This window comes from Empidonax traillii, unplaced genomic scaffold (genome assembly GCF_003031625.1).
Source record: "Empidonax traillii isolate 1590-97213 ecotype Southwest subspecies unplaced genomic scaffold, ASM303162v1 scaffold1148:size171831, whole genome shotgun sequence".
Lineage (NCBI taxonomy): Eukaryota > Metazoa > Chordata > Aves > Passeriformes > Tyrannidae > Empidonax > Empidonax traillii.
This window is the reverse complement of record NW_020956341.1, coordinates 1-138930: the sequence shown is the minus strand read 5'-3', so window position 1 is coordinate 138930 and position 138930 is coordinate 1. Positions and strand designations below refer to the sequence as shown.

General features: G+C 37.1%; 1 protein-coding gene across 2 annotated transcripts; it reads right to left on the bottom strand.

Moving 5' to 3' along the window:
- Window positions 1-24166: 24166 nt before the first annotated feature.
- On the bottom strand, window positions 24167-116237 carry TFEC (transcription factor EC). 2 transcript variants are annotated; one of them, XM_027905360.1, is made up of 8 exons: window positions 116037-116237; window positions 60677-60928; window positions 58339-58434; window positions 39746-39860; window positions 38818-38874; window positions 34548-34623; window positions 26120-26267; window positions 24167-25188 (listed from the first exon to the last, which is right to left on the bottom strand). In XM_027905360.1, exons 1-8 carry the CDS (start codon window positions 116235-116237, stop codon window positions 24808-24810), a joined length of 1326 nt encoding a protein of 441 aa, XP_027761161.1. In that variant the 3' UTR covers window positions 24167-24807. The 2 variants fall into 2 exon arrangements, with proteins under 2 accessions (XP_027761161.1, XP_027761162.1); XM_027905361.1 differs by lacking the exons at window positions 58339-58434; window positions 60677-60928; window positions 116037-116237 and adding an exon at window positions 52760-52850.
- Window positions 116238-138930: the final 22693 nt, after the last annotated feature.

Genomic DNA, 138930 nt, shown 5'->3' with positions numbered 1-138930 from the left:
ATAGCAATTCAGCGTTTCTATTTGTCTGATTCTCTTTCTTCATAAGGATAAATTTAATGCCAACCCAACAGACTGGTAATATCCCAAACATGAAAACAATTCAAACAAGATTGGTGAGGAGTCTCAATAGTACAATTCATACCAGGAAATAAGCCATCTCCAAATATTTCCTTTAAGTCAAAACTAATTTTATCATGAGAATTCTTATTCCTAAGACTCACAATGGACCTCAGCCGTAATATTATTCTCATATTACCTATTCAGACCTATACATAAACTGACTGATAGTTGGTGTTGATGTCCTAGTGAAGCAGAGTTACAAAGTTCAAAATCCTTTTAATCTGCTGCAAAATCTAAACTATATGACCATAAGGCAATATTCTGCTTTGCAGAGGCAGAATGGGTAGCTTCCATTAACAATGAATGGCAATGAAAAATCTACTATTTTTTATTTAGAAAATTTGTAATACTTTCAGCAAATGGGATGAAAATGGACTTGCTCTCAAGCTTTTCATAGGTATTGGTTTCTGGACCTTTGGTGGTTACACATGAACTATTACATCTAGTGCTCCCAAGGCAAAGAAGTTAATATACACATAGACTTTTCTCTTTTCTAGGCTGGCAATTGTAAAGCTTAACCCATATTTCAATAAGAAAGTCACTGGTGGATACCTGACCTGGTCCTGCCAAACCAGTGTCAAGACTAGCAAGTCTACCAGTCCATATAGCAGTGAGGAGGTGTGGAAAAAGCTGGAACGCTCTTAACACGACCAGGCTGCATTCCCAAGCAAGTAGGCTGCCAGCTTGGAGCAGAAAGCACCAAGCTATACCGGAGTAGCATGATGTCTCTGGAGTTAATTCCTCTGTATTAAAACACAAGGAAGTTTTTATGTAGCAAATACTATTCTCATTTGAGCTTTTTAATTTGCAAACTTCTTTCTCCTTTTTTTATTTTGTGAGATAAAAATGTGTCTCCAGACCACATGTTCTCCACAGCAGCTTGAGAGGAGACTTCCCTTCTTCATTGGGTAAAACGATGTTATTGTAGTACATGGTGGCCTTCTCCTCAGAAACCATCCTTAGACACTGGATTTTCTGAGTCACAACCTTTCCCATAAGTTCCACCAAAGCCATTGTGGGATTTAACATTCAGAAAAACATCCTCCAGAAGAAGCAACATAGAAGCTACCATAAGATCCAACACGTAGAGACATATCTTCCCAAGGAAGTAACATAGGATAACAATTTGGTTATCAGAGCTGTTTAAGAAGATCGCCTATAAACCTCCCATGCTGTATTTTTTTGCCCTATGTGAATGTAAAAAGAAAACCCAACAAAAAAAACCACACCAAAACCAACACCTTCCCTCTCCCCCAAAAAAACCCAAAACAAACACAACAAAAACCCCAAACAAGCAAACAAAAATAAACCCCAAAACCTTGCAAATCACAACAGTAGGCTTATTGAAAGCTGTAGCTACTACTGACAGTAGGTGAGGGGTCTGCAGAACAAGGACACTTCCAGACGTAATACAATCCTTTCTTATTTTCTTAATTTATAGTAATAGCCAAGCCAGAGTCCAGAAAAAGATGAACTAAAAATATTGAGGTCATGGGTCTATTTAATGCAGCAGTTAACAGGAATGGATTTATGAGAGAAAATAAGGGGCACATACTCTGGGTCATGAGCTGAAGAAAATGCTGCTCTCTCTGTGTCACCATTGCAGCTGTGTCCAGCTCTGACTAAAGACGTGGCAGCCCTTCCCCATCACTTACTAGGCTGGGATGTTTCTCCAAACAGGTGAGGACTGGGCTCTCAGCCTGATCCGCCACTTTGCAGTCCCTACTCCAAAGAAGTAGTGGGGCTGCTCTGCCCCAGCAGAGGGGCACACAACTTTTTGGGCAGACATTTGTACTTAAAGTATTTCTTACCCTGATACATGTCAAAAAGAGCAAAAACCAGTGGATACACTGAATGGGAAAAACCAAGTTCTGCATATGACCACTCTGTCTCTCTGGATTCATTCCCTCTCCCTTCAGTATAGATGAATAATGAATCTGGTCTTTCTTTCCCCTTCTGTAAACCCTAGCAGTAATGATAGCCCTCAGGCTACAACAATCCGTGTGGAGCTACTGTAAATGATGGTGAAATTAACTGCACTGAATGTCTACGAGGATTTCAAAACAAAAATGGCCTCCTCATGCAGAAAGAGAGGACTAAGAAGGTTTCTTACCACCATCTTCCTCCTGTGTAATGGAAAGACACTTGCAGGCACTAGGCTCAGAGGACTGTGAAAACTTCTCAGACTCCCACAATTTCCATTAGTCAGGGAAGGAGGGATTTACCTCTCCATAACGAGTCAAAAACATGTTCACTGCAGGAAAACTCTGAGTTTAGTGATCACGCTCTTCTACAGGCTACTAGTTCTACTCTCAACTCTGTCTTCTCTGGTTTCAAAAACCTACTTTTTTCCTCACTTGAACAACAAAATTTAAATACACAAGTTGGCAACTGCAAAATCCCATTCCCCTCTGCAGAGGTGAAACAACAACGTCTCCGCAGGTGCCATCAGCTTCCTTACAGCAGGCCAGCATCCTGACAATATGTATCACCCTACGATAGCCTAGTCAGGGTGTCTGGCTCTGCATAACTCTTGTAGTAGGAGTATCACGGTCCAGTGTTTGGTCTTTTAAACGTTTAAACACCACAGTTACACTAAGAATGATGACTGCATGATTTTCTACTGCCTAGCACCTGCATAGCCTTATGTGCTTAGGGAAACATTGTGCCAAAATTGGGCAGGTAGTATTCTACACTCACTCTGGAAAAGTGGGAACAGTAAGGAAGATGGTAATGAGGTCCTTTAAAATCTTTAGAGGAAAGATAATTTTGTTACTGAACAAGCAACTTGAAATCATAAAAGGAGTATTGAGAACATCTTTGCTTTTTAAGACACTGAGTGTGATCTCACAGGACTGTAAACAAGCAGTAACTCCACTGAGATTTCCAGCTGCACTACAGTGAAAGCAGCGTAAGTGAAATTAGAATCCAGACCTACACTATTGTTTTAACAATCCCAATAAGATTTTGTGGGTAGTATGTATTCATGCTGTAACTCCACTTATCAGTTTGTTAGTAGGAAATAGGCTTCAGCTTGAATTCTTTCAGCACAGACTGAATGGTATGATTACGGCCCCATAACATTTCCTTATGGTGCTTTCTTGCTCAGTTCATAGTAAGTTTTGATACAGTATCTTTTTCCATGACTTTCTGGGTTCTTTTCATCTCCTAATTTTGACCAGGTTGTATCACCTTACTGCTACTAATTCGAGCCCTCTTTGTTTCCTCCCATTGTTTCACAGTGCCTACTTCTCCGTTTAACAGAGGAATCTCCTTCCTTATTCTGACTTCCTTCAGCATGATACTGTCAATGATTGCCGCAGCATGTTCTTCTTTACCTCCTACATTCCCCACCCTGTGCTAAGAAGATGCTCTCCACATGTCTTCTTCTACTGTCCTTGGAAATCAGAAGATTCTCTCTATCCCATGGATCTTTATATTTCCTTATATTTGAATCAATGTGCTTTGCTGTGCTTTCTTCAAACATGATTTGCCTTGATTATGGGGATGGGGTTCTGTTTGCATTTCATTCAGTCTGCTTCATGTCCTTAGCTTTTACTAATCACAATAGCATAACTTTTTGTAAGTTGGATGATGTACTTCATCTGTGTAGATGGGAAGATGATCTATCAGGGAAGCAAAGTCCCACAAGCATTGAAAATGATAAGAACACAGTAAACAAAGAAATTCGATAGGGCTTTTTTTTCGTAATAAGTTTACAATTAAAAAAAATGACATGGTTAATATCCCACTTTTTATTAAAAGAAAAATGCATGAGAAAGTGGAAGTAGTCATACACTAGAACTTTACTATTGACTCATAGGGGAAAACATGCCCTTTTTCCCCTCCAAAAAAAAAAAAAAAGGAATAGAAATGACTGTAAAAGGGTTCACATTTGCAATTATGGGATCTAAGTATATACCAGATCCTAGGTGTTCTCATGAGAGTTTCAAGTATCATGCTGCCTGTCTCTTAATAGTAAGGTCCTTTTTACGAGGGCATATTGTTTTGTCTGGTCAAATTTTCAACCTTTTGGAAGCCAAGGTGAAACTCAGACTTCTTTGCTAAAGTATATCCACTGTGTATAAAAATACCCAGGATGATTCATTCAGCCAACCCAACATCTACTCATCAGCAGGAGAACAAGCTAAGGAGGCATTATATCTTTCTCTAGCACACCGCTTAAAGTGAGGCATTCCAATCTAAAAGGCAGAATTGTTCCTTTGAGTAAAATAATTAACGGTGCAGGAGCGAGAAAGCTGTAACAAGAGAGACCTCTAGCGGCGGGAGCCCCGCGCCCGGAACGGGACGGCACTTATTGTCCTGGCTCCGCACCGCCCCGTCCCGCACCGCCCCACACGGCACCGCATCGCGCACCGCCCCGTCCCGCAGCGCCTCGCCCCTGTGCGGAGGACGGGCTGCGGGGCAGGGGCTGCGGGGAAAGGGCTTCCCGCTTCTCTGCCGTACTGCGCGCCGGCATCCTGCTCCGGCCAGAGGAGGGTTCGGCTAAAGGGACAGAACTGCCTTTCGCTGCGTTGCAGCCTTTAGTTTGCCGTGTAAAGCACCAGTGCGCTGCGGGACGTGATAGTAAGAATTAAAGTGTTGCTATAGATCCAATGTGACTTTTTTTTTTAATACAAAATATTTCAAGTTACGGAAAATTTGGTTTGTTTTACTTCACCTCTTTGTTGACCTGTCTTAGACTTCCTTAAGTGAGTAATTTGGAAAAACGCGGAATTCAATGATACAATTTATGTTCTTACTCACTAACAAGAGCCTACCCTCTGCCATCACTCAACAATTCCATATATTGATATCCTGTTGCTTTACTTGTTATGTGAAGAATCTTGTTTATTTTTTTAATTTGTATTTCATGTTGGCAGCTCAAACAACTATTTGTCTCAAGTCATTTGCAGCTAGAGTCACTATTGAAAGTCTTATCTCACAAAGTCTTCTTCCTCGATGTAGTGGTCCTGCTGATGTCGTGTCTGTTAGCATGTAGTCGTGTCCATGGGACACCTCAACCATCATGCCCAGTGCAAAGAGTTTGCACAATTAGGCCCAAAGCATGTGGGATCTAGCAAAATAATAATAATAATCATAATCAGGGCTGGTTTTTGTGTTAATAAGCAGATTCAAAATAATGTAGAGAGAGAGAGAGGGGAGACATGCAGTGTGTATTAAGTGCAGGTTATCAAAAAGAAACTGTCTCTGGATTATGTACAGTTTCACTTGACTGAAGCTTCATGGAAGATTAAGCTTCTTTTGTTCTCTGTGCTGTTTCACATAGATCACTTGATGATGTGCAGAATAATTTTAGCCACATATTAAACAGTGGTTAATCTAAGATAAGGAGATGAGCAAATATGAATAGTGAATAGTGCTTTTAGTCTTAATGCTAATTAGAGATGGAGCAAGCAGTTCATCAGAAATTTAAACTCTTTGTTCAGGGCTCTCAAAAATATGAGTATGAAGAGAAGGCCTGTTTACTATCGCAGTGTTTACCAGCCAGTCTCCCATATGGTACACATAATTTATAAAGGAATCAATCACTCATCTCTGATTTATGGAGAATAATAACACTGAGGCGACTGACTTGTGGAACTGCTGCAGATCTGGAAAATACAATAGGCAGAAAGTGTTAAAATCCAGGATACTGTGTTAAAATCCAGGATACTCTGTCAAAGAGTTTCCAGTACTAAGCTAGCTGGGTAGCATTTCTAACAGGAGATGGAAGTGGAGTTGCGGGTTCTGCACCATATAAAAATAACACACTGTATTTTCCTTAAATTATGGCATTTCCAAAATATTACACGTCAGACTTTTGCTGGCCCCACAGGAGACCTCTTCAGTGCCTTTTCTCTTGTAAAGATTTAATTGATCTCTTTTGAGGCTAGGAGAGATCTAACATTTTGCAGATCTATTTTTATTTTCAGCTTTTGCTTTAATCCCCTTCATACACCTTTAATTTCTTCATTTGAATTAATTAAGCTCTCCTCAGATATATGAAGACAAGATTTCTCGACCCCATTCATTACATAGGTTATTCACAGCTCTTTCAGGAATTTTACCAGCAGTTCTCAGTAATTTGCCCAGACAACCCATTTGTTACTTGTGTGTGCGTATTTTAGAAAGCCCAGGAATTGGACAACTGACAGTTTGGAATTTGCAGTGAGAGCGTTTATCTTTTCCAATAAATTCAGTTTTAATAGCAAAAGCTTTGTTTTCTAGGTGACAATAGTACATCACTGGGGAAAGGAATAAGTACACAGTAGTTTAAGTTAGCAATTACATTAAAAATGGAGTAAAACCTTGATTTTTTTCTTTGTGAATTAACTTTTTCCTTTTTACTTTTTTTTTTTTTCTTATTATTTTGTCTCTCCCTTTGGAAGACAAAAGACAAGTTAATGGTACAGTTCATATGCTGTATTATCTCCTCTCAACCACCTGTTTTTGTGTTCTGATCACATTTACTCTTACATGGTGTATCTTCAATTTTCACTCTTCATCCTTCAAATGTTTATTGCATGAAAACAAGTCTTATCAATCAGTTCCTTGAATATATTGCTGATGGCAGAGGAACTATGGAGTCTAGTGAATAACTTCATCATCTTTGCCTCATCATCTCTGATCAGATAGGTGCCTGGGCTACTTCTTCCCTGTAGGTGGACTCCTCTCTAAATATTATTTAGAGTATTGCTGGAGGTGGTCTACTGCAGAAATGTATTTGGCACTGTGATCTTTGTGCATAAAACATGTGCTGATCTTTTAAACATGAAAATATTCATTGCTAATCCTGCAAAAAAGGTAAAAAAATTGAGGAAGAACACCATATTGGGAATGAGTAGGAAGAAAATTGTTAACCAAATGCAATTTACAATCATTCCTGTAAAGAGACACATGGTTTCAATTTTCTTGTTGAAATTGAGTTACTGGTTTAAAACAGGTTGGCAGAGTAAAATCATGTCATATGTAGCCACCCAATACTCCCTCCCCTTGTTTTTAATCTCCGAATACATCTGGCAAATTCAGAGATTGTTTTCTGGAGTCAAAGAATCCCAAAACAAAGGAGTCTCACACTGTGATATTTTTTCACACTTTTCGTTTTTCACTTTCTGGTAATACAAAGAGATATGATTTTGTAAACTTAAAATATCAGAGAATTATTTTCCTCACTTTTTGAGTACATTTTTCTTAAACATCTGTGCAGGCAAACACTATTCCTGTGATCCTAGAAGGAAAAGATTATGTGTAGAAGTATGCTTTTTTGGGGGAATTAGGTTAACAACATATATCATCATTACTTAATTGTCAGGGAACACACCTAGAAAATATTTTAATCCCTTTTATCGCTATTAAAAAACACCAGACACCAATATTCCAGTATATATATGAAAGAACACCTCAGTCAACACTGAATTTATGTTAGTGTTACTGGGCATCTAAAATTCTCTTCGAACATCTGGGCAACGTTCTGTGGCATTCTTAAACCTCTGTCGCCCTGGTCTGTACGTGTTTCATGTGTTTGCACCACACTGGTGAGACATTTGCTTGCAAGTTTTATGTAGCTGCTTTGTGTCTGAGGCTATTGCTGGTCACCTTCACTACAGCCTCTACAGAATTGACTCAGGTGAACCTGGTTTTCCTTGCACCAGACTCGACTATTGGAGGGTCCTGCTCCTCTTCAGGTTCAGAAACCTGAAGGATGACAACCAATGTCTAAAGTGTGGTTTCATTTCACATAGCTGTAGATCTTTTGCAAGCAAGGTAACGCAAACACTCACACTTTCTTTTCATAAACATGCACACACCTACCAAATTTATGTTGGTCCTCAGACAGAGCATCAGATTCTCTCAAAATCCATGTCCCCCTCCTCTTGGCAATGTTGGTTTAGCTATGGGAAGCCAAGTTGGAAGGTCCCAGATAAAGATAAGAAAGGATATGCATTAAGAATGAACAGTGACAGCTGAGAAAGACCTCCCAGGATCAATATACCCCATAAAAGGAAAAGATGTGGCAAAGTCGTTACTGCACAGGAGTGCAGTGAGCACCAACTCTTTATTCCCTTACCTCCTTGACTAATTACAAAAAATGATGTCACAGAGCTGGTGTCTGAGTTTCAAAATACAAGTCAGACTTTTTATGAAAATAAACAAAATAGAGCTAGGAGGAAAATAAGGTCTTGGCTCAAAAACAATAGATTGAAGGCTGAAGAACTATTTTTTAAAATGGATTTCTTTATTAATGCCACTCCTCAATATCTATAAAAATAGGACTTTTCATAACTAAAGAGTGACTGATTAATAACTTTCACTATTTCAATCTGGGAGCAGGAACAACATCATTATGACTCGTCAAACAATCATTGCCATGAAAGAAAGGCAGGTGACGTAAAATGTCTGTGAACAGACAATTGGCTCAAATATGTTCTGATAATCCATATAAAACTTGACAATTACATATATCTCTGCAGAAACAAGGACTGTGAAATAATTCCCAAATGAGCAAAAGCTAGGAACATATTTTGTGACCAACTAAGCTATATGATTGTTTCTATTATATACATTATCATTTTCCCAGGTAGCTTTCAAAGTATGAAAATATGAAAAAAAAATAGTTTCTTAATAACATACATCCTTAGCATTCTGGATAACATTTATTATTTATTTCATCTAATACTTCATAAAGTAAAAAGTCAACATAGCAGAGAAGAGGCAGTCTAGGAGATTCCTAGAGTGTATAAAGGATGATTTCCTGCTTCAGCTGATAAATGAGCTTACCAGGGGTGGGGCTCTACTAGATCTGTGGTTTACAGAGAGGGGCTGGTGGGAAATGTGGTGGTCGGAGGCCATCTGGGGCACAGTGACTATGAAATAACAGTTTTCAATACTCAGGGACGCAGAGAGGGCCATCAATAAAACTTCTCCCCTGGACTTCCACAGGGCAGATTTCGGCCTACTCAGAAGACTAGTTCAGAAGATACCTTGGGAAACAGCCCTTGAAAACAGAGGGGTCCAAGAGGGATGGACGTGCTTCAAGAAGCAAGTCTTGTAGGCACAGGACTAGGCTGTCCCAGTGTCCTAAAAGGTGAGCTGGTGGGGAAGACAGCCAGCCTGGCTGAAGAGGGAGATTTTAAAGGAAATTAGGGGGGAAAAGAGATATTACCAACTATGGAAATGGAAAAAAGGGCTGGCTACTCATGAAGAGTTTAGGAATGTAGTTAGGTCATGTAGAAAGAAAATTAAAGAGACAAAGGCACAAGTTGAACTCAACCACTTCTTTTAGGGATAACAGGAAGAGCTTCTACATATACCTCAACAGCAAAAGGAGGGGCAAGGAAAACCTCCATTCTTTGTTGGACATGTCACCAAAGATGCAGAAAAGGCTGAGGTACTTAACACCTTCTTTTCCTCAGTTTTCAACAGTAAGACAGGTTGTCCTCAGGACAAGTGGCCTCCAGAACTGGTAGACAGAGACAGGAATAGCCCCCCTGTAATCCAGGAGGAAACAGTTGAGGAAGGAAGAAACCTGCTGAGCCACTTGGATCCTCACAAGTCTATGGGACCACAGGGGATCCACCCTAGGATGATGAGGGAGCTGGAGGAAGAGCTCACCAAGCTGCTCTCCATCATTTACCAACAGTCCTGGCTCTCTGGGGAGGTCCCAGATGATTGGAAGTTGGCAAATGTCACTCTGATCCACAAAAAGGGCTGCAAGGAGGACCTGGGAAACTCCAGGCCCATCAGTCTGACCTCAGTGCCTGGCAAAGTTATGGAGCAGATCATCCTGAGTGCAATCACACAGCACCTACAGAATGGACAAGGGATTCCAGCCAGCCAGCATGGGAAGGGCAAGTCTTGTCTGACCAACCTGATCTCCTTTTATGATCAGGTGACTTGCCTGGTGGATGAGGGGAAGGCTGTGGATGTGGCCCATCTGGACTTCAGCAAAGCCTTTGACACTGTCTCCCACAGCATACTCCTGGAAAAGCTGCAGCCCATGGCTTGGACAGGGGCACTCTGTGCTGGGTCAGGAACTGGCTCGAGGGCCCAGAGAGTGCTGGTGAATGGGGCTGCATCCAGCTGGTGGCCAGTCACCAGTGGTGTTCCCCAGGGATCAGTGTCAGGCCCAGTCCTGTTTAATACCTTTACTGATGATCTGGATGAGGGAACTGAGTGTACCATTAGCAAATTTGCAGATGACACAAAGTTGGGGAGGAGTGTCGATCAGCTGGAAGGCAGGAGAGCTCATCAGAGGGATTTGGGAAGCTGGAGAGATGGTCTGGTCACAACAGTATGAGGTTCAACAAGGCCAAGTGCCGGATCCTGCACTTTGGCCACAGCCTGGAGAAGAGGAGGCTCAGGGGAGACCTCATCACTGTCTACCACAACCTGAAAGGAGGTTGCAGCCAGGTGGGCATCTGTGTCTTCTCCCAGGCTACCAGCAGCGGATAAGAAGACATGATCTTAAGTTCTGCCAGGGGAGCTTTAGATTGGATATTGGGAAGAAATTTTTTACAGAGAGAGTAATCAAACACTGGAATGGGCTGCCCAGGGAGGTGGTTGATTCACCGTCCCTGGAGGTTTTTAAGATGAGACTGGATGTGGCACTTAGTGCCATGGTCTAGTAACCATGGCAATGTTGGATCAAGAGTTGGACTTGATCTTGGAGGTCATTTCCAACCCAGTTGTTTCTATGATTCTATGATTCATTAATTCAAGGAATGCTTCCAAGTTCCAAAAATAACACTTCCAGGGCTAAAGCCTTTTAGACAAAGGATCAGACAATAAAGTAAACTGAAACTAAGAGAGAAAGTCAAGGAAGAAGAAGGTCATGAATACAATCTATAACACAAGGATGCCCTGCTATTGCAGGTAAGGCTGATTCTATGAGCTGTTGCCATCATCTTAATGCTTTACCTGCCTCAGAGTGGGTCCCTCTTACTGTTCTTTAGTATTAGAAAGTAATTTTTGCCTTAGCTAGAAGACTGCATTTCTAGGAAACCTTGTCAACAACTCTTATTTCTTTTGATTTCTATAGACTTTTGGAAATATTGAAAAATCCATAGATCGTTCATAAAGGTATATTTAAAAATTTGTAATATTTTTCTGAATTATAAAGCATCCCCTGGAGTAACAGAAAGCAAATTTATTTGTAAATAGTGAAACTCAGAAACCTTAATCATATACACTTTCAAAATCTTGACGAGGGCATTTTCCCTAAATGTGGAAGGAGAATTCCTTTTCTAAACAAATGTATTTTCTGTAGGACTTTCTGAATTTAAATACACTCTGTAAATGATTCAAACTGTGATGAGTATAAGTCTAAACAGAATTTAATCTCATAAATGACTGCTTAGTTCATGAACAGTCCTGCTCATGAACAAGATGATACAAACAAATAAAATACTGAATTTGAAGCATGAGCAATTCAAAGTCTACCTTCCAGATTGACCCACAGAAACAAAGTTCTGCTGTGAAATCCTTAGAGGAAAAATAACCTCTTGTCATATTGCAATCATGAGTATTCTTTATTTTCCAACTGTTACTGAACATGTTCAAGATACTCATGAGCTGTTTTGGCAGATACTTATTGATGCAGTTTAAGTCTTCTGTTAGCTATAGTCTTCAGTCATTTTAGTACATTGAGAAGTAATCTCCAAGTCTGTCAGTCCCATTTTGCATTACAAATCATTTGTACTTTTATAACTGTCATTTCCAAGGACATCTGGAAAAGATGGATTTATGAAAGGTTATCATGCATTCTAAGGAGGCCAGGAATTAGCATGACTTTGTAAAGGTTCTTGTAAATTGAGCAGCAGCCATCACTGGCAATAAGCTGTTTTCTGCTCTAGTCAAGTATCTTTATTTAAATATTAAGGGAGAGGTGTGACCTTTGGCCTCAAAGATGACTATGATACAGCAATAGCACAATCTATTAGCTGTCAATGAAGTATTATGGCCCTGGCTCTCTCAAGACACCTATTTGTGGACAGTGTTATAATAACCCTTCCATTAGGCATCCCCAAGGCAAATAACCTTGGCTTTAACAGAGTCAGTTTAAAATTCCTTGGAGTAACGTTAAGAGAATATCTGGTTTGTGTCAGTTTAGGATCAACTACCAGCATTAGTCCCATCCTGTAAATTGTAAAAAACTGTGGATTTATTAGAATTTTTTTATACATGCCCACAGGTAATATTAAGTACAAAGGATGTGAAAACATATATTGTTTTCACAAAGGATGTGAAAACATATCTACTTCCTACATAGAATATATGTAGATTAATGGACATCTGACAGGTCTGAGCATTTTAAAACAGGATCCATTTTCTACTGTATACATTTAATGTCTTTTGTTGATAAAAATTACACAATGTCACTCGAATTAAATTTCACTAGAAAAAATAAAAATAAAATTATAAACACAATAAAAAGTAGTCTAGATAACATTCCTATGAGTTGATATGTTGTCTTATAAAAATTTTTAGGTAAAGTAAGATTAGAGGACTATCTAAAAAGCCAAGAAATTTTCACATGCTATGTCTTGTTTGCCTCCTGCATTTCTGGGTTTTCAGGCATCAGTCCATCTAATACTCAAAGTTAGGTCCAAGACCAAGTATTTTCAAACTTATGTGGGACATTCAGAACAAGTCTTTTCTTCATGTTTCCTTTGTTTTTCAGACAAAATAAATCTGATTATTCTCCCCTAATGTCAGCTGAACAGTCTTGAAAACTAGAAGAGTTTCCCTCCATATGTAAAACCAGCTAAGTTTGTGTTTTGCACCTTCTGCAAGGGAACAACTCTAAAGCCACCTTTCCTCAAAGGTAACAATTAAGGTCAAACTCCATTTAAATAGGTTGAAAAATCAATGGGACAGGCAAGTAGTAAAAATAGCCTACTAAAAATCCTTTTAACATTTCAAATACTTTAGACATTATCCTGCATATAGTGTTTCTTCTGAATCCAGCTTTAACATCTTATACAAATGGCTTTTGTTGCTGAAATATAGCAAACAACTGAATGAGTTTACTGTTCTGAAATCAGAAGCTTGTCTGATTCTGCAAGTACAGCTTCTATAAAACTTCATTTTCTGGTGATTTTAACAGTAGAATATGATTACTTAGGCAGGAATAAAAGCATTCGTGTGGTGGGGAATGGCATGAGCTGTCCCCCAGCAAGGTTCAGTGCCTCCACACCATCTCCCAGTCCCCAGAAGGGCTTTGATGGAGCCAAGGCAGTGATGGATCCCCTCCAGCCACTGCCCCCAGGAGTGCTCTGCTCAAGGAAGGTTTACACATTGCAGAGGAAGAAAGCACCTGAATTAAAATAACTCAGTGCTAAATTGGCCAGTTCTCTCTACTTAGTTTTGAAAAGTCCCCTCACTACCTGCAGTTCTTGACCTCCTTAGAGGGTTTTATAGGGGAAAGATGAATAAAGGAAAAAAATGTGGAGGCAATAGCCTACCATGCTGTGATCCACCTTCTAATGGGTGCATTGGGATTTATCCCTTGCCTAACAAAGGCAAATGAGACAACTTCTACATAGTTTAAGACTGGAAATACTCAAAACTGTCAGTACAGATTCATGCTACAGCCAAGAATATTTGATTCTTGTACAAGTGCAATCACTATTCTGGGCAACGTGGGCTTCATGATTAATATTTTCAGCGTGGGAGCTTTACTCTCCCTCAACAGGTCCTGGCATGGTACACAGTCCCTGGCAAGATATAGAAACTCCTGAGCCAGACTGGACAATTTAAAAATGTTGCAGCAGATATTTTGACCCTGACATTCTCAGAGATAAAAGCTGTGGATCCAAAAAGTACAGCACAGTGAAAGATGCCCTCACCTTACTTATGACCCTGATGATCTTCTTTCAAACCAGTTTTAGGAAGCTCCACATAGTTGCAAAGCAAACAATTAAACTGAGGATTACAGCAGTTGTTTCCAAGTGCTCAGTTCTCACATATTGCACACCATGACAGCAATATTCACTCTCAACAAAGGGCACTTGACTTTTGGTTCATTCTCTCTTTAGCACTCGTCTTACAGTGATATTGGATACAAAGCCATTTTCTTTCATAGGATGATACCTGGCAGAATCTAGGATGTAATTTAAGGGGCTCTATTGATATCATAAATTACAAGAAGTCTGCTGAAGCAGTTTATGAATGGCAGTAAAAACCTGAAACTGAATTACACTATTAGAATCATACATTGCATACATGTATTATTATTTATAATACAGACCTAAGTATCCCTGTATTTTACTGACAAGGAAAATAATGTAGGACCTTGTACTAAATAGGAACAGAGCTTTTGCAGCCTTCTTGACAGCAGATGTGCTCCAACAATGGAATGGAAATGATGTTTATAAAGTTACTTTATAATGGAGGAAAGAAACCTAGGTCTCTAAGTCTTGGAAAGTATGATAGTACTAGCAATGCTTTCTACAAGATCAGTCCTTCGTGCCACTCTCTGAGTAGTATCTTAGCTCCACAATACCATCAGATTGAATTTGAGGAGGTTGCTTAGGACCTTAACTATTTCTGTACACAAATCTGTGTCCATATTTCAGAGTACATACAGAAGTCTGATTTGGCGGTCAATCAGATCACTGTCTCTGATTCTACTTTTAAATTTCTTGGCTGCTACTGGCTAGCATAAACACTTTAACAACACCATTGAGCAAAGAGAGAAAGAATAATAAGAAAGCTACAGTCTCATTGAAACAATCTATGAATGGTCCCAAATCACCTGTTCTTAGTTCACTTAAGAATTTAGTTCCCCAAAACAAAGTAATCCATGGCATGTGTTCAGACTCCAGACATCTGCTTCAGGAAATGGGCTTGAAGGAGAAAGTCCAAATAGGCACATTTTTGCTAGTATTTTAGTGTGAAATTTACTTAAATCTCTGCATTATTTCACTGGCAAAACAGAACATAAGGCTGATGGCTGCAGTAATATCCATATTTTTATTGTCCTACCAAAAAGATAATTTTGTAAGAACAAGCATAAACATCCCAATTTAAAAGGAAGTCCTCAGTAAAGCCAACAGACTCTTGATACGAAGCCTGTTCCCACCAGCAAGGTTATAAGAGCAAGCCATGTACACCTCCTAGTAACACTAGGAGTACCTGAATCCAACAACAATCCAGTTTGGGATTTCAGGGGCCTGGGGGAACCAAACTTCTGTTTCTTACTCTATTTCAACACACTGGACATCAAACTAAGTTAGCTCCACTGAAACGACAGGGCTTAAAGGGCAAATACATTTACTTTTTTCCTATGCTTGAAAACTTTGAGGATCAAGATATGTAGAAAACCATTTCTGGCCTTTTAAAGAATCACGTAAGGGCTTGTCACCAGTAATGCATTGTAAGATCCCAGTCCCAAAGCCACAAATTTGACTTGGAGTATTACTTTTTAAAAAGTGTTATAATACTCCAAGATTTCACAAACCAAACTTTTGCAGAGTCTTTGGTTGTTATATACCTTGAGATAGGTAAAGAGAAGAAACTACACACTTTTGTCAGGAGACAATTTTAATATGGGAGGAAATAAGGATCTTGGCAAAAGTTTAAAAGTTTAAAAGGGGTAACACACTACAAAGGTATAGTATTCTACAAAGCACCGATCCAGAACACACTGACCCACACAACTCAGCAGAATCCAACCCACAGGTTTTAGGTTACCCAAAAGAGATTAAGAAAAGAGTAAAGAAAGAAATTAAGTGAAGAAACAGGAGTAAAGAAAGAAGAGAAGGGAGTAAGAGAAAACTAGATTAAATAGCTACCACTGAAGAGTCTATGGTGATCCAGCTCCACAAGGTGATGGAAGGCCCCAAGAGAAAAGGTAAGATGGAGCTTATGTGCTGCTATTATTTGTGTGGTTTGGCCACCACATCTTCTCCCAGGTGGGATGGCTGGCTCACTGACTACACAGTGCCTCCAAGCCAGAGAGAGGGGTGGTGTAGGCAATCAGAGGTTGGATTAGGAGTTCCAGGGGGCGTGGTGTCAACATGCTCCCAGGCTGCCCTTGTGACTGGCAGCTGCTCCTTATGTGTTGCAGGGCTCCCTTTCCCCAAACACACATGAGTTAGTTCCAACCCAATAATACTTTTACTGATCCAGTGTCTGACATACATTGGTGCTGTTTCCCAGCTACTAACCTGTTAAACCACTGATTGATCTGCCAGGTTCAACTGAGGCTGCAGCTGGTCCCTGACAAGCAGGAGGAGCTGATGCTCCTCACACTTTCACCAGCCTCTGGAGAAGGAAGAGCAATGAGCAAGGGAGGGCAGATATTTTTGGTTTGTCTTTCAGAATTTGGCAGAGTTTGAAAAGTTAGAGAATAATGTGAAAGAGATGGGTGATCGGGGTACTCGTAACTAAACCCACTAGAAGCTGGGAATATCATGAAATAAGCTCATTTCTTTTCCTTTGGGAAGGGATAAGCTCTACCAGAGCCCAGCCCAGTACTCCTCCGCCTGCTTTTCAGGCTGATATTTGCCTTTGAGCAGAGATCTTCCTTTGGGTATACCAGATCCCATTTGTGACATTTTGGGATTCAGAATGTACCTTCTTTTGTTTTCCTCACACGTTAACCTGAGTTGTCCCATACTGTTCTTTCATTTGCTCAAAGGATGCTCTGCCTACTGCAAAAGAGCAAGTCAAATTTAATGTCATTTGGATTGTAAATTCTCAAGTGGAGACAATGCCCCGTGGGTGCTGTGGTAGTTTTAAGCTAGGCCTTCCTTGGTGATCAGTTTGTAACCAAGGAAGTGGCCATGTTCCCAGTATTCCATACAATTTTTACATAAATCGAGGTATAAATAAGAAGGGAGGAGAGGCCTTCACTCTCTTCCCTTCCGAGTTCAGAGACAGCAGATCGCTCCAGCTGGTCTCGCTTCTGTGGGGGAGCTGGGGCCTAGCTCGGCCTACTGGGCCTGCTGTTTTCTGCTGATCCGGAGTCTGGTAGCGTGGCGGCAGCGTTTAGCGTGATTGTGCTATCTCAAGGAAAGTATTAAGGATTTTAGTTTTGCTAGTCCTTTACTGAGTGTGTATACCTGTTATTGGTTTGGGTTTTTTTGTTTCATCCCTTTTCCATTTTCTGTTTTCGGGTGTTGGGTTTTTGTTTTGGTTTGTTTGTTTGTTTTTTATGTGTATATAGTTTTTGTAAATTGTATATAAATGTAATATAGGTGTAAATATATATATATGTTGCTTTAGCTCTCTCTCTCTTATTTCGGTTCTCTTGGGTTTTTTCTCATTTCCCTTGTTTTTTTGGTTTGGGGGTGGGGGGGGAGCTCTTGTGGTGGGGTTGGAGACTTGACAGGGAGCCAGCTCCAAAACCATCACAGGTGTTTACTGCAGGAGTCAGTTCTCTGGTCCTTGCTTACAATTGACCATACTTACTTTACTTTGCATTAAGACTAAATTGCTTTTTGTCAATTTGTTTTTATAGCAAGCCAGTTGTGTATATTAACTGTTCTACAGTAGAAACTATTTTCCAGTGAACATGATGGAATGATATTTCTGCAGTGACTTCCGTTATTCACTTTACTTTCCAAATGGCTCTGTAGCAGTACAAGATTATTTCTTATTGAGGTTCCTCTCCCTAATGATGACAGGAGTTTCCCATGTCACAGATTAACTAACTGATAAAAAGACATTATATAAAGAATTTTTAAGGTCTTCATCTTATGTTTTAAAAAGAAACATTTCCTTTAACTCAACTTACTCCTGGAAGAGTATATAAAATACTTTAACTAACAGATTTTTGTCTAACTCTGAATATTAAACTTAAATAATTAGGAATTTGTGGAAACTGAAGACAAGTTCATTACAGGTCAATACATTGTACAAACATGTTTTTATGTAAAATGCTTTAAAAAACCCCAAACCACAAACAAAACTCCTGTTAATCACTGTCAGCAAAATTAATGTTTTCACACGGTTTGTAGTAGGGACAGTTCTTGGTCTGAGCTAGGCTTTGTCAGCCCTCTTGTTCAAATCTCCTCAGGCTCAGAAGTCTGCAAGGTCTGCAGAAGAGTTCAAGTATGTTGCCAAATCCTGGCTTGGTTTGATGGGCTTATACCAGATTGTGTTCCATCAGTTTCATACTTACCAATTTTGAACCTCTTGGGTGTCAGCAGGGTTGAAAGATGATCCAGGTCTGGATTTGAGGCAGAATGACTAGGAGACTTGTGTCAACCCTGAGGAAGAAATCCAGGTGGAAAGTGAGACTGGGAAGAGATGTCCCTCCTTAGAGAGATGGGAGGATGGGGCTCACCACCAGAGTCTTGGTTCGTTTAAATCTGCTAGCAGAGGGATTGGTTGCCAAACAGAGTGATTGCTTTCACTGCTGTCTGAGTTGCACAGAGATGTTGATCCTGGGGCATCTCTAGGGCCTCACTGTGTGGTGATTTCGGGCACAAAGATGTTTCATGCTAGAACTCCAGAGTTCTAAAAGGGAAAGTAAATTTTTAATCCAAGGAGTATGTTTTGAAAATGCAAAAGCACTTTGGAGGAGCCATTATTTTCTGAATAGTTCCTCTATTGCAAACACAATGCCCATCTAGGAATTTTTCTTTATTGATTCCAGAAAATTATTAGATATATCAGTTGAATCAAGAAACTTCACAGAAAACACTGCTTATTTCCTCTTTTCACAAAAAGGAAAGTGTCCAACAATAATGTATCAGCTAATCATAGTAATCTGTAATGTGTAGCTTTCTTGATAACCTAGCAGCAAAAAAAAGTAAATTTTTTAATAATTGAAAATTAACATCTTACAACCCACCTGGAAATCAAAGAGAAAAAGGTCACAAGTGTAGGTCTAGGTGCTAATGCAAGAACTGATCAGTTTTCCAAGGAAGTAAGATAATTAGGATAACTGGCCATTGAAATCTTTTGAGATTTATCCTGCTATACACTGATATACTGCTGTAAAATAAGGAAGTAAAAATAAGAGTAATGAATTTTTCTGCGAAATTTCTGAAACTACATGGCAGGTAGGGATGCCAACATCTGAAAGTGCACTAATTAAATTAATGTATCAAACACTTTAGCAGATGTACTTAGGTACAGGGATTTTATCCAGGGGTGAAATGCAGTTTGAATAGCAACCGAGATGGTATATTTCAAAGACATTTGAAAAAAACCCACTGCTAATTTCCTATGATTTGGGGCATTTCCCCTTCTTATACAAAGTATTGTCTATCAAACTCATAACCATATGAATCTCTTTGACTACTGTTCAGTCTGGCTGTTCATAACTCAGCCTGTTATTCCATTATAATGCTTGAATGATTCACATGCAATGTTTCCAATCCACTTTTCCTATCTTGTGAAACTTTTTAACGAAATGTTAGCATTTGCAGGCACCAGATGTTTTGACATAAGGAGAAGCAATATGTAAATTTTAATCCATGCTAGGAACAATAGCCTGAAGGCACCTTTTTCTTATTACATGAATCATATACTTAACCACAATGTGGTGGATTATATCAAAATCATCACCACCCTGAATATAAAACACTTGTCTTGTGGTTGCCAATTAATGAAACTGATATATATTTAACTTGATGGGTACTAGTGATTTAACCAATAAGCCTTAGCATACTTCACTACTGTAGTCTCCTTTATAATTAGACTTTTGATCTGATTATTATCACAATTTCATACATTTTTCTCTAATCTCCCATTGGTTGTCAGCATAAATGATGCTGACATTAAATCTGTTTGTCTGTCAATTGCAAAAAAAACCCACTACTTTTAATCAAGCAGTGAATCAAAAAAGGCTTTTCTAGTCTCTGAAATAACTTTTGATTTTATTTCCTGATGCTGTTTATTTAATCATTAAGTGTCAGAGTCTGCAACAGGCTGAGCATTGCCTTTATGCAAAGCAAACTGAGGGCTCTCAGTCCATCACAAAGGAACTGAGTATCTTTTATGGTCAAATCCTAAGTTCATAATAAATATGTAAAAAAGCAAAGCTTCTTTCCATAGTTAATCACTGAACTTTAAATAATACTTATAATAATATTCAATTTTATTACTGATATCTTAATGATTTGTCAAAAAAAAGAGACTGGAAAAATCTTTATTAAAAATAGAATGTTTATCTGATGTATACAAATAAGGAGCACTATTTTATAAAAAACTATGAACTATTACAAAACTCTAGATGAAATGCATATTACTATTCAACAAACTTTACAACATTTCATGCACAGAAAGCACCAAATATCTTCTAAAGAAAGCAGCACTCTTGATATTGGGAATTCAAAATGAAATCCGAATCCTTACTTACTTCATTAAGTAAAAGTATCTTTTAGTGCCAAATGCAACCTAATTATCAGCTTTAAAAAATGTTTTACATCTTAAAATACAATATTCTATTTATTCTAGATTGTCTGGGGAACATCTAGTACATTAAAAGGGTTTTGTAGAGCTTCTTAGTGATTTAACTGATATCATCATGCCTGCTAGCAATTTTGCAACATTCTGAAAACACTTTCCATAAATCAAAGCCTTAGCAGCAGGAATAAGCAGATGGCAGGAGACCATATTAAAGAACGTATCAATTATTTTTATTAATGGGATGCTACTGAATCATGATCTATCATAATGGTCTAAATGTTTAACAGTTGTGAAGTGTTTTGTCTGCTAGGTATCTCAGACGGTCTTAGTGGATGTTACTACAATGTCTTGTGACAGCAATTTTTGAAGGTCTAGACAGTGAAGTTTCATAAGGAGCATATAAAGAGATGTTTTATTTTCATTCCTTTAATTATATTCATATAATAAACTTAAAATACCAGCATATATAAAATGTAACTGTAAAAAGTTTGCATGTACAGTGTGTAATAAAGTACATTCTGTCTGCATACAATGACTTAGAAAACAAGATATTATATGGTTAAAAATGAAAAATGGCAATTATTATAAAAGTATTCTACAGTCTCATAATAGTAATGTAAATGCTTTTACTTATCTAAGAGACTTAACATAATTTTAAATTACAATAATTTTACATCCTCAATTCATATATACAGTCCTATTAAATTCAAAAGGTATTATAATAACAATGGTCATGTTAAGTGAAGGAACTATATTTAGTTATTTTACTATATAAAGCAACTGTGTTCCTGTTTGTTAAAACTGTTTGCACTTACTGTAGCTTTTCACAGAATCCACGCTATACACAATGAAATAATTTAGTTTTCTGTTCTTAGTATAGATCTATATCCATGTTATGAATTAAACAAGATGTTAGTATTGTGACTCCCTTTCCTTTTGTGTAATTATCAGTCTGCTGGTTTGTGTATTTTGTAGGAATATGTCCACCAGCTTTGAATAGTTGCTACTGAAAACAAGCAAGAACTTCTCATTTAATACATCTTGACAAAAATAGCCAGTTTCCCTACCCCCTGCCCAGCTGGAGGTCAAGCTCTGTAAGACTTTAAATTCTTTTCTAGGCCCAGAGCCACAGACATGTTATGCATCTCTTTCATGAGATTTCACTAAACAGATCTCTGTAGGAAATAGCCAGAAAGTGTATTTCGCTTGCACCGTGTTTCAGCCCAATAATACTTGCGTGGGCAGCAAAAAATTCTGCCTGATGAAGAATGTCAGGGTTTGTCCCAGTAGTCATTAAATCCCTTTCCTCTGTGCAAGCTGTTAGGAATGTACTCGGCTCTGCCATAGCAGTCCTCTCAGCTTCACAGCAGCATCACTGAACCTGGGATGGGAGTGGGAGGGCTTACTCTAGAAAGTCTGGGATGTGGCTGCCAGCACACACATCTCCTAAATACCTTCAGTGGCACCTATTAATCCCCAGAATGTCCTAGATTAGTTTTGCACCCTGTACCACCACTTAATTTCAAGGGTGAAGCTGTAATCCAGTCTATAGTCGTTAGTTAACATACTAATTATGATGACTTTCTGCTAGAAAAAAATGCAATGTTGGTGAAACAACATTGCCATAATAAACACCTGCAGGCATTGATGCATTTAGTGTTTTAAGCAAGGAGGCTGGGGATTTTGTGTGAATGAAGACAGCTTGAATATGTTTAACGATAGATGAAATACAGTATATTGCAAAAAGAACATTCACTATCTTCTGTCAAGTTTCTCATGCAAAAAGAGAGAGAAAAATTCTTGTGCTTTAAACTGAAGCAATTGTCAGAAGAATGAAAATCAACTTTAAAAAATTTAATGGATGCGCTATAATGTTTTTTTTAGAACAGCACTTATAAAAGTGATGAAATTCAGGATGTTATTTAAAGTCAATATAGTTCAGAAGTATGGTCTAACTCACATGTAAAAGTTCAATGGAAAAATCATGTAACACATTCATATTTAATTTCTTTTTCTCCATTATGAGCAATCCACATTGGTGTATTTAAAACTAATGTAGTAGAAACTGCAGTACAAGGACAAATGGCATTTGATATCAACCAAATATCCCTTCCTGAATATGGACAATACTCAGCTGAAATGGAATTACTCATACTACACTAGACCTAATATGCTCCTAAATGTTACTTTTAATTCATCATATTTTGTATTCAGATGTCAATATTAGCTAATCTTTGGGAAAACTGTGACAAAGTGCTTCCTCTTTTAATTAATCCAATTTATAAGCACTTCAATTAAAGTGGTGTTCAGTCCTACATCCAATTATCTTTGGGTAATACTCATCCATCTTTTGCAGCCCTTTCCTACATACTGCAAAACCAAAAAAGAAACAAACCAAAACCCCCACCCAAAAAAAGAAAAAAAGTTACCAGAATTCTGTTTCTTGTTGTTATGATTTATAACCATAAAGTGGGAGCATATTGTAGCCTCTTCTAATGGTCAAATCTGTGCTTACAGACCAGCTTATATCCAACTAGTTTGCACAGGCTCATAGAAAACCTTGAGTTTCCTAAAAATATAAATATTCTTCTGAAATAGGACACTCCATAATCTTTCATAGCCATCTGGATGTAATTTATTATCCAGCTGCTAAATTTACGATTATGAAACTATCGTGACACTGGCTGGGTTGGTCCGGAATGTGCTGTGATGTGTGAGGAACATGAATCTCACAAGAACTGTGAGGAGGACCCAGGTAACCATAACAGAATAGTAAGAAACAAATGCTCTGTTTTTTGTTAATAAGTTTAAAGACATTTTAAGTGTTAATACATTCAGCAATCCACTTTAATCTTTTCTTACTATTTCCAAACCTGTGATGTTTTGGGGGCTGTGAGGCAGCCTTGGTGACAGCAAAATTAATATACAGTTTTGAAACATATTTTGAATCATTAGAGAACTCCCTGATGTGATCTTTTGGCTTTGGTTGAGGAAGAGCTGTGAAGAACCTGTGCCACTTTATTTTCCCCATTTATTAATATTACAATTAGAATGATTACACTTAATGTCCTCCAGGAACATACATCACTCTCCAGAATTTCACTAAGTATAGAAGTGACATGCCTTCTACCTGCCCTCTAACTGACAAGTCTTTACTGAGTCATCAGAACAGGTTTTCTGAATGTCCCCTCCTAGCAAGCTAGTTAAGAGAGGCAGTACATCACATCAGTGTTTCTGAATATCCCCTTTAGTTTGAAAAGTCTACCTTTTCAGCTTTTCTGTGGTGAATCTAAAGCCAAATTCAAAATTAAATTCTCTTTGTTTCAAGTGTATGAAATGGGAATCTTCTCATTTCCCTCTGGGTCCAAATGGATCAAAGGCATATGGATAGAGTCCCTTTGGAAAAAAATCACTGTGCTGCCAAAGGAACTGAAAGCATCATTCAAAAGCACAGGATTGTATCTCTGAATTCCAATCTCTTCTACATGAAAAAGGACACAGTTTGAATATTCTTGAAATAAGCAGCTGACATAGCACTATTACCAGTAGTTTTAAACTGTGCTAATTGTAACGTGGAATGTCTGTGCTGTCTTGTACATCCATACGGCCTTTCTGCTGCAATGCCGTATCTTTTTGTGTCTCAGTTCATTTGAGTCTCTGTCATTATGTTAGCTTCCATTTTTCTACAAATGAAATTAAAAAAAAAACAAAACTATTGGCATTCCATGGAAAGCTTGATGGATTTTTTTCTTTTAAAGAGAAGCCTACACAGTTTAAACTACATGCTTACTTTACCTGTGTGAAAGCACTACCACCTGTATTTTTAAATTTTTAAATTTTAAAATCTTTAACATCTCTGCAGTTCCCAGCTTAAATAGTTCTCTGTTGCTTCACATTTCGTAGAATTCTTCGTTATATAAAATAAAGAAATTAGAAAATTACTAAAACTCATGTTTTTAGCAACGTGTAAGCAGAGAGAAAAGACTTTGAGTACAGTTTTGTAATATGGGTATTCCTTTTGTAGTAACCAGTTTCATAGTACTGTAAGAAGTAATAGAATGATAGTAGAAATATTCCCAGTGAAGACAGATTTGTGCAAATGTCCGCTGTGAACAGAGGGTAAATTTGGGACAAAGTGATATGAGTTCATGTCCATCTCATTTTCCTGTGAAGTAAGGGCTGATTTAAACCTTTGTCGTGTAGTAACATCTTCACAGTGTCCCTCCTTATAAGTATTTAAAGTAAGAACAAACAACATGCTTACGTTCAAATCAGTCTTTAAGCAAGTGGTTTAGAAAAGTGTGAGACCCCCTTCTGCTTTTATAAATCATCTCCATCATCTGTGCTAAAGCTGCTTCTCCTGCTGCTCTCTTTTGATGCAGCTGGGGATGTGGAGGACAAGAGTGGATCTGTTCCAAATGGCGACACTGTGTCATCCAATAAAATTTCCTCTAGACGTTGTTCTTCTTTTAAAGCTGCACTGAAGGACAAATCCGTAAAGTGTGAAAGGGGATCAGAAAATGCTGTAGATCCATCGCAAACATCAGAATTTTGTCCATGTACCAGAGGTATTTGTTGAGAGTAGTCTACAGAGTTTTCCTCTGGATAAGACTGTTGCTTGATGACCTGTGCAGCTAAATCGACAGCAGTGAGTGAGGACATGACTGGGAGGCCGTGTGCACGTGCCTGGATCTCCAGTTCCTAACATTTCAAATGAAAGTGATTAGACAACAACTTTAAAAGACAAAACAGTTTCTTCAGAACTATTGCAGTAAGTACAGGAATCATGCATGCAAATTAATTACACCTTTTCTCCAGTTGTTAGACTACATTTTAAAATATTAAATTGTTAGTCTATGAAAAATTGCCACTCAAGTGTTTTCATCTGTCTTTAAGCAACTATCCTACAGGAACATAAGACGTAGGACAGCCTTTCTACACCCACTGGGTACTGAATCCAATGAATGTGGTAGAAAAATGTTGCAACTTGAAAGTTTGTTATCCACTGCTATCCAGAGAAACAGAAGAGTCTTTACGTGCTGATGCTCATGATATACAGATATATGAGTAAATCAACATATGTAAGATGATTGATTTTATGTCTATCTGTTTATCTGTCTACCTATCCATTCATCCATCCCATTTTCATATGTATGTGTCTATATTAGAATCTTGCCTTTCAGGCTATGAAGGGCTATGTTCTATCTCTTCATGTCAAAAGCAGATATAACATGACACACTATAACCAAGCAAGTGTAATGTGTGAAATGGCTACAAAGGGAAAATGAAAATACTGAAGGGAGTTTTGTATCCAGTATTGATTTTTGACTGCAGGGATATATTTTTTTTCCTTACCTTTTTTGTCTTTCTCTGCTTTAACACATGCATAATGAAACTGTTTGTACCAATAGTTTATTAACTTTCCATGAATTCCTTTATGTAAGGTATAATTATCAAAGAAATTTCCTAGAAACCTAAAAAATAACCCTTCTCCAATATACACAAAAATAAATAGGAAAGCCACTTCATTTTTAACAAATGTCATTTGGGGGAAGATTACATAGATTAATAACATTTGATGTGGGATAAGTACTAAGAAAGCTTTGTAGTTCGTGGCAACACTTATGCAAACCTGAATTCGGAGTAGGAGTCTTCTGTTAGCATGCTCTAATTTCTTTTGCCTGTGTTCTAATTCTCTGGCTCTCTGTTGTTCTTTTTGTAGCCACTTGATGTACTCCACTGATGCTTTTAAAATAGTCCCTTTGTTCCAGCGCATATCACTGCAGAATGTAGAGATAACCTTTTCACAATTGTGCATGTCAGCAGAATTCATAAGAACTTACAAAATCTTTTACATTAATATGAAATAATGATTTACATGACTATTATTCACTCTTAGATATTATTGCTTCTGAATGGAAATTTTAATAGAATAGTTAAGAAGCCCTTATATAGTAAAATTAATCCCAGAATGAAAATAAGTGTCAAAAGAAAGTAATAAAGTGACTTTTTGTGGGAGAGCTAAATGCAATATCATGATTCTACCATTACAGTTTTTATATTTTTAGTGAAAATTGCTTTTATTATTAACTCTAAGATTAAAATCTATGTGCAGTATTTCTGCATTAATGAACTAGGAAATATACATTACTGAGGACTTAAGCCTAAATTTTTAAAGATCATTTTGAATATACTACTCCTTTTACCTGACTTACTAATGAGGTTGCTTTTATGCTTGTAGAGAAAAAAAATTATCTGTCTGAATGCCACTCCTCATTGATGACAGACCAGAAAAATCACAGTTCTTTAACCATAATGACTAGGGAATGATAAAAATCATGTTCAAAAATCTTGAAACAATATAAAATCCAAGTCAAAAGACACAGCTACATGCAGACCCTAACTCAAAAAAAGCACCTTGCAAAAAAATTAGATTAAACCTACCCATCATTCAGAAAATAATGTTTTAAATTCCAGCTTACAAACAGCCTTACAGCAATAAAACACTTGTTTAAATGCAACTGTTCAAGGGTTTTCATGTATGCATTTATCAACTGTTCATGTATTCCTTTAAGTAAGGTCTTGGAAGCCTTGGAATAGGAATGAAATTTGTGGAAAATGTTTAATTTCTAATACATTTCAGTACTTTAAGATACAGAATTCATCTGCTTCATTAAATACACAGATATAAGGGTTTATCCAAACTATCCACTTCAGTGCAAGACTGCTTACGCTGAGCAGAAGGTTGGCAAAGGTTCTGGCCCTATAACTCAACCCTGAGAAGGAAAAGTTATTTTTGCAACTAAGAATCTGACACTGGGAGGGACAAGCATTTTTTTAATACCTATAATACCATATATTTACTCATTGGCATTTATGGAGTCAAAAAGGAATATAAATTATACTCCCGTCTATCACCACTTTCCCTTATTCGTAAAATGATTAAATCATAGAATATGCTGAGCTGGTAGGGGTCCATCAGGACCATCGAGTCCAACTCCTGGCCCTGCACAGGACACCCAAAGAATTACACCATGTGCCTCAGAGCGTTGTCCAAATGCTTCTTGAACTCAGACAAGCTTGGTGCTGTGACCAAATCCCCAGGTGCTCAACCACACTCTGGGTGAAAAACATTTTCCTGATATCCAACCTAAACCTCTCCTGACTCATCTTCATGTTATTTCTTCGAGTCCTGTCACTGATCAACAGAGTGAAGAGATTGGTACCTGCCCCTCCGCTTCCCCTCATGAGGAAGTTGTAGACTGCAATGAGGTTTCCCCTCAGCCTCCTCTTCTCCAGGCTGAAAGAAACAAATTACTTCAGCTGCCCTTCATAAGACTTCCCCTCCAGTCCCTTCAGCATTCTCATGGCCCTTCGTTCTCTAATAGCTTATTTTGGTGTGTTTTTTTTCTATTATCCTTGGTTGTTTCGGTTAATGAGATTTGCCCCTACTCTTATTTTCACCTATGATGAATAAAATGATTGCAGCTCTTTTGCATTCAGCTTCTCAGAGTAAGTGCCTAAGGAACCTTGCACCCTTACCCCAAAGCTAAGCACCCTTATAGACTTCTGCCAATGCAGTTGTTTTTCTACTAAATATATATAGCAAAAGCCAGGCAAGTACAGGATTTAGGGATCCAGGCCACCCTGCCTTTCCTGATGCACTTTACTAGGGATAAAACCTGATAGCTTTAAGGCACTCACAAGAATACACAAAATTATTTGTGATAAAGCATCACAGTGTTTAACCATATCATAGAATCCTGACAATTTGCTAGAGATTTAGGAGAAACCATTTTTTAATCCAAGAGCACTCAAACTCACATCTGTTCTCTCTGGGAAGCACACAAAGTGTGAGGCTCCAGCACATAGGACCTCCTCTCACCTCAGTGATGTGTGCCAGGAATGCACAGCTTTTGGAATTAGAAGGTGAGGAGGTCAGAGAGAAAATAATTATTGTCTCAGACCCTGCTGTCTGCAAAACCAAAACATCAGAAGCTGCTCACTGAAGTGGGTGTGTATTCTTATTTAGACATTCCATGGTCAAAAAAGCTAGAACAGAGATGGGACTGGGAGCCAAGAACAGAACATGTCTCCCTCATGGCAGCTGAGTCATATCTTGGCAGTTCCTCTGCTCCCTCCTTCCTCTCCCTGCGTTTCTTGCCCAGGTGGGGGACAGGGCATTTCCCTGTCAGCATCCCATGGGCTCCCTCCTAGGAGAGGACTTTCTCCCTGCATGTGGTTTACCTACCACATGTAAAGGAAGTTTTTACTATGCATAATAATGCATAATTTCTGGGAAAATCTTTGACTGCCATCACCAACTCATGGCAACTTTGAAAAGCACTAGAGGAATAAGAACGTCTATAGTACATACTCTGGAGAAATGCAATCTGCCTAAGCAAGAGAGTTTGGCTTCTAGAAAGTAATAAAGACAAAACTAAGTCAGTTTTGGACTTATGGTCTCAACCTAAAGGTATAGCACTATGAAATCAGAAACAAATCCACAGCTGGAAAAATGGAAATACATATAACAGCATGAGGAAAATATGAATATAGTGTTTTCACAAAGAATTTCATGTCAGTTATAAAATTTTATGAATTCAAAATCAAATTCAGACAAAAATATTTTTGATTTATTTTTCTGATTGATATATGAATAAACCATGTATTCATGACTGCATTTGGAATATTTTTGTGAATAAATTCATTCATTCTACACATAATTTGCAACCTTTGTGATATTGCTTACTTTTAGTTCATATTACCTTCATAGTTTGAGGTTTTTATTTCTATGGCAAAGATATTATTTGTCATAGGTTGAAATAAATGTTCACTGGAAGACCAGTTCCTAGATTCAGGCTGCCAGAGAGATGGATCTGGTCAGCTGGATAGATATCTCTGGTGGTAATATTTACAGATCTGAGAGGCAAAACTATCATAGGATGAAAATGCAGTAATTATTATCGTTTAAGAGACGATGTGTGTGTGTGTCTGTGTATATGCATATATTCCACTTATCTTCTACATCTCATATATACCTATACTGATTGGTGTCTTATTAAATGAGGAGTATTGAAGTTAAATCTTCCAATATCTTCCAATATCCTCCAATATCCACGGCAATGGATCAGCTGGTGACCTTAGAAGCCAACATGAATTTCACTTTGTGTATCTCTATACCAGGATCTAAAGAAAATATTGAAGGTGTCTGTGCTAATTCTGCATTGCAGGTACTCCTCATCCATTCTAGCCCAGAGCACCACACAGCAGTCACAGGACAATGCTATGGAGAAACAGAGGCTCTATGCACATGTGCAGGGCTGGAAGAGTAGCAGTATAACTAGTGGGGATGAAGGCAAACGGGGCAATAGTACGGGTGAGGTTCCTGTTTAGCAATAGCCTACAATGCATCTAGCAGGGCAGGCGATGATATTCATCTATGATGGGAAATAAGAACAACCCAACATTTGAAAATGGATTATCTCAAAGCACAAGTGCATAAGAAGAATTCAGAAATTCCCCGATCAGTTATTAGGTTTCTGTTATTTCTCTGAAAACAATGGATTCTAAATTGGGTGCAAATGAAGAAAGCTATCTGAAAAATTATATAAGGGGCACTAGGAGATTATAGGTTTTGCTTTTTAGAGATTTATATATTGTGCTTATATACAATAGAGATAAAAATTGAAATGAAAAGGCCTACAAACTCATTTGGGAACCTTTATAATCTAGACAATAATTGGCAGTTGTTACTCATTTAATTGGAAACTACTTTATAAAAATAGACAAAATATGTGCATTCTTAACTGGTTTGAATGTATAAAGTTAGATTTAGATCTACTGAGTTTTGGAGACGTCAGGAATTCTTTTTTTTTAAATTTTACTCTTTCACTGTCTATTTATTCCTTTCCTGTCTGTTTTACTTTTTCTTTTTTTTTTGGGGGGGAGGATGGGGATTGTCATGTGTTTTTTGGGGGGTTGCGTGTTTTGTTTTATTTGTTGTTGTTTTGTTTTGCTTTGCTTTTGTTTATCTTAGCCTTAATTTTTACTGAATGCATGTAGATACTTCATTCTGTAGATACTGAAACACATGTTAAATTCTACCTGTAAATAAAGTCATTTGAAAGCAGTAAGGAGTTTCGCAGGTTTGGTCATCAGCAATGGCCTCTGCAAAGGAGTATTTAATTTTTGTCTCTGTGTGCATGTGGTACAATAATCTGAAATTTTTAGCAAGCTACATGTGTTCTTGAGTTTAATTGACAGAGGTCTACCACACTTCAGAAATTTGCATGGAAAAGTGAAAAATAAGTAAAAACCCACGTTTTATTGTCTCTGAACCCTGGCTCCTCCTAATTTTAAGATCTGAATCTCTCTAGGAAACTCAACTGCCCAGAACAAAACATTTAACTCTCACCTAGGAGAGTTTCCCATTTTGGAGAAACAAAACATAAACTGGAGACTGATCTTCAGCTCATTTCCATTAGTTTAACTTTGTTAAGTCAAAGGTGCTTCACTAATTTAAATAAGTTGAACTCCTGTAGGGAGGACAAGAGCATCTGGTCGTCTAAGATTAGAACTAATTAACAAAAACAACATTTGTGAGAGTGTGGTAGTCACAGGGTTTGCCAGACACAGGACAGTTTTTAACAATAAATACAATCGCAAAGTTGAAACTATGTTTGCAGACTATTTATTTCCCTTTCTTGAGAAATTAACTGTAAACTGTGCTTGCTCAAAGAAATATTTTGAAGGACTTTGTACTTGTTTTGATGACTTGCACAATTGCAAAGTGTATTCTGAAAGAGGCAGTGAGTTTCCACTTTGAAATAGCAGGAGCGTACACAAGCTTTTCCTGTACAAGAAGTGTGGCTGTGCTGGCTGCTGGAGCATACAGAGAGCAGAAAGGTCAGGCAAATGCAGAAAGCAGAGAGGAGAGAGTGAGAGCAAACCACTGCTTCTGCCCAAATCCTCAGTGGTTCTCCTAACACCCTAGTTCGGTAAAATGACTACAATTCTTGAAGGAAGGGAACCTCTTCTTCTTTGGCTTTCTGACAATTCAATTCCATCTATATCTATCATAAAACTGTTCTTGTGTAGGCATTTCCAGACTCCATCACAGTGTGAAGTCCTGTCCACCTAAAGTTGGATTCTGAAAGGCTGAACACAAATGGAAAGGTGAGTATAATTAAAGGAACATTTTATGAGCTTTCCAACAAAATATGACTATTTCTGTCATTTTTAAAATTCTATTTTTCAGTTATTCTATATAACTGATTTGCATTTTTGAATCATCTAGTACTTGGATATCTAAGCATTGAAGACTAAACAAAAGAGTCAAAGTTCTTTGTAACTCATACTTTTGTACATTTTCTAATGCTGATGACGTGAACTTAAAATGCCCATTCATTTAAGCAATGTAATCCACACTTCTTATTGTTAAATTAAAAAAAAAAAAGGTGAAAAGAATAGGGGTTTAAGCCAGTCAAAAGAAAGTCCCTACAGAAGCTCTACAGGAGCCAAACAAGTTCACTACATAAGTAACAAAACAAAAGTGAAATAAAACCCCCACACAGCACTTCTAAGAAATATAAATCATAAAAGATTTCCAAATGGCAGAAAAAATGTCCTTTTCTGTTCCTGAATCTGAATATAATCTTCTTGAAGCAAGCCATCTGGGGCAGGCATGCTAACCACAATGGCTTAGTTATAGCAGTATTTGCTCTTCAATGCAAAGGCTGATTTTCCTCACTGTCATTAGTCTAAGCGTCAGTTAGGCTTCTCCTTTTACAGCTAAGTTTCCAGTATAAGAAGAATTTTCTAAAACCAATATAAGAGGTGAAAATGCTATATGTGATAAAATGTTACAAGTAAAGTATGTGATAAAATGTTACAGATAAAATAAAATATGATAAATCTCTTTCTTTCAAAGAAGAGAGGGAGATTGGAGACAAAGTAAGGTGTTGTGAAGGAAAAGTAAGAACTGAAGGAGGAGGTAAGGTCACTGAGTTATGATTGGGCAACACGGGACCATACTGAAAGGAAATAATAATAATTTTGATCTGCTTAGCCAACAAAACAACATGGTCAAATTAATATATTTCCACCTATAAATACAAATACAAAAAAGAAAAAAAGTGTTTACACTTCTTTGGATTAATTTATCCTGGCACTAAGCTATAGCGAAGTTATGTTGCAAGCTAGTGTTTCAAAAGCCCTGCACCTTTTGATGCCTTTTTTTTCTTAACACCAACTTGAAAGCTTTTAAACAGGCTTACTTTCAGAAGGAGTACTGATTACCAGCCTTTTGAAACCAGGAGTCTTCAGAATGTGAGATACATAAGTTTACCTTGTGCTTTTGTAAACATAAACCGCTCCGGGTCTGTCATGTGTTGAACTCAGTCATGGGTTTGCAGATTAAAACAAGATAAGGCAATGACTTCAGGATCTATACCTAAAAGTTTTAATCAGGCAACACCACCAAAATCTGTGGATCAAGTCCACCATCCACTTACTGGAGCAAAACTGAAGGTCCAGATAATTCATTTTAAGAACCGCTTAAGTGATTGCTATTGGCATTAATGTTTTGATTTAGTTCACAAACTAAATCTGAATCCAGAATGAAACATGTAACTGAAACACCTCTGCAGGTAACTGGAATTTGTACCTCCTGCTTGTCTCTAATTGCAGTGTAACTGTCTTCTATTATTGCTTTATAGCTGCAAACCAACAGTGCCATCCACTGTTTTTCTGAGAAATCTTTCAATTATTTGCCCAAATGGTATTGATACTGAAAGATGCATCAGCAAAATTAAAATGCTTCTACCAGTCTCTTCTTGCAACGGAGCCCAACGGTTTTTTAGGTACTTAAAGCCCTTTTCATTTTAACTCAGCTGTAACACCTAATTCTATGTTAATAACAAAAATATGCCCATTTATCTAATCTTGGGTGGATGCTATAGAAGGAGACAAGCTGGTGAATTCTCTAAAATAGATGCAGTATGTTAACTTTCTCTCTGGTGATTTCACTCCAAGTGAAGCTAATCTTGCACTTAAGTAAGTCTCACACAGCTTTATATTGTTGCTGAAATCTTTAACATAATCAGAAGTTTTTTACTGCTAAGGGAAAAAAAGGCTGAAATTTCAATAGATGTTTTCATTTGAAGTAGGTCTGCAGGTTTGTATTGACATGTAAATGATAAAGACAAAATCTGTATAATCAATTTTATGCAAGTCACAATCACGCTAGTGCATGGTCTGAAGTCTTCTCTGAGTGATATGAGAAATCTAAGGCTAAAATTCAACTTTAAATATCACACTGAATTGTTATTGCTAATCCGGCAGTGGGCTTTCCTACAAGACAATCTTTTTTATATTTATGACAAATATAAGGTTTAAGGGAATGCAGGTACAGTTCAAGCAATATGCATTTTTTTGTTACTGTAAGTATATGCATTAGTATAAAATGATTTTATTATAGCAATTGTATCAGTTATTACTTTAATCCTTGCATTTTAGGACTAGTGTTTTCCCTGCACTGAGTGTAGGACTTTTGAAAAATGCTCAGTCTACAGTCTCTTCTACAGATTTTTTTTTTCCTTAGTCAAAGGGCAGAGAGTCACAACGTGAATTTTGTGTTATCCCGCTAGAGGGCCATGGCAAGGGCTGAAAGCATCACTCTGTCCTTCTCCAGAGACACCACACAATTGCACCTAGGGACAGAGAAATAGACTCTGTTGATTGGCTTATCTTTCTTTTTTTATTTATTTATTTTTGGTTTTGTTTGGGTTTCATTTGTTTGTTTGTTTTCCCTTGATGTGGCAGTCACTCCTAAACACTCTGGAATTTTTTCATTTTATTATCCTTTCACATAGGTTTTTTCAACAGGCACCAAAAATCTGTCAGAGGCTTGTTACTTTAACAGTCTGATCTGAGCCAGTGACCTGGCATGGAAGATTTTGTATCCCATTACTCAATCCTATAGCCAGTATATACAGCTGTCTCTTTTTTTCTTGTATTTAAACTATAAATGTTATTATAGGAAAGACTGTTGAACTCACGGATCATTGGACTTGGGGATGAGTGTGCCAAGCTCCTTGATTCGATAGTTAATATTATACCTTCTTCTTCTCTCAACTGTTAAAAAAAAACCAGTTACTATATTTGTAGTGAAATATTCTTGGCAAAATTCAATATAAAACATTTTAATTAGTTATACACAAGTCAGTCAATGCACAGAAAATTTCTTCATTAAATAGCAGTCCCAACGTGAGCTCCTACCTGTCTCTGACTTATTCTCAGAACAAACTTCATGATTTGTACTATCTGTATCTTAGCTTGCCTATCATTTTTTTCCTCCATTTACTGCTAGACTTCTAGAGAATTAAATAGTCACATATTTTCTAAATGTGAGCTAACACTTCTTTTTCTTAATGTTTCTGTAGCCTTTCTCCATCATGCTTGCATAGAACAGAGATTTCAGTTTGGCAGAGTTTTGCTGGTGACTTCCACAGAGTCATAAGACAACTCATCTAGCAATTCATAGTTTGGCAGTACTCACGTTACAGATCACAGGTAACAGCTCCACTATCCCTTATTTACAGTTATCAGCATTTCAAACCACAAAGAGGACATAACTGAAACTATATCCCCCCACTGAAACAGAGAAAGACTGTGTCCCAGAAACACTTCATCCCCAGCACATTTGTTTCCTTTGGTTATGGAAAGAACAAGCATGTTTCAAATAACTTTTAAAACACACAGAAAGTGAATAAAAACACAGTTTAAATAATTAAAATATATTTTATGGATTTAAATTTATGCTTTTTTAAAGACAAGCTATGTAGGGTATCTGCATTTTCTTTGTAGTTTAGTTAGAAAGGGAAAAACAGAAGATAAGCCTCTTAAAATTATTTCTGCCTCTCTGTGCACTCAGTTCACTTTACCAGCATTGTACTGGTATCCAGGCTGGAGTATGTGACCCTTGAGAAATTAAACATTTTTAATGTATAGGTCCAAGGGACATTCATCACTTTGGAGGATTACTTGTATATAATTGTGACATGGAAAGTATATTTAGTGAGAATATGGTCCCGTCGGGGTACTGCTGGCTGTCAAAGACCAGCAGTCTCTACTGATGTGAACTCACACTTCTGTCCACTCTCTCCACTTTGTACTTTAGCTCAATGCAAATCTCGCTGAATGAGCAGAATTCAGCTTTGGTCCATCACTATCATCACATTGATCTGCTTCTCTCATCCTTTCCATCTTGGAAGACCTTACCTTGGGCTCAATACGCTAATGCCACTGTACTCTGTCAGACCAGCCCTGTCCAGCCTGGAACAGAGGCAGAACAGATACGTTCTCCACAAATGGAGATGTTCACTTAATATCTAATGTCTTAATTTTGAAAATAAATACAAAAAGCCCAGTAGTGCTACATTATAAGTGTTCACCCAAGGGTGTCCTGGTGGATCTTTCAAGGCTGACTTCAGTCTTCTCATAGTCATATGAGCATGTTGCTTTCAGTCTCAGCCCCACCACTTTTATTCCTTTACTTCTTCTGGTACATAAAAGTGTTTTCTTCCTGTCTCTGTGAGGCTCTTAGATTTGTGCAGCAGTCAGTTATTTCCTCCCTAGCTGATTTCCTCCCTAGCTCCAGGAACTCTCTCAGTGTTATTATTTATTCTGATGAAGTATTCTACCTTGGTGGGATGTATTATCTTCTCTTGATCTCTCCAGAAATAGGAATTTCACTCAACAAATAAAAGCATCTCGGGTTTTGCAGTCATGATTCACACACAGACAACAGATTTTTATCCTCCTGAGTGTACTGCTAAGTGAACTCTTATATCCCATTGGCTTGAATGTGCCAGATCTTGTAGGAGAGCACAGAGTACAAAAGCATATAGCAACTTAAGAAATTAAAATATATATTTTAGTTATATTGGCAAAATAATGTCAGGGCAAACATAGTTAAAGAATGTGCTTTAGCTATACAGTCCTATGTCATAATAGCTGTTGTTTCATTAATATTTACAATGTGGAAAAGCTCTGCAAGATACTCATCAAATAGTGGTCAACTAAAGATTGGCTATCAAACAAGGTAAAGAAAAAATTACCTTTGCCAGTAGGTACCTGCAGAATTCTTTTTATTTCTATTCTTTTTTATATTTTCCTGAAAAGAAGCTTCCAGTGATTGTGCTAATGAGTTAGGGGGAAATTTTGAAGCTTGGAAAATGTTTCAATTGCATTTTCCTGATATATGTCTGTTAGAGTGCCAGTGATATCCTGAGTTATCAATAACATTTCAAGATTCAAAATTATACATAAGCCAAACCAGAAAATGATTTTTCAAACTACATGGACAGGATGATGATAAACCATTCTTTACTTGGAAGAAAAAAAACCCAAAACAATGTTTTCTAATGGTTTAAAATCTTGTTGTTGTGTGAAGTTGGTTCAATTTCTTAAGCCTAAATCCCTTTTCATGGTTTCATTGAGAATAAAACCTTTCAACAGGAAATTTTTTGTAGTTCCTTTGTTCCTCCTTGGTATGAGAATGTACAAGAACATTTTTGCAAAATGTGGACCTAAATTCAACCTGAATATTGAATTTTTGTATAGTTCCGATCAAGTTCCAGAAACAGATTTTTTTAGACCCTGACTAAGAAACCTTACAAAAGAGTCAATTACACTAATAAAGCCTTTACATGCAACACATTATTATGTCCAAGCCATTAGATAGTAGAGCTATCTCCAGAAAGACTTTGAGCTCTGAAGTGTACACCTGGGGCCAAAGCAAAGCAGATGCTCCCTGTCTGCAATGCTATGATTGTGGCATACTGCCTTAAGCTTAGTTGCCCGCAGTGAGGGAAAGTTCTCAGACGTTTCTCCTGTGATTAGGAAGGATGACCTCAGAGCCTAAATAAACAATGAAGGCAGTGGTAGGACCAGGCATCCCTAGGGTATGTACGAGCTTGTCTTTCCCCTTGTAGTTCCAGACAGCTCCTACCCACCACCTCTCCTAGACCGGCAAAAACTCCCTGCTCCTGCCCAAACAACAGACAGCAGCCACATTAGCATTTCAGAGATTGTGTGCTAGCAACAGTTCTAACAATTTACATGGTCTGTCTGCAGTCCACAAAAAAATTACAGACAGACATAAGGATGCCTTCTGGAAATTTTAAGCAGCAAAAAGTGGTCCACAGTGGTTGCTATCACATTATGCCAGCCGATGTGCACTTTTATGTATTTAATTTCATGCAAGTAAAGCCATAAATGCCTCTAAGATTACTGGAATGGCCAGAGAACCAAGATATAAATAAGAGAATAAAGATATAAATAGTGGCTATTAACTAATTATCAATTTGGGTTTAAATTCATAGAATCATAAGAATATCTCAAGTGGAAAATTATTCAAAAGGATCATCAAATCCAACTCCTATAATATTTCTGCTGGAAAAAGTGGGAACGAGAACTGGGAAATGTAACTGAATACTTTACTGAATACTTTCCAAAAAGAATCCTTCAGGCTTTTTTTTCAAATTATCCTTTAGAGGGAAAAGTTGCCTAACTTTATAGGCAAACTTTTCTCACCAATTAAACTGATTTTTTTTTCTATTCTGTATAAATTGTTTTTTATTTGTATAAATAGTTAGACACTGAAGTGTGAATTTCACTATATTCTAAGAAGATTATTCCTCTAAATCAAAATGCCTAACATCTGTACCTGGCTGCACTGCTCTCGGTAAAGGAAACAAGTGTATCCCAGATTACAGAGGTTACAGCGTTTGTGTATCAGAGTCAGAACAGTGTGAGTCTCACCCAGTCCTGCCCTGATCTCCTTTGGTGACATACAATTTCCATAACTTTAAGTGCTTAACAATTTAGAAGTTTTCTAATATACTGCAATTTTTTTTCCCTCTACAAGAGGCTGTATTGAGAGATACAGCCTCTTTCTTGAATACTTCAGTAAATAAGGTGTGAAGACTGGATGTTCACTGTTGTTTTTCTCATCATCTCCCTCCTTTCTTATCTGTTTTGCACTGTAATTCTTAGAAACAACATCAAGTAAATTGTACAATCATAGGATAAAAACATAATAGCAGGAGATTAAATGGAAATAAATTAATTACAATATTCCAAAAAAGAAATTCATTTAAGGAAATAAAGCTCTGTGGTTGGCTGTGTTTGGAGTCTGAGCTCAATTTGATTAGCCTGGTAATATGCTGATCTAGAAGATGAGCAGAGATGGGGTAGCTAATGTATAATATTTTTGCATTCTCCATAAATTCCAATTAATGAGATGGAAGATTAACATATACTTACTGAGATTGTGGTTATCCTTTTTTTGTCTCTCCTTTGCCATTGCTCTTGTATCTGCTTCTGACAGAAAGGAACATTTATTAAAATAGTCCTTAAGATGAAATTTCAGTACTTCTTTCACCTTTCCAAAATGGCCTCTTGTCACAAAGACCAGACTTCCAGTCCTTTTACTACATTACTATTTTTATTATTAAAGCAGATCATAGGGAAATCTATATTCTACCAGTACTAAATTTTGCACAAGCCTAGTAGGTTGCTTACTATCTTTTTATTGCACAGTATTTTTTATTTAGGAACATAGAAATGTCATAGGGGGGTATTTTTCTGCAATTTTCTGTATTTCACATCAAGATAGAACTTACAATACACTAATGTGAATATGGATTTTCTATATCCCATAATGCAAGAGTTAATCAGATTTGTAAGATATTGAACAAACTCACTGTTTTCTCTGAGTGACACTAATAAACTGTACATGATTTTTAGCATTCTTTGGATTAATTGAATGTAACTTTTAAAATTCTTAATCCACTAACATAGGTTTACCTTGAATAGACCTATTGTAAAGTTTTAAAAGAACCATTTGTTCTACTCTGGAACAAATTAAATGGATGATAGTTTATTTATACTGTTGGTCCTGAGCCAAGATGTGGAAGAATATAGTATGTTTTCTGAAATATTAAGGCTTATTAGAAGCGTAATGTTCATAAAAAACAGGGGAAAAATATTTTTTCTGAGCTGCTAAACAGGAGAACAGAAAGAAAACATTTCTCCTTGCTCTTTGTTCTTTCCCTTAAACAAAACTACAAAGTGCAAAATTCTCAGGAATTTAATTATGAATATCTTTTCATGGGTAAGATTTATGCAATTTTTAAGACACACATCATCACTTTTGCAATTATAAAATACTAAAATCTCGGAGTTCTTTTACCTGTGAGTTCCCTTTTTACTGGTAGATTAGCTGGGCAAGAAGCATTTGTGAGACTCATATTAGCTGGTGCCATTCCCTGGTCACTGTTATATATATCCAAAATGCTGCTAGATAGCTTGAGGGGTACAGACGGAAAGAAGAATATGAAAAAAAAATATTAAAATAAATTAAAGACTTAAAAGATATTTTTAAAAACCCAACATAAATTCAAGGAGCAAAAATCTTTGGCTATGAGTCTGGTGTTCTTTAGAAGGAGATGTGTATATATGTCTAAAGGGAAAGTTTACTATTCTGTGGTATTAAGTAAAATTGAAAGCCAATGGTCACAGCCTGCCACTGTTACACAAGCAGCTTTCTAGCTGCTGTGAGTGGGTTTCAGATGCAGAGTGATGGCAAGATATAGGTCCCCATCTCTGTTTTTCAATTGCTTCTATACTATATTCTCTAAAACCAGGATTACCATAACTGCACTTCAAACATAAATTAGGTTGAAAATCAATACAACCTTGGTGATTTTGACATGCTTCTCAGTGATTTTTAACCACATCACTAAACTCTGAATTAGTACTTCATACTGTGCCTCATTTAGCAGTACAAAGATTCAGGGACCCAGTTATATGCAACAGTTAAAATTAGAGTAGACACAACATCGAGGAATATACGTTAAGGAAAGAAACTGTGCTGTTGTCAAGATAGACTGGATAACCTAATGGTTTTAACATGCATAACATATATGACTATGTATATCAGTAACCTTAATACCTTCAAAATTTCAATATGACATTATTTAATAAACCCACAGAATGCACTCAAAGAGAAGTAAGGCTGAAATATGTTCCTATGGATTTCAGATAATTACACAAATATTACCTTGACTTGAATAATATGCAAAAGTTTAGTAAAGAACAGTTCAGGCTTTGCTCAGTTTCAATGACCTTATAATCAAGCTTTCAGCACTGATCAATATCTTATACATCTCTGTGTGTTCTTGTGAAGACACCTGTGTGAAGATGTCCAAGTCCAGATTCACAAAAAACTGATTTGCATTCTTATTGACTTCTATGACAGTAAGAGCAAAATTTTTATTTTATTTTATTTTATCATGCATATAAAATTTGTGATGACATATTTGTTTTCTTTTGTGGCCAACACACGTGAACTCAGAAACTGAGTTTGGGTCCACCTGGTCAAGATAACAGGGGGAAAAAAAAGAATTAAAAAGTGGGTGAAAAAAGTGAGTGAAAAAATATGGTTAAAACTACTGACTTGAGACAGAAAAGCGTGAAAGGAAATTATGAGTTAGTAAAGGAAATAGTTTCTCATAGACAAGCAAACATGTTTTTACAGATATGCCCTACACCCATGGATCCTGAAACACACTGGAATTTTCCAGGCAGGACATCAAGACACCAACCATAGTTCTACTGGTAAACAGCTTATTTTAGACTGGTAATTTCTTTTCTTGTAGAGACTGAGTTTTACCACAAGTTATTTTGCACAGACACGATTTCCCAATCACTTACTCAGTGTGAAATTGTTCTACAGCAGTGCTTCATATATTTTTATATTAAATCTGAAATTTTAAATGTCTTATTTTTTGAAATAACAATTTTATTAAATTAACTAATAACTTTACTAGACCATCTGAGATCCTAGTTTAAGTTCTCCCAGTTCTATTTCATGCAATTAAATTAAACAATCAGAATTCTTTTTGAATGCACATAAATAGTATGCTCATTTTTAAGTAGATGTTTTTTACTTAAGAAAACTGATAATTCTTGAATACTGTTAAAAATCACAACACCAAGTCAGTTTTGAAAATCTGCTTACATATTTGATCTCTCAATGAAAATATTTTTTAAAAGAATGTTTGGAATTCAGATGAGTATTACTCAAGAACAAGCAATGTTTAATAGGTAGGATTTGAATGCTAAGAGTATTCACACATTAAGCACCTTTGTTTCATTCCAGAGGGGTAAACTGACAAGTACTACAGAATTTACTGCAGCTTTACCTTTGCATTTCCTTTGTTCCAGGGATAGTATAACTATATTACAAGAGTGAACTCCTATTAGCTCTAGACACATATTTAATTACTTCTTACAATCATGTAAATGAATTTGGCTTATTGAAATTATATGAAAAAAGAACAACATAAAAAATTGAGAGTCAGTGTGACTACTATACTCATTCCAGTGGATTTCAAAAAAGGCTGTTATATGATTTAAGCTACTGTTTCTGTGAAACAGGAAATAGTTACCCCTAAAAATAATATAACCTAATAAATAATCTAACAAATAAGAAATGCATATCTATCATATTTTTTACTTATTTCACTTCTAATTTTCAAAAAATAATTCGTGTTTATCCTTGAAAGATAGTTAAATCTCAACAGTCTATTCAAAAAGGTGTGAATTTAAGTGGCAGTGTCCAAATCCAAGATGAAAGGTCATGAAAGGCCATGAAAGGCCAACTTAGCTGTTAATAAAAAAAAACCAAACAACTACACACCTGAAAGTTCAGAATTATGTGAGGATTCAAAAGAACATGAGTAAATTCAACTTAAAACCACAGGCAGACATTTCAGATGAATTTGATTATACAGCTGATGAAAGCAATTGCATGTAACTGCTGCCATTGTCTGAAGTGATAACAGTTCATGTACCTTCTTCCAGCAGCAAAACCACTGGGGCAGCGGCTGCAACCAAGTGTCTGTCCATGGTCTATATCTGACTACACTAATACTTTCATTAAGCAGTAAAAGGTATGAAATATCATAGAATCATAGAATGTCCTGATTTGGAATGGATACACATGGATCATTGAAGTCCAACTCCTGGTCCTGCTCAAGACAGCCCCAAGAATCACACAATGTGCCTGAGAGTATTGTCCAAATGCTTCTTGAGCTCTATCAGGTACTGTGACAACTTCCCTAGGGAATCTGTTCCAGTGCTCAACCACTCACCACCCTCTGGATGAGGAACCATTCCTCATATCTAACCTAAACCTTCCTTGACACAACTTCAGGCCATTCCCTCCCTGGTCCTGTTAGTGGTCACCAGAGACAAGAGATCAGTGTCTGCCCCTTCACTTCCCCTCACAGGGAAGTTTTAACTGCAATGAGGTCTCCCCTCAGTCTCCTCCAGCCTGAACAAACCAAGTGACCTCAGCTGCTCCTCATATGGCTGCCCCTCAAGGTCCTTCACCATCTCTTGGGCCCTCCTTTGGATGCCGTTTAATAGTTTAATATCTTCCCAAACCTGCACACAGTATTCAAGGTGAGGCCACACCAGTGCAGAGCGAGCGGGACAATTATCTCTTTTGACCAGCTGGTGATGCTGTTCCTAATGCATCCCAGAACATGACTGGCCCTCCTGGCTGTCAGGACACTGCTGACTCATAAGCAATTTGCCATCAACCAGGACACCCCAGGTTCCTTTCTGCAGTTCTGTTCTCCAGCCTCTCATTCCCCACTCTATACGTGCATCCCAGGGTTGCCCTGTCTCAGGTGTGGAATCCGACACTTGCCATTAAATTTCATACAGTTGGTGATTGTCCAGCCTTCTAATATGTCTAAGTCTCTTTGCAGGGCCTCTCTGCCAAATGTCCCATATCATCTTTGTTTTCTGCAGTGTTTCAGCACTTTTCCCCTCATCATTTCAGATTTTTTGTCAGCCATTAAGAAAATAGATTCATCATTCCATGTGGAGATGATGAAAATGAAGCCCAAACCCAAGTCATTCAGCTACTGAGGACTATAATTCCATCATCTCACTAATTAGAATGATTCACATAAGCATTACTCCAAAAGGGATAGGCAAGAAAGGAGAGACAATGGGGTAGCCCTGTATTTTATAGGATTTTGATTGTCTAGACCTGAATGATGGTAATGATAGGCTTGAGTGTTTATGGGTAAGAATCAAGAGGAAGGCCAACAAGCCAGATATCCTAGTGGGACTGTTACAGACCACCCAACCAGGATGAAGAGGCAACTGAAATATTCTATAAATAACTGAGAGAAGACTTATGATTGCTGGCCCTTGTTCTCATGGGGAACTTCAACTTACAAATGTCAGCTGGAAATAAAACCACTGAGAGGAAACAGTGTTTCCTGGAGTGTGTGAAAGGTAACTTCCTGACACAACTGGTGAGTGAGGCGACTAAGGAAGGTGCCCAATGGACCTGTTTGTGAACAAAGAAAGACTGGTGGATGATGTGACAATTGGAGGCTGTCTTGGGCACAGTGATCATTAAATGGTAGATTTTTTGATTCTTGGTGAAGGGAAAAGAGGGGTCAGTAGAACTGGACTTGGACTTCCAGAGGGCAGACTTCAGCCTGTTTAGGAGGCTGGTTGAGAGAATTCCTTTGGAGGTGATCCTGAGGGGAAAGGAGTCCAGGAAGACTGGATCAAGAAGGAAATGTTAAAGATGCAGGAGCAGAACATCTCCATGTGCCAAAAGATGAGCCAGTGAGGAAGACTGGCCAGGCTGAACAGAGAACTTTGGCTGAAACTCAGGGAAAAAAGGACAGTGTATCCTTTGGAAGAAGGGCCAGGCAACTCAGAAGGACAGCAAGGATGTTGTGAGGTTATGCAGAGAGAAAATTAGAAGGGCCAAAACTCAACTAGAACTTAATCTGGCCACTGCTGTAAAATACAATTAAAAGTGTTTCTATAAATATATCAGCATCAAAGGAGGGGTAAGGAGAATCTTCATGGTTTATTGCATGTAGGAGGAAACACAGTGACAAAGGATGAAGAAAAGGCTGAGGTACTTAATGCCTTTTTTGCCTCAGCTGGAAGACATAGAGCAGAATGAAGACCCCATAATCCAAGGAAAATTGTTATACCTCTTAGTCACACATAGATTTATGAGGCTGGATAGGATGCATTCAAAGGCCCTAAGGGAGCTGGCAGAAGAATTCACTGAGCCGCTTTCAATCATTTATCATCAGCCCTGACTAACTGAGGAGGTGCCAGTTGACTGTAGGCTATCAAACGTGACACCCATCTACAAGAAGGGCCAGAAGGAGATTGGAGGAACTACATGCCTGTCATCCTGGCTTAAGTGACAGAAAAGGTTAGAGAAAGTTTGTGCCAGTTGCACTATCAACTGTCTCTTTCTTTTGTGATTTTAGTAGAAATGAAATATGAAGGGTAAGTGGATTTGTGGATAGGGCCACTGGTGATCTCCCTTTGATACACTATCTTCATTCACAGTTAGCCAGCATGAAAAATCTGCTATGAATTAGTGTGCAGCAAATAACTCTCAGTGTCAGGATTCAGGATCAGGAGAAGAAACAGAGGATGATTAATCTGACCTGTCTTGGACACTTAGAATGAACTGAATATCCTCTGCTTCTTCTTCTCAACTCAAAAGAGAGTCTGGGGTGACTCTTGCAGGCTTTCCATGTGTACCTTCTCATGAAACCTCACTGTGCTCCTAGTGCAAAAATTTCCACATAAACCGTAATTTTAAAAATCACGAAAGAGGAACTTTCTTTAAAAATATTCACATTTCTGATTATTAGGGATTTTTAAAAACACAGTAAAAAACATATCAAATTATTTTGTTGAAACTCTCTACCTGAATTTGCTCTGCACTTATATCAAACATGGAAAATCCCAAGGAATTTCTTTGCTAATGTTACCGAACACTGAGAGCAATCTTGTAGAAACTGGCCAATGAGAAAAGACGCTATTTCTGTCTGACAAAGCAGGAACAGTTGAAGTGTAGACATCTGTAATAGCTAATTTTTAAATATGAAATCAAGATATATAGCACAATGTATTATAGAAATTGTGAATCAAAATACATCTAGTTGTTTGCATGTGTACTAAAACTCATACACCATAATGCAATTTATTTCCTACAGTGTCACTTAAGTGGGGAAAGTTTTTGCAGTACTGAGGCTTCAAACAGCTTCCAGTCTTACATTACGGGAGATATATATCTATAATCTCACAAAAATCCAACACAGTCTTACTGTAAGTACAAATCATTTGCAATGGCACAATTATACGATACGTGTACAGTGATGATCTTACAATAAATTCTATAGCACCGTCAAAACTGATGAATCCAAAAGCACTTTAAAATTCCAACAGATTTTACTGTGTCAAAAGCATGTTCTTGCTTTCAGTTTAGAGATGTGAAAACAGACATTTAGGTATGAAAATTCATAAGTCTCAGGAAATTATCCTGCAGGTCATAACCTGAATTGATTCACGCAACAAGTTCTAAGAAGTTCTGGTAAGTCACATAATTTCCAAACTTTGAATTCATGATACATATATTTATGTATATGTATGTGAGAATTTAGATGCTAGCAGCTTGTAAGGGATGAGAACACAAATATTAAAAATAGCAAAATACAATAAGGCACCTTTCCTTCTTCTAAAATACAGCACGCTTTGGACAAAAGATCAACTACTGTTAGCACAGCAAATGGTTAAGTGGGAATAACCAGTGACAATGTGGTATAGGAAGAGAATAATACCATATCTAATTAAAACTGCAAGGAGAATTAAAGACTGTAATTAATGAAGTTAGCATTTGGCAAGGACATTGGGGTTAACATTCTTCCTTTTGTATAAAGTGTCATGGGATCTTCAATTCCTGTGTGCAAAGACTGGAACATGAGAATTTCCATTCATGGGGCTCAGTCCTGAAAGATGCTCAACTTTGAAGCTTAGACCAATTATAAAAGCAAACTTCAGCTGGAGTACCTGAGTACACCTCACAAGAGCCTGTGACCTTGTGCTTGCTGACAGTGTTCAAGGCAAGTACTATGAAGGTCTAGTCGAGAGAAGGTTGTTACGTTCAATACTCGGGTCTGAACCACTACGCAGGCAGGAAAGTGAAGCAAATACTAAGGGTTCGTTAGTGTGCATAACTAGCAATGGACAGCTCTGATCACAATTTGCAGTCTCTAAAACCAAGTTTTGGGGTTTTCTCTTTGAAGAAAAACATTACTAAGATATGAAAGACACCAGCTTATTAAGGGAAATAATGTAATATATTCCAAATCCCATAGCATGATAGCTGTTGGTAAAAACCATGTTATTTCAAGGAAGAATTAAGCCATTTCCATACCTTCCAAGAAAAGGATTCTTAATGTGATAATAAAATATATGGATACAGGTTGTCTATGCCTGTTCATCTGTAGTTCCTAGAACTCTATGTTTCAATAGTGTTCACTTGCATGATCACATATTATTTAAATATTTTTCCATTTTGGCTAATCTTGGCATCATGTTTTTGCCTTACGCTAACATTCAAGTCTGTAAGTTCATAGCTCTATCAGAATCAGTGTGTCACAGCTAAAGAATATCAGCCCAACCCTTTTCCAAAGTCAGCTAGAATTTTCTTAATCTAAAAATTCTGCTGAATGTGGTAATGCCCAGTCTGGACTAGAAAACATTTCCTGGATATTGGGTTCATTTAATGTGTTATCACAATCTATTTCATAAGCCAATAATGTTCCATCTAACATCAGTTAGGTTTCACATCTCAAATATTTTTACTTTGAGTATGTTACAAAAGTTGAATGAATGCAAATTATTGTCAAAAAACTTTCCCTTTATTTCCATACCTAGACAAATTTTATTTGGGGTTTTTGTTCCTTTAACATATATAGTTCATTGTTCAACATCCCCATGTGACTACTGTGAGTGAACATAGCTCCCTTAAGAGTTTGCTTTGCTAAATGAAACAGGTCATGCTCCTTTAGACAGACTTCCCATGATATTACATGTACTAACAAACCTCTCTCTACCTTTCCTGCTTTGAATTAGTTTTTCTGAAGAGTGGACACCTTTATTTGTCTACAGCATTCTGGAAGTTTTGTGCCCAGTGAATCCCACAGTAAATATTTCCTTTGTCTCTTGGAAATACGTCTCATGATGGATACTAAGATCATATTTATCTCCTTTTTGCACTCCCATCATTTTGATGGCTTACAGTTATCCTCTGGGCAACTAATATAACCAGATCTTTTTCTCTCATCTCCAGTTAATGAGCTCTCAGCTTACTGCAGACATTCCTGTTATTAGTATTTGAATGAATGACCTTGCACTCAGTACTATTACATTCCTTCCATTTAGACTATTCTGTCATCACAGTCTTATATTCTTATATAATTCTTCCTCTATGATATCCTTATCCTCCTTTGAATTGGCAATACTTTCTACTTTTGCTACCTCAGTGAATTTCATCAGCATAAATGTATTTTCGTATCACTAATGAAAATATTAATAAACTGAGGCCGAGGATTGATTATTGGTACAATTCATTAATATCTTTTATTTTCAGAAAAATCTTTGTAATCTCTTTAGCTTGCTCCTTAACCTGAAAGCAATCCTGTTCAGTTACTTTCTAGATAATCTGTATTGAATTTTACTATTATGCATTTGTTGCAGTGATCTCGTAACAAAGGTATCTGGACTGTCCTAACAGGTTAAAACAGTTCATCAGCTAGCCTGCTTTCCCTTGAGGAATGTGCAAACAGACAGCAGGATGGACTGTCCTATTAGTGGAGGCTTATTTCCAGCTACCATTTCTCCCACAGCCTTACTTCTTCACAGTCCCACTCAAAAGCCCAAGTGCATGATCAGAAGGGTCAAGATGTGCCCAAAAAGTACAGAGGTCAGGATCAGACTGCCTCTACCAGAGGTCTTCATTCTGCACAGGCCAGAAGTACCCATGAAAAAAAACAATTGGGAAGCATGTTGCAAGAAATAGTCCTGCTAGCAGAAACTTCCTTTGCTACTCTCTTTTCCAGGCCTAATAATTGCAGACATGCAACCCACCAAGTATGCCCATGTGCCCATGTTTCCTGCAGTAACAGAAGTATGGCACGCATCCACAGCAGCTGCAGTGCAGTACAGACCATTCTGAGGACCACTGACCCTATTACTCATGGTCAGATTGCCTGTACTGCACTAGCACACTCAACAAACTCAAGTAACAATGAACCACAACACATGCTGCTTTACTTGTCACAAGTTGAGACTACGTAGCTGCCTAATATGAAAGGCTGAGTACTGTATCTGCAACAGAACATTTCTTTCTGTGCTAGGTAAAAATTGGTACTTGCTCAGACTGCATCTAAAAGGAAAGACTATCGCAACACTTCATCATTTCCCACCCCTAAATATATCCCCCTTCAGTCATGTTTTCATGAGTTCATGAGGTTCTTTCTTACTCATTTTAATTAAAACAAACAAACAAACAACAAAAAAAAAACAAACAAAACAAAACAAAAGAAGAAAACAAACCAAATTATTTTTGTCCACAGTTCATTTTACATATAAAGTAAAAGATTGGGCAGTGTTTGTGTTACTGGGGTACAAAACATAAAAATACAGTTAATTGCTTGTCATGCCCCTCCTATTTATTCATGTCAGGTAAACAAATCCTTTTTTTCAATCTTTCAGGTTCGCAGATTGATATCACAATGTGCACTGAATTTTACCAAATAGTGAGTTGATCAATAAGTTTATATTAATCCATCCATTGAAAATCCATTTTCGAAATAGCAATATATGGTATAGTGGGTGTTTCCAAGTTTAGACAATGGGAAAACTGGGGTAATTATTCTATCTTCAATGTGTGTTTTTGTGAATTGTGACTTTTCATCTTCTCAAAGATATTGCAGACAGGATACATAACCTTGTGAGTCAATACAAGTCCTGTGCTGAGAAGACTAGGGTTCAGCCTCTGGCTTTCTTTTTCAATTGCTGTGTTGCTTGAAGAAAGTTGAACATAAGCTCTGTTATCCTTTCTATTTGTCAAGATTTGTTTACACTCTCAATTGACAAAGAAGTTGTAGTATACTGGTTTTAGAGTCTATAAAAAGAAGATCCCATTCACAGCTAAATGTTTTAGGTGCTTTTGTAATTGCAATACAAAATACTTATATTTGAGAATATATGGTTTTCAGTAACAACTAATACTCACATGTTCTAATTTCTCTTTATATTATCTAAAGAGAATATCAGAAAATGCTAGCCTTCTCAGACTTGTTTTCATTTAAATAAATTGTATTTCCTTCTATATTTATCTTTAACATGGCTCATAATTACACACTCCTCAACCAGGGACTTAATGTTCAGATATATTATATTACATATTATATATTATGCATGAAAACTGGTTCATTTTTTATCTTCAAATAATGATCATCAAGCTGGTTCATTATTCATCAGAGAAAAATGAACTCTCTTCATATTCCCAGTCACAGTACATTCCTGCCCTGATCATATACATAGAAGTCCATTGTCTAGATAAATGTCTGATCTAATATGACCACGCAAAGGAATTTTCTGGAGAATCAACTCTTTGCAGGAGATATCTACTCTTTCAATTATTATCTCTTAATTGTATGTTTTTAGCTATTCTTGGAATTTCTGATTACAAAATTAGCATAACACACAGTCCAAAAGTAAAGTGATGCTCTGATTATGTCATCATCCAACTTCCAACTGGAAATCAAATGTCATAGGAGTACTGTCCACTAACCCCCAGGTTCTGAAACCTAAAAATAACAATTAAATGACAGATTTGCTAGGTGTTTTACAAAGACTATTTCACTGGTAACACCAACTTATGTACTAATTCCTGGTTCCATCTGACCTCAGTTTTGCTGGACACAGTATGTAAATGTATATACCAAACATTCAAATTCTTCCTCTAAAAACAGTGACCTAACTGTGGTGGTTTTAATCTAGGCCTTTCCTGGTTACCAGTTTGTAACCAAGGAAGGGGCAGTGTTCCCAGTATTCCATATGATTTTTACGTAAACCGTGGTATAAATAAGAAGGGAGGAGCGGCATTTGTTCTCTTCCACCGAAGTTTGGGAACAGTGGGTCCCTGCGTTGGTCTCGCTTATCTAAGGCTGAGGCCTGCAGCATCCACTGGCCTGCCATGTGGAAGCTTGGAGAGTGCTGGCCATGTCTGCCAAGCCTGCTTTCTAAGAGACGTGGTGAGATTTATTTTACTAGTTATTTTACTAGTTCTCGGGTTTGATTGCGCATATCTATTCGGTGTCCCTTTTTGTTTCCTTTTGTCCCTTTTTTCCCCTTTCCCTATCCCTTCGGGGGGTGTTTGGATTCCCGTTTGCTGTGTACATAGCATCTTAACTGTAATATACATAAAATATATTTTTTATATAACTAGCTTGGTTTTCGGGTTCTTCAATTTGCATAGTTTTTTTCCTTTTCCCTGGGGGAAGTAGAAAGTGGGGGAGAGAGGGGCTGCCACTGGGGGTGGGCATTTGGCAGGGAGCCAAGTCCGAACCATCACACCTAACGTAAGCACAAAAATACATGAAAAGTGAAAAACTGGGTCTGAGGAAGAAGTGAAAAAGAGATTTTTTTTCTCAGAATTAGAATAAGGCATTTGCTCATATACATATATGTTAATCCTTTTGCAACCAGACTTGTCTATCTCGCATTGACCTTTTTAGCCATCAGCACACTTGCAGCAAGCATGGGTAGAGTACTTCTCAAATCTTCATTTGTGAAGCCTAGCCATGATGATGTGTTAATAACTCTATTACCAGTATTTATATTATATATATGCTTTATATTACATCCTCTTAGATTTCACCTATCATCTAAGTATCTGAATATATTACAGTAAGTTATTTACTGATTTTAGTGACCTAGTGCATTCACATGCACATACCATGCAGAGTTTAATTTTGATTGAAGCTCCTTTCTGTAGTGGTTGCTTTCAGATATATCCACAAAAGCTTATTTCTAGTGTAAATATAACAGTCAACTACTTCATAAACTACTGTACACATATATCAAAAGTAGAAGGTCTTGGCTGATGGAGAAAGAATGTGCTAAGAAAATCTGTTATATCTTTCAGAAGTCTGTTTCTCAAAATGGACTTCAAAAACTCTGGGTTTTTTCTGCAAGTTAGCTTTGTCCTGCAGTAAAAAGCTTGACTGCGCTTGGAGAACAAAATGGCCATTGTTTTTGCCTCTGAGCTCAAAAGTCTTTTATTCCATTTATGTAAATGCCATTGACAGAAATTCATAAAGTTTATTTCCAGAAGTGATCATAATCTATACACTGCAGACCCCAATGAGCTTAATGTAGCCTTCTTAATTACTAGTTGTCTACTAAGGACTTCAAGTCTTGCATTGCTGTATACAGACAACAGCATAAGACATGCAGCAGAGGCTTTGGGATATGACATCATCTGCTTGGTGGTCCCAAACAGCAGGAATTTTCTTGCAGATCCTGCTGCACAGTGGCTTAGAATGAGTAAGGTATGAACATCAGGAGAATTAGAGATTTAACTATCCTTTTTGCTTACCTCTGTCCAATAAATGTTAAGGTCTGAGCTAAAGGCCATGTTTTTAAGAGACACTTGTATACAAACAACTGTATATTTTAGAATAATACTTTAATTTCTGTCTATTTACCTTTTAAAAACAGAAAACCACAGAATTTTCCCTTCAGTTCAGAGTTATCAAGTCTTGTCTCCCTTTAGCCAGAGAGTTTTACCCCCAAAATAGAGAAGGGTTAGTAGACACTGGCCACATTACAGTGTTAGAGAGATTAACTATTTGGGCATTTTGCATAGCTGTTGAGTGCTGCAGCTATGTAAAAGTGGACCACAGTTCTTCTCCTGACCCAAAGTAATGCATGCTCTATGCTGTGAAAAACTTTTCAATAGCATAAGGTAAATTGCAAACACTCATGCCCAATCTATTTGGAGTACTTAGAGCAGGCATGAGAGCTGTACACTGCCCATTTCAGCCTCAAACTACTAAATTGTGTGAAATATCAAAAGAAAACCTTTATCTGACATTCATATGACATTCAAAACTGCAGAGGCAGTGTTAACAAAAGACACCTCCAGTTGGAGGAAACTGGCCTGAATTCCCCATTTCTGCATTTCATTGTTAGCTTTTTGCAAGTGAAGCAACTGAAAGACACAGTTTCCTAACTAGCACCTTTATAGTATTGAAGAAAGACAAACAAAATATTTGCTCACCAGTTTTATTTGTGAGGAGTCTATTATTTCCTCAATAGCTACTGACTGTTCCTTCTCCTTCATTTTTCTTTTCCGTTAAACTTGGAAATGATACCAGAGAGTGGTAGAGAGAAGTTTATATACGTAGATGAACTTTGATGCTTCCTTGGACTTTAAGACTAATCTAGTGCAGAATGTGACTGACAAAGCATTTTCATGGATGTTATGCAGCCTTTTCAAGTTACCCAACCTAAGCAAATGAGGTTGTTAATGTTTACTCTAGCCCTTTCTCTATAATGGTTTTGAACTTTAGCAGATTTTATCAACTTAGAAAGGTTGCCAAATGACATCAGTATTCACTAAATAAAATATACTCATGATTATGCAGCAGGGGACTGACTAGATCAGCAATACTATATACACCTCTAAAGTAAAGCCAGGTTTACTTCGTGATTGAATAATCACAGCAATTATTGAATAAAATACTTTAGAGCATACCTACTTAAATTTCTTCTTTCTGTATGATTTCCAAGAATGGGACAGACAGCAGTTTTTGTAATCCGTCCAGATGGTAACCATCAGTATTTGACAAATTAATACAAATACAAATTATTAATGCCATGATGAAAAACTGTGACCTCAAAGACCTTGTAATGGCAGTCGGATTTGCAGACTGAGTGAACTATGCTTTTACCAATAAATAGTGTCTTCATAAAATCAAAGGTACAGTTAACAGATTTACCGGGACTTTATACCAGCTGTAGTTAATAGAATCATAAAAATTAAAGAAGGAAAACTTCTATCCTGTCCTGTCCTGATCTAACTTCTACTCCATGCCTGTACAACACAAGACTTTTTTCAAGTACCAGAGAGCAAAACAAATACTAGAAAGCTGTAGGGCAATTGAAGATTTTCTCTGCGACTTTTCCTGCAGGAATGACAGAAGTGAAGCAATCCTACTGACTTGATTCCCAAGTGGACTGGAAGCAGACAGTAGCTCCCAATCTTGGTGAAATAGTGAACTGTAAGTGTATGAAATGAAGTCATGAAAGTGAAGCAGTGAAGCCTCACAGGATCCCTCAAGAGTTGACTCACTGCAAGGCATCACCCTTGCACAGCATTGTGCTGCCCTCTCTGCCACCCTTCCACCTGCCCAGTGGGCCCCCCAGCTCATGGCTGGCACAACCCCTGCCTTTCAGCATGCTCAGGGGCTTTTGCTTCCTTCGTCTGTTAGTAATTGAATCCTTCTTTTCACAGCATATAAATACCACATATATCAAGTCAGATGCAAATAAGAACTGAAGAAATTTTGTTAGCTTCACAAATAGATGAAGTTCCCAACAAAAGATTCATTGTTTGTGGCAGCTCTAAATATTTGAGGTGATGCAAATTTCAAAGCACCAATGTCACCATAATGACTTCATTACACAGTTAGAGCTGGAACTGTTGGAGGAATTAATGCCATTTCAAATCTCCAATTATTTATTTCCTTTAAAGTAAATAATTTTTTGGAAAATATTTTGTAGAGTTTTTCTTTTTAAATAACTTTTTTTAAGTGATATATGCTCTACCTTTGTCTCAGACTACCAAGGCTGTTCTGCTTCCTGACTGAGAATAATTCTTCAGATCACTCTTATGGTGCGTTTATCCATATATAATAACAATATCCTCTTTCTACTGGATAGAAGCCATTGATTTCAGGAAACATTCCTGCTAGCAAGCTCATTCAATTAGATATTTAAATAACACATATTACAAATAAATCATAGAAACACAGAATGCTAAGGGGTTGGTATGGACCTTAAAGATCATATAGTTCCTACCCTCTCTGCCACGGGCAGGGACATCACCCACTAGACCAGGTTGCTCAAGTACTCAGTACTGTGCAAGAGAGGCCTGTGCCCTTGCAAAACATTAATATCCTCTCAGTTAATTCTCATTCCTAGCCAGTCAATCTCCTAATGCTGTTGATGTACATTTTAGTGGACTGCATATCAAGCAGAGGACATTATCACAGGTGTACAGTGATTATCTGGGCTGGAACAGTTATTTCTGAATGAAAGTACTGGTAAAAGGCCAATTGTTTTCATACAGATCTCCATTGTGCTTGCTAGCTTACTGGGTTTTCTGGTGAGTCCCAGGACTGTGTATGTATACTTTCAAAACAAAACAACATTTAATACCAAGAAGTGGTTCACAAAGTCACACACAGAAAAGTAGAGATCCTATTTTTTAACTCTGCCTTTTTCTGTTTGTCTTTACTGTGACTAATGCTCTCCACATCTGCCTCAATACAGCACGTTTCTTAAATTTCTCTTTTTCAGACACTAAAAGCAATGTAGAGCACAGCTTTTTACTACTTTCCCCTAAACTTTTGACAATGGTGTAATATACACTTTACATTAACCTAAATATCTAAATTTACTATGTTCTGAACATTTGAAAGTAATAAACTTTAAATTCACTACCAAATACTGAATAGACTGTAAGGATTTTGAATACAAATGAAATTCTGATAAAGACAGAAAGTATTTGCTTTTCAAATGTCTGTCACCATAGCTGACACACATAGCATTACTTCACTTCTAAAACTCACTCATATATTCTTTCTCTCATTTTTCTAATGATTGATATAAGATTGGGAATAAACGTGTTGCTCCTAATCCGATACTTGGAGAAAAAATTAATTTCTTATAATATAGATAAATATGCTGCTGTCTGTTAATAAAAGTTTCATGAAAATAATTATTACAACAAGGAAAAATGGCTTTAAATTAGTGTCATCTTCATGGGGGTTATACTTTCAGAGGAAACAAGACCTTTTGCATATAGGGAGGACCTGGTCTTATATTTTAACTGAACTTCTAAAAAATTGTTATAAAAAGTAGGTTTCTGCCATTAGTGTACTGTGAAGAGAAACAGAAACATTGACAGAGAATTCCCTAGTTTAAACAATTCTTAAGTTGCCACCCAAGACCAGACAGTTTTATGAAATTATACATTTGGGTCCAAACACAATAAAAGCCAGCTAATCCAGAATTACAGCTTCAGAAGCTGTAATTATTTTAATGAGAGATGGAGGAATGTTCTTGTTTTCACTTCTCTGATTCTACTAATACATAACTGTAATTCATTAATTCAGGGTCAGACAATGAGCCTTTGAGCAATTATTCACATGAGTGGTCTCACAGAATTCAATGTCCTCATTTAATGTGCCATTAAAATGGTACATGGGTGCATCTAACTAAAGCAACATTAATTCACTGTAACGCACAACAGGTAGCACTGTAAAAAGTGGAAAGATTAATCAGCCAGTGTCTATTGAGAACTATGAGAAAAAAAATTACTTTGTGAATTTGGAACATCAGAATTTTATAACACATTCTGAAAGCAAAGACAGATTATTTCAGAATTTCAGAGAGACTACTCTGCAGAATTTGAAAAATCAAGACAATCCTCAGTAAGGAAAATATCAGATGAAATTCTGAAAATACTTAAGCCTTACACTGGAGAAGTGTAAAGAGAAAGAAAAACTCCAAATCAGACAGATACACGGCAACTCAGTCTCACCTGTGATCTCACATCCTCTACATTCATGGCAGCCACCATAGCAAGGCAGCTTGTGCAGAAGTATATAAGAGCTAATTTGAGTCTTTGCTTAAGAAAAGCACAAACCTACCATGTCTTCTCAGGGAAATTAGATGTTCTATTATTCCTGATCATGTCTCCTAGTCCAATACTCTTGTAATTTGTACATTTTTAGCTTAGATAAAGAAAATTTCATTATGCTTAATGTGATAATGAAAAACTGGATTTAAAAAACTTATTTTCCACATGTTTCTCTATCTTTCTCTATTGCACAGCTTATGACCAAAATTTTGCAGGCAGATTTAGGATGTTGCCTGAAAGGTGCCATAAAACCATGTATAATAAGCTAAATGCCTGAGATCACCTCTGTAATGCGCATTTCTTTTGTATATTTTTGGAGTACACAATGCCAAAAGACAACATAGAAGAGGCAGAGGTACTGCTCAGTTTGTTCCACACTGGTGCAGTTTGCTTGCCTTATTGAAGGTAGGCTTTATATTGCCAAAGTATTGAACAGAGAGATTTGGAAACGCATGCTATTCCCCGGCTTACCTGCCAGCCTGATGATTTCCTCAGCACAAACAAAAATCCAAATACCATTACTTGGACCAGAGGCACTGCAGGAGTCCCAAATCTTTGCAAATACAATACCAGCAAGGCCTAAAAGTCATTGCATAGGATACTCAATATATTTTAGAGAGATATGTCCTTCATGGCCAAAGATAAAGGCTAATGAGCCTGGAATTAGCATAGATTAACATCATCCAATTTTAAAAGATATTGAGGGAGTATGACTTCAATCCAAACCCCAGACTTCATACTTCTCATCACCATCCCACAGTACCACACCTGAAAGAATCCTCCCCTGCCTCACGTTAATTTGAGCCAAAATATTAATTCACTCTCAGGAGGCATTTCTTTGCTATGTTCTGTACTGAGATATGTATAAATCAGTCCAGCTGTATTAGTGCTCTAGCTGGTATGCAAATATAAGGTGTTCATGGAACTATTAATTGGCATCAATACTGGACTGTATAGTGAGTAACATAGAGCAGTAGACATCTTATCTCCTAAGGTATTTTTGTAGCCAGTGATGTTCTGTAGTCAGAAAAAGATGTTCCTCCAGAGAGTGATTAAGAGCAAGCACTTGACACCGTATTTTGAAATGAACTTGGTCGATTGTCAAAGCCTGTGAAACACGTTCTTCCTTCACCACAGTAAAGTTTCCCTGTATCAGTGTACTTTTTAAAGTCCTGAGGACAAATAGTTCCCAAAATAAATTAGGGGTGAGAGGACACAGTACATCCTTCTATAAAGCGCATTACAGTTATTGTAGGTATTACTTTCATAAATAATAAAACTCTTTTGTTGTTGTGTCCAGAAAAGGTCCATCCCTCCTCTTCAAATATGTAACACTTATGGAAACATAAGTAGCCTTTGTTAGTCCTCTGACATTTCTTTACAAAAAGACATTACAAAATAAAGTTTGTTACATTAATTCCCATAAAGTGCTTCATTTGAAAAGTTACATTTGTCTTATTTTTCCTTGAATTTATTCAACTAAATGCAGCTTGTCTTTATGAAAATCATGCAGTAGAGCCCATCTTTGCTTCAGCATAAAACACTGTACCATAGAAACTGTTACATGGGGAAGCTCTGACTTTTGTTTTAGTTGAGGTATCTGGATCTTTCAGCAAGAATTTAAAAGGGCTTCTAGGATCCAGAGACTCCTTTTATCCATAGTTCTGCATAGGAATTAATAACTCCAACGGCTTATGCACCAGATCTTTTGCTGGGCTAGAACCTTAAATGCTATTCAAACCACTTAAAGCAACTGAGTCACACCACACTGAAGCCCTTTTTCTAAGGTTCAGGACAAAAGGACAAACAACTGAAGAGAAAGGAGAATAGTCCACTGATACTATGCCTTAGTTTCTGAACTGTGATGTGTTTGAATCACTCAAAATTTTTTCTACTATAAACAGCAAGACAAAATTCAACAAAATACTTACAGTTCTTTGCATTAGTAAAGGAGTTTCAGAACAACCTATGCCTTCATCATTAAAATTTGATTCCATATTGATTATGTCTTCAATCACCTCTTCCATCTGATAAAATAATATTTTAAGAGAAATCATTACAAATTATAATGGAAAAAAGATATTTTGAAAATACAGAGGAATTAATCTTGAGTATTTATTACATCATTGAAACTGAATTTTAGAAGTTTATATCTTAAAATTCAAATAATTAAAAAACTTCTGCACAACATTCACATTTTTTACTTCTTATGAAAACGTTGTGGTTTAACAAGTCACATCTTTCCTCTTAGCACCAGTCCATTCTCCTATTTTAACCCCTTATTGCAACACCATGACCAGATGAGAAAAGTTTGTTGCTAAGTTGTCACTGTGACCTGTCATCTCAATCAAATTCAGTGCATTGCTGCAACAGTGCAGGAAGGCTGAAAGGAACCTGTGGTTCTGCAAGAGTGTGAGTCACTCAAGGTTTATTGTTACACGCTGGTCTCAAGATTCAGCAGGCAGAGGTTTGTGTTGTGTTTACAATGGATACTTTTCCAGGCAGTCTTCTGCTCCCGTTTTTGCTGTAATCTTTGCCAAAAACTACTGAAGCAGATAGTAGCTTTTAATAGTTTTAATAGTTTTAATAGTTTTTAATAGCTCATTAATTACTTGGGGTGAAATGTGAATAGTTTGCAGACCTATAGACTTATACCGATTTGGACAAAGTAGAGTGTGAGTTTTCAATGATAATTTTGGTCTGCTTCCATTCACAAAAATAACTTTGGGAAAGACCCCATGCTGAACATGTCAGTGTTAACTCTACTCTCTGCAGCTCTTGGGAGCTGATGGAAGTATAGAGAGTCCTATGCAACAAAAGAAAGTGTCACATAGACGTGAGACATTTCAACACAGACTTTTAGGCCACATGGCCCAGCACAGCTCATGCATGCAGTCCCCTTCCTCTCGAAAACCAGTGGAGTGCTCTGCCAGGAGCTGTGCCCAAACTTACCTAGGAAAGCATTGTCAGGGCCAAAAGGATGACACGAAATGCCAGCAATGCGACAATAGGAATGACTACTGTTTAGTGCACCTCCAGGTGTTGGCTCTATATTATTTACTAATGTAACACTAGCCTACTCTCAACCACAAGGCACATCCACATTAGGAAATTACACTGTAGTTATCTCCCTGAGGCTCTGGGATGGGATTATTCAACTCATGGAGAAGATGCCCATGAGAATTTTGGCCTGTGCCAATTATCACTCTCCCAGTCTTCACCAGGCACAGGCCTGGAGAGGGATTTACAAGCAGCCGTCTTGCTTTCCAGGACAGAGAGCGGTACAAGGGTAGGCTCCAGTTATTCCTGGTCAGATACCCAAAATACCTGACAGTGGTTCCAGCACACTGCACTTGCCAGCACAGAGGTGACCATAGAGGCCTCCACAAAGGTCATCTAAAATAATTTTTGCAGACTAGTAGCTCCAGTAGTCCATAAACCTGGCTTAAAATGTCAATTGTCAGTGCAGAAGGAATGGAGAGGCCCCAGAAGAGCTCTCCAGGAAGCTTTGTGGGTTTTCTCAGCTCCCTCGTGCTTAGCTGTATAACATCCAAATGCTCAAATGAGTCACAATGTATTTGTAAGATTCTTCTATTCTGTTAGAGTCCAAGATATAATACACATCTCCATTTCTCATTTCTGTAGGAATTCCCCTTTTATCTAATAAGCAGTCTCTTTTGGAATTTGTTGAAGTACTAAAGGGCATAATGATCTACATCTCGCACTGGCTGAGAATGTGATATTGTATAATAGCTGCCCATCTTTTAAAGTCGATGGTGGCATTAAAGTTAGCATATATATGTCAATTTACCCAAGAAAACCCATATATAAATGTATCAGCTAACTGAAAAATGAATGAGGGATTCTTTCAGTTACATCATGAAGGTAATCAGTATTTAACTTTTTAATGCAGCTAGAATAATACTTTTAGATAGAAGTAACTGTCATCTGGAAAACATAAATTTCCTTTGCAAAGTCCATATTCAGAAAACATACAGCAACGTATGATGCTTATATAAAAAGATGCAACAATACATTTTAGATGACAGCAGCTTAAGAACTTGACCACACAATAAGCTATGCACAGGAATTCAAGGGAATAACCCACGTAATCCAAAAGGATACAGGAAGCAAGTGCTGTAACCAAAGGCCCCATGAAAATAAAAAAAGTCATCTCTTGCCCGCTACTAGTACAAGGTGGGTCATGTAACATTTCTGTAGAAGCAGACAAAGCCCAGTTCCCCTTTCCTTTCACCGGCCCTGCCCTACCGCATTTTCGTGTTCACCCCCAAGGGCCAGCAGCTTGGTAACGGGGCTCTCGGGTGTGCCGATATCGCTGACCGGAGGCATGTGTCCGTTTCTGAGAATGGAGGTCACTCCCACAGGCTGGATTGTGTGAGAGTGGGAGAGGGAGAGTGTCTGGCTGGACAGCTTGGTGTCGAGGGTCAGGTACTGCTTCACTTGGTGCCTCTGGCTCTGCTGTATGTGGTATCTAGACTGATTTTCCAAGTGTGTTTGTACCTGGGGAGGAATAGAAGTAATTGATGAATTTTCAAGTTGCTGGTATCAGTATTTGCCCATATGCTTACTTTAAAATACTTCAAAACAATAGATTCAGTTTTAATAATACTCGGATAGAATTAATAACCTTAATCTTTTTTTCAGTTTTACACACATATTTCTTATTTGTATACCATTTTCCCCTTACACAGTTAAACAAACCCTCTGAATAATTATAAAGAAAAATATAATTAGAAAAGATAACCACGATCCTGAGAAAAGACCAGAAATATGCTACACATATTTCTCTTCTAATTTAAAAATTATCTTTCTTGAGATTACTACAATCAAATCTACAAGCATACATGTACTTTAAAATTAATATCACAATAAATTTACTTTTTTTTGTACATGAAAGAGTAAACAAATGCATGAAGGAAAATATAATCTAGCCAATAAATATAATATAATAAAATATAATCCATCTTCAAATATTATCAACAGCAGCACTCACACCTAAATCCACATTTGTCTCACCTTGTAATTAGTAGAGTCAGTTACATGAGGCATTGCTGTACTTTTGCAACAGAGTCCAAGCTATAGTCCTGAATGACTGTTCACTGTCTGCAAATTGTGCAGACTTCTCGAAATGCCTCCTCAGGACAGATCACTTTTTGAGTTGGTAGGACTTTATAAACTAAGTGGTCATGCCAAAATGGTTAATTGACTTTGGGCCATCCTTTGATTATAGAGATTGACAGTTGCTACTTCAAATAGCTCCCATTTCAAATCAATGTCACATTCCTGCAATTTAACTAGCAGAGGAGCACTGCATACACAAACCTTACTGTCATTTCAGCCCTGTGGCTCTCTCCTCTTCCTATAGCATGACTGGTCACAAATGTCTCATAATAAATTTTTCTCAAGTGGTCTCTGTATGAGCATGATTAATATTTGTAAATAATAGCAAGACCTCCTTTGCAGACCTTTTTTCTTAAAAAAAAAAAAAAATCAGTAATTTAAACAAACTTCTTTCTGATTCCCCCAATACACATAAGCAGAGATAAACAGCCCGTAAAAGCAGTTTGCATTTGAATAAGCTATATTTTTGTACAATATTGCAGTACCTACTTTATTTTTAATCATGTTATGGTGGCATGGCTAAAATAATTTTAAATATGTTTCTTTAAACTAATTTTCTAATCATATAAAAAAGATCAACCCATGCAGTAATGAATATAATATTAATTATTTTGATGAATGCCTTATAGTTATTAAATAAAATTCCATTAAAATATTGATATAAAATCTTAAATACACTGTTTGGATTTTCTCCTGATTTACGTTAAGAAGGTATGCATACCAAGTAAGTTTGCAAAAATTACATGTGTATTTGAGATTTACTTAAATCATGGTAGTACTTGTCTTAATTTAGACCTCTGTGTTAGTTTTATAAAGTGTATAATGCACTGTTAGTTTAATCTCTGATTTATCATGTGTAAAGATACATGTAAAACCATAACAAATTATTCAGATACTTATATATTTATTTACTCCTTCATATTTAAGCTCATATAGAAAATTAGACACTCAAGCAGTTTCTTAAATTATAATCCAAAGACAAAATCTACTTCATACCAGTTTAACCACCGTATCAGTCTTGGGCAAAATCTAATGTGTTAAGGGAAAACAAATATGTCCCATTGAATGGCCAGAGCAGGTTTTCTCTGTGTAACCTTGTTTTTTGCTGCTGTTTCAGAAGCACCTACGGACAATTTGTGATTACCCTGGACTCAAGAGTCGCTGAATAAGTCCACTCAAAATGACCACTACCCAGACCTTTACAGTACCTAAACTGATCAATATCTCTTTTCCAGCAGTGCAGAACTCTGCAACAGCTTTGAAAACACAGCTTCTTCATGAGGCATAAATGGGAATGGGATCAGCACATAGGCTACACTGCATTTCTCACCAACTAATTTTTATCTTAAATAAGCTGATGAACACTCTGTAGTGAGCAATGAATTTCTGCTTTAGAATTGCTACAGGCCTACCTGAAGCATAACATCCAGAATACCATATATCTTCAGATGAAATAGGAAACATAAGAAACTTGCAATGTCCAGAATAAATACTACCTTGATTTAGATTTGTTTCTAATAAAGCATTTTAATAAGGAAGTGAGTTCTGTGACAGGAAGATTGCTGAAAAGTCAATAGCTTGTTTTTTGCTTTCCCTGGACCTCAGATTGCAAGCAGTAGAGTGAAAGCTCTGTGTAGCCTGATTTCCTAGTGAACCACTGCAGAGCTATCCCACTAGGCAAAGGGAAACTCTGTGAAAGACAATCAGCTAATTTCTAAGTACTGTCCTGAACTTATAAAAGCAGAAAAAATTAAACTTTGTTAAAAAGGATCTGTTGCTATGCTTTTGCAGATCTCTCCACCCTTTTACTGTGCCAATTACAATCATTACAAAGTAGAACCTTTGAGGTTAAAAATGGATCCGTGACCTGATTTTCAAAATTTCCATCCCTGATCATATCCATATTTTCTAAATATGAAATAATTCTTAGAAGTTACTGCTAATAATAATTAAAGCACTTTTTAAAATCAAACCAAGATGTAAAGACAAAGCAGAATGTGATATCTATTTTTTATAATCAAACTATTGTATAATAAAAGATTGGGAGGTGAAAATTTCATATTATGACAAAGGAATATTAATATTGCAAGTAAAGCTCTCAGAACACAGAAATTACTTTTAAAACTGCCCATGTAACATGTGTGAAATAGGATACTCAAATCTTCATAATTTTATAAAACCCAATACTCCCGTGTCACATTCCAAGTATGACTGGTTTATTCTCCACTGGGATGCTGGATGTCTTCTATTATCTTTTATCAGTGGTATTAAGGTAAATTTCAGTTTATATTTTCTGAATATTTCAGATGACATAAACTCTTTTTAAAAACTACTGCAAAAATTGCAAACATTAAACATTGACTTAATTTTCAGCTTCTCCACAAGGAGTGGCTAAGCACTGGCACACATTGCCCTTGGAGGCTGTGGCATCTTCATCCTTGCAGGCTTTCAAAACTTTTCTGGACAAGTCCTACAAGTACATCTGTTCTGGCTCTAGGTATAGTCAGTGAGCTGGCCCTTCCTGCTAAGTGCTGCTGTTGTCATATGTGCAAGACGTAACAAGCTGATGAATTTGTGTAGATGAAGTGCTGCTTCCCCTCTTGCAGCTGCTGTGGTCATGTACTTAAAAGGATAATTATTTCAGATTATTTGGGTGAAGGACAGCATAAAATCTAATGGTTAATAGATTATCCACTCCCTCCTAGGCACTCCTGTTGTCTAGTACCTGGCTTTCCTAATCACAATGAATTTAAAGTGTATTCAGAACCAGAAACATCAAGCAGGAAGGAAGCCAAAAGCATCCAACAGTAAGCTAAATATAACTCCACCAATTCCACAAAGCTGAAACAGAAATGAACACTCTGAGATGGATATTGTAATCCAGAAAAAGATCCCAATGCACATGTAACTGAGTGTACCCATTTCTATTTTATACCTCACTGATAAGCCTGTTCTGGGAACAAAAACATAGCAGCTTTTCAGAGTTGCAGATGCATATTCAAACTTCTTCAATTGCTCTTTCTCACTTGAGCACACATCATCATGTTGTAAAACTGTGGTAGACTTGTGCAACATCTTTTCCCACAGTCACTCCAAGTTTACTTTTTTTTCTAATATGTTGCACAATGGCATAACTAGGCCTTCAACAATTTCTGATGGGATTTTTCTTCTGCTAGTAAAGGAATACAAAGCATGTCAAAAGTAAGAAAGAGAACATATTTAGGGGACCTAAAGGAGGCATGAAATGTCACTGATTTTCCAGTAAGCAGCAGTGCTACATCTTTTTTGGCATTCCACTAAGGGCAAACAGGTGATATCTGTACTCCCAGGCTGCTTTGCCCACCATCAGTCCCATGAGAAATAATAGGAAAACTGGAAAGAGATTCAATTAATAAATTATTAAAAGATAGGAATATAATTAATGCTAGTCAACATAGTTCTGTGCAAAATAAGCCTTGTCAAACAAATCTACTTCTGTTCTTTGATGAGATTTTAAGTTAGGTTGCCAAAGGTAACGATGTAGATATAATACACTTCAACTTTTGTGTGCCTTTTGACTTAGCATCATTCAATATTCTAATTAAAAATATAGCACTACACAGTATCAATAAAGCGTGTTTTAACCAGTTTAAGCACTGGCTAACAAACATGCATAAGAAAGTGATCAGCAAAGGCTTGGCATCAGAACTTGAACTTCAATCTTGAACTTCTCAATTTAATCATCAGAGATTTGGGACTAATGAAAAATAAAACAGACTTAAAAGCATAAATATTTTTAGAGCAGTGTTTCCAGTCAGAAACATACAAATCTGCATATGCTGGAGGAAGAAATGCAGCAGGCAGCAATGAAGAAAACACCTCAAGCAGCGAGTCCGTCTGTAAAGAATTTGGGGTCATAACAAACCAGCAACTCAGCAGGAGTGTCCCACTGATGCTATAGGAAGAAAGGGAAAATAGCATAAAGGAAGTAGTGAATAGGAGCCTGGCTTCACTCTGCTTTTATTTATGGCTCAGGAGAGATCAACAATGGAAACCTAAAAATATTTCTACCCTAAACATTTTTGAAACATAGATATTGAAAAAGAGAAAGTATGTAGAAAAGAACTACGGAAGTAATTGTCGACTGAGAAAATGGTGTTTGAATGAAAGCTAAAGAAACTCAGCTATGTTCTTGTTGTCAATTTGTGAAAAAAATTGTGAAAATCTTGGGAGATGCTGAATGGAAAAGGGACTTTCAGCTAGCACAGAAGAGCTGTGGTAAGAGCCACTGGCCACAAGCTGATGTTAGGCAAGCATATATTGGAAACTGTGTGCATAAACAGTGAAACACTCAAGAGGAAATGCTCTAACTACTATTTTCTTCAAACTAAGGATTGATGACTTTCTGCAAGAGATGTAGTAACCAAATCCAAAATATACTTTTATCATACACATTCTCAGACTCAAAGCTGAGTACTAGGATAGTACTTGAACGGAATACAAAAGCCTGTGATTTTTGAAGAATTAGAATGAGCTGTCTAATAACCCTTTCTGTCTTTAGATTTTAGGGATTTGGGGACCGGAGAAAGAGCTATTTTAAAAGTAAAATTTTCTTTGATGAAAATTCACTCTGAATTTAATAAATATTTAAATCTCTACAAAATAATACACTTAAAGATGGCCATAATATACTGGACAGAACTCAGCAGACTTCACTATAGTTTGCCATTTATGCTGAATGTTAATTTGTTCCAGTGTTTTTAATAGCTTCTGAAGCAAAATTTCTCATCCTGAGGGGATCATGTCATTTATCATCAGCCCTGAATGCAACACCTCTCTGCAAATGAGTTATGGGGCCTCATGTTCTTTTCAGCCACTGCACCAGAAAATAAGCATCTAATTATGAACTTTTAATTATTAAAATGTTCTCCAAGTACCCAAAAAGTCTAATTCCATTTTAAGATATGAAACACAGTCACAACACAATTTTTGGTCTATTTCCGAGAGCTTTCAAACATATTTTAAGGGTTAGGAAAAAAGCATTTTTAGTTATGAAATAATCCTTTCTAACTTTTATTACAAATGAATATCAGTTGTTTGTTTGTCCTGCTCTTTTTATTAAACTTTTTGAGGAAACGCTATTTGTAAAAGTATTTCACAATAAAATGAAAATTCAATTTAACTTAGGAATTATACACTTCTCTTCTATCTTAAGAACTATCACCAAATACTGTAGCTATTCACTTTAATGTTTAGTTTATAAAAGCATGTGTGATTATGCCAATTAATTACTTAAGCTAAACACAGTAATTAATTTTTAAATGTGAATATTTTTCCTATAGGAACTTTGATCTAACTAGATGAGACCTTCCCATTAATATGCATGAAGAGAAAATACAAAGCAAAAGACATCCAGTCTGGAAACTTACAGCTGTGTTTAGTTGATGCCTTAAAGTAGCTTTCAAGTTAAGAAAAAATTCTCATGTGACACTATTTTTCATCTTATTTAACCTTTGACACCATATCCTTCAGGAACTTGTGAATATTCTTTCAAGGGTTAAGGGACTTAAGAAGAAACACTTAAAAGTTCATTGACAAAGGCCATGTCTTCAACAGTGACTACTGCTTGTCTATTTTGGTATCTCTGTGTCTAAAAATAGCTGATAAGTATAGATGCAGGGTAGAGTGGGAGCAATTCGAAATTCTCCATCACACTGCCAAGCATGAAAAACAAGAGGAATGTGGGAGCAAAATAACTGCAAAATAGACTGCAAAAATCAGTGCCAGGTAAGAAAACTTTCTTTGCACAGCATAGGCAGCAGAACAGTGTTTCTCTAAGGAGGAGAAAGGCAGCAGAGCTCTCAAGGCTGTGGCTAATAGATGCTAGATCTTACATCTCACCATTTCCTGACAAATCCCCTTGCAGACACAGGGATTTTGATAGCATTTCCCCATTGTGGTATTCTCTAGCACTCAGTGAGCATTGATGGAGCTCAGTCCTTTCAGTTATTCCTCTGTGCTAACCTCCTTGTGCAATCAGAAATGAGTTGGGGGAAGCCAACTACCTGCAATGAGCAACTACAGAGACATTATCAAAGTAAGCACTTCCATTTGTGCTGGCATACCTGAGACACTCTTGGCTTCTTAATTGAACTCCTGCAGTTAAGATACACATAGCTCTGATGGCTCCTTATCCATCACCAGCTTGACTTCTGAAGAAAGGATCCCTAAGGTCTTAAGGCCAGCTTGTCATGTTTTAAAATAACAATGAGTCTCAATGACTTTGTGGTCTTCAGTAGCAGAAAAGAATCAAGTTTTTAACACTGCACTATAAAAACAGGTTATAAAGTTAAGCAAAGCAAACTACAGGAAGTATTTTTACAAAACTATCCCTTTGATTTAAGTTGGAATTTAAGCTGCAAATCTAAACTGTGAATAAAACCAACCAGTACAGTTAATAGGCCACACAAGTATAACAATGGGTCACAATCAAATTATGAAACCCAGGCCAATATCCTCACTTTGACTCTGAACAGTGACCCTGACCGTGCTCTCACTGATTCATGAGATGTGTTGAATTTTATAAATCTTTACTGCTTCACTTCCTCTTTATTGCTGGTGCTATTACAGGACAGTGAATATGACTCTTGCATTTCAAGAACCTAAAGAAACTTTTCATGTGGCTAGCTATGTTCTGTATTTGTCAACTGCAACAATTAGTACAGACCCATAGAAATAACAATTATAGCAGTATGGGAAATCCATAACTAGAATGTTGCATTTTATTTAGCAATTCAATAGTTGCAAAATATTTTACTCTGTTCTTTGATTTATAATTAATTTCATCAAGTATAATGTGGCAAAAAAGAACTGATGGTATAACTGTAAGAGTAGAAGATAGTACTTTGACATTTGAATATATTTATTAGAGAAATTTCTTTTTGCACTTACTTCATTCCATTTGACCATTACTGTTCCATTCCATTACTATTTGCACACGACAAGAAACATTTATAATGCATATTGCAATAACATTGTCATGTTTTAGCTGCACAAGCTGAAGAAAAATTCAAAGCCTGAACACAGTGAACCTACCTCTGGTGTGCTATTCTTCTTCAAAAATAAAGTTCAAAAGGTTTAGTAATTTTGGGCAAAATCACTGGTTTTGCCTATTTCTAATATGAAAGATTTATGTCTGTATGCCAAGGGGACTATATCAACATCCCCCAAAACTGAAACCCATTCACTGAAAAGAACGGTCAGTTTGTTCAAAGTGGTAATTTCACCACCAGATGACAGCACTGCTTATTACTAACCCTTTTTTTGTGTGTTTCAGTCCTCCCTCATTTTGAAAACAAACTGTAAAGGGGTATGCACCCCCGAGCCCATGCACGGCAAGAACAGAGGAAACAAAGCCAGCGGCATAAGATGGTTTCGTGAGACAGTCACATCAGGGAGGCTAATCTGTTAGACAAGATATTTTAAGTCTGTGAAGGGTTATAGCTTCTGTAAAGGCACAGACAAAACCAGCTTCAGCCTGAGAAATGTGCTTTCTATTTCTATTTCCTCAGTCTCAGAATGATAAAGAGGGCAAGGGGGGAAGCTTTCAAAGTAGGCATCTTAGGTTCAGCTTCACAACACGATTTTTGTGAAATCAAGGCAGCAACATCATTTTCAGGCAGCTTAGGATCTGTCCACAAAGTGTGCTTTCATACAAGGCAAGCAGATTAGGTTAGCTGGCAGCAGTAGGTGACGTTTCTATCAAAAATAGGAATGGCACTTCAAGGATAACTATATAAGAAAAAAGTAACAAAAATATTTCATATTAGTTGTTAAGAGCATTTTTAAAAAAAAAAGAAAAAAAAAAAATGCTACCTGGTCCATTTTGTGTCCAAATATATTTTATGGCTGTAAGCAGCAATGAGTCTGAGCATGTTCATGCTTCAGGATGCTGCTGTCATGCTGTTCATGGGGTTAGCAAACATTACCTTTAGTACGTGAACACCAGCTACAAATCAGTGTAATCTTTTGGCAATACACTTCCACTTATCTTCTGAGTATTAGCAGTGGATTTACTTGATTCACATCAATTATGTGACCCTTGAAATATTTTAATACTTTCATAGCATTGGAGTTTGTCACTATTCTTACAAATAAGTGTTAAATAAAGAGCCTGTCAGGGAAGAAACACCTAACATAACTGGAAAATATAATGTTTACTTAAAAAAAATTAATTTATTTTGAGGAATATTTTCTGAATTGTAGTTTTTTATGTTTGAGTCTGGAAATACACATTTCAGTCTAACACTGACGAACATCTGCTGAGGAGAAGAGAAGCCAACAATTAATTCAGGCAACACTTACAGCATGCAAAACTCCATATTTTGCTGTACTCCACAGTTGATGGAAAATCTCACAAAAATAGCATAATTTTTACTTTCAGTACTGAACTGAGAAAGCAGCCTTGCCTTCTGACGTGTATTTAAACTAATGTTAGTTCACAAAATGTTCCATTCAGTACTGACTCAATTAGAAAAAAAAAAAAGTAACAAATATGTTTATACCATTTTAATATGCAGCAGATCAAAATTCAGTGCCTTTTAAAATTATTTAAATAATGAAATCAGCCTTTAAAAAATTCTTAGAATAAAAACTGCTGAAAAACCCCGTGAATAGAAACAAAAGGCAGCCTAGCAGAAACAAGCACACATTCTTGAGCATTAGAGTTGTATTCTGCAGCATTTCCATTTAGGTACAACAAACATTTGTGCACTTAGGAGACCCTATAGAATAGGAACCAGAGGAGTGATATTAGACTAAGCTCAAACTACTTAACAGTTTTCACCTAACAGCCACTAAATAAAAACATTAATTAACAAAAGATGATTGATTTTACTGGGATTGATCCGGAGAAACTCCCACTTAGTTTAAATGAGACTTCTGTGTGAATATGGAATTAAAGCTTACTATTGGTAAGCCATTATTAAGAGCATTATTTATAAGCTGTATTGTACAGAACAAGTCTTTCAAATGAAATGGTCCTCATGTGAAAAGGAATGTACAAGTTAAAAAGAGGCTGCTAGAATTGCCTGGAAAATTATTGTGATGCCTATAAATGTGTGAAATATTTTTAGCTGAAAATAAGAATACTTAATAATAATAGTTATTTTAAAGAGTCTTTAGTATTTTGCAACAGAACTTTCAGCAGGAAAACATGTCACAGTGTTTGTACTGCAACAAAGTGCTGTGCTGTGAATGTTAATGGTAAGATTTAGTAAATGAGTTTATTAGTATTAACAAATTTATTTAATTATCAAGTGAGTTAATTAGCATTTAGCAGCATAATCAGCAGGCCATTATAGAGAGAAGGCAAGTGGTGGTCTCTGTGGTCTGGCTTAAGAAGTTGGCAGACAAAACTGTGATTCCACCTCAAAATAAAGCAAGAACCTAATAGCTTGAATTTTATCATACAAATATATATATATAAAGTACAAAAACATTGGTTTTCCAGCATCATTACTTACCTGCAGTGGCTGGATTTCTATCAGTTTTATCACCTCTACACAACAGCATCACACCATAGCCTGGGTACCCAAACACAGTAGGGTAAACAAGAAAAGACTAGTACAAATCTGGCCATGAATAATGTATATCTGTTTATACTCGGTCTGTTCAAGAGAGAGAGAAAGGAGAAATGTTTCATAAGGGCATTTCCTTAACTCTGGCTGAAATTTCAGTTAAAGAAGAAATGGTATAGTACTTTTAAGGAAAGAAACTTCCTATCTGAGTCTTAAATGCATTAATAACTGAAGAACAGATGCTGAAACAAATCGATACCATAATAGTATGACCATGTTAGCAGTTTTCTTCAGTCGTTTTGTCAGTTTGACAGCACTGCTGCCATTCAAAACACCACAAAGCCTAAACCCAGATGCAGAACTCTTCCTAATGCAGTCCTATTATTGTCATCTGAAATGAGATATATATCTTCAACATAAAACACTAGGGTTCCACACTAGTTCACAGTCAAAGTTTATTTATCACTATCTCCAAGGAGTTTAACACAATCTACTGAGATTTACTTGGGCGCATCACCTTTTTATTAGCTGTATGTGGAGCATATGTATAAGACAGCTACATTTTGGTAATACTCTTTTTTTTCTCAGTCATCTCCAGATTTTACCCTTCCATTAGTGGTCCTCAGGATCATCCCACAGCAATAACAGATGCATAAATGCTTGCCAGGTGGGGAAGGCTTTCTTACAGCAAACTAGCACAAAGGACAGGATAAGTAAACGACCTCAGACTGTAGCTGTGCTGGTTTTTGCCATGTTTCTCCTTCTTTGATCACACATGCATGAGTGCACAGCCCACTGTTACAGTCAGGATGGTGTCTTTATTGGTCAGGAGTATCCCACCCTAAAGATTACAATCCCACTACCTGAAGTGTAAAATTGCTGCTGTCCATCCTCACAGCTGGACCTCCTGCAGAATTTAGCTTGTCACATTACTCCATGAGTCTCCAGCTCAGATAACTGAACCTTCATTTTCAGTTCCTGAAGCAAAGTTTTCATGTAGAATACTAAAGTTTCATATTCACTTTTAGAGACACATTTTACATTATTGTAGATTTTCTCTCTTTGAAAACTTTTATAGTGCAGTTCAGTTGAAATTTATATTTACCAAGGTAAATTAAATGGTCCTTTCCAATTAGGTCACTAACCTCCTTTTCTCCTGCATGAAGGTCACTGTAAACCTTGAACATGACACTGAGCATAGCAGTATCAACAACTCTAGTCACCTGAGATTTGCAGATAGCATTATCCACTTATTTACTGGAAAGCTTTGAGGCAAGGTTCAGAGTAGTGGGAGGAGCAGGATATGCTGACTCAGGATGAATAGGCACAAAACAAGAACTAATTTAATACCATTATGAAAGAGGAAAACACCATGATAATGTCAGTAAAAAAAAAAATTATGTCTTGATAAAAAGCCATCAGAATATGAAGTAACAGAAAAAAACCATTAAGTTCAGTGTCTACTTCAAAGGTATTTTGGGTATCCCTCTATTCCTAGCCATAATACTTGAATGCAAAAATAAAGCCCTTCAAAAGAAAATAGCTGGAATGAAACTACTGTCCTGGCTACAGTTGAGATAGAGTTAATTTTCTTCTCAGTAGCTGGTACAGTGCTGTGTTTTGGATTCAGTACGAGAATAATGGTGATAACACACTGATCTTTTTTTTAGCTGTTGCTAAGTAGTACCTCTTCCAAGTCAGGGACTTTTCAGTGGGTCATGCTCTGCCAGTGAGGAGCTGCACAAGAAACTGGGAGGGAGCATGGCCCGGACAGCTGACCTGAAATGGCCAGAGAACCACAGAACCACACCACAGAACATTATGCCCAGTATATAAACTGGGGAGAGTAACTTGCAGAGGGCAGCCAGTTGTGGCTCAGAGATGGGCTTGGCACTGTTCAGCAGATGGTGAGAAACTGTATTGTGCATCACTTGTCTTTCTTATCTCCCTCTCTCCCTCTCCTTCTATTACAATTATTAAAAGTGTTATTAGTGTTGTTTATTAGTATTATCTTATACTTTGTTTCAATTATTAAACCATTCTTATCTCAACCTGTGAGTTGTATTTTCTTTCCTGATTCTTCTCCCCATCCCATCAGTGGGGGGCAGGGAAGGGGAAGTGAACAAGCAGCTGCATGGTACATAATTGCCTGCTGGGGTTGAACAACGATAGCTCTAAAGGAAAAGAAAGATTAGTCTATCATCATATTGAAAACTTAAAAACCTTAACAAAATAAAAGGAAAACTGGAGAAGAGAAGGCTTCTGTGTATTTGCACAGAACAAAGGATCCTGATGTTAGATGTGAAACTCAAGACACAACAGAAGTACATCAGCCAGAAAGTTCTTTGCCAGCATGAGCCAGGAATGATATAAAAGACTACCAGCAAAACAAGAAACAGTAAACTCCCAGCAGGGGTTTTGATGATTTTGTAGATCCAAACAAGATGTGATTGTTTTGTTGCTAAGGTTTTCTTCAAGATGGTAAATTTTGGAATGGACAGCAGATAGGCAGGCAAATAATTTAAAGCTTTTATTGCTTCATTTAAGATAGATAAGAAGGAGTACCAGCAGTACCGTTTCTCTGTGTAGAGGATGTACACAGGAACTTACTTGAAATAGATTTTATGTCAAAGTGTGAAAGTTGTGCGTCCACTGTGAAAAAAGTGCTGTGGATGGGAGGGGAAAATTGTCGCATGGAAGAGAAGCTCTGGACAAAAGCTAATTTGGTTACTAACCATACTTCAAATATTAAGCAGTGAGGAACATAAGATATTTTTTTTTTCTGGTCTGAGCATTCATTACCACAGAAAATTTCCTAGTAAACATTTTTTCTCTCAATTCCTGTATACAGATCTCAGTTCCAGTAGTCCTAGGATTTAGATTTCAGTATTGAGAAATATGTGTTAGAAGAGAGAAGAATTTTGTAGAGGAGTAGAATTTAGTAGAATAGAAGGTTTAAGAGTTTCCTAAACCTACTTTTAAAGACCACCATCTGGGAGATCTATGACACTCCTTTGATATCATAGAATCATAGAATCAGATGGGTTGGAAATTACCTCTGAGATCATTGAGTCCAACCCTTGATCCAACAGTGCCGTGGTTACTAGACTATGGCACTGAGTGCCACATCCAGAGTCATCTTAAAAACCTCCAAGAATCCACCACCTCCCTGGGCAGCCCATTCCGGTGCCTGATTATCCTCTCTGTAAAAAATTTCTTTCCAACATCCAACCTAAACCTCCCCTGCTAGAGCTTAAGACCATGCTCTCTTGTCTTACTGATAGTTGCCTGGGAGAAGAGACTGACCCCACCTGGCTACAACTTCTTTTTAGGGAGTTGTAGAGAGTGATGAGGTCTCCCCTGAGACTCCTCTTCTCCAGGCTAAACAACCCCAGTTCCCTCAGCCTCTCCTGATAGGACTTGTGTTCAAGTCCCTTCACCACCCTTATTGCTCTTCTCTGGACCTGAGGAAAAATATGACAGAGGAAAAAGTCTTTGCATAGAACCAAGACAAGTTAAAATGATTCACGGTACCAGCAGCTGCTGTATAGTAAAATTTAAGGCATTTTACTGTAGGCTTCAGATCTGGACGCTATCTCTGAAGAAAATATGAGAAAGGTAAGCAAAAGAGAAAGTCTGATAGGAAGAGGATTGCGGCAAGAAGTGGCCTGCACAGCACTAGGAAATAGAAGTCTAGAGATAAACTTTCCTACACAGAGATTGTTCACAGTCTGATCAATTACATAAATTCCAGATTCTGTTTTATAGTTGAACAGTAAAATCAATCATTATTAAAATAGAGTATATTGAGCATTTCAGATTTTAAAAAAAAATGGGGGAGGGTGATTGTAGGGGTTCTCCACTAGTGACCAATAGAAGTTGAAGGCCATGGGTTATGTTTCCATCCTCCCAAGTCTCAACTCAATAGCTTTAGCAACACAGTAAATACAGAAGGTAGACACAAAAGCAGCAGGTGATTTGAGGAAGGGGGATGAAAAAGATGTATTTAATATACATTAATTCTCAAGAATTCCTTCCACTTTTCTGTTCCTCTAAAACTTTATGTAGTTCCATAATTTTGGATTCCATGGGAGGGGTTTTTAACTGACTTATTTCAAATTCCCAAATTTCCTCTTAGTTAAGTAGCAATTAATTTATGTCTACTTTCATCCATCTCAATGGAGGTGGGATGGTGAAAGTGTTTGATTTTATTTAATCATTGCTTATAGGTACAAGAATGTCTTTATCCTTGCTAATACCCTTCTAGGCCCTGATCCTGCATCTTCCTAGACTTTTTCCCTTGTATCCTATAAAGGGATTTCACTAATTTCAGGGAAATAGCCACATGGACAATGGCTTGTAGGACTGGAACTTTAATCAGCAGTTGTCAAGGGCATCCTGCATTAGTGAGCTATGAAAAAACTCTTTAAGAAGTGTGCCATGCTTCAGCTGTTTGACAAAGAAGTAATATTTAATGCCTACTTACATTACTGAGAACTGACCGTAAAATTTTGACTAGTCAAAGGATATGTATGTCGTGGAAGATGTAAGATGACAAACTGACATTTCTTGGTTTAAGTTAACATTCTTTAATCACCAGACCATGTTGTGGCTCCACTACACTATGTTCTTCCTGAATGTACCAAAACAGTCATGCTATTCATAGGAAAATCACTTTTTCCACAACACTTGCCAGTATTTTAAATTACAGTGGATTGGCATTCAGGAGTGCTGTATATTCCCTGCCCTTGTTAAATTTTCCTTATATGGCCTTAAGCAAAACATTTAATCTACTTTCCTTGATAAATTTCAGTAATAACATCTATTTATCACTGTTAGTGTGTTATTTTATCTTGGAAAATTTTGAGGGCAGGGATTATTCCAGTCCCCTTGGGACAATGGCACCACCACTTCACTGGGAACTTGAGTTGAAACATCTCTTCTTCTACTACTACTACCACTACTACTATTACTATTACTATTACTACTACTACCCCTACCAATAATAATAATAGTACCTTACTTATTTGCAGTAAAAAGAAAAAAAAAACAGACTAAGCAATTTTATTTTTCAAAATACAACATAAGGCTTTGAGACTAAATAAAAAAATTCAGTCTTTTGTCTGATAAACCAATTAATCCCTGTTAGCAGACTGGAATTTATAGACAAGACTACAAATGCAATTATTTTCTTACCATTGTAAGATTGATTCTCCCAGGTTATTAGAAAATGAATTGTTGCATCACAAGAAAAGGCCTAGATTGCCTTTTGTGTTTTTTTTACTAATGAAACATATTTAAAATATTAAAATTTTTTTAATTAAAATATTTACAATTTTTTTTCTCTATAAGGGCTTCACAAAAGCATATAAAGGTCTGGATATAGCTTCTTGGTTTGTCCTTTTATTGATAGAACTTGATGTTTCTATCCTTAACTAGAAATGTCTTGCCTGCTCATGTTTATGCAAAACAGATTTTTTGGAAGAGAAGAGTAAAAAAAAAGAAAAAAGAGGTACTGTAACATCAGAAGAAAACATCAAAGGGCTAGTGGCAACATCTTAAGGCTTTTATCAAAGTAGTGAGGGAATGCATTAAAGCAACAATATACGTAGAGTACAAATGGTAAGTCTATCAAATTCAACAGTATGTCTGATGAATATAGGGGATACATTCTTACATGCATTCTTTGTTTTAAAAGAAAGACTTGAACAGTGATTTTGCTTTCAAAACTAGGAGAGGAAAAAAAAATTACACTTTAGGGGTCTAGGTTGTGTCATTCAATGCAGTTACAGTAGAGCCAAGCCCACTTACCTGATGACAAGTTACACTTTTATATTTTTCAAAGTCAGTGTCTTCAACACACAAACAAAAATATATTTAAGGCTTTTAATTCCTCTTCACTTTTGTACCTATATGAGAGCTATATAGCAGAGTACTGAGACCTCACCTCATAAATAAGAAATGTAGATAGTTCTTGTAGCTCAAAACAAGTCTGTTACGAACTGGTGGAGCATGCCCACAAAATATCTTTCTGTCAACTCTGTTTCCCAAAAGTGTATCAAAAACCTCTAAGTTGGCTTCACTTATTAGGAAAATGCCTTTCTTTGTTTCCTATTTAACCCTAAAACTTCAATTTAAAAGCTTTGTTTCTACAAGCAGCACCACCATGCCATCAAGTCATCAACTGATTTATAGTCTCAACTTGGCCCCTCATCCCCTGTGCAGAGCACAGCTGCCTGTTCTGTTCAAATTTATGTCTTTTGCGGCCTGCTGTAGGAAAAAATACACATTATGAATCCACTGTAGGAAGATATGGCTCCTAGCCCAGTTCCTGCAGTAGTAGTCAGCTTCAACTCCCAGATAAGCCCAGAACCAGACTCTGCGACTTGTGGTTCCAGCAATTCCATCAACTGCTCCTAATATTTCCCCAATACTCAGTACCATTATTATGCAAAAGTACTTAGTGCATTGATGGATAATAAACATTCAAAAGTTTTACGACTAAAATAACTACTAGTTCCTACAGAACTATCGCGGGTGGGGGTCAGACGCAGCTGAGATTAAAACCTAGTTCTGTTATTGGAGTGGGGTGTGGATATACATACATAGATACATACACTTCTTTTTTTTTTTTAGCCTAATCTTAAGCACAGTGTCATACCGAGAATTTAGGAGTAAGCCTGACCTTCACAGCAGCAAGACAATATACAGGGAGGCATCAGAACAAATTATTTCCTTAATAAGAGACCTGGCCATTTAGTTCATGTACATGTAAAAAAGCGTTCTGGGTTTAGTTCATGCAAATTATTCCTGATCGATCATTATTACGGCAGTTATGTTTTCCATGACCCTTGAATCCTGGTCAAGAAGAGCAAGGAATAGCTAACAAATGTTCAACATCACTGTGCTCCCTCTGTATGCCTGCTTCATTCCCCATTGTGTGCAGCTCTGAGTAGGCTGATGTAGGGATGCAAAGCAGCTTCTTTCTATTGATTTACTGCTCTTAGAACATATTCTGTGGCTCTGTAGGCTGAAAGTTAACAGGCAGATGCTAATCCATGTGGAGGTGAAAAACAATGGATAAAAATTAGCATAGGGACTTTGAAATCACAACCCTCAACTGCTGGACTGGAGTTTTATTGCAAAGTGCAGAATTTAGAAAAAAAAATCTGATGTTCTGTCTTCACTGTGTCATTTTTATTTGCTTTTGTATACGGGCACTCACTTTTTCATTATAGATGTGACAGAGTTAGGCTGTATTTGAGTCTGGCAGCAATGCCAGAGACCAGAAGACTCTTTTGGGGTAGGAGGTCAAAATTCAGAAAGCAGTTATTTTTCATGAAAGTATGACTCTGGAGTTCATGGGAAAACCAGGAGACTTGCTTATATGCATCAGATCCCCAGACTGATTAATGCTCACTACAGCAGAGATTTATGGAACTTTCTTTCTCATAGCTCTTTTGTGAGCCCAATACAGGGTGATTTTTTTCACATCCCAACTTTCTTATCATAAGTTCTTCACCCATTTATACTACTTCAAAATGTCAGCAGGCCAAATGAGTCTGTTACAGCTTATTATTATTTATTAATTTTATTAAAGCAGCACAAAGAAGCAGGAGTAGAGTGCACAAAAGGAATGAAAGGCAGTTCCAGCCCATCATACCCCTCATAACTACTTTCTGCTGTCTTGGCAGCCCAGTACCTGCCACCTCCTTCATCCATACAGCTGTACCACATGGTCACTCAGTAGCCATTTCACTTTTAAGATCCTGTGATATGTCAGAAGCCCCTCACACTATACATTTTGCAAACTCAGAATAAAATTTCAGGCTCTGTCCCACATTACAGGTTGCTCAGGAGACACAATCAGCCAAGAGTTATGACCACCAGATTTACAATGTGTCAGATTTCCTGCTTTCTGAACAGGACTAGAATTTTTTGGGCTCCTAGAGTAAAACTGATTTCAGAATAAATTCTGAAAGTTTTGTTTCTGTAAGGCCGGTAAAATCCAATATATAAAAACCTCTTTGTTAAAACTAAGGAAGTCAAAAGGGCTGAGAAATTCATCAAACACCCATTTCTGTCTGTCTACTGGAGTGCTTGACTAGGGTCTCACACATTTATGAAAGACGTAATGATAAATACAGCTCTGAACTAACAAGAGAGCAGGAACAGAGACAGGGAATATGCATTCAGTGCCTATTAATTGCCTTGCTATATGGTCCTCCATGCTTGTGGGAAGTCATGTTTTAGAAACATTCATTGAGATATCCAGCAGAGAACATGATACTCTTTTCAGTAGGCTTACTCATAGACTTGCAACAACTAATGAAATAATGTCAACTTTTTACGAATATTCAGAGCACTTCTGTTAATAAAAAAGAGAGTATTATAATAGCCAACCATTATGTAGGCTGGCACCAACTGTTCAGCTTTTCTAATAGAAAAAACTAGTTGTGTGTGAATTGTTTTGCTCATGGAAGTGAGACGCAGGAAGAAGTCAGGCAAACACCACAAACACTTGCATCCCACCTCAGGCTCCACCTGGAACACCAGTTATTCAGTTACTGGGGCTTAACTCTACAATCCACACAACGTTCTGCAGCTTTTGCACAACGGGACTAATTAACTAATTAACTAATGTTGTCCATTTATAGGCTCGTTTAGATCCAAGATTTTATGCGAAGTTTTCTCGCTACTCCTTTTCCTCTCCACTCTCCCTTCCAAACAAGAGCTCTGTCCCTGAGCACAAAGCAAAGACAGACAGACATTTGCAAATTCATATTATTGATTTAATTTTCTCTCTAACTGGATCTTACACACTTATAAGAACTCCACCTTGCTACTGAGTGAACTGAATTAAATTGCAATTAAAATCTAATAAAAAATTCTTTGTAAATCAAATTGTCTGTTGTTGGTGAGTTTGTCACTTAATCTGAGCTTTTCCATAAGTATTCTTCCTGTACAGCCCTGGCACTGAAAACAGACCCCCCAAAGGTTGATGACCAAGCTGTAAGGCAAGTCAACACGGCTGGCCTTTGCTAAACCATAAACCAGAAAATCTCCTTCCCATCTTTCTGTACATTAAAGAATGAATAACTGAAATGATAACTGTAAATAGTAATTTACAGATTATATATTTACAATATACAAACACATATGCATATATTTCTGTTCTCATACATCACTTGAATTGATGGGCAAACGCTCAGAGAGGTTTTAAAGCAGGATAAACACCCATTGAAGTTTACCTCAAAACTCTATAGGCACTTGAATTTCTCATTATACTAATTAATCTTATTGGCTTCAACATGTATTTTTTATATCCTTAAATGAAAAAGTGAGATCTATTATAATTATAGATATTTGTAAATTATCTTTCCTTTCAATTTGAGACAAAAGTCTCCCTTTCTTCCATACTTCAAATTATGAGCTTGGTACCCACTTCTCCATCAGTCAGACTCCATAAGCAGTAAAAGCTCTCTCAGAGCAGGGCAGGAGGAGCCAGCCCTACTAAGTCCATAATAACAGCTAAGAAACCTGAAAAATACAGTTTCAATGAACATGAGACATATCTAAGTAAAGCACACCCAAACAGCTGAAGTACACAGAACTCTTAGATCGAAACTACTGTGTAGTTTAGTTAACCATGAGAGGTTAGTACAGTAAACTCTCGTGCAATGAAAATTTTGACATGGGTCAAGCATGAGATGCAAAAACTTCAAGGGCTCCTTCAACAACCTTCTGTTTCTGGCAAGGACAGGATTAACTTTTTCAGTAGCCAGGAGGGGGCATGGCTAGGACCTGGAGGTAATTCTATACCACCTCACCTCGTTTCCAGGGGTGGGGGGAAGGGAGTCTCTTGGGAGGAGAAGTGGTTCGCTCCAGTGAGTAATCCTGGAGCCGGTTCCAAGCTGGAGGGAAGGACTGGGGTAACCTGGCTGTGGTCAGGTCCAGCTCTGTGGTGAGCATTTTTGGATATGAATCACTCTCTCTTTTGTACACATTCCTTGGTGCTGTTACTGTTTGTTTCTTATCTCAACCCATAATCTTTACCTTTTGCACCTCCACGGTAGAGGAGGAGGGAGCTGGAAAGGAGGTTCAGTGAGGGGTTTAAAGGTCATATAGCCCAACCTCCCTGCAATGAGCAGGGACATCTTCAACTAGATCAGTTGTTCAGAGCCTCATCCAAATCCATCCCTGGAAAATTTCCAGAGATGGGGCATCTAAATGTCCCATCTAAATGGGACATCTGGAAACAGGTCATCTAAATGTCCCCTGGATGTCCCCCAGATGGCCCTGCTAAAATCTGCCCCCATCTTCTTTATAAACCCCCTTTAATTACTAAAAGGCCACAATAAAGTCCCCCTGGAATCTCCTCTGGTCCTACTTTCCTATGGAGCTGGATGCAGGTGGGGTCTCAGCAGAACCAAGTAGAGTGGCAGAATCACCTCCCTTGACCTGCTTGTCATGTTTCTTTTGATGTAGCCCAGGACAGGGGTGGCTTTCTGGGCTATGAGCATGCATTTCTGGCTCATATCCAGCTTCTCATCTACTTCTGAAGCTGCAGATCAATGCACTTCACACACATGATGGAGCAAAATGTATTCATGTACTTTGAAAGTTATGTTTCACTTCTTCTTTAAGACATTCAGTGCAAGTGAACTGCTTCTTACAAGTATGGAGAGTCACCACTGTGGAAAGCTTCATGGCTACAAAATACCATAGGCAATGGCCACTCTCAGGAGCACTTTTATCTAGGGGGATGACAGAATATAAGACAACCTTAACTCAGGAATTAGAGGCCATGTGCAAACATGATCCATGAAGCTAGCACTAAATACATGCCTCTGCTATCCTAGACCTGTTCATATCTTGGGGAATAAGTGTGCTTTGAATTTCTTAGTCAAATTAATTAATCTTGCTAACTCTCATAGATTCAAGTGATCTGTAACATGAATTACATGATAGTATTCATTAGATTTTGGTTTGGTTTTAATCTTGCTAAACCTGAAAATATGCGCACTTTAAAACAAAGAAACATAACACTGACAAAAGTCTGAGAACAAAGGCAATTATAGCAGAATAAAGTCACTGAATCTCCTGTGCTGCATGCAGGTAGCAGCTTCCACTCTGAACAGACAAAAGTACTTTAAGGAAATGTGATCAGAAAGAGGAGTCGGGTGTTGATCTCTACCATGCAAAGAGCAATATGAATGATGTAAACATATAGACCTCCTTTGGACACTACATAGAGTGACTGCCTAGCTTCATTGAGCTCTTGTGCATACTTTCAATCCCACTGTCAGTTTTTATGCAGATTGCTATAGTTCAACATTTGATTAGTTATTATCATGTTATGTTATTCTAGTCTTTGTAAAAGTACTTGAAACATTACTTCCACCAATTTTAATTTCGTTTTCTAGAGTCATCAGTTTAATTTGAAGGTCAGAGTGTTTGTCATGTCCCATCAGCAGGAAAAGAGAGAGCTATTCCATGTTCCGGTTGGACGACTCCTTTTTAAATACTTACATTTTGTGGAAGCCAGTAAAATCAGTAAAAACTGGTTGGTAAATATACCCTAAGCATCATTGTGGATCAGCATTTTAATCCTGTCTAATTAATTAAACATATATATACAGACATGTCTAATCAGAGTTTGGTTTGGTCTCTTAAACTTGAATTCCTGTGAGTTTTGGACAAATCAGGCGCAGTGTAGGTGACTTAAGCTAACACAACAGCGAGGAAAAGGAGTCCAGCTTATCTACTTGTCTCAAATGGTGTCCATTTTCAGGTATTCAGGAAAAGAGAAGTTATTTGAACATAAGAGAAATACAGAAAATGCCAGTAATTATGGGATTCATTGAGCTGAAAGTTAGTGACTAGCAACTTCCAGCTGAAAGTTCATAATGGTAGAGTAGGAAGTTCTAAATAGGAGTTCTCTGAAGATGTTTTCCTTTAGTGTTCCATAACATGCAGTTATGAATATTCCTTTCTTGCACAAGTTCTGCGCATCTATAGACATATAAACTGATGTTCAAAAATCTTAAATAACAACGTTTACATGATATTTTTAGTTTCCTTGACATCTTTCCTTGCACCTGTCTGACAAAAAGGAGCAAAAATCAATGGTACACCCAGACTTTCAGTAGCTCTCTAACATACATACGAAACATAACTTAAAATAAAATCTAACAGAAATTGTATGAATTCAGAAATAGCAATATGGAGAAGAATAATGAATCAGTAGAATTAACTTGAAAGAAAATCTTTAAAATTAAAATCCTTTGAAAAAAACTGATGGAAAAATGTGCATAAAAATTAGTCAACTTTAAACAATATTCAAAGAGAAAATAAATTGTTTTGATTATTTTCAGGCATAAGTAATGATGGTAACTCCAAAAATTGAATGTAAAAGAATAAAGTCTTATCATTATGTATGAGGTTACATTATTAAATATAGCAGGAAATCTACAGTTTGACTCTAACCATGTAGAAAGGCTTTTTATCATTTAAATATGATTTGAAGGAGGGGTAGGTGTTCCTGCATGTTACTGTGTTCTATTTCATCTCTAATTTAACCCTTTGAGCATTTTACAGAATGAACAGGACTCGTGTGCATCAAAGAAAAAGATAAATTTGATTAATTCAGCTTGGTTAAAAAGTGGGAGTGTTTCAACTTGCTATCATTTTAATAACTATAAACTAAAATTCTTGTTGATGTTTATAATTTGTTGGACATCTTTTTTCAAGGACTTCCCAACAAAGCAAGAGAACCTGCAGACCTGATCAAATGTCTGTAAGCACTTAAGGAAACACATACATTCCCTTTACCTGTGGGAGCAAAGGCACTTCCAGAATGATTTACTCTGGAGAGGAGAAAGCCAATATTTAGCTTCTGCCTTTTCTCAGGGGTTCTTTTCAGAAAGAGTAACTTTCTATACAGCTGTTGAGCAGTTCATGGGTGCCCTGAGTAACAACCCCAACATCTTCTGCTCTGAGAGGGAGCAGAAAACAACCCAGAGACAGTTGACACACGTGTGGCAAAGTCAATCCCAGTTGCCTGTGGCTCCTTAAATAGACTAGGAAAAAGCTACTCTCACTGTGGTACCAGCTATCCTATCTACCTAGCTACTAGCTACCTATCACCACCCACCTCAAGATGTTCCTCCTTGAGTAGGGTCTTAAGCACCCAGATACCAACAGCAAGAACCTTTCCAGAAACAAAACTTGAAAATTTCCCATAATGCAGTGGAAAGGTTTTGTTTTATCATCATTAACTATACTAGTGCCAATGAGCTACAGATGCTGTCAGTCTCACATGTGTAAGGTAAATGACTATCCTTATCTCTGTATGCTGCTCACACTGTCCGAGATCATGACTTACAATAACTCATTTCATTAAATACTGAGATATTGTAGCTGAGTAACTAAATCCCTTTAATTAAAGTTTATACGGCATCATAATTTATACAACAAAAATTTGAGCTGTCTTTACCAAAGTTTTTCAAGAAAGATAGCCTAATGTTAGAAATTAGAACTGAACAGAGGCCACCCTTTGTTTGAGTTGACAGTGGAGTCTAAGAAAAAGTAGTCTGAGTCATACCATTATTGCTCAAAGTCATTACATTTCACTTTCCTATTTTTAGACTTTTTTTTTTTTTAAATAGATGTCAGGCCCAGAGACTGAAGATTTAGGAAAGTTAAGATGAAAAAGAACACTGAAATTTTTTTTTATTAGAACACTCATTTTAGAACAAGAGGGTAACATTTACTCAATTTACAGTTTAAATTTTCCGTAAGTAAACATCTGGAATGCAGATGTTTTTAAATTTTATCAACATCTTTCTTTTTTTTATTCTTCAGATTGTTCCTAATTGTCATTTTTTGATTTTGCCATCTTGTCCATGTTTTTTTGGCTGGTGCACTCCCTGATTTTCAAACTATTTTTGGGTTATTACTGCTTTTCCTCTTTTTTCTCCCAGTTGTAAACACATTTAATGTTGACTTCTGCCAATATAGTCCACTAAATGCCTGTATTTACATTTACACACCCTTTATGATGCAGCTAAAGCAATTGCATTACCGCAAAAATCAAGGCTAGAAGAATATTTCATGCTTCTTATGCATATTGATTACATTTAGCCAATGAAAGTTATGAAGAGGAAGAACACAAAGTAATCTGAAAGGTACATCTGCATTTCCAACCCATAACTGATATGCTATAGATCATGATTTCCACTGATCGCTTTCATCATCAGTTTATATATTAATCAGAAAAAATAATTTTCCCCCTGTTTCTTTGGCCATTTTCAAATCAGTCCAACAGAGAGCCCTGATGTGTTGTTGAACTGGTTTGCAGTGGAATTGCAGTTGGCTCACTGCAACCCTTAAACTGGCTCTGAAACTGAAACTTGCTGTAAAACATGCTGAACTTTTTTTTTTTTTTTTTTTTTTTTTTTTTTTTTTTTTTTTGAGGGCCTGATTATCTTGCAAAACCTTCAGCACTTCCTTTCTCAGAATAGGCTGAAATCATTTATCTCCCCTTCCCCACATCAAACTTTCAGCTGTTGCTTAAGACTCTAACTTAACAAGGAAGTTCAGAGAAGTAGGACAAAATCAATAACACACTTGATTAAAATTGATCCAAGATATATGATGAAGAACTTTATCTCAGGACAGTGAGGGTGTATTCTAATGCGATGACTGAGGGGTTGGATCCCTGTGGCAGATGAAATGTCTCTAATACAAGCTGTGTGGCCATTTAGACACTTAACAAATCCCAAAGTAAAGTTTTATCTGAGTTTGGTTGGGCTTGCTTTAGTTGGGCAGAATTATTCTTCATTTCAAAGCCACAATCCATTAAACACCAAAAAAGGGGAAAATTATTTTGCACTGCAATACATCACTTCATCCCATAAAGCCTTTGCAGCACATCCAGCCATGCAGAGAGATGAAGAGGGGATCCCACTCATGCAAAGGCAGAAAGCTGGATTGAACACCCTCTGTAAAAGCGAGGCTGTGAAACATCATGGGAAACTGAGGAAAACAACAAATAGTTCCTTACAACATGTATAGCCTGAGACTTGAGAAGCAGCTACTCCAATCTTATACATAATTTTTTCCAGAAATAAACATCAAACCCACAGGTTTTGAACACACCTATATAGTCTCTGCCAAATGAAAAGTTAATAGGTCCCAATGGGTATGGCTGCTTGATCAGCAAGGTTATTTTGCGCTTCGCTGTGCTGGGTTTTGCAAGCACGCCTTTACTGAACCGTGGTATAATTATCGCTTGCAGAAAAGAGTTTGTTCAGTTCCCAGCCTTGTGCCGACAACAGCCTGCAGCCCTGTGTTTTCACAGCTCAGCTGAATCTGTCCCATTGGAACAAGGCCAGTTACAGGCAGATCTCACCACAACGTTGACCAGCCGTGCTTACCTATCATCTGGATGGGCAACGTACTGGTACAGTCCCAAGAAGCTTCACAGAGTAATAGAATGACTGTGAAACAAATCCTGGTCCCCATTTGCTCCTCACTGACTGCTTCAAGGTAGCTTTGCAGCACTCCAGTGATACAACCCTCCTATGCTTTTATGCAGAAGGATCCTCACAGTGTTCCATTCTCTTTTGGTGCAGGGAAAACAAGTGTTTGGGGAAATTTACAGCCTTGTGCACCGGGAGTACACTCTATAAAGGTGAAGCAATTTAGATTGGTGGATTAAAACACAACACACCAGGGCAACACACAGTTCAAGGGAAACCTTGCCTGACCTGCTTTAGAAACTTCTAATTTGTACCTTCTTTTTCTTAAATACATTTCCACTTACAATTGTGTACACCCTCACATCTGCATTCACCCAACACAACCAGTTACCCTGAAGAAGAATATGTGTACCTCTAGTAAGCAAGTGTCATTCCCCACAGCTGTTGGTCACATTTGTCTTCTCCCACTCAGCAAAGGTATTGGGCATTCTTAAAGTTGGGGGCCATGTAAGAGGTCAACATGAGGAGAAAAGAATGATTTCAAATATAACCTTGTTACCACTTTTTTCCATGTTTCTTTCATACAAATGCATATCAGTTCCAGAATACAAGTTTTGGATTAAATTAGAGAGTTATGTCCCTAAAACAGGTGGGTGATTTGCTCTGTGCTAGATCTTGCTTCTCCACAATGACGACTGGCTTAGTCCAAATGTCAAACTTTTAGAATGACACAGATGAGATGAGCTAAATAGAAGCAGCTTTGTAATATGATATGGGATAAATAACTACAGATTTTATTTAGTTAACTTTGATTTAAAATTGGGCATCTAAATTAGTACTCAGTCCAGTCAGCTGCCATGGTAGTGCCAGAAAACCTTTGTGTATAGCTCTCCAACAGTCAATTGCTCCCCTCAGCATTGCAGGGAGCATATTGACTGTGATGTGAAAATATACATTCAGGATATTCTTATGAGAACCATAGAAGTGACAGAAGAATGCCAGTCTCCACTGATCTTATTGTAGACCATGCTCTTAAATCACTTTCAGGCTTTGAAAATTCGTTTGTATTCTGGACATCCAAATTTGAGATATTTGTCCATGAGCGTGGAGGCAAAAACACCAAGTACCATTAAATTCTTTAGATACCAAATTATAATTATGGGTTTGGGAGACAGAGAAGCATTGTTTTTTTTCTTGGATCAGTGGGTTTTATTTTACTTTCCCTTGGGGACAAATTACCTATATTCAGAATCAGGCTTTTATGGTGGAAAGTTTAACTGTGAATGAATATAGATGTCTATACATCCATATACATGGACTTAATATCTGTACATACATGATTGTTAAAGTCACTACAGTTCTAAAAATTATTTAATAATTAAATACAAAATGGATGAGTGAAATGCACAGTGGAAAACTGCTGTGTCATGTGAACATTTTTTGAATAGAGTCTTGCTCTGAATTTGTCAGCAAAACTTCCACTGATCTCCACAGAAGCTTTGTGTTATAAAGCAGTAAAAAATCATGTACTCTTTTATGTTTTACAACAAATTTAATTTTATAAAACAGTGAAATTAAATCTTCTTCTCTCCTCAGAAAGCAGTTTATTAAGTTACTGGTCTAACTTAAACCCAGTTAGCTATGGTGCAACGCTATGACTATAGAAGTACAATGGTTTAATTGTAGTGTGATCCAAATGCAGATGGCATTGAAAATATCTTTTTAACCAACCAGTTCCTGCGACAAAAATACACTGCAACTTCAATGGCAGTTAAGATACAAGCATTAAAATCGATTATTAATGACTACACAATTAAGTCCCGTTGTGGAGTTGCTGTTCTTGCACATAACCACTCGAGATGAGAGTGTTGCCCACCAGGCTCGCATGGGTGCTTGGGCTCTCCCCAGGGCTGCTGCCACTGCTGCAAGGCCCCACACCCTCTCCTGCAGTCCCTGAACCCAGGTTAGTCCCTGCCAGCTGGTTGTCCCCACTGCCAAGAAGCAGAATGATCTCTGGAGGCAGGTAATTGCCTCACCAGGTACTCACCCTAGCTCCTCACCCATATCACGGATGGCGGATGTGACTGAAGAGCTGGATGTCAGTAATGCTGAGGGAAGCAAGCACCCAGGGGTTTCACAGCTCCTGCTTCCCTTCCTATAAAGGGTGGGGACAAAATTTGCCTCTTAAGGAACTACCAGAAATTTGGTTCTATATTTGACTTCGGACAGCTCTTACAGACAATTGCTCAGGGCAAAGTTTGCGTAACACCACCTTCCTCTCACAAGCAAACATGGTTTTTGGATGTGAGCTGGAAATTCTAGGTATTACTTGAACAATTTTAAAATTCTCAAAAATGTATGTATGAGTAAACCTGCCTCAAAAGCTATAGCATAATAATATTCTGTGTATCAAGACAAAATTAATACAAGATGAGATTACACTTTCATCACAGCAGGGAGACTCAAGGAAAAAACTTGCATATGGATCAAGGCTTTCAATATTTAATAGAGCAGCTCAGGTATATGTGGTGCTGAAGACATGTTTACCTTGGATTGAGATTAAAAAATTTTATAATCGGGATAAACTCATATAATGCAATTATTTCCTCCAAATTAAGAATAACTAGAAATCATGCTAAGTTCCCTTAGCTTCTTTTTTATTCTTATAGTAGTGCTTATATACTAAAACCTTCAGGGAGGCAATTTTGTCTCTTTAAAGTCTAGTTTTATCACTGCTGTGAGTGCTTTGGGCATATTTGAATCTTCACATTCAAATACTTTCAAAGGTGGGAGTTACATGCCCAAATCCTGTTCAGGGAACACACATTTTCTTTCACACTGTATTATTCTCTGTATAATGTTGAAGGATTCACGTAACACTTCAGGAGAGGAAAGCGTTGAGGTACACATTATGAGATACAACTAGCATGGTATTTTTCTGTTTTATTTGTTCTTTACTTGAACTCTGCAAAAATACTTGTAAAGGTCTCACACTAACAAACAAGTTTTTTTGCATGCACAACACCAAAAGCAAGGAGGTTGAAGTTCAAACAGCAGCTCACGATTTTTAGTAACAACACCAAAAGGAGTTAATAGTGTTTCTGATCTCACCAAGCAAGTATGAGATCCAATATGCCAAAAGTTGAACAGGGACAAAACCATCAGGCAGATAAAACACTCGGACACTGAAACTGAGCTGCTTGCTTAGTGCTGAAGATGCCATTGTTATCCTTCCAGCAATTCAAAACTTAAAAAGAGATAATAGGTCATGCACTTGCCTTCTTCTGAGCTCTGTTCTGAACAGGGACACCCTAGCCCCCCATGGGGAACTTGAAAAGCTGAGATGTTGTGTTCATCAACATTCACAGAAGTTTTTGTTCTTTTTTTCATGAAAAAACCCGTTTGAACCTCTAGCCAGAGAAAATTCTGGCAAATGATATAAAAACCATCATGGAGGAGAACAGGATGGCGGAGGGGACAAAAATGGAAGTCCTGGCCCTGGGAGAGAGAGAAGAGATGGGCCAGTCACGTTCTGCTTGGTTGGACAAGACAAGTTAGCAGATAAAATTGTCTTCAATCATTCCCTGTTTCTGGCTTCCACCTTGGTGATTTTCGTAAGAAATGTCTGGTCAGGATTGTTTTTTCAGCATCCTTGTTCCCTCTAGCATCCTGCCATCCTTTTCCGTGAGATCCAGATACAATTCCTTGTTCTTTTGTTTAAGGAATTCACTTAGTGAGAAATTATAAACATTATTGATTACAAAGGTCTGCTCCCTCCCCAAGCTAGGCACATTTCCTTCAATCACTGTTTGAGAAATAATAAAATTTAAATGCCATTATTGTAACACTTCTCTGCTGTATAAACCTTTCACCTAAGAATCTCAAAAGGCTTTGTTCTGGTGAGTATTGTTTTCTTTGAGAGACTAGGTAATAAATTTGGTATATGACAGGTTAGGAATAAAGCTCAGCAACACAGATTTTACTCCCTAATTAGTGCCATCCTATGCTTTCCCCTTTCTGGCACCTAAAAATTTGAGATAAAATATACTATTTTCTCTTACAGACCAATTTATAGAATATTTTACTAATAATCCCAGTAAGGCACTGTGCAGTGGATACTAGACCAAGTGAAACCACACCAAATTAATATAAAAAAATTAAAGCAAAGAAGAATCCAGATTTTGTGAAGTTTACAGCCTTTGAGATATTCAAACACATAATATCAGCCAAATGAAGACCCTGCTTTAGAAAGCATCCTGTTCTTAGTCAGATACCTAAGGTTATTATGAAATGCTTTTTTACAGGGAACAGTGATTTGAACGGAAGCTCAGCACTTCCCTGACCGCAGGCCAGCATGAATCCAGCCCCTGGGTCCCTTCCTATGGGAACACTAGGCAGAGAGACCCTTTTCAAAGGAGGTCAGCCTTTGAAACAGGAACTGACCTTCAGCAACCAAGACTCCCTTCTCCTTTGCAAGCTTTGTGCACTTTCTGTTAGAAAGTAATGCAATGAGTTATATTCTAATTCTCCTCTGCTAAACGCCCTTAAAAGTCTGGAGTTGTTCCTGTTCTCACTAAAAGACAGGAACTGAACATGTTTGAGAGGCACAACTGTCCCTCAGCTCTTCTTCCTTTGTGTTTCCCATTTAGTTAGTTCTGCCGTCACACCCAATCCATTTTCAGCGTATAAGAGTAATTTTGATAACCAGGGTAGAAAGTATGAGCTCCCTTTGTGTTTCTGGGAAACTTTCTGCCGTCCAACAACGATCCAGGCTGCTGCACCTTCACATGCAGCTTGCTGCTGCTTCTCTGGGGTGCAGCTGCTTGCAGGAGAGGGAGAGCAGGGAATAGCCCTCTACTGTTGTCTCTTCCAGCAGAGAGGGGAAAAACAGAGGGTACCTGCTAGAAAGGATGCCCTCAAGGGGGGCCAGATCCCCGATTGCACATTCCAGCCTATCATCCAGACTTGTATCCAGCTGCTACAGTCAAAACTCCAACCCTAAATAAAGTTAGTCTTTTTTTCCTAGTCACAAAAAGGGGAGCTGTTTAGTTAAGCTCCACATCATAAATGCATTCTAATATCCAAAGTGAGAATAGCGCTTTCCCCTGCAAGAGCAGCTGCGCTTTTATGGAGGTTGATAGGTGAGAAAATGGAAAAGTTTTACATTTCATTTAAAATCGAGCAACAGAGCTTTCTCAATCAATATTGGTGCCCTCAAATCTCAGACAAAAAAATATCTGTCAAAGGAAGAGAATGACTGTTCTTGTCATTCTAGCCATCAAAGTTATTTTGATCAAGTCTGTGTGTATTTTTAATAACGATTTTCCTTCTCCTTCTCTTGTTATTCACTGAAAGGTAAAATTATACAAAAAGAGGAGCAACTTTCTGAAAAAGTGTAAGAACCTCTGGGACGAGATCAAACATTATTTTGTGAACTCAGGATCTTTAATTATATGTGTGACAGCAGGCACTTGGAGTATGGCCCTTCACAATACAGGTAGTTTTAAAATATTTATTTTAACAACATATAGGCATGGCAAGGCTAAAAAAATTACAGTTTAGCGGTCATTTTTAACCGCTGTTACTGTGAAAATGTTAAATTTATGGCATTCATGTCCCAATGTGAACAGATAGAAAAGACTACGTCAGTGTTATAAAAAGCTTCTAAAAGAATTAGAATTTGATTTAAAGTCATGACAATTCAGAAATTCTCTCAAACTGTTTCAATATATTATCTGAGTTATGCTGAGATTTACACAAGAAATCTCTACCAAAACCACCTGGAATAAGGGAGAGGGGAAAGCAAACATTCTGACTAACAGCTTTGTCATGCTAGCTTGTAGCACCATTCCCAGTGCTAAGCAGTGTTGTAAGAGAAACATTTAAAAATTTTTAAAAATCTAAGAAATGTTGCTTAGAATTTATCCAAAAAATGACATTAATATGTGTTAATAAAGCTTTTCCAGAACTGGAATATTTTTTGAATGGCACAGTCAAAGTTAAGGCATATATTCTAACGGAGGAATCTGCATAATAGAAGACCACAAAGAGCTACTACATGCAGATCAGTGACATCATTATTTCAAACAATATGAGTGCATTTAAACGGCTGGGGGAAGCTGCTGGTCTTGCATCATACACCTGTATTTATAGCTGTATTTATACACTGGTAATTCATATGTTTATTTGAATATGTCATACACAATTACTATTGTCAGAAATAAGAATAAAATCAGAATGAAATACCACTAGTTGTATCAGAAACTTTTTATCTAACTTTATTATTATTCAATATTCTACTTTCACAATTACAAAATATGGTCCTCTTTAAATGAAATTGTGCCCAAAGTTTGTTCAAGAACTTTCAAAAAGGCAGTGAAATAATGGAGATCAGACTCTGACCTGTAACACTTAGACAGAAAATAGTTGCACCAGCAGCTACGTCCTAGCAGTCTGTCAGAGGAAGTGGGAAGTTTTCAGATTGTTTTCCATAAGAATAAGGAGCACAATTTCATATCTAAAATATTTGCGTATTTGCTATGAACTGAAATTCAGAATGACATCGCTTAACCTAGAAGAAAAATAATTTTACATCCATTTGTGATTATAAGCAAGATTCTAAAATTGAAGGTACTTTTCATGTTTCTCAAATACTAAACCAAAAGGGCAGTTTTTAGCTGTAGAGCCATTCAGATTTTAAACATAAATGCAATTGTATTAATTGTGATGGTTAGAAGATAAAAACATCTACTAGAAAGAAACAACCTGGCAAAATGACAGCAGAGCAAAAATACACATTATTCACTCTTTGAAGATGACTGATTAATATCCCACTCCTTCTTCTACTTTTATCAAAATACATTCTAATTAATTAAATACCTCCTCATTAACTATATCATCATCTTACGACAGCATTTACACTGGAAACAAAACAGAACGGTGGAGATTCCATTTCTGATGGACAAAAACCAACCTCAAACCCCCCACTAAATTTTTTCAGATAAGGAAGATATTTTTATGGATTCAAAATAATTAATTTTCCTCTAAGTGCAATGCTGCCAAACAGGGAGAGAAAAGTCTCCCAATTGTCGCCATTAGTATGCAAATAATGTCATGTACATGTGACACATGATGTCAGGAATTCTATTTCATTTCTTACAGCTGAAGGAACAGAATATAGATGCTGCTACTACATTAGTGTTTGAAGTGGAGTCATACATACCTGCCCATACCAACTGTATTCCAGCATTGTAACCTCAGTGAACACCAAGTCTTAGAAAACTCAGAGCAAATTCGTGAATACGAACTGTTTCATGTAAGACAAAGCCTATGACTATGCTGCTACTTTCCCTTTCAAGGGAGTGTGCTAAAGTCTACAACTTTTGCTTAGCCACCAGCACTGCTACAATCAGAGCTTTGTTGAAGTGTTGTGCTCTTGCAGCTAAAACCTGTTGATAATGAACCTGAACCCATTATTTTGAGTCAATGAATTGAAAGAAATAGGGCAAAGAATGAAAGCCACAGGGCCAATTACCAGCATTCTTTGATGTATTACTTGCTAGCACCCACCAAATCACTTTGTGTCTTTGTCTTGATCCCCTCTGTTATTCATTAATTATTCTGGAAGGGTTAGAGTTCAGATAGCTAATTGCACAGACAGTCTTACTTGGTGGGGATTCTCCCTACACTGACACTTTCCCCAACTGTGCCCAGCCACCTTGTATTATGCCAATTAATCCAATTCTTGGCATTTTTGTGCAGTCCTCTAGGTTCTTTTAAAGCTTTGCCTAAAATGTTTTCACTCAGGCTTGTAAACAGAGGCTGAAGAAGGTTTGTGAACTGGACAGAGAATGTTTTACAACTGTCTTCTTGATTCTTTGTGGAGATCACTGGCCCTAGTGACCCTGCTTTCCTCCCCATATGCCTGTCACTTTATTTACAAACATAGTGTCTAGTACTACTGCATTTGTAGAAATGAGAATTATTTTACAGTATTTCACTTTTCTCTCCTTACCCCTCCCTACTCTGCATTTTTGTCATAGAGGATCTTTGTTAAATTGAGATATAGATATCACTTTAACTAAAGAAAAATACCACATTTCTTTATTGATACTAGCGCTAGGAATTATTCCATGTCCAAAAGTTTATAATAAAAAATGAATGAATTTTAATCACAAGAGTACAAAACAAGGAAATAAAAGCTTTATATTCTGTGAGATCAAAGCCCAGGCTCCTGTTTGCAAACTCAGCAACTGTTCATGGTCTTCAAATTCCAGAAAATTCATGCTTAGGACTGTCTTTGTTTTCACTCAAAATGGGAAAATTATGTCTGTTTCCTGGGTTTGGCCATTCATTCCATGTTTGTTATTCTGTTGCCACAGATACCCACATTCCTGCTCCTACAACCCTAAAAAATTTATAATATGGGACAGTAGTTTGGGGACACAAATCACAAGTGGCAGAGTTAGGAGCAAGACTATTCACAGTTAGGAATACCCTATGTTTTAAGTAGTTACACTGCAGGCAATGTCAGTTATTTTAGGTCCTCATAGACACCTCCATGTGGCTGGGAACTGTGAAATCAGTGTCTCTACCCGAAAAGCTGGAATACAGAGATAAAACTGGGTCCTCAGAGAGGACTCTGAGATGAGTATGCTATAGGTCTCTAAGAAAGCGGTCACTGAAATAAACAGAAAAGAGCAGCCACAGAGAACATGCTCTAATTATTTTAAATCATAATTATAGGTACCTAAGTAATTATCCAAATATGTAACTGTTCTTTTCCAAAGATACCAGTTAGCTTATAAGATTGTACTGGAGACCCTAGAGTGTTTAGTAAATTCACCCCAGGAATGTCATCCTCAAGTTACAATGAACAGATAATACAATGAGTGAAATGGGAATGATGAAGTCCAAGGTGGGGGGGGGGGGGGGGGGGAAGATTTTGTAATAAATCTGTTTGAAAAAAAATAGCAGTGTTTTTTGGCATTTCAGGTGATCTGACTGCTAATCTCCATTTGCAGATAACAGAAATCCAATATCCTTCAAGTAACCAGGTCAAAAGAACAGTTCAATAATTACAGAAGTCTTATATGAGAAACTGTAAAACACCCAGGAGCATAGGGTAGTTGAGGAAGATTAAAGAAAGAAAGTTTGTTTATAGATTTCATTTTTCTGCCACAAGAATCTAAATAAGCTTGAGATGGTGCTTCTTCCCCTGTACAAAGTCTGAAGAGAAAGTTACTAATCACAATTCTGTTAAACGAGTTATACTTTATATATATATATTCAGTACCACTCAAGCTCCATCTTCAGGTGAGTGGTGTGCAAAATATTTCTATTAGTCTAAACAAAATACTACCTCTGACCACACTCTATAGACTGGTCTGTTGACTGAACTAGTGCAAAACTCATCATCCATGAATTCATACTCGTTAAACGTGCAGTTTCAAACTTGGTTGCATAAGCTATTTTAGCATAAAAATGAAATACCAAAGAATTCTGTGAAGTATTTTACTTTTGCATACTTATGTCTATGCATAAAATACTATCTTTCACACTCTATGACTTGACCTTTTCCTCATTAAATAGACCAAACATGGAGTTTTGTCTTGTTAATATGTAATTCAGGTAAACCAGATATCAAATAATTTCTCTTCAAGGAACACCAATTTTTTCATGTCTGAAAATTAAGATACTTTATACAAATAGAAGAACACTATCTAACTCTAAAGCAGAAGAGTACTCTAAATCAATGGTGCAGAGTTGGGCTTGTGATGCTATAGTCGAAAATTCAAAAGGCTAAAATATTCCCTAACAATTATTCCTTAAAAGAGAGTTTTGTGCCAAATCCATAAACTGTCAAAACTGGTTTTGTAAAATCTAACCTCCAATTTTTGAATCCCTTGATAATGCTCAATATATCACATGGTAGAGCCACCATATATTGTGTTACCAGCTGCTGTACTGAGGAATGCCTTCACCAGGTAGGGGAGGGGAGGAGGAGCTCTGGTCCTCTGGGATCTTACCTCAGAATGCTGCTCACAGAAGACTAGCCACAATTCAGCATGTGTCTGCTCTCCCCTGCTAGCTTCTCACTTGAAAAACTTAGCTGGCATGATTACTTACATTGCTGTTAAATTAAGGCAGTACCTGCAGGGGCATGAGAGTGCACAGGTTGACACCCTACTCTCCTGGAACCCATCACAGCATTTAAAGAAGGGGTGAAATAACACATTCTGGGGCAACACAGTGGAGAATTTGCAGTTTCTGTACACCAGATAATTTCCATATGTCAGTTTTCTAAATTTCTAAATATTGTTTTGCTACACTGAAGAATCCAATAAAATTTAATTTGCAGAGTTCTAATTTTTAAGGTAGACTTCATTGTTATAAAAGTATTTCAGGACTTTCCAGAACCCACAGCCCCATTCACTGAAGTGATCCCGGAGCTGAAAACATCTCTTTATTTCAGAGAAAAGGGAATTTCTTATTCCAGATAGAGCTCCAACTACTTTTTAATGTAGAAAAGTAAAACATCAGCACCAGTATTTTAAAAAGCATACAACTTCAGTATCTGCATTGAATGATTACTGCTATCCTTTCCACTTTCTTTTCTGTATTACTAGATTTGACATTGACACTTCAAAAGTTTAAGATGTGCTTTCTGTCAATAAAGTCCTTTTTAGCTGTAAGGCCCTTAAGGAAGTGGTTCGCTATGTCTGTATAATGCTTTGCACTCTGGGGCACTGATCTGGTTGAACAAACCAGAATTATCCAGTAACTTCTGACTATGCCCTGTTTCAGTCACGGCTGAGCCTTCTGAAAGTGCTCTGTTGCTGAGGTCAACAGCAATTCCTTACAACTTCCACAGGAGCAGCCCAGTGCAGAGGTCTGTCACAAGTCTCGTATCTTGTGTGGAAGCTAAGTTTCGAAGTCTTCTTAACTCCTTTCTCTAGGTATAAAGCAGTATGAAATGTAAATGATTTCCTCCCTAAGTAATTAGGAAGAACAGAAATTCATATGTGAATAGCCTTATTACAGCTTACAGATTAATATTCAACTCCTAATTCTGAATCTTAATAAAGGGCCTCCAAAAGCCATGACATAAACTGAACTTCTACTAGATATAGAATAGAGGCAGAGAACAGAAATATGGGTTGATTCTCTACAAGAACAATTGATTTGAGCTTGAAAAAGGGCAAACACCAACAAAACCTCTTAGAGATAAAGTAAGTATTCTCATCTAGATTCTTAATTGTATGTAAAATATGTTATCTTGGTAGACTTAAACCTGAGTACCTAAACATTTTAAGAATTAAACATCATTAAGCTAAAAACAACTGTTTTTTCACAGTGGAAACAAGTGAAGTATCTTCTCAGTAACACAATAAATAAAATACATAAACTTCTTCTTATATTCCTTTAAAATGCTACAGTCCAAAGTTAGCTCTTTGTTAAATGCAGCAAGAATATTATCTGATTCTGAAACTAGTCACATGAATGCATCCTTCTTTTTTTCAGTAACACAATTCAGAAATTGAGCTTTTTCCCTGGGAATTGCATCTTATTTTAAATCCTGTCTCTTATCTCATAAGCCATATATCTTATTTAAACGGTAGCAAAAGCCTAGTGTTTTGGTTTTAAATTATTGCTAATGATTAGGAACTTTGCCTGAATAATAGGTACAGGAATTATTATTATTGTTAATATTATACATTTTTCGTGAACTTTCTGCACTGCACAGGACTCTGATAAAGTAAATGAGGGACCTGAAGCGTTCAGAGGAAAAGGATATCTAATTTCAGATGTAGAACATCATAAGTATAGCAACAAAATACAAAACCTGGTTCAAAATTCAACACACCAGTCAAAAGCATTGATTTATTACACTACCTTAACAACTGCGGTACAAAAATAGACAGAGGATAAGCCTCAAAATGGGTGTGAGCTGAAGAAATGTGATAAATAAAATATAGCACTAGTCCCTCTTCTCATGACAATTTCACATATACACAATATAATTTGAATGTTGCGTACTAATAATCAATAGTGAGGATGATACTGCAGTTTCCTATGGATTTCTATTATATTTCCCTTAAATATTTCTCTCCCAGGACTCCCAGTCACCTATTTTGGATTGTTTCTCATGATCATTGCACTGCACCTTCCAAGAGCTGATTACATCTGCTGCCAGGGAAGGGAACTTTCAGCCATGGCCTTCTGAGCTAGAGCCCCACGTGAGGCCAAGAGTCCCCACACAGCTGCTGCCCTTGCTCATGACTCTGCAGACTCATGAGGAGCTTACTTTCCACACTGGGCAATTTATGCTTTTTTTCCCTATCCACTTGCGGATTTCCATGGCACCTCAAGGCAGTTCTGTTGAAACTGGCCTGCAGGGTCAAGAACATTGAGATGGAAGGAAAGAAAGGCTGATGCCAAGGAAACAGATGGCAACTGCCGTCAAAACATGCCACTTTTCTTTAGGAATCTGTTACAAATGACCAAATACTGGTGCCTTGGGAAAATGAAGGAAGTCACTTTGGAACTGAACCAGAAAGGAACATTGCTTCACTATGAGGCATATTCAGAAGTTTTTTACTTATTTAATACAGCACAACTTAAAGAAGCACCACAGATTTCATCCCAATGGGCAATAACAGAAGACAACTTGGATTTCCATAGTACATCTCCTTATAAAATCAAAAATCAAAGATATTTATTGAATCTGAATTTATAGGAATTTTAGGAGGTTTTACCTGAAATCCAAAACTCTCAACTGATTTTGGAGAAGTTAGAAAGTCACCACTTTGAATCCCAAAAAACTACAAAACAACACATCTACAGTGATATGAAGAGGAGACAATACAGAAGGAATAATGCTGTTTCAGCAAATGTTATTTTTAAAAATATATTATTTTTTCTCATAATGTGAAGAATTCTTGTGGAACAACTCCCTAAAGTTAATATTAACTGAAAGGTAAGAACAGATGTGATTGAGAATATGAATTCAGTGGGTTTAATATGTAGTAAATAGCATACATGAAAAGAAGAAAAGGTTTTAGGCAAAGGTATGTGCAGAAGAAAAATTCTGATGTAGTAAAACTTATTTTAAAAATACCGGCCGGAGGGGAAAAAACACAAACAAAAAAAACCATGTCTGAAAATCAGACATGAATCAATCTACACTAAAGTGGATTTCAAGCAGGTGAACAGAAGCTCCAATCTTTCTTTGAAGTTTCTGGAGTCTTATGATTTATGATTTTCTCAAATATACCATATGTGTCTGTTGCTGACTAATATCTAATAATAGAAATTATAGCAACTTTCATACTGAAAGGCATTTCATTAAAGATAAATATTATATTCAGTAAAGTCTCGAAAAGCCCCATTTAATATTTCACTTGGGAATATTCCCTTTTCAATGAGTATTTCAGAAAGACTTTCTGAAAAAACTAACATGTATGATGAACTTAAGAGCCACAAAGAAAGCCAGTGAACCAACTGGTTGTGTATGACCAGCAATAGCAGCAAGGAAGTTGCCTAAAAGACTAATAATATGCTTATATTTTGAGGAACATCATGGAACTATAAAGAAATTCCACTTTCATCTTCAAACTGTGAAAAAATAACTGTTGAAAAAAAGCAATTAGTAGTGTATTTCAGATTAACTACATGAGTGATGCTGGCACATCGGAGAGATTTAGGTATTACTAATGAAAAAAGGAAATTACATATTCACCTGTTTGCTGCAGCTCACTAATTAACTGAAGTCACAGAGAATGCATTTCTTAGTCTTGTAGGCATTTTTGAGAATACCAACTTAATGTGCCTCATCTAAGCATCTGTTCTAGGCACATCTACCTAGGAGGTTAATTTTTAATGCCCATCTTCTGCAACTGTAACCAGTGGGTCAATTCCAGTCACTAGCATCATTTTAAAACAGAGCAAAGGTAGTAAATCATGTCTCACAAGTACCTGAACACAAGTCATATGTTACCTGTTTGTTTGATTACCGGGTACTTTTTTTTGTAATGAAACTGTTGATCCATTATGAATAACCAGAGATTAGACTTTTAGGTGGCAGGCATTTGACAGCACTAATTGACTGCTCATATGCATTTTTTTGGTGTCATCACCAATGGAGTGACAACTGATCGCTCATCACAGCTTTTGGCCTTCATATACACTTCCACACAGTCACACATATGTATAGAAGATATTTTGAGCAAGTGCATGTATGCTTGGAGGGGGTGATATATATATTTAAATATGAAGTGTAACAAATACTCAGAAAAAAAATGATTGATGAGTGCCTACCCCTTCTAGTGGATTGCTTTATTTCGTTATTTTTGAAAATAAAGTCCAGTTAAGCTTCGTTTTTTCTAAGTCCATATTCCACAAATGTTTTAGTCTTGTTTTTTTGAATCAGTGGGCATAATGCATAGAAAGATATTTCTATCTGCAGAATATCATCACAATTTTTAGAAGCAATACTGCTGCTGTCATTAAATGTAGCACTGCAGTGAGGGAATCACTTCTCAATTGGCACCAGTACTTCTTTTGGCAGAAACTGTGCTTAAAGTACCCCTGTATACACCAAGGCATGACTTGATATAAAGATTTTAAATAAGAGCACAGAAAAGTTTTGTGGAGGTGGTGACATTTTTTTTCTTTTTATTTGTGTTTAATTTTATTCATAAAAACACAAGGCTTTAAAGATTCCCCCTAAGTTTTATTGCCTATGATGCAAAATAATACCTTCCATACATGTTATTTTTTAGTAATGATTTAAATATGAATCAGTGGAGTGTCTGGTCAGGACAAGTCTCTTCAGTATATCCCTGGCTGGGATGCTTTTAAATGTTTTCACAGCTTATTTTTCTTTTTGAACACAGAGCAATTCTTTGTGTAACCCTAAAAATACTACTTTTGCAGACTGAAAGTAAAGCTCAGTAAAGTCAAATCATTATCAAGGGGCTTTGAAATTGGTCCCAAGTTTTTTGGCTTGCAGGTGGAAATCCTTAGCCAGTCTGCAGGGAAGTGGCATTTGTTTTATTGCAGAACTACTGTAGATAATTTTTTTGCATTGTGAATACTCCAGAGAGTTAACACATAGCATCCAACATGAAATACTTTGTGTTAGATATTGGAAGACATCACATTACCAGTTCATCTTGTCCTGCTTGTAGCAGTAGTCAGCACCAGAGGAGCAGCAGGCACACTTGTCAGGCAGGTCATAAAGTTTTCTGTATCACTATCCTAAAATATGAGCTTTAGCATCTCACAGTCATTTGTGGAACTGTATTTGTTGTAATAGGTGCTGATCCTGCTGTGAGAGAATGAAGTGCATGCTACTGACTTAAAGGGAAGAGAAGACTTCATGCTTCACTTGGCTATAAGAGAAGTGGACTGTCTCTCAAGGAAGATCATCTGGCTTGCAAGAAGAATGGCTCAGTGGTTACCTCCTACACAAAGACATCAAAGAGTCAGGTGCAATTTCCTACCTAAACTCAGGTCCCTGGATAATTTTGTGCAGTCATCACACGTGACATTCATCTCTAAGAGATAGTTTTCTAGTCTATGTCAAGAAAAAGTGTCTTCTGGACAACAGCAAGAGAGAGAAAGGACCTCCAGAAAATAAATCACTTTTAGATACCTCTGAGAGATGTTATATAAAGGCAGGATTGTTTCTTTTTTTTTTTTTTTTTCTTCAGTCTTCTGGAAATGCTTGTCTCTTATGGGTCATCACAGAGGGAAACTTGGGCAACTAAGTTTAATTAGATGCCTATTCTTTACATTACTAAAATGCTGGATCCATTTAAGTGTTTCTGGAAGATAAGCCTTATACTATGAGGAATTGAATGTCTGTCTCTGCATCTTAAATTATTACCTGCAACATGTGACACCTTTCTTACAGTGAGCCTGGGGAGTGAAGCTTTAAAATTTATATTATATTGTCAAAATCTCAGTGGCAGCCAAATATTGCTTAACATAAATATATAGGAAAGGATGGCAGAGTCAGTGATCCCCAATGCCTAAAATGTGTCAACTGAATGTTTGTATTCTAATCTTGTTAGCAATTTTACTAATTAAAGGAAAAATCTAGAAACAGAACTAATCTTGGAGTTTGAATGATCTGGAAGATACTTGAAGCGTTCTATATGAAATGAATTTTAACTATTGATATTATCACTTAAGCCACAAAATTCACATTTTCAGTAACACAAAGTGGATTACATTGCTTATTTGAAGCACACTGAATTTTTCAAAGCAAAATTCTCAATAAGTCAGTTGGAGGTTTTTGTAGCAACATTTTTTTTTTCATTCTCCCTGTGTTAGATACCATAGCTTATCTCCAGACCTATTGCAATCTATTTTTAATTATTCACACCTTTTGGCCTGTAACTGTAATCTACCTCTTTCAATATTAAAAAGGCAGGACACAGTTCAATTATTTATGGTCTATATATGAACAAAATGTGAAGTCTGTTCTTTAGAAATATATATATGATTTGCAACAGCACTAATAGAAGTTACAAGCTTATATTTATCATGTGGTTCCAATCCAGTATTATTTTCATAATCATTTGTCAAAAAAACCAAACCAAAAAACCCCAAAGCTTCCATTTGCTTTAGAAAGCAATTGAGATTTGTTCTGCATAAGGAATTGTCTATGATTACAGTTGTATTAATGCACCTCACAAAGTTACCAGACCTGCATGGTCCCAGTTTTGGTCTGACCTTGCAATGCAACAAACTCGGAAGTAAATTAACATAAAATATTAATGGATAAATTGGCAAATAAATAAAAAAGCTTTGAATATCTGTACATTGATCTGAAATCTTAATGCATAGAGCAGGTTTTTAGAATCAAATATTTCATTTTGGAACCAGTTTTTCTAACATTGCTAGTTATACATTTTGGCCAAATGGTCTGTTTAAGCCATCTTCAATGTTACTGTGATGGGCAACACTTTCAATAGAAAAAATAAGCAATTATTGCCACATTTTATCACATCTAATGTAAAGTGAATGGTGGAGATACAGTATTTCCAGGTGTGTCCACTTTGCTCTGCTGTTTTCAGTGCTTTTCTCCCTAATTCTTCATCTCTTCTTTGCTTCCTTTCTGTGTTTGATCTCTTTACATGTTTACTCTGACTTCCAGCATTACTTCTTATCATTTTTCTTCCTCTCAAGCACCATTTTTTTTCCACATAGTTTTTGTGATATTTCAGCAAGATACGGTTCTAAATGATTCCTATGTTCTGGTCTCTCTCCAGTTTGATCTCAAATCATTGATTATAGCAATCCCAAGGATGTAATGGTGAACATGCACTATAGGTGTAAATAAGGCCAAAGCCTGTAATTCCCAATGCATAAAAATCAGAAAAATGGCAAAATAAAGCTTACAGAAATTCTTCATTAACTGGTTTTATAAATATTGTTTCATCAGGAGTAGAAATTATTTCCAAAGCCAAGTCAATGGCCTCTTTTTTTTATTTATTTATTTGACCTTTGAACAAATTCACCATTTGTTTCTTTGAACAAATGTATGATTAAATGTTCTTGTTTAGGGATCTGAAATCAAAAGGGTGGTCTTTGTCCTGGGTGGTCTTTGTCCTTATTTTCAGTCATAAGCAATTAATCCACCATTGTGTGCATATCTTATGAGATGTTCTGCTTTAAAAAAAGTCATTTAAAAAGTACTCAAATCCAAAATGTCATCTACAACTAGTACAATTTCCATTTATCTGCAAAAGACTAAATGGAATATTTAAAACAAAATAGCTCCTGGGTTAGAATCTTGTATGCTGTATTAGCCTTAAGCCAAATTTTACAGTGCAACTACTTAACCTACAAGCAAAATTTCGTAATGGGAGTACTGAGAGACCTGTAGGTATAACCAGTACTACCAGGCACCACTAGAATATTTCATTTACACTTCTTACAGAGCAATTTTTGCCAATCTTGCTGCATGAATGAAAAACCTCATCCCATAGTCTCCGTTTCACTACCCTCATGAACTCATGAAAAGGTCTTTTAACCGCTGCTGCAATTTTCAAGTGGAAATAATAAAGTGGCAAGAGTTAAATATTAATATTCAGTTCTTGCATTGTGCCTTTCTTTGATACCAATTACAACTTGAACTTCACCTAACTCAAAAAGACTGCAGACTTCTCTCAATTAGCAGTAATAGGATTAATACATAACTTTGGAATTGAAGATTTAAATAGGGGGAAAAAAACCTTGGCAAATGTACACTACATGTACCAAATTAATCTCAAAATAAATATGCAGCCCTGGGTGAAATAAGTGGAATGTGGAATGCTAAAGATGTGGGTGTTATTGTGGTTTTTCTGCTTTCTTGACAACCTCTGCAGATAGCACTGCTTTGAAAACCATCATAGCTGTAGAATAACAGTGGCTTTTCTTCCTTTATATTTATGGACACAAGAAAAAGTTGTTGTCATTCACAACAGGTATTCTCCTTCGAAGAGCACCACCCATTTCTGTTTGTTACACTTTTTTCCATTACCAATTTCTCTGATTCTCAGCTTTGTGAGATTTAAGCAATCTCACAGATGCAAATTATTGCATTTAAATAGCTGTCTCCTGAGAAAGGATAAACATTAGGTGAAAAATGTTAGGTGGACCAAACATATGTTTCTATTGTACGAAGTAAAGAGCAGGCAACTGAATTTCTGACAGAGAATTCTTTTGTTTCTTTACTTATGCTGAATTTTTTGTACTTTTTGTTTGTGGTTTATTTTGTATTTGTGTTTGATGGACAGTAAATCATTTCATTTTCTCTGCGTTTTGAGCAACTGCCTCTACAGCATAAGATACAATGACCCAAAGTGAAGATGCTTTCTATTTCAGGGAGTACATTTGACTTCTGAAATAAAACTGTAATATCCTAAAATTCACTGTCAAATGAAAAAATGCTTTATAAGGACCTCATTTATAAGGAGCTGTTTGCATCCTTTTCTCAGAGGCAAATATGAGAGACTTACATCATATTTCACTGATAAAAGTTCATACAGCAGGATATCTGAAGTATAACTAAACTAATACAGAACCAGCTGTGAGTCAGGACAGATGGGAGACACAGTTAGCTTTTTTTATTTCCTTCTAACCAATGGAAAAAGCAAGACCAAAGCTGGCCACAGGTTTTTATTGACGGAACCCATGTACGTCATTTCTCAAAAAATGCACTTCAGGAAATACTATAGAATGACTAAGTGCCCTTTTTCAAAATAGTGCAGGAGGATGCTACAAAGGCTTGGAAATAAGCATCAGTTGCTGCATATATCAGAAATCTGGCCCTAATATTACAGCAGACAACTACCCCACAAAAGAAAAGAAAGCATGATACTTTCACGGGTAAAGTTGATCACCAAGGAGGGTTGCTTTGTATTAAGTTCACTAATAAAAACATTTCGTGGCAGTGGTTAAAGCAGCGAGCAGTATGAGAAAACAGTGTAGTCAAGATCACAACGTGCCAGAGATCAACAATGGTTTAGAAGAAACAAGGCTGACAATAAAAGAAGAGGTAACACCGTGATGGAAAATGTGTGAGATCTCTTGAATCAGATTGGCTTCAGCCTCTGTTGTTTTGCTAAACTTGCAGGTAATCACAGATAAATCACGACACTATTACAATCATATTTCAGTTTGATTTCAACTATCTGTAGATAGTTGATTATTTATTTCAATTTTATTTATCTCAATCTGTTTACCTCTCACTCTAACAAAAGAAGTTAAGTCACAAATCGATTTATCTATAAATTTTAAGGATTTTATTTGTAGCTCTCATTTGCAATGTCCTGTCTCTGAAAAAAGTATGACTTTCCCAAGTTTTGAATTGCTGGCCTCCACAAGTCCTACACTCTTGCACAGAAAATAATCTACAGAAGCTAATTCAGTTATTATTTAGCTATAAATGAAATCTGTCTGGTACTGCTCAGAAAGTAGACAGGCTAATTAATTAGAAAAGATCATCTGTCTCATGGTAAAAACATATTGACCTTTTAGGATGGCTAGAAATAGTTTTGAAAAAATGTATGAGATGTATTGCCACCATTGCAGGGAAGTAAATGGCAGCTGAGATAAGCAAAATTCTCATTTTACACAGCTGGATCGCAACAGAGCCCTGAGGTCTCCAGCATATCCAAAATAAAATTCTCACTAAATTCTTCCCAAAGTTTGATTTAAAATTTCCTTAAATTTCCCCTTTTTAAAGCAGAGAATCACCTAATCACTTTTTCCCATCTGTCCAGGTACAGAAGTGGCCTACACACGAAAAAGATCTGGACAGATTTGAAACCAATAAATCCCACACTGGTGAGGAGCGGAGGACAGGATGAACACATAGGCTCCAGCCATTTAGAGATGGTTGTCATTCTTTATGAAGATTAAGAACTTGTAGCTTTGCATTCCTGTATTAATCCAAAAGCCAGCCATTGTACAAGCTGCCAGAGTATAGGCTTCCAGACACTGCACTTGTGATCAGAGCCTTGAGCTAAATGGACTCCCATTTCTATGCTGTATTTTCCTGGCTCTACTGTGTTAACATTATATGGCAGATATGCAATACTGATTGCAAATTTCTCTAGAAAACATGTGAGAAAAAAAAAAAAGAGAAATAAAGGAGGGCAGTTGAAGTGGACTTTCTCATGCAATAGCAATATATTTGTATATTGAAAGAATATAACTCTATGAATATTTTTCAAACTAAGAAAGCTCTTATAGTAAGAGTTAGGAGTCAAAATTATGGACAACATGTAAATATGATTTGCTTAAGATCTACACAAGCTTCAGAGCACATGAAGTAAGGCTCAAAGAATAATGCGTGAGGGGTTTTTTTTATTTTTAATATATTCTTGTAGTTGAAAAGAAAACAAACAATCCTGATTTTTCTAGAGAGGTAAGGGAACCATAAACATTAAGGAATTTTACCCTAATATCCAGTGATCTACATATTTTTCATAAAATTAAGAAATGGTTTAAGTCAAAAGTAGATAATTTTTTAAATTATAACTTTTTCCCTGTTATGTCTGAATCTGATCTGTGCCATCAGATTCTCACTTCTATGAGCAATATAAAATTCAGACACAATTTCCAGTTAAAAAGGAAACTATTTGTGCTGCGTCTTCCTCCCTTATTTTTTTTTTAACTCAGTGACAATTCTGATATCCAAAGTGGCAACTAATTGCCCTGACAATTAAATGGTATTGCCACAGCACAGCCTTTATGCATTTGTCCTAATAAATGTCAGATGAGGCTCAACTGCTCACTTCAGCACATGCTAATTTAGGCTGAATACCACCAGCTATTCAGAGAGAGAATTTTTGCTTTAAATAAGATTAATCTCACAAATTAAGTGTGGGATTCCTTCTTATAAAAAAGACCACTGGTTATTCATTAAATCTGAATTACAGGTTTAACAAACACTTGCATAAGAATCATTAATATTATCTGTTATATAATTACTAATGCAGTGTATAATACTTAATTCTCAACATTCAGATCTTTTCAAAATTCAATTACTATAACCCTTGTCACAGAGACTAGCACTGCTGTTTCAAAGCTCTTTTTTCCCTAGTGACCCTTCAGCTTGACTACTTCTTGCTTGGCTGCCATTTGTCAGTTCAGGAATAGTATGATTGTCAAGTCAGGTGTAGACTTATATCAGACTCCTAACTCCCATCATGGTCCTCACTTTTACAGTGAAGTCAATAGTAGGCTGGGAGTCCTGTTATGCTTTTAATCCTGGGCCAGCATTTCAAAAAATGCTGATCTTCTTTGCAAGACTGTGGAGCTTTTCTCTCTTGCAGGTGACAAGAAACTGAGTCTCCTTTCATTAACACTAGAAAAGCCTGAATGCCTTCAAGGCAGAGACAGCAGTGTTTGCACTATTGTTCTCTACTTTACAATTATATAACCTTTGTTAATTCTTAGTAAGACCTGTTCCTAGTCCCTATGGAAAAAAAAAAAATTAAAAATAAAAAATGCTTATCTCTTCTTGAAAATGGGTTCTGCCCCTATTCACACTACCTATTTTGAAATATACATTGAACAGCACATGGTTGTCAAAAGAGAAGTTTTACAGGACCCACTCAAGCTATAATTTTATTCATAAAATTGATTTAGGAATGGTAGTGGACAATGAACCTAGAAGTCATGGAAGAGCCCATATTTTTTTCACTGAATTCTTGACCAATTAGAAGAACACAACTGTCTGCAAAATGCTGTTATGAATTGTCCCAGGACCCTATAACTTCCAAACCCAGAGAGGGAGAGCACTAGTAGGCATAGGGTAAAACTGTGGCAGGAACTCTTTAGAAGAGTTGGTGAGAGGTTGGCTGCCTGGACATGTCCTGGGCATACTTAAATGTGCAAGTGTGGACAGAATGCTTACTGCTGCTCAGGGTTCTGAGCTGGGAACACATGGGGAGAAATCAGGACATCCTGTGATTAAATCATGACTATTTTTCTTCTTAGACCTGTCTTCCACACTTCTTGGCCTCCTTCATACAAAGAACCACAATAGACTTTAGACTGAACCTTCCTTACAGTAGACACCCTCAAGTCCTTAGAAAATTGTTACCTGTGATTCTAATTTTGAGTCAAAAATCAACTTTTGATCCAGCATTAACACTTTTTTCAACTGATGAAGGTGGTGGACCTGCTAAACTTACTCTTTCAGTCACAGCGACATCAGTGATTTCCATGCTATGGGAATTATCGCATAGAAGTAGGTCAACAGCTGTGCTCAGATGTGAAGAGTAGTGTGCAAGAATAGACATAGCAAAACTAAAGAGGTCTAAAAAATGACAAAAAAATGATGAAGTATATGGGAGAAAGAATCGAGACTGTGGACTTTACACACTGTAAGGTTAAAAAGATGAAGTCTGTGAAGTCTGAAAAGAAGAAGAAGAGATATTATAAAAGTCTACAAAATAATGAGTGAGCCTGAGGATCCTAGACAGATCTATTTATTTCCCACTTACTCATATCTTTTGGTCTCCATTCTGCTCCTTCTCTTTCCAGATTTTCCAAAAGGTATTTTGCTCTCCTTCCCATTTCCTATTTCTCTCTTATTTATGAACCTCTTCAAGTAATTTCCACCCTTCCTCTTCTCTATATACTCTTTCTCATGGTATAAATATCAATATAAAATCTAAGGATTTTCTTAGTATTAAGAAATGTATTACATTAAAAATAAAAATAATGTAATTCACAGAATTAAAAAGTAATGTATTTTAAATGCCTACCATGAAACAAGCTACAGACACAGACAGTTGTGCTGCCACAAACTACTTCAGCAAACAGTCTAGGAAGATTTAAAAAGCACAATAACCTCAATTACATTACTGGTGGTAATTTGACAAAATTAAATTTTAACCCTCAAGCATCAGCTCATAAGCTAATTTTAAAGTGGAATCAAGAAGTTTTGAGAATTCTATATATTTTTTGAAGCTAAAGACATAGAGGTGGAATTCATTTGACTGTGTGTATGAGAAAATGAAGATACCTACATCCAAGCTAATTATCTAGACTTTTTTTTTAGTCAACAGGGAGAAAAAAGACACTTTGAGGGTGCGTTCCATCTTATTTCAAAGTAAATGCCTAAGATAAGCCAGATAAATTGGATTTTAAACAGGCCTGCTTGCCCCACTGGCTACGAAAAATTGCTAAGGCATCTAGTTCAGATGTAGATACCTGTTTCAGAGATAGGAGACATGAGGATATTCTGAAACAGATTATTGAGCAAATGGGATATATGCATGGATCTGAAAAGGATACATAGGGCATTTTCATGCTTTAAAATTATATATTTTTGTGAGAGTAGTAAGACACTGCCATTCTATTCTCCTTCTCATACTATCTCCTAATCCATTAAAAATCTGTAAAATTATGTGCCAATTCAAAAAAAAAAAAAAAAAAAGAATCAGCTTAAGAAAGTGTTTGCATTGCTGTATGAAGTATGGGAGTTGCTTCAATTAACAGAAAACATCTGAAAAAGGAAGGATGTCAGCGTGTCAGACTCTCTACATGGGAAATATAAGGCAGGCGGCACAGGGCTTTTAAGGTATTTGTGACTTTCAGATTATTTTTAAAAAGCCATGACTTCCCTCCTAGCAATGTCTAGACTGGACATGTGCTGTTTTTAAATATAAAATTTGCCTGCAGAAAGGTTTTTAAAGAGTAAATATTAAAATTAAGCCCCAGCAGCTTAAAATAATTATTTCCAAAAGAAATGTAGCCATCTATAGACATGTTTGTGAGAAGCTTGTCTCTGAGCATCCTCAGTTTCCCAGGTCACTGCAACAGTATTATTCTTCCTAGCCACTCTTACAGAAAATCGTAGTAGAGTGGCAATTTGAAAGTGGTTAACAGGCAGACCCTTATGCAGAGCTTTTCCCAATATATGCAGTCAAGCATTGTGTAATTACTCGTTGCTCAGATGCCTGCAATTAGGTTCCAACCACTGTCCCCTACATACCTCTGCTGTGTACATTGGAGAGTGTGTTCTCAGTGTTTTAGTATCTCTTAGCAGTTGGTGGATTTTTCTGCAGGTTGCCTTTAAATTTAATTTTGACTGGTTAAACAGATAATGCTCCTCAAATCTTTCATGATAATTTAACTAAATATTTTTTACTTTTATGATTTGCTGGAGTCTTTGGCTGGTCCTCACCTTCCTATGAGTTTCCTACTGGGTCTCTGGAGATATGAATTGACACAGCATCCACTAATGGTCAGACCAGCCTCAAATACAAATCAGAATCTACTATAAGCCCTATTAAATGATTATTTATTTATTTATATACATTTTTAGATATACAAATCTGATTTATTATTTTGCTGCAGTGTTACTCTGGCAGCTCATTTCCAGTTGCTCAAGGTCTCTGACTCCTATGTCTTTGACAAAATTACAGGTTTCCAGCATAAAAAGCCCCAAGAGGACAAGAGGAAATGGCTTCAAGTTGCTCCAGGGGAGGTTTAGATTGGATATTAGAAAAATATTTCTTCACATAAAAAGTTGTCAAGCACTGGAACGGGCTTCCCAGGGAAGTGGTTGAGTGACCATTCTTGGAGGTATTTAAAAGAGCTGTAGATGTGCCACTCAGGGACAGGGTTTAGTAGTGGACTTGGCAATGTTAGGTTAACAGTGGTCCTGATGATCTTTAAGGTTTTTCCATTCTATTCTATTAGATTCCATTCCATTCCATTCCATTCCATTCCATTCCATTCTATCTTGTTATGACCTAATGGATTTTTTTCATTTTCTGAAATCCAGTTTTATACTTCTCATTAAAATACACCTTATTTAGTTATGCACATAGTTTGACAGTTTGAAAAGTCCATGCTACTCTATGTTGCACTCTTCTCCACTCCTTCAGAAAATAAGTCACTTAATTAAACTATTTTCAGTACATGACAAGATATTTGATACAGTTGATAACATATTTATATAGCACTGGGCCAAGAGGTTATTATTGTACTACTCTAAAGGACTATGTCAAAAATCATCAGTGATCCCCCATTTCCAAATCCATTTTCACATCTGTCAGTTATTCAGTTTATTGATCCAGTTATTGCATGGAAAGTTAATTTGGTATGGGTGCTAATCAAGCACGTTGAGGAAACATGACTATACTATATGAACAATCTTAGTTCTATCAACCAGACTTCAAATAGGATCAAAAGAGATACAACGGTTGTTTGAAAAAAATCAGTCTTCCATAAGTCACATTATCTTTTTTCATGCTTTTTTAAGAAGTCCCATATCAACCATTCTTTTCTTATTTATTATGAATAAACTAACTCTTTTAAAATACTGTCATAACAATGATGTTTTTCTATTCATAGTGCCTCTTCACCAGGGAATGTATCATGCTTTGAGTGTTTGTATTTTAATTATTTTTTCTGGATTTAGCAATGATAATTACTAAAATATAATAGATAGTATTGGTTTTTTAACTAAAAGTCACCAATGGTCTTTGCAAAGGACATGCACAATGCTGAACTTGGGAACACACATTCTATTACAACAACAAACAGACATGCCATGGAAATGGGAAAAAGTACAGGAGGAATATATATATATAAATTAAATAATTCAACCTCCATCCAAATGTGTCCATTAAAATATGAGAGAGGAAACCAGATAAGTGGCAACCTGAAACACTAAATAATTTGTTTCCTTTGATTGCTTGCAGAATAAAAGACACTAAAATTTCCACCAAAACTAATATTTGATAACAACCATTCCTAGAAAAAACAAATTTTCCTTCAAAGGGTGTTTCTCATCAGCATCTAAGCTGAACTTTCACTAATACACTGGAACTCTCCTGAGAAAAGGGCAGCAGGGTATAAATACAGAAAACAGGAATCTGGCCCTTTGCCCAGTGATTGATGGATGAAGCTTCTCATAACATGTTGCCCCTCACCTTATCAGGCATTCATTCAAGAGCAGAAGTCACACTTTTTGAGTCACAAATGGTATCCTAATTTCATCTCGATTTTCTTTCAAAATCTGCAATAAGGGTGTTTGCTAAAGCTGAAGTTTATAGGCTTACAAATACTGCAGGGGAAAATCTGACCAATCCTTTACTTCCTTGTGGTCTTCTATAGATTAACCTGCCTTCCTGGAGAGCGGAAGTGACTTCTCTCGATCAACAGAGAAATTAATCTGGATCCAAGTTTTGTATCACAAAAAGGGGGCACGGACCTCAAACTCTCTTTCCTAGGCCTTTGCTACTGTTTTCCTAAAATGCCAAGCTAAACCTTTTTTGCTACTCCCCAAATCCTTGATCTCAAAGAAAATGTTCTCAGTGGCATTCTATGATAAATCTTCACTCAAGATTGATTACATGTTAGTGCTCATTCTGGGCAATGAAAAATTGCTTTAAGACTTTTTATCACTTGGCTGCAATGCAAACATGCTGCATCTATGAACACCAGAACTTCTGTACATGCAAAGAAAATTTGGGACTTGCAGAAAGGTATAATGGTTTGTCCTTACATGCTGTCAACTCCAAGATCCCACTTTATATGTTGTAATTCCTCAGAGGTTTATAATTCCTCCATTCTTCTCAACAAATCCCTTTTCTCCTTCTCGACAGCCAAGAAAGGAGAAATTGGCTTTGCTGTGAAGCCTCCAGTAGAAAATTTACTCAAGTCATTATGTCTTCCTACAGGGTAATGACAGTGAGTCCTTAATGGCATGCTGGGACTCCACAAATGGGTGAAAAGAAATCATGTCTAGAAGTCATGTCTAGAAGTTTAAATATATAACTTAAAATGCTACTACTTAATTATGGATTGGGCATGATTTCTTGTCTAAATTCTGAAACCTGCCATGAAAAATTCCTCTGGTGACCCAATCTTCTTTGAGACCTTTTGGAGATGTTGCTTCCTCTCCACCTTGACTTATGCATAAGAATATTTTTAGTTCTCTCTCTGTCTTTTTTTTTTTTTTTGCTTTTAGTATTTCTCTCCAGTAATATATGATTTTCCACATCCCTTTTTTGTCTTTACTTCTATATCTTTTTCTCTTCACTTGCTTTGTCACCATTTTTCCTCAATCCTTCCAGCTTTCCTGCCTCCTATTTCTTTCACCATTTCCCTCTCCTGTCTCCCCCTTTCTATAGATTTCTTTAACCCCTCCTTTTCTCCACCTTTCCTCACTCCTGTTTTCGTTGTGATTTCTGACCTGCAAAGAAGTGCTTTGCCCACATGTTCTTCAGCACTCACTAGCCTCTGCAACCAAGATCCTCCACCAGCTCCACCTGCCTGAGTTAACCCAGAGATTCCAAAGAGGTTGAGAGGGACTTGCCTTCCAACAGGAGCCAGAGGAGGGTTAGCACTGCCCTGAAAGTTGAGGCAGAAAGGGTCCATTGCCAAAGTAGAGAGACTGGCAAGAAGACATGGTGCCAGCCACATGCTGCCTCATTTATGTTCCCCCAATTAAAGCAGCCTGTAGGGAAAGTAGCATGCCACTGCACTGGTGTACTGACCCCTCTGAGTGCTTGTTAGTGCTCACCATACTCAGCATTTCCTCTCACTGATTGATAGGACGATATGTGCATGGCAGAGAGAAGATTCATTACAGTGCATTAGCCAGACAGGCAGACAAATGCCCACAGGGGCAGAAAAGCTGCAAGGAATAAATAAAAACTTTATTATTTTTCTAAAACTTCTTGTCCCCAGGCTACAGTGAGGAACACTGGAGGAACAGGAGAGTAGAGGAAGCCCAGAAGAGAAAGGGAGTGGTGAGAACTGGAGGGAAAGTTTATTAGCAGTCAAAGAAAGGTTTAAAATATCCGTTGTTGGATTCAGAGTTTGGATAGTAGCTGAATCTCTATTTATATTTTTATTTTCCATCCCATTACTAAATGGGTAAGAAAGGGTCAGTGCATCAGATACCAAGTTATCAGGACATTCCTGATGTAACATGTCTGAAATGTCTGAATTCTGGGTGCTCCACTAATTGGTATTTATCATCCCTCAGTTTAAAAAATTAAAAACAAACTAATACCAGCCTTTATCAACAGCTGCCACCATGTGGTATTTGAAATACCACAGTTACTTCCAAACAGAGAGGAATATGGTGGCGTCATCTGATCTGTTCAGTGATGGGTTTTAAGCATCCATTCTGTAACAGCTCATAATAGGTGATGTGACTGGTGTGGGTGGGGCAGCTCTGCACCCCTGTACACATTCTACTGAGGTGAAGGAGCAGGTAGCCTGTGCAATACTGTCCCTGACACTGTTGCCACTGTACCAAACCACTTGCCCATCACCTGTACTTGGACTTGGGGGTCCAGACCACAGTCCCGAACTGCCCTAGGCTATCAACAACAGTGCAGGAAAAAAATACCCAAATTGGGTATGCCAAACCATGATGCCAAAACCACATCTGTTAGACACAGGTTTGCCAGGAGGCAGCATCCTCTCTCCCCTTATCTTGAGACACTGCCTGCTCTGCCACAGGGCGAGGAAGCAAACATGGAGCTGCTGGACCCTGTTCCTGCTCTCCCCCAGGTGGCTCTTAGCCTGCCTGCTGCCTTGAAATTTGTTGTGACGTGGAAACAAAACTCCGGAGACATTCCATTACCCAAAAGGAAGATAGAGTGTAAATTGTCAGCCTTGGATCATTAGAAAGTTGATCCTAAAATTAATGATTCAAAGAACATGTTTTGAGGCAGCACAGGGACAAGACCTAGGTAGTTAATATCCCGGCATTTGCTTGTTTGAGCCCTATGTATTTTTTAGAATATGTGAATTTCAACAGCTTCACTCTCACTTCCTTCCTGTATTTCATTTAGGTGCACTCCAAAATGAGCTAATTATGTTACAATTAAGAATAGATTTCTACAGATAACACAGCATTCCAAAATTGGCTTTGTAAATATCTGTTGGTAATATAGGTACCTCTGAAAATGCTGGAGCTTTGTCTGATGAAAAGTGTGTTCCCATCGGAAAAGATCCATTGAACGCAGGATACTGTGAAACTGGCATATGACTCTGTGAATAATGTGCATGGGTTTCTTCTTGAGGGTGCTTGTCTGGCCACTTTTGATCCTGTAGCTTTCCTCTGAGCTGAAACTGTAGTCCAGTCAGTGCCTGCAGCATTGCTTTATTTCTTCCCTTTCCACTATTAGCAGAGCTGAAAAAATCCCTATAAAGCACACAAAATAGAAGCAGCAATTTATTTTTTTGAACTCTACTACTGAAAGAAAAAATCCTTAAATATAGACCCAAATTAATGTTATGGTTATAGGGCACCCATAAGAACACAATCCCTAACATACTACTGAAGGAAAAAAAAAAAAAAAGATGAGAAGAAACAGTTGGCATTCAGTTAACAGTCATGTTTGGAGATTTGTGACTGACTTTGTTATTCCAAGGGAAGCCAGGTACCAGTCTCTTGGGATTAGGTACAAAGGCAAGAAAAAAGTGGACACGTATGAATCTCAAAGGTGACTGCTGGGTTAATAAAACAGTCTGTTTTCTGTTCACCCACTCTTCCTCTCAGTGTGCAAGTACATTAAAATGTGTCAAAAGGAAAGCCATTTGCTGGGGAAAAATAATTCAGCTAAAAGTCAAAATTTCCAGCTGGTGTATTACCTTGGTGTGTGCAAGTGAGCTAACAAAGTGACCCACACATCTCACTGGATGAAAGTTGGTATCCTCATTAAAGTAGAAACAAACACTTGAAAACAGGAACAACTGCCAGTTAAAAAAAAAAAAAAAAAAAAAGGACCACAACTGAAATGAGAAGCCTTCATATTTCCCCATTCTGCTTCCTACTCGCTCTATAGCAGATACTATATATATTTAAGCAACCACTTGAAAAGTAATGAAGGCAAAACTGATTCTGTATGCAGTAACCATTCCCATTTGCTGGAGGAATTGCGTTGCTAACAACCATCCACATTATCATTCTATGTTTAGAAGAAGAAATATTTTCACAGTCCAGTTTCTAAACTGCCACATATAGACAAGGATTGGTTCCTGCAAAGAGTAACCCTTTCAAAAGTAAGTAGCTCTGGGGAAAAAAACTTATATCTGAACTACTCACACAAAAAAGTGATTGTAGGACCAGCCTCCAACTCTTCAAAATAAAAGCACATTTATACTGGTTTATAGTGCCTTTGCCCCCAGGAAACACAGTGAGGCTTGAGCACAATCACTAATTCACTGCAGTGTGAAGATTTTATGCAATATGAACAGCATGAGACATTAGATCTCCTGTTCCTTGGCCCAAGCCCTGGCAGAAAGCACTATCAGATAAACAGAAAGCAAAATGAGGGAAGTGGTACACCTCAGTGTGAGAAGCCCTTTGTTTATTGATGACAAGATTTTCCCTTGGGGTGGGGAAGAAAAGAAGGAATAAAGAAGTTTTCTAAAATCTCTAATAACCACAGCAGGGTTTATTACGATGAACCACAAAACCCCATCATGGGTGAGGTTGGAAAGGACCTCTGGGGACCATCTAGTCCAGCTGCCCTGCTCAAAATAGGATCAACCACAATATGTTTCTCAGGGCCATGTTGAGTTTTAAATATCTCCAAGGACAGGGACTCCACAAGCTCCCCAAGTAACCTATTCCAGTGTATGACCATGTATACACTATTTTTTTTTCTCATGGTGAATTGAAATTCCACCCATTAGAGTTTGTGCCCATTGACTCTTGGCCTCTCATCGGGCACCAAGACCCTGGATCCACATTTTTGCCTCCCAATCCCGCAGGTATTTATATATATATATGAAAGTCATCCTGAGCCTTCTGTTCTCCAGACTGAACAGTGGTAGCTCTTTCAGTCTCTCCTCATTACTCACAAGCTCCAAGCTCTTCAGTATCTTTGTGGCCCCTTGCTGGACCGACTCCAGTACATCAATGTGCTTCTCATACCACACAGCCCAGAACTGAACCCAGCACTACAGCTGTAGCCTCCACAGTGCTGAGGAGAGAAAAAGGATCACACCCTTAATGTAGTGATGCAGTGTGGTTCCTGATGCACCCAAGGAGAAGCTGTTGGATCTCCTTGCTGAAAGGGTGTGCTGTGGGCTCATGGCCCACCTGGACCCCCAGGGCCTTCTCTGCAAAGCTGCTTCCTAGATGGCCAGCCTCAGACTGCACTTGCTCCTGCAGTTATTCCTCCCCAGGTGCACGGGAAAATTTAGCATTTCCATTTGTTGAATTTTTTGAGATTCCTGTCAACCCATTTCTCTAGATGGTCCCTCTGAAGAGCAACACAATCATCTTGTATAGTAACCAGTCCTCCTGATTATGTGTTGTTTGAAAAATTGAACTCTGCTCCATCATCTAGGTTATGAATGTAGATTTTAAGCTATACTGGACTCAGTACTGAGCTCTGAGGAACACCACTAGTTACTGGTCTCCAGGTAGTCTTTGCAAAGTTGATCACAACACTTTGAGCTCAACAGTTCAGCCAATTTTGAGCTTAATCACCATCTACTGTCTGTTTAAAAATTCATCGGTTTGTCTGTGATGGCAGTGTACCAGAGAGCTCCAAAGGCAGTATGAAAGTCAAGGTAAACAACACCCACTGCTCTAAGGTGGGTCTACCAGGCAAGTAGAAGAATCTCACTGTAGAAGTCTATCAGGTTGATTGTGCATGTTTTTGCCTTTTCTTTGGTCTTCATTTTGCTATTGATCTACCTGTGGAAACAATTCATGACCCTCTCCAGAATCAATGCCAAAAAAGCCAAAAAACCACTGCCTTCAGGCCTGAAGCGGCCATGCAGGCAGATAGATGATCGTTGTAGATCCCTTCCAACTGAACTATTCTATTCCATTCAAATGGAGTTTATTGATTTAGCCAGTGTTTCAATATATATCAACAAGGGCTTTTAAAATGTGCATTATGTTTCTGGCACATAGAATTCCTTCCCTGTTATGCCAATGCCTGCTTAGTGTCCTTTAAAAAAATTTACAAACCTGTTAAACTATAATAACTGCTAATAACTGTTATGCACTAATACGTCCAAGAACAAAACAAAAATTTTAAAACATTATGTGGAACATTTTTGATTATGCCATAAACAGCAGTGGAGAAGAACAAAGCCTTGGGAGACTTTATCCTTTTGACCAAGGCTTTGTCAAGGTATTCTTTACCAGCAAGTACACACTAAAGAGAGAGTAACTTTAACTGCATAAAAATGCAAGTTTCAACACTCCAGCATCCCCTCTTCTTTTTCCTCATAAAATAAACCTCACTTCTGAAAATTACTTCACTAATACTGAACTCTGCAATTCTGCATAGAGCAATGCTTGAGTGTCTAGAATAAATGTCAGGACAAGGATCTGGCTTTGCTCTTTCGGAGCACCTTCAACTGAGGCTCTATTATTATTTACATCACAAAACCTACAGCACTGCTTCCCACAGCAGTCCCTTCCAATAGATGCAAGCAAGAGGAAAAGCTGAGGAACAGTCTAGCTAACACATCTGTGCTGATTCAAAAGTAAAGTGAAATGTGCTATATCTTCTAATTGCTAATATTGTTCCTTAGCCACAGAGAGTTCTTTTGAATACAGACTTTGATCCATTGTGCCTGCATTAATTACCTGTTCTACAGGTACACGCATAGTCAGCTCCAGACTAAAGCCCAGCAAAAACCAAAGTCTTCCCATGTTCCCAGGTCACCTTGTTCTTGTGCCTGAACACCAGGCTGCCTCAACCAAGCGACTAGCCAGGGTTGCTTGCCAGCTGGTCTGCAGTGTGAACGATTTCTCTTCTTTACCTCCCTGGCCCTCTCACCTGTTCTGGCCAAACTAATTCAGTGTGAATACCTACAAAGTTCTGAACCATGAAAACTGAGAATATGGCTGTGCCTGCCCCTTCCTGGTCATTGCAGTCTTATTATGCCTGTTTGGTGGTCACACTTGCATATTAAAAACCTAATCTTGCAGTCCTTTTGCAAATTAAACTCCCCATTGACCAGTAAGTCTTTGTATTAAAAAAATTACTGGCTATGAAGAGCAGCAGCTCTGAACAAAGAAATTTAGTAATTTTTCTTTTAGTTTTCTCTTTCAAAAATGCCCTAAGGCAGTCATCTATTTCAATCAATGGAAGTCTGAAATGTTCAATCAAAAAAAAATCTATTTTTGCGCCAATAGAAACATAAAAGACATCTAAAAGCCAAAAATATGATTTTTGTATACATTGAGGACCAGATGTCTTCACATTTCATTGACCTTTTTATTAACTCTTTACTTGCCAACTTTTTGCCTGGAGCTACTTTTGACAGTGAAGGAATCTGTGTTTAATAAGGAATGCATACTTAGGATCCTATAGCTATGTTAGTGGGGAAACAGGAGGACAGCCACATATACAAATGTTATGCATAAAAGTCATACAGAAATTTCAGATATACTTCCATTTATAAAATATTAATTAATCTTGGCAATTTTGCAATTAAAATAGTAAAAAGTTAAGAAGTTAAATTAATATTTTGAAACTGAAATCCAACTTAACTTACATGATTTGCACAATATCTTACAAAGGAAATCCTACAGTCATTTAAAATATAATTTTCCTCTGCTTGATGTGCTTACTTCAGAAGTGATCAAGTAGTATCATTTAAAAAAAAAAAAGTAATATCTTTTTCCTTTTTTATATATATAATTTTGGGCTTTCAAAATTTTCTACTCAGACTATCAAGTCAAAGAATTTCAATGGAAGCCAGAAAATTTGAAAGGTGCATTAAAATATATGAGCCATTTCAAAGTAAAAAATCTCATAAGAATTTTGCATGAAGATTATATTTAAATGGAAGATAATTATATACTGGTTTGGAAATATTACAGTCTAACTCTGATCTGAAGCAATCGCAAGGAATAAATGTGTATTTCTGTTGGTATCAGTTTAGTCCTTGCAACTGTGGAAAAGATAAAACTGATTTTTAAAAATTCAATACAAATTGTATAATTCAAAGTCTGGCCTTTTTTTTTTTTAAATTTCCAATTTTATTAAAATATAAGATACAGACATTCTGAAAGAGAAAAAAAGTTTTATATTTTACAAAGGGGCATAGGAAAATAAATAGGATGAGTTTGAATATTAAGGCATGAAGATAATGAACGAGTGGACTTAACTTGAGAATTGAGAGGATGATTCACTAAAATAGAATTTCAGCAGTGTGTAAAAGGTATATTGGTGCCATAAAAGACAAGAATGAGAACTGGTCAAAAAGCTGCATGAAGCTATAAAGGAGGACACTAAGGAGATTTGGAATTACATATCCAGATACATCACATTATGACTCATATAAAAGCCCTGCTGTAGAACACTAACACCCAAGAATCACACCTGGAATAGTCTAAGGAGAAGCACATATCTTTTTGAGCAGCCTATACCAGAAAGATTAATAAAGTGGAAGGAAATTAAATGAAGGTAAACAGCAAACATTGATAAGGGACTTAAGAACTGAGTTATGAAGAAAGTTGGAAAGAATTACATGACAAATACAGTTCTTCTAACATGATATATAAGAAAAAGATGCATACAAAGAAAAAAATTTACAAGAAGAAAATGACTTAGCCTTGTAATTATGGTAATATTAAGAGTTTTAAGTAGAATATCATAGCAATTTTTCATAGAAAATATGAAACAACAGGGATATATTGTCCCCAAAAAAGTGATATAATCCCCACCATTTGATTTGTTTAAACTGGGACTTGGCAAAACATTAGTGAAGTTATTGTACAGTAGGTCATGATCCTGTATTGGCAGGGGATGGACAAAATGACCTAGCAGGTCTTTTCCCTCTCAATCTTCTTTGATTCTAAAAGACTCTAAGTCAGATGCTTCCATCATTTGTCTACAAGATCAGCAGAGCTAGAGCTACCACAGGGAGACCCGTAAGGGTGAGGGTGAATGTAGACTTGGCTAATAACATATCAGAAGCCCACAAAAGTCAAGAAATTCTTTCTCTTTTATTGTTATAAATATATATATGTAACTTCTTTTCAGGGTTCAGTGTGAATGACTGTACAGAAAACTAAATTTTAAGACATTGAAAATCAAAATAAGTGTAGAGGTCACTACTGCAGAGGGATCAGGCTGGAGTAGCAGTAAAAGAAAATGTACAGTCCCCTGCCATCAGCTTTTTGAAAATGCAAGTCTCAAAGGGAAGATAGTAGCAGGATTTCATGCACAAACTTCTTTTTTACCCTGATTACCATTCTCATAGAAACAAGTTTTTAAAGAAAAGCTCCTACCAGCATCTTTCTTACTGCCTGTCTAGCTATTTCCAAACTTTCTTTAACAATCAGAAGGTTTAGAAAGTAATGTTTGAGAAATAAACTAGAACCAAAGAAAACTTTTCCATATGAAGGTGCTCAAGAAAATACAATACCCTCTTGACAGTTAGGGTTTCTATTTATGAAGGCATGAGGAGGTGACACATGATAGCAACCACTGGTTATAAAGGTCTGTAATACCTGGGTCTGTTTTGATTATAGGGTCATCAGCTCTGCATTTCACTGAGGACTTTCTATCACCTTTCTAGATCAGAAGCGTGTTCAGCTGCATTGGGTGTCAGCCTTACAGTGTGTGAATGGGACAACTAAATATTACCGCCCGCATCACCGGTAAGGTTGTGTGTTGTGCTGACCTTCTGTAGAAGTGACCAACCTAATGCGCAGGTGCAAAATCACAGAGAAAAGGCAGCATCAGTGGGTGTCCAGCTAGTGACCTACAGAAGTGGTAGTGCGGGTGGCTGTGCATGTAGCAACCCTAACCTGCCTTGTGATTTGCTGCCAGCTTCATCTGAGGAAAGGATTACTGTTAGTTCTTTCTTCAACTGATTGCCTGTGTGGATAAGATGTTCATGCCAGACAAATTGTTAGAATTATGAAAGTTAGAGACTGTTAAATACGTGCAATTGTGGTAACCAACCCCTGAGGGGAAGAAAATGGGTCTTCACAGCAATAACTACAACAGTGCAAGGAGACAGAGCTGATAAGGTTTTTGCTGAAAAAATCTTAAATTTCTTCTTCTTCCTTTACCCTCTTCCAGAAGCTCTACAGAGCAACGAGGTCACCCCTCAGTCTCTTTTTCTCCAAACTTGATAAGCCAGAAGTCCTTGGCCACTCCTCACAGAACATTCTCTTCAGCCCTTTCACCAGCTTTGTTGCCCTCATCTGGTCACAGTCAAGGACCTTCACATCCTTCCTAAACTATGGGGCCCAGAACTGCACACAGCACGACAGGTGAGGCTGCTCCAATGCTAATTAGAGCAGGATAATCAGGCCTTTTGCCCACCTGGTGATGCTGTGTTTGATGAACCCCAAGGTGGGTTTGTCCTCTTTGGCTGCCCAGGCACACAGTGCTGACTCCTGTTGATCCTGCAGTCAGCCAGCACCCCCAGACCCCTCTCTGCAAGGCTGCTTTCCAGCCACTTCTCTCCCAGTTTATAGTTGTGCCTGGCATTACTCCATCCTAGACACAGAATCTAGCATTTGGATTGTTTAATTTCATCTCATTAATCATTTCCCAATGCTCCAATCTATCTAGATTCCTTTTTGTTGCTGTTAGCAAAATCCCGCAAGTATCACTGGATGCTCCAAATGTTCAGAAATCTCTAAAAACTATAGCTAGGAAAGTAACAAAATTTTCTGGTTATTGAGGGTAGTATAACTGAAGAGTCTCCTGACATTGACTGGACAGTTAAAAAATAGCAGATGAAATTCACTGGCAGCGAAAATTATGTGAGGTACTTGGGGGAACACATTTCTGACTTCATACGCTATTGCCAGAGACTCTTACTGAATTAGTTGTTACCACTTAAGAAACACTTTTGAAGATAAAATCTTTAAGTTCTGAAGTTTTGAAGCTCTAAGATGGCAAAGCCAGTGGCCAGTGGCAGTCAAATTAGCAGATACAATACTAGAAAAAAACTACACAGAAAAATAGGTAATGTCATGAATTAGATGCAGGGTATTCATACCTTAGATACCATTTTCTTCTTGACTGTCTGTGTGAAACACAACACTGCAGAAATGAAAAGATGCTAAAAAGAACGGCAAATGTAGTTGAAGTTATGCCATGACTTAATCATGAGGATCAAGTAAATAGGCAAAATTCTCCATCCTAGAGAAAAGACACCTCAGAAAAGATAGGATACAGATATGTTCAGAATATGCAGGGAGTGAAGATGAAAACATGCCATACTTTACAACAGGCAAGAAGAAAGACCATCATGTCCATGATGAAATGAGCACAGGACAAGCTCAGAACAAACAAAAGCAAAACATTTTCACTTTTATCTAAACTGTAGAATTTTTTTCAGAGGGTTACATAGAGAGGCAAAAGTTACTTAGGTTTGAAAAGTCACTGGGATAACTAATGGAAAAACATGAAGGGTTATAAATTTCACATACCATATCTCTGGCTTAGGAATTAACTGAATTGTAGATTGTTTGAAGATGGAATTGCTTCCTGAAAGAGTACAATTACCTTCTGGAGATGTCCTTTGACATATTTAGGCTTCTACTACTACTGACTGCTGAAGACTGGATACTGAGCTAGAAAGATGCCTGGTGTGATCCACTATGGTCTATTATTACATCCTTATGAGGAAACACAGAAAAGCATCTCTTGGGAGAGAACATGGAAAAAGGATAAAGTCATGAAGTCTTTTGCAAGGTAACAGCTATTTTTTTCTATTTTCTAATGTATAACAACTAGATACTGTCACCTTGTTAGCATTATCTTAATAAGAAATAGCATACCCACTTGTGTTCTACGATATTGTTCCCTTTGACTTTTGTTTTTTGAATGCATACATGCACACTCGTGTAAATACATGCACATTTTCTACCCAAACTAAAATGCCACCACCAGTTTGCAATTTAAATGTGTTAGCTAATATACTGCTATGGTATAATTCTGAGGAGAATGTCTCTGTAACAGAAGCCATTCAGTAGGGCATGTGCTCCTCAGTCAGCAAGAGGCTTTGAAAATTCCACTTCAGAGCCTTTTCCTGCCTTCAGCATCAATGGCAGATTCAGGATTACAGGACCAAAAATCGCAATAATCTATTCAAAGGATATTTTAACACAATAGCAGACATCAGAGACTATAATATAATTAATAGAGAACCTTAAATCACTACCTCTAGATGCCCTCAGCTGTCACAGCACTTTCTGGTGTGGAGGGTGTTCCTTAGAATATTTGTCCCAGAGTCCTTGATATTAATCCATTTGTCAAGACCACCAAAACAAAAAGGGAGTATTTTCTGGTTTTTTTAAAATCAAAAACCATCTATTTTCTTGTCCTGGATAACATATTAAAATGTTAACTTTTTCTTTAAAAAAAAAACCCAAAACTTATTTTCTATATTTTTTCAATTGTATATCAGCATATATTGTGTGTTTGCAATAATTTTATGGATCACTCTGTTATCCTATAAACTAGCAACAATCCACAGTTCATAACTGAGATACATTTCCATACAGCACTCCAAATGGAAATTAATACAGCAAATGGCCAATTAGTATACTAAAATGCTGATTAGTACTGTCAATTTTGTTAATGAAAACATTAGGGACTCTGAATATTATGTATAGGCATCTCTAAAAATATTACAGCTGCTGTAAATAATCAGTCTGTATATTGACACAGAACATGGAATTTTATTTGAAAGGTTCCTTTACAGCTTGGAAGAACACTGTTTATATGCTCAGATTTAGGTTTCCGGCTCGCAGAGCCAAAACCAGAAGATCTGGTAATTACCAGCACAATGGCAACTCTTCTGTGGGAGGGCTGCTTGGGACAGATGAACCCATTGTGCTAGGCAGTTCAGTCCTTGGGAAGGGGCTCCTCAGGGATATATGAAGGAAGAAATTTTACCAGCAATCCAGGCCAGATGATGAATTATGAATGATGTAACTCTTCAATTTAGTTTGAGTTTTTTCCATTTACATAACTCACTAATTAGTACAGCTAAATATGTTTGAAAATATAAAAGCATGAACTTGTATAATACAGCCTATAAGGATATATGCTTAAAGAACTGTGTGACTCCATAAGAGAAATTAATCCTTTTTACCACCAACATTAAAGAAATAAACACACCATCCTCTGATCAGTACATTTGATACTGTCAAGACATGAAAATCCTGTCCAGCCAAAACAGATGGAAGAAGTAACCTTTCCTTGTTACACCCCATTTTTGGCACCACACCATGAAGTCCGTATCTCAGTGAAGCAGCAGGATTAGTTTACATTAAATGCCTGGGACTATATATGGACTAGAGATGGTGAGGAAGACTCCACACAGCCCTCTCCCTTCCCAGAGCTTATCTCCTAAGACAGACCACTTTTGCTGATAGTCTGCAGGCATCCTTATCAAAACTAGGTGTACTTCCAGGAACTCTGATTCTAGATCCCTCCAGGTGCAGCTGTGCTGCCCAAACCAACCATGTACAACCTTCCTAGCCCTCCCACACACAGACAATGGACACCACCAGACCGTAGGAACAGTGACATGCTAGCACAGAGGCATCTCATTAAAATCAAAAGGCATGACATATGGTACCCTCCAAAGTTCCCACTTCCACCTAGAATCTGTCACCTTTATGTTGGTTTGGATGCCTCAGCTCAACCGGGACAGGACTGCTTCCTGACCCATACTGGGCCTTCTGCAGTCCTTTGGATGTCCCTTGGACTTCCTAGGCAATGCAGTAAAATATTCTCCTTGACCTGTGATAAAATAAGGGTCTTTCAGATGAATGAAGAACAAATTCAATTTCCACAGACTCTCTAAAGAAAAGATACTGTATCCTGTACAGAGTACAAATTCAGATCAGATCCTTGTCCAAAATATATCTAAAGAAGTGTTATGAATCCATTTATTTCAATAGATGCAAAAAAAAGCATGCTATTTAATAAAATAAATTTTTAAAAATCATAGTTTGGGTTTAAGCTTCTTAACTCTTCAAAAGATTTTTCTTTTTAAGATAATGTTTGAAATAGTATTGTATTCATAAAATTTGAGGGAATAAGGCATTAAGAAAAAAAGAGCATAACACTAACAAAAATACCCAGATAGTGTATAAAATCACAATACTTATTCGGGGATGCATCTCTGAAGAAAATATCTGTTTGTATTTTTACACCAAGTATTAAACTTTTTAAGTCAAATACTAAGGAGGGAGGGAAAAAAGAAACACATTCAATAAACGGGCGTAGATAGGTTATAAAACCTGCCTATGGCATGAATAGTTATGCCATGATATCCCAGGGAGGCCTTGAGCTCTAATACATTGTGTGACCTTTGTATAGGAAAAAAATACCAGGTTCTCATACTCTAGATGATGGGCTAGTCTTGCAGCAGCCACCCACACAAATTGAGAGCAAGGCAGAATCCTGTCAGTCTTACAGTTTCTCTGAGAAGTCTGTAACAATGTGTATCCCAGACCTGGTACCAGAAGCAGAGTTGCTACATACTAAATCAGATCAAGAGCACAAAAATTCCTCCACAGGCAGCTGGGACACACGGATAGTGTGAATACCTGCTGGCTGGTTTTAAGTTCCTGACATCTCTCAATTTTCAATAGCTGATTTTCCTGCTTCTGGTTCTTCTCCATCTCCCTGTCTCTGTACCAAGGGGACTCCAGAAAATGAAGCTGAAAATCTCTTTAGTCTTCTTTTTGTGACCTCCAGTAGGTCACAAAAAAAGATCAGACATCCAATATTTTTTTCTTAATCCCTGCAAATATATGCTGGAGAAATGCTCAAAGAGATACAAGAGTTTCATTCCTATAGTTTAAGCAAATCCAAGATATTATATGTAATCTACAACTATTGAATCCATTAATATGAGATGATGATGATGGAGATTTTGTTTTACAAAGACCTTTCCAATCTTCCATAGCCTGCTGGGCAAAGGTAAAGTACCATTTCCACCTCATAGCAGCACAATTGCTTTTCAAATAGGGAACTATAAAGAGGTTTAACATTGGCCTAATTTATTTTGTCCATAACCTTCTCTCAGAAATGGTGGTGCTTTTTTCTACAGAAACATGCACACAGACTTTGCCTGGGGCCATGTCCAGGAATGAGAATATTTCAACAAAAACAGTCAGTACTTCAGAAACAATCACATGGCTAACAAGTTTAGACAGCCTAAACAATAGATATTTCTGTCATGTTCACCAGAACATACAGCTATTTTTAAAAACTTTGAAGGCAGGACAAGTATTTCATCCCCTAGGTTTCAGAATAACTTTTAATCTAATCTAACAATTTCAGGCATTGAGCATAACATCATTCTCAAAGGCTGCCCTGTTCTGACTAATATATTTCCTTGTTATGTCTTTCTTGCTTGCTTCAGATCTCTTTTTCCTTGTGGTAGGTGCTGGTATGACAAGGGGGGTGGGTGGATAGTCTCAGTGATGAGTTATGGTATCAAGTAAATGTTGATATATATTTCCTGCATTCAGAACTCACTTCTCAGAACACTTGATCTCTCATAATTGTACTTCTATCTGTGATGTTGTAAAGATGATATATGCAATTGTTCGTCTTCCTCACTAGGCAGTTATAACATCTGCAAAAACTGACAACTTTTAACCTGGAAATTATAAACAACATTTTGTGACTACAGAAAACTGCTTTAGAGGAAAAAAACCTGATGTTTTTACCCTCTTGTTTCACATGCTTCATTTCTTGTTTTCTCAACTCTGAAGGCTCCTGGCATATGAAGAGAAAAGTATCTTTTCAGATAGCTGAAAAGACTTGGAGATTGCAGATACCATACATAGTTTCTTTTTACTTATATTCAAAGATTAGAGAGTAAAAAAGGGTTTACATGCAAGGCCCAAATTTCAATTTTGAAAATAGATATGTGTCTGCAAGTTTCAGAGAAGCAGAAAAATGTCTGAAAATTTTTTTCTAGTAAAAGTAGGACAAGTGTCCTGCAGTAGATTGGAAAGAAATATAAGCAAATGTCACCTGACTTCTCATACTGGGTGGTTGGTATGGTATGTACATGGCACTAGACAGAATTTCTCTCAGCTCACCAGCAGTCATGGAGTGAGATTCAGCAAGCTAGAGAAGAGGATCAAAGTCTCTGCCAACCCACAATTATAATATTTAAATAAGTTCTGAGTCCTTAGACCAGGATTTTAAATCTCTTTGATAAGGCTTTAATAAAGGCCACCACTGATGCATAGTTACTACATTTAAGCTACCAACTTTAGTATGAAATTAGCAGCATCAAGCTAATAGTGTCAATTGTGAGGATCTTGTACATCCTTTATATGTCTCACTATTTGCCTTCCTTCTGTGTCTTTCTTTTCTCATTTATTCTCCCTGAATAATATTTTTCTGTGCTGGACTGGCAGGGATAACAGGCCAATACTTTTTGCTCAGACAGTTCCCTTCTTGTTCTTCTGGGATACAGTTTCTTTTCTCATGACTGCCACAAGATGGAAGTTTGGCCTCCTAACTTACTGGGTTATAATGACAGGTGATAAGGCCATTTTCCTTCATGTTTTGGGACCCCTTCAAGCAACGTGTTGCCCTGGCCTCACTACACTGTGACTGTCGATTAGGTTCCTTGTGCTAGATTTCAGAAAGATTTTTAACTCGTCTTTCACCTTTCAGTCTTTGAGCATTAACGTGGAAGGGCTGCATAGCAGGACTACACACAGGGTCCTGAGGACAAGCAGAACTACTCTCAACACAAGACTAAATTCCATCCCAACTCTTCTCTACTGAGAGAAGCAGAGATCAGTGTTCCTGTCTTGGCACTCTAGAAATCTTGGACCTGATTAAGTGTGATTGCGCATACACTGTTGTAATACAAATAAACATCAGGATTTCTATTTATATATATGTATGTATATATATATATATATACACACACACATACACACACATTGCTAGAAGAATCATCAGTTACTGAGTTCTTGGGATTTATTCTGTATTAATTACAGCTGCTGCCTTTTTCATAATGCCATGATTTAGGATCCTCTCTATTCAACTGTCTCACCTGCCACTAATGGGTTCTTTATAGAAACGTGTTTTGTAATGGCCTCTCCCATTTATGTACAAAGAACTTCCTTCTAAGAAGGTTGCAACCTGTGACACATAATAGCTTTTTAAAAGATAAAAGCAGGACTGTGCAATAGGTTATGAAGTGAGAAACCCCATGGATGTATTTTTCTGCAACGGTTGAGTCTTAACAAATTCATCTGGAGTTTGGCTAGGTACAGTTCAGCATTCCTCCTCCTGCTAAAAGTACCATGTAATCTGTGGTGATTGCAATGAAACTCAGTGTTAAGTTTATGTTTCATTCAAACGATAACTCAGCAATGCAAAATATCTCACAGCTCCATATGGTAACACTGGTACTTTCTTGACATAATCAGCTAGCCATTTGCTTTAATCATTTCCATAGCTGTGTACGGCACCTAGAATGTCCTTCTGCATGTCTCACAGTCATAAAATACCTTTCTAAAGTCCTGAAAAGATCACTAAGCACCAGTAGCATGATAATGCAGTCACTATTTTATGCAGTGCATAGTGATATGTAAATGTATACACATGCCTGCCAAGGACCCACCAGGTGTAGCTCACTGGAACGCTCTGTTTTCAGAGTTAACATTTTAAGGAACAATCCAACAAGATATGGGATGTATCCAGCAATATTAAAACACAGGTGTGTTTACTTTGTACCAATAAACATTTTGTTTAGTATCAGTAGACATTTAGAGGGGCTTCTTCATTAAAATGCTGTGTCAAAACATTGTGCTCTACAATAGAAAGTTCCTGAGAAACCTTTTCTGTCTTATAGGGCTTGTCCTCTCTTTTTCAAGATCTGCTGTAATACATTGCCCAAAATAGCACACAAGTCTGTTTCAAAAATTTTGCGCTTTTGTTTACTGAAACACTGACAACCAAAACATATGAAATTAAGTTGGAAAAGTAATTTTGATACAACTGCCAGTTATTTTTCTCTACAATTGATATTTGATAAATCTTCAGAAGATTTATATAATGACATAAATTTTACAAAATATTTCTAAAACTTTTAAAGAAAATGCCCATGTAAGCAAAACAAATATATTTGAAGACTGCTAAATCAAACTACATTTCATACATTTTTATTAAAAAGATAAAATACATGCAAGAAAACCGTAAAATTATTAACCAACAACAAATCACTAATAGTAATACAAATAAATACTCAACTAATAATAACACATAATTTTATATACAAATATCATTATGTTTCTACAATCTTACAGGTGTTTCAGTTTGTTAATCATTCTATTTTGAAGATATATGTTTGCCATTTAATGAAGAACATCACTTCTAAATAAAAAGCCCAAAAAACTAAAATACTGGCATTGGATATTGTTGTACCTTTTGCTTGTTTTCTTTACTCAAAACCAATTTTAACAGAGGAGTGATAGTTTACACTCTGATTGCAGCAAACACGTTTACATTATTTCCTCGATTATACCCACTTATTTTATAACTGTCTGTAACTGTGGGGGGTTTTTTCAAGACTTACGTTTTTATGTCTCAATAAGAAGTTACATATCTGCTGTAGCCAATGAAGTTACTAATTGGATTTAATGGCATTCAATTCAGGAATATTCAGTAGTGCCTTGTTTTATGGCAGTTATATGAAATTTTCCAAGAGCTGCCCACATTTGCTATTAAAGGACCCTGCAACACTTTTGCTTTAGTTGGAGAATCATTGATACTCTAATTATAAAAGTATACTTACTAGTCAAACTGCTCCAGGATTTCTACATCACAGCTTATTCACTGAATCAGTCTTTTCTCCTATCATGTTGATTCACAAAACTTACACATCATTACTGCCTCTAGATGTACTTGGGATAATTGAAAGCAAAATTCAGAATTTCAGAATCTCCTTTTCCTTTCCCTCTCTTTTTTTTAACATTTATTTTTCCATGCTTCGCTTACAGCCCTGTAACAAATACTGCTACCATGCTGGCTAAAATCTCTATGCATAACAGCTAATTGGCTTTCTAAGACATCTTCTTTCAGTGGGCAATGGTTATTAAATAGAATACAGTGGTATTCTTGGAAAGGAAAAAAAGAGAAGAATAATGGGCACCAGAATGACAATACAAGAAGAGGAGAAATCTCAGATTAGCCCAAACTCCCAGGCCCTAATCACTGACAGAAGAATCTGGTAAATCAAGGAAAAAGACATCAATCCATTCAAACAGGATTAAAGGTTTAAACGGAAAACCAACAAACTTGTCAGCCTTTGTGGGAAGAATTTGCATCAGGATTTTTTTAGAGGTAAAACAGACAACTAAAATATTCCCAAATGCCTATTTAGTACCTCATGTGGAAGAGAAGAAAACTATACCACAGAAGATAAAATCAGTGTAAATGCTTAAGTCAACTGATTCATGGGAGAATGTTGCAGAGTGCAATGACCAGATAAAAATTAATATTTAAAGCTGTAAGATTACTGCCATAAAAATAAATGTTCATTACTAAATTTATTTGTCAATGAGAGCACACCTTTGTTAACAAATATGTATATGTTTCTTTTGTAAACTTTCAATATTCAGGTGAGACTTACATACATCAGGTGACAGACAGATATTAGTGCTCTTTGCACCTGAAAAAAACTGAGAAAAACTGCTATGAAAGAGACTGCCTAGCCTATTACAGAAGAGAGTCACCAAATTCATTTTCTCCCATTATTTAGGGGGAAAAGAAGAGACAGGTGTCATGCAGTATGGTTTATGTTATCCTTTCTTCTCTTAACATTGCGATTATAATTTAAAAGAACATGCAATGAAAGAATTAAAATAGAATTTCTATAACACATATAATACCATCCTCACCAGCTTTGTATCATTGTGGCTGATGCTTTTCCAAATGATGTTTTATTACAACTATTCTAAAAAATGGGCTGGTTTGTTGTACAGCTCTTTATTTTAATGAATAGATAAGTAAGGCAAATCTTAGCCAAATTACTAACTATTGTACCTGATTCATGAAAGTTTTTTGACATACATTTTTATTCTTTCTTACTGCTAGAAACCTTTGAAAAAGAGGTTTAGAAATCATGATTTTAATAGCTATTTCTTTCACAGGAGCAATTGTTTATCAGGACTAAAAAACACTGCCAATTTTTAGTTAGTTGTTTTTTATAATTATTGGAAATCCTGAACACATTCCAGCTGTGATATGCCCATAACTTAGAATAATTATTTGATTTACCAGTATCTTCTCTTTGCTAATAGTCTCGCTAAATATCCTCAAGGAAGCTTTTTTTTCAATAACTGCATGGTGGAATACATCTTATTTATTAAACTTAGAGTGGACTTCTCCAATCCTAGTCAGCATATACACTGTGTCACAAATTTAAATAATGATATTCTATGTGGAACTTGTTATTGGGCTGGGGATATTTGACCTGGAATACCATTAACTTAACTTATACATTTTAAAATCACGTTTGAAATGCTGCAAAACTAAGATTGTAGTGAATTTAATTTCAAAGTCATTTTGGATGTCCTTTCAAACTGTATGTGGTAATCCTTGATTTTTGCACTGATGCTAAATGTTAATGAACAGAGCCACAGTGTACCATTTCACCTAGAGCAATGAAAACATTAAAATCTCTTTAGAAGACTGAATAAAACTTTATTTTATAAATATAATCCTTGTTGAAGCTTTACTATTTCACTGCACTTTTGAAATAAGAGCACATGGAAAATATGGAAGAGTTCCTTTGAGATAGCTAACTAAAGCTACAAAATGAGCACGGTACAGTATTTCCAAGGAACACGGTTCAAAAGTTGTACGATTACTACTAAGGTTGTTTTATTCTTTACCACATTTGGAACAGGAAGTCTGTGTTGTTCTTGAAGAATTCTGAAAAGCAATGTCACAGTCTGATGACCTCTTCTCCTCATTAAAACGTTCCCAAAGACAGCTCTCTGCATGATGTTTTGTAGCTTCAGCAGCCATGAACTAATTTGTACCTCTTATTTTGATCATGCACTGGTGAAAGAACCAAACAATATTTTTCTTTAAACACAGAGAGGTCTTTCAACAGCTCAGCATGCACTTCTACCCTCTTTTTAATCTTGGAGCACCTATTTATTTGCTCTTTTCACCACTAAATCTTCTTTGCTCCTTTCTGCCCCCCTGCAAAGCTGCTAGTTAAAATCTTCAGTGTTTTTTCTTCATAGGCTTAAACCATTAGAAGGGTATTACCATAAAAAGGGAGACAAGGACTTAGAGACATGGTGCTCCAGAATTTGCATTTCTAATTTTTAATCCAATTAAACTAAAATAATATTTATTTAGCTACAACCTTTCTATAATGGATATAAATTCACTGAAGCTAATGGAAAATTTTCTTCCTGCAGGAAATTAGTTATAGGTGTTCACTGTGATAACGGATTGGTTCTGCATACTGAATGTCTCCAGATTTTGCATATAGGTAATTAGTATTCAGCTAGTTGATGTGTTTATTTTGCACACCTTCTTTTTGTGCATGTGAAATTCATTATGCAAGTCCTTTTTTGTCTACATAGTTGATTCAGTATATGCAAATTGTTAGAAGGTACTCTAAGGGCATTAGCTTTTAATACATAAGGCATATAACTGGAAAGAAAGGCTGTATGGGTTGCCATATTTGCATTATAACCAAGTCTCCTTCTTTCAGACAGTTACTGAATGGTTATGGCATTATTACTTGTATTTTATTTTCAATCAACACATTTTAATCAGTAATGTATACTTTGGATACAAAGTATGCATTTTGTAAATCCAAACTTATCTAAACTCATGGAAAGCCTTGTTCTGCTCCCATTGATTTTGGCTCAAGTAATGAAGTCAGCATTGCTTTTAGCCTCTCAGGATTTTTTAGTAAGGAGAGAGCAGACAGGAACCTCTTGGAGAGAAAATACTAAATCTTGCCTTTTAAGAGGAGAGAAGCTCAGTATTCTGGCTCAGGAGCCCAGGGATAACTGCAAAATAAGAAATTCCCTGCCCAGAAGAACTTTCCCCTGCATTCCTGTGCCTTCTGTGGACACGCATCCATCAGGGCCCACTCCATGCCTGAGCAGATATCATGTCCAGAGGGGCTGCCAGCACGCTGCCACTGGAGCTCTGCATAACAGGATCTGAAAAGATACCCACTCTCCTTGAAGAAAGTCTGCTGTAAATCTCCATTCTTGCTCCCCATCCTATCTGGCTATCTGTTTCCAGAACTCTGTGGTCCAAACTACTCAGGGTAGTCACAGGCTCTGAAAATGATGGAAAGGATGATAATAACACAGAAGCAGCATTACCTGTATTCACAGCTCCCAGCAATGGCTATTCACCTGCAGAACTAAGGATGAGGAATTATTTCACTCATTTATTTAACATTATACTGGATATTTCCCAGAGTATGATCTATTCTGTTATCTGGAGAAAATTAAGCCATAGCCAGTTAACCAGTCCTGATTGCTGCTATGTATTCTACAAAGCAAGGAAATTCATGGTTCTAGAATATGATGTTCCCATCTAAAAGATTATTTTTGAAGCTTTGTTTTGAATTCTTGGGCTACAGGGAGTTTCTCAACAAGGCAAACAAAAACAAAATAAAAATAAAAAATAAAATAAAATAAAAAAAAAAAAGACCAAAACAAAAAAACCAACCAAGCAAAAAACCAAATTCTCTTGCATTACCCTTGGTGTAAATTTTTCAAATCCAAATAATCTTAAATTTACAGGAAACCTTTCTACCTTGTGTTCTACAAGGAACAGATGTAAATACCAATTACATTTTTCAGAATCCTAAATAAGTAGAATTATATTCATAACTTCCTTGTTTAGTTGTAAGTATCCTGTGGACATATAAGGATCAGTGAAACATCATCAAGGCCTTTCTTGCTGATATGTGTTATTCTGTATTTCTACAGAATTTCTACATGTTTTAATCAGTCCTATTCATAATGAAGTTAATGTTCTTCTAGTATATTGCTCAGGAGACAATTTTGTATAATATGACTTTATGTGAATAAACAAGCTTTGTTAGAAGATAAAATTTATGCATTTTTCTTTGACTGGGCTTATGTTTTTCATAAGAAAGAAATATCATTGGATTGGATTTTATGGTGGGGCATTTCTGTTTGATTTTTAAAATTAAGTCTGAAATAAATAATATGGCCTACATTAGAGGGAATTCTAGCGAAAGAAAAGTCTGTTTTGTGAACACATCTCCGACAGAAAATGGGCTGTGTACCGTTAGATTAGTCCCCCATCACACTCTGGCAACTCTTGTTACAACATTTTTCTGGAGCAGAAGACTTTCCCTTGATGGAGAAGGATCAGATCAGGGAACATTTAAAACACTGGATGTATCTAAGTGCATGTGACTTAGTAGCATGTCATTCATGAGGTCACTCTTGATTATCTTTCCTAGAAGGAAGCAAATATCAGTACTACTTCCAAGATGGGCAAGGAGGAGGATACAGAGAGAAAACGATCAGTCGGTCAGCCCCACTTTAATCCCTGTGAAACTGATGAAGCAAATCCTTCTGGAAGCCATTTAGAAAGGAGTTAAGCACAGGAAGGTGTCTGGGAGTAGTCATCATGGATTTACGAAGAGGAAAAAATTTCTGACCAACCTGATAGCCTTCTACAGTGACATGACTACCTCACGAACAAGGGGAGAACAGTGGACGCCTACCTCTACTTCAGTAATTTTCTACTTCAACTTTCATAATTGTTTGCCACAGTGTATTTACAGACAAAAGGATGATATTCAGACTAGAACAAGTGCATAGTGAATTAGGCTAAAAACTTTCTGAAATGTTGTATTCAAAGAAGCACAAAGTCTAGCAGAAGGCCAGTCATTAGCAGTGTCCCCCCATGCTTCAACATTGTTTATATTGTTTAGTTTCTTCATCAACAACCTAAACGATGGGACAGGCTGCACCCTTAGTAAAACTGAAGATACAAAACTGGGAGGAGAGGTTAATTCACAAGATGCTTGTGCTGCCTTTTGGAGGGACCATGGCAGCATGGAGGAATGGGCCAGTGAGAATCTCAGGAAGTTCAAATAGAGGTAAATAGCCCTGGGAAGGAAAACAGCATCCACTAATACAGGCTGGAAAATGATTGGTGGGAAAGGAGCTTTGCAGAGGAGGCCCTGGGGTTTGTTGTAGGCAGTGAGGAAGCAATGAGCACTTACAACAAGGAAGGCTAATAGTCCCTTCTGGTCTGCATCAGGAACAGCATCACACTGCCTGCAAATTAAGGGCGTGATCTTCTCAGCTCTTGGAACACCACAGCTGGAGTGCTGGTCCTGGGCTCCCCAGTGCATGAGATACACAGGCTTACTGGAGGGAATATGGCAGAAGACCATGAAGATGATTTAGGGATTGGAGTACTTGAGCTACGTGAAGAGGCTGAGAGGGCTGGAACTAGTCAGCCCGGAGAAATCTAAATGCCTGATGGCAGGGAGTAAAAAAATAGATCCAGACTTTCTCAGTAGTGCCCAGGGACAGGCCCAAGAGACAGTGGGCAGAAACTGAAATATAGGACATTCCAATTAAACATAAAAAAAATTTTTTTTTTTTACTGTTCAAACACTGGAGCAGGTTGTTTGGGGAGGTTGTGGAGTCACCATCCTTGGAGATATTCAAAAGTCAGCTGGATGTGGCAATGGGTAATGTGCTGTACATGACCCTGTTTTGAGTAGGGAAGGTGGACTAGGTGATTCCCAAAGATCCTTCAAATTCAACCATTCAGTGATTCTGTGATTTCTCTGTGCAGGTGAATCAGAGACACAGGAACAACTTCTGAGACAATTAAAAATGTTCTGAATTAGTTTCCACAATCATGGAATAATCCCAGGGAAGCTCTGTAACTGTCATCACTTGTTGTTTGGATTAAAACTATTTACCAGACAGGGAGGGGCTGTATTTTTCATCATGAAAATATAAAAAGCCCTTTCAGTGTTGGGAAGGATGATGTCAGTAGACTGGTGTGTCTTGTTCATAGTCCAGGTAACCCAAATAACCCCTAGTGGGTTAGAGAGATACATCAATTGTATGAACATTTCTGTAGCTTTTTGAATGAAATTGCTCACAGCTAAAGAGAGCCTACTGCAGCAGGGATAGGCTGGAATTTTAAAAGGAAAAAAAAATCAGTCCATTTTGCTTGAAAATTATCATGTCTTCCTCCCCTAAAATCTGGTGTTTACAGTACTATCTCTGTTTATTATGTGATCTTCTGACCAGTTAATACCAATTAGGTCTAGATTTAAGGTAAGAATTTTCACAAGTGTGTATGTAAATCACTAAATATTTTTTGCTCCATAAACTAATTTTCCAACTTTATTAAGCCTCAAACTTTTTGAAACCTTTCGTTCTGATGAAAAATCACAGGTAAGGGTATGACAAAACTGAGGAAGTTTCTGAAGTCTTCTGATTCCTTAGAACTGAGGTAGCTATTGAATGTGACACAGAAACATTCCCAGTTGGACTAAGCAGCTGTCTGTGACTTCTGTGTAATGGTTATGTTTCCATGCCATTTCCTCTAACTGCTGGGATAAAGGAGCACACTTTGTTTATGAAAGACAGGCTCTGGGGAAAAAGAAGTAGATGCCACACTGTACATCAAAAATGTAGATCCTTGCTCAACTGCCAGAAGAGGTGAGAGGTGCATTGAGCATCTCAGGGAAAAGGTAAAAAGGAAAAAAAAAAAAAGGCAATGTCATAATAGGGACATGCTAGAAATAACCTAATCAGAAGGGCATATCAGAGTGGGATTTGGTTGGTTTT

What these genes read in the sequence shown, in the direction of transcription:
- TFEC (XM_027905360.1), bottom strand. Translation starts at nt 116,237, where the DNA reads ATGCTGCAGGCACTGACTGGACTACAGTTTCAGCTCAGAGGAAAGCTA. An exon ending in CTTTACTAATGCAAAGAACT is followed by an intron (nt 39,861 to 58,338) that starts GTAAGTATTTTG and finishes GTACCCCTCAAG; the next exon opens with CTATCTAGCAGCATTTTGGA. An exon ending in ATCCCCAAGTCCAATGATCC is followed by an intron (nt 26,268 to 34,547) that starts GTGAGTTCAACA and finishes TACATTCTGCAG; the next exon opens with TGATATGCGCTGGAACAAAG.